Consider the following 144,179-nt stretch of genomic DNA (forward strand, 5'->3'; position numbering starts at 1 on the left):
GGGATCCAGCACTGCCCTTGCCTGTACCCTCCAAAATAAACACTAGATTTCCATTGCATAGGCTTGTGAGTGAAGCCTAAGAGCACTTTGGATCAATTGTAAGGAAGGTCTTATTCATTCATCGGGAATTGCATTCTTATTGTGCCACTGATGGCAAATGGTGACATGGCTGGAGTGGCAGAATGAATTGTAGCTTCCAGGGACTGGGCTTTGCTGTGACAAAAGAGGAAAATGCCTTTGAACCAGCAAACTGACCTGGGGCACGGAAATCTGAAGGTTTCTTTCAGTGCACCCAGCTCAAGCGGCAAACCAACGAGCTCAGCAGTCTGCAGGAAGAGCAGTGAAGTAACTGCAGATAAGTGATCTCAGAAGGACAGGAAGGAATGTATTGATCTAGAGGCTTGGAGACCACTTTCATGCAGAGGAGGCACAGGAAAGCCAGGGCTGTTTAGCCGAAGCCGCACAATTTTTTTGAAGCTGTGAGATACCTGCCAGAGGGAAAAAATGGCCTGGACAGGAAACGAACTGCCTCCTGCTTCTGTCTCATTACCAATGTGCTTTTTTGGCAGAATCATCTGAATTGGAGACACTGTTGAGTGCAACAGAGAAAATAAATTATCCTTTTCAGTCTGACCTTTCTTTTATTTACCTTAATATGGATTGCCTGCCTCGCTGCAATCCAGAGGTCAAAGGCTTTGAAGTATTCAGAGATCTTCACCGCCTGCCACACAAAGCCACCTTCATTCCAGGCACAGACAGAGGCTTTTTCCTACTCTTCCCCAGTGCAAGCTCATCACAGTTTTCCTCCTCTGTGCTAGCAGAACCTCATCAGAGGATACTGCAGCAATTCTTATTCCTCCCATCCTCCTCAGGGCTGCTTTGGAAAGCAGGACTAGCTTTTCCACAATGACAACCAGTGTTAAACTTCTCCCTGGTTTTTAAGTAAGAAGGTTCTTGGAAGAATTATAAGTAAATAGCTTTTGGACCTAGTCATCAGCCGCATCACGGGATATCACTATGTACACTCGGGCAATTTTTAATTGAAATATTTCTGGGTTTTTGTAATTGTCAGGAAATCATTTTGAAATAGATACACATAAATGAGGCTGGGGCTGCAGCATGTGTGGGAGGGTAAGTAATGCACCAGGCTATAGTTCGTAGCTCTGATAATGGTTCAGCATTTCATTGATCTTAGGACCATTGGATATGTCAGGCTAGAAGGGGCCTCAGGAGGTCTCTAGTCCACCCTGCTGCTCAGAGCTAGGTCAGCAATGAGATCTGGTCAGGACACTCAGGGTCCCAGAGGGTCTTAAAAGCTTCTGAGGACAAAGAAATAGGGCACCCTCCCTGGACAACCCACTCCAAGACCTTGCCACCCTCACGGTGGACATTCAGTTTTGTGGCAAAAGGACATTTTCAGCCTGACTGCCCCCAGCCAGGCAGTCCCCTGGTCACTGCAGAGGGACAGGGCTTTGCATTTGTCACTATTATATTTCATGGAGTTCCTGATGACCCATTCCTCCAGGCTGCCTAGATCTCTCTGAATGGCAGCATAACCATAGAATCATAGAACTATTAAGGTTGGAAAAGACCTCCAAAATCAAGTCCATCCTTTGACCAAACATCACCATGTGAACTAAACCATAACACAAAGTGCCACATCCAGTCATATCTTGAACACCTCCAGGGATGGCGGCCCCACCACTTCTCTGGGCAATCCGTTCCAATGCTTGACAACCCTTTCAGTGAAGAATTCTCCCTGATGTCCACACTGAACTTCCCCTGACACAGCTTGAGGCTATGCCTTCTTGCCCTGTCGCTAGTTGCCTGGAAGAAGAGACTGACCTGGACGTGGCTACGACCTCATTTCAGTTAGTTGTGGAGAGCGATAAGGTCCCCCTGAGCCTCCTCTTCTCCAGACTAAATAAACCCAGCTCCGTCAGCCGCTCCTCATGTGACATACTCTTTAGAACCTTCCTCAGCTCCTCTGGTACCCTCCAGCACCTCAATGTCTTTCTTGTACTGAGGGGCCCAGAATTGGACAGAGGATTCGAGGTGCACCCTCACCAGTGCTGAGCACAGGGGAACGATCTGCCCTGGTCCTGCTGGCCACACTGTAATGACAGATCACCTCAGTTCAGTGTCACCTGCAGACTTGACAAGTGCTCTCTGTTCCATCCTTCAGGTAATTGGTTAACAATGTTGAACAGAACATGTCCCATGATAGTCCCATGGTACCCCGCTTACTGGGCTGTGGAAAGAGCACAACCCATTAACCTCTGATCATCCAGACAGATTTTTAGTTTTACCCATCTGGTTGCCCAACCATCCGGACCTTAACATCCTAACTCAGATACAAGAGTATGTAGGAGAGGTCACTCCATGGTTTTCCCAGAGAAGAGGAAAGAAAGTGGTGACCAGTCTGTAGTTTCTGGATCATACTTTCAGCTTTTTCCCACCAAGATGGATGCAACACTTGCTTTTCTCCCAATGTTAGGAACCTCACACAATCTCTATGAACTTTCAAAGTTAGCACATCATCTCCAAACTGTACTTATGGACTCGTGACGCTACACTCAGGTGAGCATGGTGGCAAATCTTCCAAACCTCTTACACTGTGCTCTTCAAAACAGCAGAGAGTAGGAAGAGGATGGTACATTTGAAAAGCTTGTCTCTGCTAAAGGGAATATGTTTCAAAACAAATATTAATGAACTTTCCAAGAAATAGGACCATGCGTAAGACTCGTGAAAAAACCCAGGGTGTAGATTCGAATGGCTGGCACTACCAACTTCTCCTCTCCTCTTCACAAATTTTGTTCTCTTTTTAGTAATTAATTAGCAGTGTACTAACAACAGTCTTTGTGAGATCAGAGGCTTGATTTCTAAGACAGTGGACATGACAAAGCTGTCAGAGGAATAACACAGAACAGCATCACCTGTGAAATGGTACTATAATCACCTAAACAGATAAAAGTGTCTGCAGGTCCCTTCCGTGGCTGCATCTGCACCATGGACAGAGCAAAAGAACAAGCCACCATGAGAAACACCTCTCTCCTCTTCTAGTCCCTTGCAGGAGGTCCTCAAAGGAAAACTGTGGGAGTGGAAGACTGACCCAGCCTGCTGACTCACTCAGGCATCCAGAGGGATCTGCCTCCCAGAGGGACTTGACTCTGGTCTTGAAAAGGACTGAGGTCTCCTGCACTCAGAAAAAGAACAAAGTCTTTCAGTAAGAAACTTCCATGGGAGCTCTCACCATGTTTGCTAAGGGACAAATGAAAAAAAATTAAAATTACTGGAGTCAACAGAAAACTTTCCATGAGCTACAATGGAAATCAGATGGGGCCACATTTCTCAGTACCTTTTTCTTTTTGCTACGCCTCTCTATTGGCAGTCCTTGGAGACCAGCCAAGTCTGCTTCCTGTGCTCCTCATTTATCAGTGTACATCTAAAAATCAATAGCCTTGCACTGGCTACTTCTGTTAGTGCATTATCATTTCCTGCAACAAGGATAGCTTGACAAAATGAAGTCTCAGCTAATTAAAGTTTGTAAAACAGTTGTGTTGACACTGGGTCCCAGCACTCTTTAGGCCATTTCAAACAGTTTCTTCTGGAGGAGACTCTAAAAGATCTTGGCTCCATCACCAGTCCATTTGCAGTTGCTACCCATGTGTGGTGCTTAGGCAGGACACTCTGTCCCCCATCCATTGATAGGAATTGCTTTGATTTGAATGATGTGAGTGTGATCTGGGTTCAGTGGGCTGGGAGCCCTTTGCATCACTGCTGACACAAAGGCACGGAAGCTTCCATCCACATGCAAATTTCCCATCTGTTAATGCTGAAACCTCCCTCACTGCATATGTGGTCCTTCATGTAAATGAGAATTAGCCTTTCTGATTTCCAAAATGTTTGCAGCAGAACAGACCTGCTCAGAGAAAAAAATTGCTGAATGATTCCCAAGGGTTGACTAAGGCAGCCCAGTCACACCTTGTAGCCTTTGAAGGGAAGGAAAGGAAAGGAAACTGTGCAGCAATTTTCAGTTTGATGATAAATCCCAGGGTACTCTGGGCAGAGGAAGACTGAGCAAAATCTATCAGGCAGCTGTAGCTCTCAAACAGTCCATCAGGCCAGTCAGGCTTGACAGATTTATCAGACCAATTTGCACAACAGCATGTAACAAATGAGCTTCAAGTATTTATATAAAGTGGATCCTCAGTTTTTCAGACAGATGGAAAAAAAGCACTGAGGGACCAACACAGGAGTAAAGCTAAATAGGGCAAAATCAGTACAATCTCCATCCCTGTCTGCCTTTTCCTAACAGGGATATTATGTCAGCTTAGAGCTGTATTCATATGCTCATAAGAAAATCTCTCTTACACTTTCTCAACACATGGTGAATAATGTCCCACAGGTTGGCATAAGCAAATGCAAAAAGCCCAAAGGAGATGATGTGCCGGAAGAGGAAACTAAGAGCCTGGCTGTGAGACAGCTGCTAGTGAAAGCAGACAGCCCTCTGGTTTGGTCCCCTGTGTTCCAATATGAAAATTTACACCAGCCCAAACTCAGTCATCACATGATGTACCTGCACACCAGCCCAACATCTACAGTCTAAAGCATTTCTTGTATCGTCTCGGAGTACAGCAGTCTTATTTCCTCCTTCCCCATGTGCTGTGCCTGATGCAGTCCTCAGCTATTTGCTCTGAACCTCTCCTGCGACTGCTTTGTAATGACTGCACTAGCAGAGCAGCTATTGCTCTGCACACAACTGCATCATAAAGATGCCTACCTCATATAAGGAGACTGATTCCTGCTGCCGCAGCTTGGCTAACCAAATTCTGCAGCTGCCACATAAAAAAAAAAGGTATGAAAATACACAGACCACTGGTACAGGATCCACACAGAGATATAAAATGGGGAAATTATTGTAGGGTTTTCCTAAAGAAGTTCAGAGACCTGCCCATTCATGGTTTCTTGATAGCACCTGAAAACCTGGCAGCCTCATCTAAGGTGTGATCCAGATCCAGAGGTGGTGATCTCTGCCTCTGTCCGTGCTTGGGCCGGCAGTCTCAAGAGGGAGCAGTGATGGAGAAGCCATGAGAAGGAGATACATCTCCTTGGCATGGCAGGATTTATGGTCCAGTGTTGACAAGATGTTATGCCACACAAAAAGGCAATTTTTCACATTGATGGAGCAAATCCCGTGCTTAAAAGAGGTGTAAAGAAAGGACAAGACATAGAAAAAGAAAAAAAATTTTGTTAAATCAGATTCAAACATTGTGGCTGGATTTTCAGTCTAGAAATGAATAATAGCATTTATTACATACTTCTGCATCTTTAGTGTATCATACACAACCTTTTTTTTCTGGTTTCCAGTAGAAAAATACTGTTTTCATTACAAAAATTGGACAAAAAGTCAAGCTGCTTTTACAGTACTGCAAAGGTGACTAAAAGGGCCTGCTCTGGTAATTATCATTTGGTGAGACCTTATTTTCACCTTTAAGAAAATATCAGTAAGCACAAACACCCTGACACGGGAATGGCAACAGGTACAGGAGGGAAAATCCTGATCTGCAGGTCTGTGAGTCCCGTGTGAGGACCTGGCAAGAACATCAAATTAAAAGCCGAGGCCTCTGCTCCCCACACTAGTCACTTCTGCACTTCCTTATGAAACCAGCTCTCTCCCCTGGAGAATTTCTTAACACAGAGCTCTTTTCACAGACAGAAATTGTACTTCTATAAAGAAACAAGCATGAAAACTGCAGCTGTAATGGACTATCGGATGTCAAAATTCAGCACCTGTATCCAGGGATCAATAGAGCCTCCATACAACAGTCTGCAAAATCCCAAAGTGCTGGAAGCAGCATTATTTACAACCAGCCATTCATTGCTGATGCCCAGACACTGCGGTACCCTGCTTGCTTCCCCAGCTGAATTGCACTAAGCCTTTTTCCTCCTCTTCCCTTACCATGCTACCTTTAACCTTGGAAACCAGCATCTCTGAGAGCAATTCTGCTTCAGGGGAGCTGAACATATAAACTCTTTCTTGTTCTGCAAACACTTTGTTTCAGCTTTGGCTCACCACCCTTTTGACTTATTTGGCCTGACAGTGCAATTAGGGTTCCCCATACCTCTAATTTAAACCTCCTGAAGCAGACGAGCCCAGCTCAGACAGCTCCACCACGCAGTCGCCAAGCCCCTCGCTGCTGCCAGCCCACACTGGTGCCAGCAGGGCTGGGGCTACCCAAGGCTCACTGCCCAACACAGGGCCAGGAGCTCTGCGGGGCTATCAAGTTTCATTCCCTTCTTGCTCAGCAGATAATAAGCTTCAGTGAGGGATTTTGCAAATCCCACTGGTTCTCCAGGAAAGGTCTGTCAAGTCAGGGAGTATTCATCCCGGAGGTGTAGGAACCGAACCATTCACATTTAAATACCTCTCAGAGGCTGAAAAAGTGAGTTGTACATTGAATATCATTTATGTCATGCTCTCAGAAGGTTCATTATCTCCAGGTTCTTCTGTTTGCTCTAAGCCCCCAACACGAAAGTGATTTTTGTCTCCATTTTTCCACCTGAAAAAGGAGAGATGTCTCTCCAGGTTTTGGAATCAGCCTGCAGGGACCAGAGGAACCCTTCAGGTTTTCCCTTGCAGCAATGATATTTCACTCTAAGAAGGATGTGAGGAATCTCCCTGTTTGCTATCTGTTGGTCAACTCTTCCCTCTTGAAGCACAGGGGAATACCTACACCTACCCTCCAGGCAACTATTTCCAGCAGAACAGTTGCTTGAAAAAAATGGAGCTGACTAACTTCTGCACATTGATTCCCCTTTCCAGGAAACAGGAGGAAAGCTCTTTACTAAATCAAAGGGGAGTTGAGTTAAAGATTTAGATACCCCAACACCCACCCAATATCTTTAAGACCACGCTCCCTCAAGCAGCCCATGAACTTGTGCATGCAAGCCTTGCCGCAGACGGATCTTCCCATCCATGCACAAACTACAGCACTGATATCCCTGCCCTCCTCAAAGGCACAGTGGGTGCTTGGCACATACACAGGCAACAAGTCACCACACCTTCGAGCTGCTTTAATTTTCAGAGGTAACGAGAGGCTTCTTAGTGCCTGGCTGAAGTCTCCAGGGCTTAACCATTAACTTTTGAGTGATAAAAACCAGCCAGGCACAGGAGCACACACATGATATCTGACATGAAAAAAAGCTTCCTTATAACTCAGCCTCCAGTCCCCACATCCATGGAGCCCAGGGGTAGACAGCAGCTACTGGGCCAGTGAGGCAAATGAAAGCAATGGGCTTAGACCTGGTACCCTGCAAGACCTTTGGAAGCTCAAGCCTCTCCATCCCACTGGTGGGAGCATGCCTCCAGGGAGCTCATGGGAGCATTTGGTTCGGAGGAGTTACCAGCTCCAGCACTGCATGCTGGACTTGGGAAATAAGGGGTGCAGCAAGACTGCTCCCTGGCAGTCAGGTTGAGCCATGCAGCACCATGGTAATCAAGGTCAGCTTCTGAACAGGGGCTGGAGGCACAGATGAGCAGTTGTGCAGCCATGGGAAGCTGGCAGAAGTGATCTGCACTGACTGCATCTCCCCAGTTGCTCTCCAAGGACAGGGCTGCCTCAGGGTGTCCCAGCCCTGCAGTTACATCCCAGCCTCCCAGCTGTGAGTTGAGGATTATTCTAATCATCACAAACCTTGAGATGGTAAAATGCATTGGCAGCTGAGCAGCCTCCAGGCAAGTTCCTCCAAGGGCAGTTTGGGATGTTGAAGTTAGGGCCAGTGATCCCAACCCTGGTCCACTGTGACAAGGAGCTCCAGCAGCCGAGAAGAGGAGCAGGTCCAGGTCCCAAACCACCTCCCCAAACTCTCTTCCCCCACCTGTCCCCCATGGTCCCAGGGACAGGCCTATACCAGCGCAGCACTTGCCTCTGCAGTAGGTGCAGAGCTGAGGATGCTCTTGACCCATATCTGCTGTCATAATTAGACCTGGAAAAGCACCCCAGGGGTTACGGCCTCCCTGCTGCAGGAGGGCCAGTAGCTCTTACTAGTTTGATCACCAGTAAGGTTCTTTACTGCAACACACTGTCTTATCCCAAGTAAAACAAGCAGATGCAGCTGGAGCTGGGGGCTGGCCAGCCTCATGGATGGTAGGTCTGCCCTTTTCTTGGAAGCTCAAAGTGTATTCCTCTCCTCCAGGCAGTTCAGACTACACATCAACAACCAGAGCCATGGACGAGTCCTGTCCGCAGCTCAGCGGAGACGGCTGTAGAGGGATAGGGCATCCACATTGGCAATGTCTTTTTCCGGTCGTTGCTGCAGACTCAGCTCAGAAGAGCAGGTGTCTGGTGGTGATCACTGTCCTCTGCAGCCAGAAACACCAGACTGGGAGAAAATCAGAATGATGCGATGCTCCAGAGATGGTCATTGCTCAGAGGACAAGAAAAATAGAGCCTGATGCAGCCTTCGTACCTGTTTGTTGAGAGAAGAGCCTTCCCTGGAATGCTGTTAATCAGGGTGACAGGAAGCAAAAGATTTGGCTGACACCACTTAGTTAATGCAGGAGTGCAAGAGAAGACTCTTGCATATTTGCTTTCCAGAACACACTGAGTTTACTGAACGACACAAAATTCAGCTGCTGGTGCAGTCACATGGATTTGGTAGTTTCCTTGGTTGAACACTTGCTGACTCGCCACACTGACATTTCATCCCACTCAAGATCTTTGTGCTTCTCCTCTCAAAACGGTATGCACAGTTGTGGTGACGACTTTCCCCTCAGTGAGGCTGCAGGGCGTGAGCTCCCTGCCAGCTCTGCTCCTGCTGCAGCACAGCCGTAACCTTGGAAGCACTGGGGATTAATGATCCTTATTTAGGGACACATGCGAGCTGCAGAAATTAAAGAACTGAAATCCAATCTTTCTTTAATTTAGCCAGCACAGGTAACAGACGGATCCAGGAAAGACAGACGCCAGTACGTATTTTCCTGTCTCAGTCTGGAAGTCCAATATCATCTATCCAGCATAGAGTTGACTTCCAGTATCACGGATTTTTTAAAATAGTAATTTTCCAATCTAACCTCTATGGGCAGTTTCAGTCTGTTACTCTGCTCCCCAATGACTGGTGCGACATCCTAATCCCCCTTTTTGCCAGGCAACAACTGAAAGCCCCACGAAATGACAGCTTGTCAACCCCTCCAGGCCCCCATTCACAACCTGAGCTACTTCACCCTGGCAATTAGCTGCTGACTGTGGGCAGTGGTCACTTCTTTCCCATGGCTGCACTTTCTGGCATGGACAGCTGCTGGTCAGTCAGTTTTGACCAGCCATTAATAGTTGATCCTATGGTAGGCACCTAAAACTTCTCCCATTGTATCTTCCTGATCTTTAGTTCCAAGAATAGATGAAGTACAAAAAGAAAATAGTTGTTTCATCCCACTACCTTGCCTCTATCCAAACAAAACAGTAGTTGAAGAGTATTTTCTGTTAGAAGAGTCAAAACATTTACTACCTATAAATTCAGCATCCTTGGAATAGTTAAAAGCAAGGTGCTTGCATCTGGCACCGCTCAAGTCATCAGCTTCTGCCCTAAGGAACTGCAGTTCACATTCTCCACCAGCTAAAACATAGTAAATTATTCCCTCAAGCCTGCTCCAGGAAAGCACAAACATCACCTTGACTCTGATCAAAATTCCTTCTTAGGCAGCAGACTTGCAGAGATAAACTCCTGCCGGGCCACACGATACACCAACCCTGCAAAGGCTGGGCCTCACATTACGCACTTGCTTGCTTGTACAGAATGGAGGTGGTAACACTCCTGAAGTATTTTTTCCCTAAGAGCTGGGCTCTTCATTGATCAGTAATGTAATGTCTGAAGGACAAAAATATTAACTTGTTGGAAAGAGTTTGGCATCACTAATTTTGGTAGTTCTGGAAATTCTATCAAATTTTCATTGATATGATGATCTATTTTCCTGCTCAGCTGTTCTCCTCCAATTATATTTGGTGGTAGTAAGTGCCATTCATTGAATAAAAAAATGTTTCTATGGAACCTGAATTTATCACCTCTGCTTTAAAGACAAATGTAAAAATAAAGCCACAAGACAAAAATAGAAGTTCTCCATCCCTTTCTTCTGTGTTAATTATAACTGTAGCTATTCTAACCTTTCATTCTCTTCAATCTCTCTATAATATTTCTGCCGTCTCACTATTTTTGTTAGCATTTTCAAAATCTGAAGAAACTTGCAATACAAAGTATCTGTCCATGATGCCCAGAACTCGGACTGATGCAGGTAATTTTAAAATTCAAAAGTTGTATGAGTACTTTGCTTTCTCTACCTATGCCATCCTTCTCATTCCAAACTGCAACTTCATTTGTCATTGTGATCCACTCCATGAGCTTGATAAGGTATCATTACATTTTCATTTTTTGTGAGCTTGACTTTAATAATCTTCACTATTTTCTGTCTCACTGATCATTCCTTTTCCAGATTAATTAAAAAAACCAAAACCAAACCCTTATCAATTTAAAAAAAACCAACAGCAGAAGTCAATCATAACTACTGAAAAAATCCAGAGCATAATAAGAGTTTTTTAATTATACAGTCTAGTGTAATAAATTGGTAAGCAAATTAGCTATTACCTTTTAAACCTCTTCACAGGTATGTACATGAGGCACAGGACAAACATGCCTCTACTTTATTAGGATTGTTAACAGCTTATTATTATGAACCATATTTTATTGTCAGCCTCTTGAATAACAACAAACCTTTCTTTGTGCAAATAAGCTTGAAACTGAGAAGCTATGGCCAAGACAGAATATCTAGGAAGAACCTAAGAACTTCAGAAGAAATAAAAGGAGTAGGAAACCTCCTTTAAGAGTCTTAACAAATCTTGGCATTTTTGCTGATTTAAGCACAGAATTCTCCTCATTTTCAATAGTGCAACTGTTATTAATCATCTAAATGCCGATTTACATAGGACATATAACTCCAAATCTCCTTAAGCTGACCCACTTAATTAGCATAAAGTTAGCATGAGAGTTTTAGATGAAGTATATCCATCCCCCTATTTGCTTCCTGAAGCAAGATTTGTGTAACAAATCTTATGGGAGCACACACAGAACCATAAAATACACAAGCTTTACTTCCCCGGAGAGCAATGGCAGACACTCCTGATTTCTGGCTAGCCCTGGAACACCTGCCTGCCTTCTTACCTGTGAGACAGGAAGGAAGTTTTTTCAGAGTGCTGTATGTTTCTCTTCTAAATTAAATCACCGTTCCTCCTGTTGCAAATGCAGTGTACTAATGAAAGGTAATCAGAAACTGCAAGAGATCAGCACTGGATTAATATTGATGCAGCTCCTTAGCAAAGCCTTTAACATTACAGTGGCCACACATTTTATTTCTCCAGCAGCTGAGCTGATCTCCAAGACTGTTTCAACAGTCATATTTCTGCTATCATTTAAAAAAAACAGAAGTTGCAGAGTACTTTCATTGCTACCAGATAATATGGAATCACAGAATGCGTAAGGCTGGAAGGAACCACAGTGGTTTATCTGGTCCAACCTCCCTGCTCAAGAAGGATCATCCTAGAGCATATTGCACAGTATTTCATCCAATGATTCTTGAGTATCTCCAGTGAGGAAGACTCCACAACCTCTCTGGGCAACCTGCTCCAGTGCACAGTCACCTGCACAGTAAAGAAGTTCTTCCTCGTACTCAGGTGGAACTTCCTGTGCATCAGTTTCTGCCCATTGCCTCTTGTCCTATTGCTTGGCACCACTGAGGTGAGTCTGGCTCCTTCCTTTTGACACCCTTCCTTCAGATACTTATAGACATTGATGAGGTCCCCTCTAAGTTGTCTCTTCTCAAGGCTGAACAGGCCCACATACCTCAGCCTTTCCTCGTAAGAGAAATGTTCCAGCATCTTAATCATCTTTGTCACCCTCCACTGGACCCGCTCCAGGAGTGCCATGTTTCTCTTGTGCTGAGGAGCCCAGAACTGGACTTAATCTTACAAAAACTGACAGCAATCCAGATGTGGCCTCACTAGGGCTGAGTAGAGGGGCAGAATCACCTCCCTCGACAAGCTGGCAATGCTCTTCCATCCTAAGGCATCTCAGCATACCATTGGCCTTCTTGGCCACAAGAAACCACTTGTTGTCCACCAGGACCCCCAGGTCCTTCTCCACAGAGCTGCTTTCCAGCAGGTCAGCTCCCAGCCCATACTGGTGCAGGGGGTTGTTCCTCCCTAGGTGCAGGACCTTGCATTTGCCTTTGTTGAATTACAGGCAGTTCTTCTCTGCCCATCTCTCCAACCTGTCAAGGTCCTTCTGAAGGGCTGCACAGCACTTTGGGTATTGGCCACAATATGTGTGATTATTAGTTTATGACTGATAACACACACACAATGATATGGGAAACAGATATAGTCCCTTCTTGATATTTCAGAATAAGAAGGACTCCAATTCATCCTCTCCTTCCCTTTCTCCATGACATCTATTAACTCATCCAAAGGGAAAAGATCATTTCTATCTAACAGTGAAAAATCAAATGTCAGACTCTTCAGTGTATTATCAGAGCACCCAACAGCCTGATTGACACTGCAAAGACTAAGCTTTAATCATTTTGGGCTGCAAGTATCCACCTGACTCCAACCAAAATAGAAGAGAAGCATATGCATGAGCTCTAGCAAGGCTAAGAAATGTAGGATTAAGAGCTACTGCTTTTGTTTTGGCAAATAAACAATCCACAATACAAAGCACACAAGGAAAAAAGCACAAATCTTTTAGCAATCTCCCCCCAGTTTTCCACCTGCCCCACACCACAACAGAAATGCTCTTCCATGGGCAAAATTCTGACAATTTGTGGGAAAATTCAGGCAAGCAGTTCTATCCTCTTTCTGGAGGAGTTATTCTGGCAAGCTCATGTTTTAAGTGCCAGGCAGCACTTAAAGATTTGCTTGGACATGTGCATACATGCATCCTATTCATCTCACCAAAAGGGAACTCCAGTTTGCTACAGAACCTCACCAAATACTTTAACTAGAAGCCACTGGATTTTCATATATTTATTTTGTATTAAGTACCTGGGTACTTTTTCAAATCAGGATTACATCTCATACATTTGTTTTTCAAAATCAATGCATTTGAAAGACCTGTGTAACTAACAAAGCATGTCCCATCTCAGCCCATTTGTTTTTCTAGTACTGTCATTTCTCATCTGACTCTGTGTTACTTAGGTGGTCAGCTTTTTGAAAAAGGGAAGTCTATCATACCTTTTTCTTCTGAAATAAGAAGGTTTGCGTCCCTATAGTTTCTTAGCAACTACATGGCAGAGTACAAGGAAATGCCCTCATCTGAGAACGTAACACTGTCGTCTCAGTTCCCAACACCCCGAGAGGTGTGTGTGTGTGTTTGCTCTTTGCATCAGTAAATGAAGATTACAAAAACTCACAGTACGAGCACATGGCTGCTGTGAGAGACACCATGGGCAACTGCCCATGCTCGCGTTGCTCCCCGACAGAAGAAAGTTTCTAGGTCACTTGTGAGGTGAAAGAAAAACAAACCTGAAGTGATAAATCCCATGAGCAGTTTTCAGCAGGTTTTGTGCCTCCCCTTTTTTAAAATAAATAAAATGGAGCCCTTACCTAATTTGCAGATAAGGAGGTATTATTAAAAGCAGTTACAGACCCAATTACAACTCTAGAAACACCACCAAAATGCACTACAATATTCTTTTATTTAGTTTACAGAAGAGTCTATCAGTACAGGTTGCAGAAAGAAAATGTTTAGTGCTATTTACAATTTGTTTTAAAACTCTGCTCTATACAAATTTAATTCTGATCAGTATGAACAATATTTTTGTAAATCTACTGCATATAAAGCATTTCATCAAAGCAGTAACAATGAATAAAATAACCTGTTTACATTTGAATGATGCCAATCATTCGAAAAAACGATTACACAGAACATCTGTAAGAGTTGTGGACACGTAAGTACAGAACACAATGTCAACCTGTGACTCATTTTTTTAAAGGCTAAAGCTATTTATATGGAATATTGTTCTATTATACTACACGCCAATCTATATTTAACTTCTATAGTTATGTATTTTATAAGTTTTTTATTAAATATATTCTACATATATTTGTAATTTCACCCAGGAAGAGTTCCTCCCCAGTGAAAAAATATAAAATCTTTTATATTTTTTTTAATTTTTATTTTTTACAGGTTTAGATGAAACTAGCTCATGCTTTAGTGCTGTGCAAATTTCTTTAGCATATCAACATTTAAAGTATTGATATGAAATAAAAGAATGGCATCCTTTTGAATTATGTACGCCTTCAAAAATCAGCTTCTGATTTTAATACCGGTGCAAGCACTAATACCAAATGCAGATTACGTAAAGAAACAAAACTAGTATTATGGTAGAAGTTTTTCTTTTTGCTTTTTAAACTTTAATAATTCTTTTGAAGTCTCTAATGAGTAAGCATGACACTGGAGTCTAAGGTACAGATGAGAAAAATGACTGAAAAACACCCATTGCCAATATTCAAATACATAAAATTGATTAGTAAATTATGTTTTCTAACATTTATGCACAATAATAAAAGCCTATGAACTACAGGAAACTACCCCTCCCATATTAAGGCTAGGAAACGCACTCTCTGCACTTGTTTGTGCTGTCTCAATAAGCACTCAACTAACACACGAGATCCGAGCGCACGCAGTAACGAAAGAATCAGTTTCATCAGCCCTCTACAGAGTGCTTTTAAATTACAGGCACATAGTTTTTTTGTTTGTTGCAGTGAAAATATATATAGTTAGACTTGGTTTAGTTAGTATTCTGTGCCAGTTTGGCCACCAAGGTTGACTTACGTAGAATTGACTTAACAGTTTTTCCTTTGATTTGGCCATAAGTGAGATTTGTTTTAATTATTAATATACTATTTTCTGGTGTTGCATTACACATTGCAGGTTATTACTAAATGTCTCAAATATTGTTAGAGATTGTTGATGAGAATTTACTGTCAACCATATTTAGTGCAAATTGCATCTAGAAAGCTTGACTGGTTAGATCCAGCTAATGGAGATTTTTGTGGTAGCAAAATGATTCCTGCTATGGAAAAGAACACAAACCTTCCTGGAGATTGAATTCTTTCAAAAAGTGATGTACTGTAAGATTATTCAACAAACAAAAGGGAGGAATTGAAAAAAAATAAACAATGAAAGTGTTCATAGATCTTTCATCTTTTTTTTAAAAAAAAGACTAATGAGACAGTGTTCGTGTAATATTTCAGTTCCATGGATTTACAGACAGGCTCTTCCTACAGGTGTTTGAAGCAAGGTAGGGCCTCTTCTATTCCAGCAGCATGAAAGACAAAGACTATATTACATCACACTTAGCAGGTAAAGCTAACAGGGTTTACAGGATTACACAGCAATTGCTTTCTCCAGTTTTTTCACGGTTCCTTTGACCTGCAAAGCAAGAAGAAAGCTTTGCTTACATGCCATTTCTAAAGCAATTCTGTGTGAGAGTATGCTTAATACAAGTCTCTTCTACATTATTTTCAGTTAAAAAATTATTTATTATTACACACATGCATACTATATAACTGAAAAATAATTCAGGACTGGTTTTTCACCAGTGAATTTCTGCAGTCTACAAAAATACAAAACCAGAAAGTTAATTTCTTAGTTTTCTATAAAGAAATACAAAAGCATTCCATTACTTCCTTCACAAAAAAGCACAAGGACTTGACTTTTCTCTCTTATAAAACACTCAAAAAGCCTGTAAGAGATCTGACCACTTTGCCACTTACTCGAGTAAGAAATACCTCTAGTGCACAGCCTACCTTGAGAGTTTGGCTCTGGCAATGTCTCTCTAGCCACCAAATGCATCACTGTTGTTTTGCCAAATGGAAGTTTTAATGCTGCAAAAGGAAAAAGTGAGAATTATTAACACATTACAGCAGCCTTTTTTTTCTTCAAAATACCCAACTGAAACTAACTATAACTGGATTAGCATCTCTTCAAAAGTTCATACTGTCAGGTTTGAACTGTTTACTGGTTGAAGTTCTATAAGTCAGGGCCTTGGGGCATTATAATAGTCACTTAAAACACTGCATTCTTAGAGATATGATATTCCTGTTAGGAAACTTAGCATTCTTCTTTTGAGTAAAAGTAGAAGTGGGCATTCATACCAAGACTTAGGTGTTAAGCATTCTTTAGTGATAAAGATGCAAAAAAGTGGCTAATTCAGCCACTAAATTGTTATTCCTGAGATATCAGAACATTGAGCTACTACTGTAAAAAAGATTTTCCCAAAACGTACTTTGATCCATGACACAGATTTTTCAAAATAGAAAATGTTTACATCTTGCCTTTCAATATTAACCTGTAACATCAGCTGCATGGGAAAAACATCAAATTTAAAACACCTTAAATCAGATACAGTAATACTCACAGTGCTGCCTTTGTGAGATTAGCAACACAAAATAAAAAAAAAAATAGTGCTTTCCACAAAGCTTGTCTCTGAAACTGAAATGATAATTTTCACATTCTGATTTAAGTATACGAACACAGTGTATACTTAAAGTATTTTCCTTGATTGTTTTTCTAAAAACTATTAAGGTAAAGATGCTGTAAGTTTTGTCCTTCGTGGCTTATAGAGGAAGAAAGTTAGTGATAAATTTAACAAGAACTTAATCCTAAATACACAAATCATTCTGACTTGAGTAGAATTTGCCCTATCAAACTCTAGTTACATCTTTTATTTTCCCATACGGTGCATCATGGCATTTTAAGTGAATAAATGAATAATGAGTGGCAAACAAACTTGAAGAAAAATGTCTCTTTATTTTAATTACTATAGCATAGATTAAAGATTCACTAATGAAAAAATAAACCTAGTATTTGGTAATTAGATGTATTCAATACAAGCCTCACTAAAACACTGCTATTAAATCATGTTTATTGCCTACGTATTTGTATGAAAAATTGCAAGTTATGATTGAAACACAGGTTAAAACACAGGTTAATACAAAGGGATAGAGAACTCCACTGCTTCTTTGAAGCAGCTGTACTTCGGGAAAAGCCATCTCCATGGAAAGGCAAATCTGAAAGTTGCTTAGTTTACTTGAAGCATTGCTTGTGCCTGAAACTAGAAGCTATTGATAGCTTAAAGTCTGACAATGACATATTTTGGGTACTTGGTACAACCAAAAACTTTAACAGACTGTTAATATGCTCTTGGCAAACAAAACTATTGTCTTCATAACATAAACTCTTGAAAAGCTATTACAGAAAGAGCAAAATATTACAAACTAATCACATTAGGGACATCTTCCATTATATCAAGACACTTCGGGAGACTTCATTAGTGAGTCATGGAGATTAACTGTTTGCAGTAATCAAGTAGAATATGCTAATATTTCAATTAACTCATTTTAGCTACTAGTTTGCATAGTTCTTGCTAGCAATTTCTAGCTTCTTTCTTGGAGCACCATGACAGCATCTGAGCACCCTAACCTATGCTCAATAATCCTTTCTTGCTCTTTTCTTTTTTCTCTCACTCCTTTCTCTCACTTAAACTAAAATCATATTTAATTCCTTTCCCATCTGTTCAATTCTACTGTTTTTCCATATTTTCTATTGTCAGAATTAACTTCTCCCTGCCTTTTGCAATATGGATGGTACGTGGTGGGTTGACTTCCCTTCCACCCTTCCCTATAAATAAGCAAACAGAATGCTGTCGATTACCATTATCTACCAAGAAATAGAGAACTCTTGATTATGTATTACTTCCCTAATTAATATTATTTGAAATACAAACTGCAGAACAAATATTTAGCTAAAGGATGAAATTTCCTGTTGGAAGCTGAACAACAGACTATGCCTTGCTAGCCAACTCCCCAACCCTTAGCACAGGCAGGACACTACCAAACAGTGTGGCTCAAGCACTACAGGCAAGAGCAGCACAGCAAGCTTTACAGAGGGGTCCATTTTTCTTTATCGCTTCCAGTGCCATTAGCTCTACTGTTCTTGTAGTGACAGTCCATTCAAAGAAGGTAACAAAAGGGATGATTTCTTTAAAATAAAATTTTGCACTCAAAAGCATTTTTTCCTATCAATTTCTCACGGTTTGAGGCCTCTTAGTTTATAGGAGTCTCAAATTCAGAAGCCACTACACAGATATGAGGTTACAATTAGAACATTAAAATGTAATTTTTAAATGTGAACAAAAGCGGACTCCCATTAAAAAAGAAAACATCAAACTGTTTCCTTGGAAACTTTTGTTTCACTGGATGATAAAGTGACTTTCAGAAGGTCCAAATTCCAGTCAATATTTCCTTATCACCGAAAGCAAATATAACACTAAGTGCTATAACTCAGTTATAGAGAACTGCAGCTAGAAAAGCTTAATGAAACAGTATTGTAACAGCATGAGAAATTAAATATTGTGTTTAGCAAGAAACTTCCTCCCTCCTCCATCCCCCTTTTAAAGGTAACTAGTTCACTTAGGGTTACCTCTGATGAACACCACAAACTGAAGTAAGTCTTTTTAGGCTGTTTTATGAGTTCCTGTTCTCCTTTTAGCTGTATAATCTTACTCCAGATAACTTCATTAGTACTGAAGTTAAGCCAATGGTTTAGGGATCCTTTTTCTTAAAACAATACAGCAACAAAAGGATTTTTGAAAAACACTAATATACATGTAAGATCTTTGGGATAAAAACATGATGATTAAATTGCAATGCATGAATGATTAAGAACGAACCGAAATGCCCTGAGCCAAAGTAAATGTTCAAAATTCATAGACCTGAAGAGTCATCAGCATGAAGCTATTATTTTTCAGTTTAACTCATTAAATAATACGTTAAACATATTAAACAAATATTCAAAGTTGTTTCAGATTTAGACAGATGTCACTAAAGGAACAAATATTGGTGGTAAAAAGCAACACCCAGAGATGAATGGCAAAGAAAATCCCATTTAGCTATCCTTGCCTGGAAATGTAGGGTAAGACTAGCATCTTTAATTGCAGAGATGATCCAAGACTTAACATTTGTTTTTCAACTCTACTCCAACTGCTACTAGCTGCACTCATTGTCACCTGGTAAAAATACAAATTAAAGAGTGAATAAAAATTTCAGGTTCTTCCAGCTGAGCTGACAATGATCTCGTTTGTATATATAGCAGCATTAAAAATTTATATATGTGGAGAATAAATCTATTCTAAAAGTACATCCCTAGCCAACACTGGAAATGGTAGAAAGTGAATCAATGGCTATATCATCCCCGTCACTTCTTCATGAAAAATCACCATAAGCAGTCCAGAAATATTATTTTCAGGTTCATCTTAACTTCAAAAACATTTCACTGGTGATTTTGTATTATATTCTTTTTTCTGTACTGCATTCAAGTACCAAATCATGAACAATCATATAGACGAAGCAGTAATTAATTTATTTTTAAATTGGCACAGAAAAGAGAGTCTCATTTTGTTTAGTCATCGATACAGTTGATATTCACACTGGCAAATGTTACCTACAAAAGGAAAGATTACTGTTAAAAATGTGTGTCACACCTCTAGCAAAGATTTCCACCAAAATACGTAATTGTGAGGGAACACTTGCCACGAGGGGGCAGAGTTGAACAGCATTTCCTCAGCACAAGAACTGAAGCCATTTACTGTTGTTTTCGCATAACTATGCAATTGTGTCCCTGGGAGAGCACCGGACAGCAAGAACACTTCCCCTCATTCTCATTCATAGGATGTCTTCCTGCGTTGCAGTCAGATTTAAAGTACTGTCTGACCAATTATTATAAAGTTTATCAAACACTTTAAAATACTTCAGAAACTTATTAAGTACCTTGCCAGGTAAGCGCAGTGTAAGAGAGGTAGAACAAAATATTGCATTTAGAAAGACAACAAATAAAAGCAGCATTACAGTTTGTTTGTGCAAGAGAAGACTTGACTTAGCAGGTGGTACCTCCCAAAGTTTAACTAGTGGTAACAACATGGAAAAATACACAATAAGGTACAATGTCACTCTACACAGAGGAAAATAGTATAAAGCAAGCCATATTGTGATCTTGAACAGTAAAGTAGTATTCACTGCCCTGTAAATAAATATCCCCTTTGCCTGACTGTAACATGTATAATGAAAAGTATTTTCATACCTCCTAATGTCACATTGCCATGAAGAAACCTCCCTTGATAAATAAGCCGCAAGATATTTGGACTGCTGACTTGTTCTTCTTCCCAATCTGAAGAGAGAGAGAATTTACACAGTTACACTGTAATAAAAACATCTTTTGTTATTTCTTTCACCTTTACCGGGAAGAAAACTAAGAACAGGGTTCTTTTGCATGAAACACTAAAAAGAGTATATAGGTTGAAGATACAGGAAGATGATTCAAGGGCAGCACACCTGAAGTCTATTCTTAAATTTATTATTTGACACAGGGCACTAAAACACATAACATTACTGACTTCACAGACTGCAGGACATATTTAGCACATATACAAGTCCTAAACAAAATATTTCATATATGCAAATTGCTTCGTGATTCTTAATATCCAGGCAAAAAGTGCCTTAATTTCTTCCCATTCAGAAGTTTCTCAAGCCATACTCCTCCTCATCAGCTAATTGACTAACTGGAGGCGTTCTCCAGCAATGGGAAGCAGCCACACACAGAGCGAAAGCACATGTGATGGGTCATTTGAAAGAGGACTCTTAAATCACAGCACTGAAAAAAAGCTCTGGAGGCAGCTCAGCACCATTCAATGATGGCCAGATCCAACCAGATACATGTCCAGAGGGGGCAGTGACCTGAGCAGCCCCAAACAGCCACTTTGCTGGAACAGAAGCTCTGTCAGAGCAGACACCCACCAGTACATTTTAAGGAACATCTCAAAGGCCAATCTATGGATATTTTTATGTGGCAAAGAGTGGTTCTGGAAAACAGAGCATGCATTTTCCTATAATGCTTAAGTTATCATGAATAAATTATAATCTTAAATGATCCTCTACCATTCCCTGTCATAATGTGAAGAACAAATAAATATGCACTTTACTTTCAGAACAAGTATCATAAAACCTTGAAATGTTGAATTTAAATGGGCTCTCTGGGAATACAGTGTCTTCTGTTTCTTAGCTGACCAGCTATCTAGCAACAGTTGTTCACAAATGTTCTATATTTCTGCTTTGGTAGTGTTTATATACCAAAATGAATATTCAGCAAGGGATCCCAACAAGCCACAAAAACCAACCTGTTCACTGGAAACGTACAATTAACATATAGGCAGTATCAACTGGCACCACAAAAGAAGAAGAACTGAAAAGGGAGGAAGAGGAAGCATTTAAAACAAAAGCCATGGCTGCAGATTGTATGGAGAGGCATCTGGTACAAAAAGCAAGCAGGCAGAGATGCAGGCAGCAGGAGCCATCAGCCCCAGAATACAGAGGAGGCAAGGCTGGTACCAATGGCAGAGGCTGCAACATTCCCAGGTGCTGCCATGTGCCTAGTTCAAAAGATTAGATCAAATTAGGGGGAACAAAGCTATTTGAATTTCAAGTATTGCCACTCATTCAATTGTCTTGCAATTCAAGCACATGCCCCTTCTGCTATGCTTTGGGCTATGTAAAGGATCTGAATTATCACACTGCTAGAATACCAGTTTTTATTTTTTTACTCCATACAGTCTGAACTCCACTATACCGTGGTTGTAAGGAGGAGAAATTCAGTCAGTTTACAGTGCCATAATGATGTAAAATCACAACCAAAAGAAGACAGACTATATTTTGGCACAGGTATTTTCTCACTGTTAAACTGCCAAGTTACCCATCCTTTCTTCTTGGCTGGCAGTCTGAAACATTTCTTTCTGACATCAATTCAAATTTTAATTTCCACTGATGACTAAATGAGCCAAGGACTCTCTGAATCTACCTTTTTTTTTTTTTAAGTTCAGATAATTGCTGTACAAGAAAAAAGTTATTATTTAGAAGAAAGGGGGAGGGGAAGAAGAGAATAGGTAACCTACCTAGATGATATGCATTAAAATAAATTCAGCATTTTCTATTAGAAGTCAAGAGATCTTTAATTAACAACTGTATTGTCAAAAGAGGTGTGGAGAGGTTTGCCTTAACCCTGCCAGCATGCAACTGAGGATATTTTGTGACTATTTTCCCCATGAGATCGTGACAAGTCAAAGTGGTGGTAAAACAACCATATTATCTCAATTTCAAGGAAACTTTAGTGCTCATCAAGGTTTCTCAGTTCTGTGGCAAAGAGGAGCCCTCTCAGTCTGAAAACAGGTAGTGGGCTAATGTTTGTGCAAATCTATATGCTATTCTGAAGCAGATAGCAGATTTTTTTCTGTCTTTTAAATTGAGAGTATTCTTTTTTGCAAAGGCAATTAAATATTCATCAAGATTTAGAGCACTCCCTCAGGATAGCAGGTATTTGAACTGAGGGTTCCATGTCTGGTTCTACTTTTCTTTTTTTTTAAAGAAGAGACTTAAAAGTCTGGGTTTCTTCCCATCTCTAAACTCAGAATCTGCAACTTTCAAGCTCTTCACAAGACTGGGAACATGACATCACATGTTCAGGCATAAACTTGAGCAAGAAAAAAAAAATGCAGTTCTGCCTCTATTAATTCAGATAAAAGTACACAAAGAACGTTTGGTTATGACTACTATGCTGAAGGCACACATTAAAATATGAACAGCAGCTACACAGATGCTACGTCAACCATATTTCTTGGTGCTAAAGTGTTTTACATCTGTATTCAATACTTCAGAGGACTTAAACCCTCCTCCTTCATTACATATATACTAAATACATAATACTGCATCCCGGCAAATCAAACAACAAACAAGTCCCCTGGAACTCTGTTTTTCCTGACCTTAAAGACCAGTTTAAGGCCTAAAATACAGATTAGCAACACTAACTTTTTGGCATGAATTATCATTCACCATATGTCTTTGACAAAGGCACCACAAAAACAGATAGGGCAATGTTTTAGTTTGTCTAAATAGTAGTCTTTTTAACATCAAAACAGTAACCCAAATGAAGTCCTGTACCAAAAGAAGCATTTTCTTTCATCGTATGTAATGCTATGTCTGTGTTTTGGCTATTTTCCCATGAAATCATAGTCAGGCAAAACAGAAGCACTTTGTTTTGGGAAACTATTCACATACATGAATACACGTCTTAAGTTCTCAAGTCTATTTTCTGAAGCCAGTATTCCTGCATAACAGCAAATATATTCACACAACCAACCTCCAGTCTTTTAATGTTCCTTAAAATGTGCTTTTATATTTGTTTTTTTTTCCTGGAAAAATATCAGTATTACCAATCCTTTCCAAGATAAGAGCAGTAAGGAAGAAGTACTTAGACTCAATTTTACTAACGTGTTCATGTGACATGCTATATTTTATAATATTAGCTTATATTAGTCCTCATATAAGAGGTTTTATATCTCTAACATTTCCTCACACTTAGTAGATCCTCTAACATGATTGACCAAGAAAAGTGTCTAAAGAAAGGGGGAAAGAAGTATTTCAGTTTGGGGAAGCAAATTTTAGAAAGTAGGAAACAGTGCAGACATCTAAAACTCTACCCAACCAAAGAAACTGGGAAAAAGAAGGCAAGTCAACTGTATTTGTATATAAATCCATAGATTTATAACCAGTCCAGATACAGAGTAAACATACTTAAATTTGAATGCTGAGCACAGACATTAGTTTATTGATCCTTTAGTCTGACAATACAGGGAAGCTTCTTGCTCATCAGTTAAAAAGCCAAAGCCACACGGCTACTCACCCATTGGCCAGTTGTCATACACGTGTTTTGCAATATCTGCAGCAGAGTCATTCGGTGAAAATAGGAACTCTTTTGTTTTCCCGCTTACCAAGATGAGGCGCAAATTTATCTGGTAAAAAAAAGACCAAACCAATATTAAGAAAGTCTACAGAGAAGACTTAAATTATTTAATTTTTTTATGGTTACTAAAAAGTTGTAATTGATTTTGGATGAAGACTGATCCAAATGATTTGAGAAAACAGTTTAAGACAGTGTTAAAAAGAGGGTCAAAGAGGTCAATAAAATTTTGTTCACTTACACATAATCTAGGAACATTGAATTCTAATAGCTGGCATTTTTGATTATAAACACCAGAAGATTCGCATAGTTACTGATTGAATCAATTGTGCTATCATGAAAAGTTTTCAATAGAGTAGAAAAAAATTCTAGCAAGGACACATTGGCAACACAGCTTCTTGAATGAAGCGGAAAAATATAAACCTGAAAAATTCACTTAGACAACATTAAAAATATCAAAATCTGCTCCTGAATAGCCTGTCGGCCCAAATAAAAGCCCTAGCACGCTCCCTCCAGCCCTAATCTCAGCCAGGCATCTCCTGCAAAACACCAGGGAGTCAGCATGCTTCCCTGGTCCCAATGGCCACCGAGCTTGAATCCCTCTGCCAGTCTTCCGAATCCAAAACTTTGTCCCACCACTGTCTTTCACTACAAGCAAAGTGGTTGAGGTCCACATTCAACACAGTAATAACATCACATAGTCATTTTTCTTTCATTAATATCCTATATGAAATGATCAGCACCTTTGGCCATAATTTTCCTCTCTTCTATTTGCAAATTAGAGATTATTATTCCTTTCCCATATAGCATTAAAATAACACATATAATGAACTGACTGTGACATTATTTACAATGCAAACAAGATAAAATTTTGGCTCCTCAAGCAACTGCTAGCAGGGTCATAAAAGATGTTCGGGTAGCTAGCACTTACCAATGCCCACAGCAAGCAGGAGTCTAGCTGCTATTGTGCATTGACCTACAAGCCCACATTTCATCAACTTTTAGCCAGACTTTAGGTATACTAAGTGCTTGGATACTTCTTTTCAAGTCACACTCTCAAACTGTGGCTCTCACTTCAGGGTAAGTTGCAACAAAGCTTTCTTTGTTGGAATTCAGTAAACTGTTTTCTACATCAAATATGAAGGGAAAAATTTACAGTGATGCACAGTTTTCAAGACTTTAAGGTCAAAAATCTCAGTGCATCATATCCACTGAACATGATATCCCAGCCTCAGTTACCTACTCTCCACTTACTTTCAGAAACTCTCTGAAGAGGTTGTCTATTCCCTCTTGAATGCTTTGGCTTGGATTCATCTTTAAGTACCTAATGGAGGTATCAAAATTAAAATCTCTATCATCCAGAACACTTCAAGGTCAATGAAGAAAATGACCCCTCCTAAAAGCAATTCAGTCTCTACTTCAAAGTGTAGCAAGTATAAAAGAGTGAGCATAAAAGGTCTGGGTTGCCTTCACTGTCCTCCTGCTAACACCCTTTGGAAAATACAAGTTCTACCATTAGACCAGGAAAGCAGCCGAGCAGTTGCTGTCTCTGAGAAAGCACCACAGCCACTGTAAGAGTATCGCTGTATACCAGGAAATAGAGAAAAAACTTAAAGGAGAGAAGCTGCAGGAATGCTGTTTAGTCAAAGACAATTCTTCATAAAATTCAGAACATGTTTGGCTATACATATGAAAGTTTTGTTTTCTTTGATAGTTCCACAATGATTAGGGAATTACTTTCAAACCTCACCAACATTTAGCAGAAAAAGCAGACCAAGTTCCACTGTTCCTGTTTATTCCAAAAACCTGACTACTGTAATGAATTACAACTTAAACAAGTTGGAGTATGTCCATTTATTGTTTTGCTAATATTGTCTTTTAATTTAAGTATTTCCCCTCCCTTAATTGTCTCCACCTGTGTATGTATAGACAACACTTACATATATGATTTCTTTAGCTGGACTACCCCAGACAAACTCTTCAAGCTTTCTCTAGTAAGGTATCTATTTTCCCATTCATCCTAGGAGCCTGTCTCTGCACCTTTCAATTTCTTCAATTTTCTCCTCAGATGACTATTTCTGAAGCATACTAAATGATGTCTCACCAGATGTCTGTATAACACCAGTAATTTCCTCTGACTACTGGAAACACCTTCTGTGACTGTGTCCCAACAGCACATATACCTTCTTCATACCTACACCACACTGTTTGCTTGGTTACTTTGCACTCCTGTCTACTTTGATCCTTTCAATTATTCAGCTTCCAAGCTTTTAACTTGGCTGTATCACCCTAAAGCACATGGCTCCAAATTCCATTCCACTTCTAGTACTCCATCCCTCAGAGGGAAATGAGGCTAGGTATAAAGAAGTATTCTGCATCACAAAGATGTTTCATATTTTCCCCATGTCTGGGCCCATGGCCTAAGAAATCCCCCCCAAAATTCTGTGTAACACTTCTTTCTCTTTAAATTACAAGCATTTTTCAAAGTTCATGTCATCAACAAATTCTAGCAGCAAGTCCTCTTTACACTTAGCTTTGTCATTAAATCAATCAGGAAACATTAAGATTGATCCAACAATTGTTTCATAATGATTCTAATAATGAGCTCTCTCTGAGCTGACTTCCCCCCTTTCAGCTAGGTCCCTTATGTCAGGCCCTTAGACACACACACAGTTTCTCTAATACATTTTAATTTCTGCTATTTAACCAACAGTTTGCAATACAGCACCACATCCGTTACTAAGTACATATTCAGATGTCACTATAAAAATGTCTATGTAGAAAATAAGTTCTTTTCATCAGCTTGCCATGCTCTAGCTTTTGGAGGTGGGATGTACTGCATTCGATTCCATTTTCTCTATACTTCATTATCTTTAATTATTTTTTAAGTGTTAATGCATCTCATTACAACACCAACATACTGCCAAAAATTTAGGAAGTTAAGACTGCATCATAAACTGTTACTGTTCATGGAACGGGCTGCCTGTTTAAAAGAACAAACAAACCAACCCCAAATTCTTGGTACCAGTGCCTGCTGTAGACACTAGAGGTGACGTGCCTCTTGACCAGCAGCCCTCCTGCCTCTCACTCCAATTCCACATATCCATTTCCTATACTCTAAATGGCTCCTGAGATACCCCCCCTCCCTCTGGCCAAGCAGTCCCCAAACTCTGAATTTGTGCAGGTTATCTAAGGATTTCTTTTCCTTCATCTGTGTGTAGCTTAGCTGTGGTGGGGGTTACCTGTTTTGAAGATCATAGCACTTTCCTAGGCAGCAGGCATAACACCAAACCATCAGCTCCCTAGAAGTCTCTGATTTGCATCCTACAAGGAGGTGACTAAAACAGCCTCAGAAGATTAGCCCTGCTTAGCACTTAAAATATGATTATAGCACAGCCTTAACATAGAACTGAAGCTATTTTTCAGCTAGCATAACATTAGGGACATACATTTCTTTTTATTCTTTTTACTAAGTTTTGAGATTACCAAGCACACTATACACTGAATACAGAGAGGAGATGAGTATCACTGAAAAATAACCAAAACCAACTTTGCTTCCTGGAAAATCATATTTTTGCAGTTAATAGGCAACATAAAACCAAAACAAAGCAACAGGAGGGGGGGAAAGAAAGAATGAAAAATTGTTAGATCCTTATTTCTCCCCACCTCCCCAAGATGGATAAGTTTTTTGTTGCTGAAGAACATTTCATATAGTCTTACTATGAAATATAAAAGGCACATCAAAATAAGCTAATAACTTTATAGGGTATATTACAAAGTATGTGTAAAATGCAGGATAAATATTTTCATTAAAAAAATTAATTCGCCAAATATCAGCAGAAGCCCAAAATAAATTCTTAAGTCAGTCAAGCAGATGTTGCATCAAGTGCAAGGAAACAGCTGTTCTAATGAAAGGTTAAAGTATTTTCTTATTTATAGTACGGCATGCCACTGACACATTTAGTTTGCATGTTTTTGTCTCTCTCTCTCTCTATGTAAGATATATATATAGATATATATATATATATATATATTTATGTTTCTTAACCTTAGCTTGAAGGAATCTTAGTCTTGAGTTCCACATCACACTACCCCAAAGGGTTTGAAGCAAAGAACCCCAAAACTTGCCTTTAAATTTAGAGTCTAATCTCATTCCCCTCAAGAGCATTGGGAAATTTAACTGCTGTGCTACTTAATCTTGCAAACAAAGTATAGGGGATCTGAAACAAATATTTTTGCCAAAATTCTACTAATGATAGCTCAGAACTAAAAGAAAAAGGAAGAAAAAATAAGAGCATATGTGTATACACATTTACTCAAAATGCAGAAAAAAATCTTGGTTAGGTAGAGAAGGTTTGACACAAAAGCAGCAAATTTTAATTTTTCAAGTTAAGAAAGGATTCTTAGTGGTCTTAGCTACCCTATTTCCTATGTTAAAAGTTAGCAAGGAGGTTGTATGGGTATCCCTTGTATGCTTGAAGCCCATCCACCCATTCTTGTCAAAAGTGCCTTGGTCCCAAGACACTCTTGCAATTCTTATGGCCCTGACAAGTTTGCTCTTCCACTGGGGAAGTAAAAACAACCATCCTGATTACGTGGGTTTTTTTTTTCTCAGGCTACCAAAGAGAATTCTAGCCTTTTGCTACAGGAAAGTGATATAGATCATATCCTCACATTTCTGCATTATAGTACCAACTGCAACATTACTGGTGAAAGCAGCCAAGAGCAGCCACAGCATCAGAAGCAGGATTAAATACAATTTGCAGACTATAACTCCTCTGCACAGTTATGTAATGGTACATTCTGTTTGTGATCTCAAGCATGCAAACCTTGCCCTCTCCCCTCCCCCAATCTCATAATCAGAGCTCCAGTGACTACCCCATCAGTTGCACTGCATACACAATAAAAATTTTCATTGTAGATTATATTCTGTAAACAACAACAGCCCCCTCCAAATAAAAAAAAACAAACAAACAAAAGCAAATAAAAACACCAAATAGAATAAATGCATAAATTAAAATTATGTCTATGCAAATATTGTAGTAACAACTGTGACCACAACTTCTGGAAGAGAAATTTGGGTCACGTATACGCAAATGTAGAATGAGTAGTGTTTTCTTTGTTAAAGGCATCCACAAAGGTTGTTCATTCTTTAAGGCATAACTACAAAATGTCTTAAGTGCCACAGTGCTAAATGGGAAGTCACTTAAACATCAAGAAACACTGTGTAGGTTGTAAATTTCATTTCTTAATGTTTAAATGACTTCCTATCTATTCAGTTAAACAATTTAGTTTGTTATCAATTTTATGCTCCAGTAGCAGGCTGAGATTGCTCCCATCTTACAACTGAAATGCAGAGGAGGATAAGTGTCATATCACCACACACTATATAGCCCCAAGTTTAAACTAACTGCTTTTCTTCAGCTGTTTTAAGATTAAAATATAGACACAAAATGATTTGATCCTCAACATCCAATACACTTACTTCCTAGTTCAAGTTCCTAATTATAAGAAATAAGTTTGTTCTCCAAAGACACATCAAGGTTTCTTAATGGCTCTAGGCCAAACAGAAACCTCCCAGTCCCACGCCGTACACTTAGCTGACTGGATTCCACCAGACTCATGTACGGTTGAACCAGACCCAAATAACTAAGTGAAACAGCAGCATCAAACATAAGCCAAGTCAGCAGGGACCTGCAGGTTCTAGAGGCCAGGTCACTCCTGGAAATGCATCCAGCTAAACATAATGAAGAACTTCAGTTTTTACACTCCCTGGAAGGCTGCTGTAGAACCTGAGAGTTCCACTGAGGGCTTTCTTCCCATTCCCAGCTTATGTTTATTCTTGGACAGGTCACACCCACCTACTTTGCACTGTAACAAAAAAACCTTAGGGTTTCAAGGGCTTTCTTCTACATCTGCAGACAAGGACACACTTTGCTAAAATAAGCAAGCAAAAGTTTTCCTCATTAAAAAGCTGGCCCTTGGTGGGATCACTGTCTTCAAAGTTCTGAAGCACATCAACAGAGATCAAAGAAACTGGGCTTGGGTAGGCCTGGAGGCCTAGTGGACACCTATTAGCAGCCTTCCTATGCCTAAATTACCACAACAATGACCTCTTTGCTGAGGTCCAAGACAGAAATCTTGTTTCATATATGGAAACAAGAGGATTTGAACTGTGATAAGGTAAAAAGTTTTCACCCTGAAGACATCAAAATAGTAGTCTCCCAAAGATGCTTTGGAAGCTCTGCCCTAGTGGATTTTCAAGATCCAACTGACAAAGCCCCAAGCAATCTGTTCTGAATTCAGAGGTGACCCTACTTCAGAGGTTGGGCTACAAAATTTCTCAAGGTCCTTTCCAAAGTGAATGATTCTACAATTCACTTTAACCCATATCTGCTTTAGTCTTGACAAATCTTTCTTAAGTGTGTATAATTAGAATTCTACATGGTATTTCAGGAATTTATAAAATTATACCAGAACCTCCTTAAATTGACTGCAAAAGCCTCTCTGTTTTCTATACAAACATCACAACTGTTTCATATTTGCAATGCAGTAATCTTGCAATGCTCTGCTCTAGTCCAGTTGTTTCCATGACATAAGCCTTCAAGTTTGCATTACAAAATATAGCATTTAACCACTCATGATGCACAGGATATTTTTATATTAATACAATTAATTTTGTTCTTATTAATTCAGTCTTTGAGATAATCCAATCTCTTCTATACTACACCGTGATCATCTTCTGTACTACTGGTGCTTCTAAATTTTCATCATCAACAAATTTCATGGGCATACTGATTTTCCTTATGTCAGTGGCATAAAAGAAAATATCAGAAAGACAGCTGGTCCCAAAATTATCTTTAAAGAATTCCACTAAGCGTAACAGTGCTAGCCTGACACTTCCACATTGAACACTATACCTTACCATCTTCTCCACCCAAGTCACATGCTTTATCAACCCCTGCCTTCCCAAATGGATCCCTTCCTACTCAACATCAACTACTCACTGAAGTCCAGAGAGAATACACTTCTGCATTTCCCTCATCTGGAAAACACTCTCCTTCCAAAGAAGATTGGCTAATGAATCTGTCTGTCATAATCGAACTTGGGTAAATATATATTGTGAATTTTATTCCATTATTTCTGCTCTACTCCTTCTCAACATCCTTCCTGAGATGGTTATACAACTGTCAAATTCAAAGTCTCTCTTCACATCTTTCCACTCATTTAGCATGCAGATGTTTTATAACTTTAATGTTTTTGACCTGAAGAAATACCAAACACGTAAATTCTTCATATACTCTCCTTATTACTAACCCATTATATTTAATCAGCATCTTCCTCCTTGAAATCCAAGGCTTTATGTATACTCCTACTTTGTTTATTCTTCCATTTGATTTTAGCTGTATCAGCTCATGATCATTGAATCTAACTCATTTCCCCAAGCGGCCTTCTGAAGATTTCCAGAACTTTCTGGGAATTTAACATGTAGAATAATAACATTAGCTCCTTCTTGGCCAAGAAACTAGCTGGTAGAGGGACTAAGGTGCATATGGTAAGGAAGCAAGTGAGCAAAAGTATGAATTTGTAGCCCAACAGGGCAGGCATTCTCGATGAGAGAGATCTTTGATCCTGGACTCTTGTTCCAGAGTCACTTGGTAAAATAAATAAAACTATATTTCTTAAGAATCACACTTCTAGACACCTATTTTCACCAGATACTTTATAAGAAATACAAGTAAGTTAACCACATTTGCTCAACTGAACCCCTAAAATTTACACTTGGCAACACTCAGAATTCCTATATTTACCTTTGGATGCAAAAAGGGGCTTTACTCTACCCTTATAGTGCCTTGTATCCATTATAAATTTATTTTGTATCATGAAAAAACAATTGTCATGGAACATGAGAAGAAACATAAATTGTCCCTGCGAATGAATACAAGTTCCATTGCCTGCTGGCTGGCAGAGCTGTGTCACTCATTCAAAGCCACACCACTTGTGAAAGTAGGGCAATCCCAACACGACACCAGGAAACTGTGACAGCACCTGCATCACTTCATTCAGGACTGAGGTGAACTTCATAGCCTGTTCCGAAGACACATTCACCTTCAGATTACTACCACATGAAACAAATGTGTTACTATATGCAACTGCTTTCTCAAACAAGGAACACCTAAGGCAACACTGCACTGCTAAAAATTAGGTTAGCAAATTTCAGAAGTTTGAAGTGAAGGAAAAGAGAAAATCAAAATAAAGCAAATTTTATTTAGAGGTGGAAAAAAGGCAAAATCCTATAAGCATTTAACTCGGTAGCTATGATAGAACTAGCTGTTTCTATGGAAACCATGACATTCTTGAACTTAAAATCCTAGTGCTTGGTCACACTTCATCCATTTCCTCACTTCAGTTCAAAGAACACAGGAACAATGGCAATATCCTCCTATGAGTTCCAGGTTTATCTTTTAAGAAGAAATCTCTAGGAAGCACTGTTCTTCAAAATAAATTAATACAGATACTATGAAAAATAACCAGTAAAAAATACAATGGATTTCAGTGAAGTTTACATACCTTTTCCTTTACTATCCTGACTGTTTGCATTCCTGGAACGAGGCTGGGTTGTTTTTTTAGTTGTTCAGTTTGGGGTTTTGGGGTTATTTTGGAGAGGAGAGAGGTGAACACAACATACCAAAGTGTTTGCTGGAGCTAATTAAGAACTAAGAATTTTCGCTGAAAATCAGTTTTAATATGACAGTAAAATCAGAATAATAACTTTTTTTTGAGGTTCTATCAGTAAAATATTTTTCCATGATTTAATGAAATAAATGTCCACCCAGGAATAATTTCTCTCCCAGCAGTACAAGAAAACAGATGCAATCCATTAACTGAAATACTGCAAGTACTCAAGTATCTGGTCTTCTCAGGTCAAACAGAATTTTGGCTACTGTATCCCAAGTACATCCTTTAATCATAGGGTACAGAATTAACTTGTCTCCTGCTGGCTCCCAGGAGAATCCACTCTGACAGGGAAGATTCAGAGAAAGACCTCTGATTACTCATTAGCCACAGACAGGGCAGTTTCACCCTGCACAGGTTATAATTGTCTAAGTCCATCAGGATCATAATGTGCAAATTGCAACACACAGAAGACTATGTCTTTAACACATTCCAGAAGACCATGAAACTTAACACAAATAGGTAGCCAAAAAAAGCAGAAAGTAAACCACGTGGCATTCAAGCTTGCTATTTTCAAAGATCATCCTTTCAACCCAGTGCTGGAGTAAGTGTATTTTCACTGAGAATTGAAGTGAATAAAACACAAAACAGAGAAATTTACATACTTGGATTAACATAAAATTTTGGTACAGACCATTTTAGCAAGCAGCATACCATGCTGAGCCAGTTATTTCCAAACACAAGAGTGGAAATAATAGTAAAACTGCATCAAATGTCAATGCACACATGAGAAGTTTGTGCTTGCAGGCCAAACCAATTAGCTCTGCTGCAAATGGCCACACTGAGGTGGTTCAATAACTACGGAGCCTCTGCTCTCAGGAGGGACTCCCAGTAACATTGGAACCAGGCCATCCTGGTGTGAAATATGCTGGGGGTCCCTGGCCTGTAGCACGTGGAGTTAGTGGTGAAGCATCAACACAGGCTTTTGTATGACTTCTTTGGAACTTACATAAAATAATAGCAGAGAAGAGCATTCCACATTTTCCTTCTGAAGTGGGAAAGAGTGTGAGTAGGAGAGAGAAAAGAAAGTGTCTGTTTCTATATTTTTGATCTCTATCTAAAACTATCTTTTAATGACACATATCCCAACATTTGACTCCAGAATTTAAAAGGGAAATCAGCATGTACCATCTATGTTACCATCCTGCCACCTCTTCTCAAGAACTGCCCCTGGATAAGCCCATCACCTTATTTTCACCCTCTCCTATCAGTTGGTATTTAAAGCTTAGAAGTTCATCACACAAACATGAATAATGATACTTCCAGGCACTTACTTAAATTTGGATTTAATTCTGATATAACTCAACATTTGCTCTAATGTATTCTGTAGAGACTATTTACATAGTGTTTAAAAATATTATTTAGGAGAGTTCAAAGTCATCTTTGAAAAGACTGATGCAAGACCATCGAGACTGTGAATACTTATTTTGTGAAATGCCTAAAATCTCCAGTTTGAAAGTGAAGATTTACTGCTGTTGCTAACAAAGGAGAACATACAATTCCATATATATGGAACCAGTTCCATACATAGCTACTTTTTCCAAGTCCAAGGAGTAAGCAGACACCCTCCATCCCTTTATAATCCCCAATCAATTATTTCTTCTTACCTTTAACCAATTTTTGTAATTTGATTTAACCCACATTCCTAGAATATTACCTAGACTGGGAGGTATTACAATTTTATAACCCAAAGAGGTCAGTAAGGTCATATGTAAAGCTGAAAATAATCTTCCAGTTATAGGTTGGATGAAAACAAATATCACCTATAACTTGACAAAAACTGAAGTTCACTGAAGAAAAAAAAAATTGAAAACACAGAAAACGTTGAAAATACATGGGGAAAAAAGGACATTTAAAGGGAGCTGCTATTTACTGGAACAATCAAAACAATTATAATTGCAAGCAGCATATGTTCATGGATATCATCTAGTTTCACATACTAATTTTCAGGGGAAAAGTGGGATTTTGTTTTTGAATGTTGGGGGGTTTTAATGTTTTTGTTAGTTTTTAAATGGAGTTTTAAAAAGTGATTTTTCATATTAAGTTACCTAAACATAATAAAGATGCATTGAGCTCTCTGCATTCCTGTGCTAATCTTTACTGCAGAAGTCCAACTGCCCTTCCCTCTGTTTCTACTTTCTACCATGTGAGACAGGAACAGCAATTAAGGATCACTCAAAAGTCAGTGTAAATATTTATGCATATGAATGTGTAAGTGCCAAGACACAAGTAACTAGCCAATTCAGAAAATTTCTTGGAAAATCTTATAATAAGGAAAAAATGCATTTATATAAAAAGGGGAAAAAAACCCACAAAACAAACCAAACCCAATAAAACACAAACAAACAAACACAAACAAACAAAAAACTCCACTAAAAAATCACTCCACTGTCCTGGAAATAAAAGATCTAACCCTTAGTTATGAGAGCATAAGGATTCGTGAGATCTTTCTCATGAAGAGTATAGCATGAAATTATACTTTTTCTCAGAAACAAATTAATCTCCAATGCAAAGCCTATTTTTAAAATGTGCTACTCCTCAGGCCCCCAGAAAGGGACAATGACAATCAAGTATAAAAACAGCCTGATTTGGAGCAGAAGAAAAACAATACAAGAGCAATGAAACAACCCTCTGAATCCAATTTTGTCTTCTCTTTTCTCTTGCAGTAACTGTTGCATTATATGGTTTTTAATACAGTTTACCATACAAAAAACATACTGTGACTAAGTAGAAGATTATAGCTAATATAAATACTGTTTGCCATTTAAACTAGACACAGCTTGAGAAATACTTAGGAAAAAAAGCCACTCCCTAAAAACAAATAAAGAGTCACGTGGTCCCCCTGGAAGTCCCCTCATATCAACTCTGAGCTACTAAGAAGAACATCATATGAATAAAAAAAAACTTCCCGAAGATTTTTCGGGACCTATATCCCAATGGAAATACCAGCAATAGGAGGTTAAGTTTTCAGTGTCTCATTCTAGGACTCCGCTGACAGGTCCTTCATCTTGTATGATTCTGTAACTTGGTCAGCACCAAAGTATTCAATTTTTAAGGCCTCGAGAATACATGTCAAAAACAAAATGGAAAAAAATCTTAATTATCTTTTAAAACATGAAAGAGGCAAAGAGTTGCACTTTGACTTAGAGATGTATTTTGCTTCACTTACGGTATTTAGGGAACACCATAAAATTAAATTTTTATTAATAGCTACCAATTCCTAGCTTCTCTGGGCTTACTGTGTATCATGGCAGTCAGCCAAAGTTTTGCCATTCCAAAATGCTATCTAAATCACTGAGCTGTGATAATTAAAGGCAAGAGACAGGGCATTATATATATATATATATTTTTTTTGTCTCTGATGCAGAATATAGTTCACATTTTAATCAAAATGGATGTTTCAATGACCAGAGCTAATTTACTCTAGCAAAAGTAACCAACTCAGATATGAATGAGAATGCAACCTTTTCTAATTGTTTTCATCCTAAAATAGCCCAGAGAAAACACTGAATTATGTGATAAAAGATCAAGGATTTTGATGCTGATCCAATTTATTCAGAATACAACTCTTCAAGAGCAAACAGCTTGACCTATGCCTGTACTTCTCAGTACACAATAATGAACACTCTTTACCTTCCATTTTTTCCTTCCTCAATGACTTACCCTTAATGTTCAACAAAAATGTAAGCCATGTTTACAGAAAGCTTACATGTTTTTCTTCTATTTAAACATTATGGCACTAATGCATCCCCAAGCTAAGCCTGCTGAAGTCAACTGACTGAAATTAATGGAATGATATCACAAATAAGATCTGATCCAGTTATTTGCTATGCCTTACATTCACTGTTGAACGCTAAAAGGCACAGTTTATTAACCTTTCTTTTACTGCATGCCAGCAAAGTGCTTGTGTTCTTCCAACCAGCTGGCAGCCTAATAGTAATTCTTATCCTATCTCCACCATGAAGAGCACTAGCACGTCCAGATTGCCTACTAATGACCAATGGAATTAAAGGCGCCTTTTCATTTTGGTCTCCTCCTTCTCCAGGATTGTTAAGCCTTCTATAGAGTCAGAAACATACAATGTAAGAGTTGTTAACTTGCTGCTCAACTTCCTCGGATGATCTAGTTCCTGATGCACTATCCCTGTATGATTACCACATGGTTTTGTGAAGTACTTGCCACCAGAGTAGTCAAGTCCTTCCAAAACAGACTGTGTCTGCCTGGCAAGGTACCTTAACCTTTTTCATCCACAAAAGAGTTTTCTTCAAAGAAAATTAGATTATAGTGAAGAGGAAGAAAAAAAAATGAATTGGTAAGAAAAGCTTTTTTAGAGAACACACATTTAGTATCATTTTCCTATCTTATCTTGTATGCCTGGAGTCTACACAAAAAGCATTGAATTACATAAAAATGCTTCATTCCAGCCTTCTAGAAAAATCTATCTTCATACAAATACAAAACGCACAGATTTAAGATCCAATTGATATTCAGGCATCTTCTAAGCATAAACATCCTCTTGGTCTAGGATGTCACTAAACCCTTACCAGGAGGAGAGAACAGTGTTGCCTTCTTGAAGGCAATACTGTCTTTTAATCAGTAGTGATTATAAGCAACACCAGTCATGGCTGTCAGTTCTTACTGCATCAACAACTACATGATAACAAGCCATCTGCTCTGTGTCAAAGTAGTGAGTAAGGCTGGCTTCTGTGAATCTGGGGCAACATGTGTGCTAGCTTGCACCTTAATTATGGTTTACAAAACACTATGTATGGACAACCACAGAGGTATGTCATTGAAAGCTCCCCAAAGTATCCACGATTCTTACCTTTAAAGCAAAAAGGAATTTGTATTACTTCTTTGAACTAATTTTTTTTAACCTATATACATAGGCAACATCATTTAACAGGCTTTTCTCCTCATACATTGTGACTTTTGCCGGAATAAAATCATTTTAGACTTAAGTCATATTCCAAATCCTAAACTTTCCTGTCCTCATGTTTTCAGCACATGTGGTCAATACAGAAAGTAGTTACTACTCACCGCATTCACATGTCTGAGTTCTCCAAGACGTGGAGATGACCCATCTCTCTTTTCTCCTCTTTGTTTCTTGTGTACTCAGACTTAGTTTTTTAGGATAGCTGCTTCTTATGCTTTATATATAATATTACTTCCAGGCTACAGTTCTTTTACAGGACAGATGTTGATTTAAAACTGAGTGCTTTATTAATAGTTCCACGAATATTACAATGGGTTTTAAAGACCCTCTCATCCTATTTTCACTAATGAAAAAGGCACGACAGTCTAGAGAGATAGCATCAACTAACTGTGTTGTGAAAAATCTCAGTGGTACCAGTGGTTATAAATAACTATAGTTAAAGGACAATTATTTCACAGATGATTACTAAACCTTTGTATTTATCTCAATCGAAGCATTACTTTGGTGTTATAAGAAATGGTAACCTCTCAAAAAAACAAGCCAGAAGGTTGTCTTTCCTATTAGGATTCAACATGCTCAACTCAAGAGTTGTGGATAGATGTCCATGCCAACTACGATGACCAAGTTATAACAAAAATCCTTATGTAAAAACAAAGAAATCATCTTTTTGTCACAGAAAAGAAAGATGCCATTGCTTTGCATTTCCTGTCATGACATAATGAAAGTTAATGGAGCTATGCTTTTGGAGAGAAGAGGATAAGAACAGAATTTAGCAAGCTGTCAGGAGACACAACATTCCTTAGTATGAATCTTTTTTGGGGGAAATATGTATGCATATATTGATTGAATGACAGTTCTGTGCATAAAACTTGATGTTAACAGTCGCATGGTTCAAAAGTTCCTAGTTTTCAGCCAACTAGTTTTCTAACTAATTATCAAGTCAAAATTACAGCACAGTAGTAGAACTGTAGATATAACCCTTTCTTACAAAGGGTCTAGCACTTATACACAAGACAGTATAGAAAAATACAGCTGCTCCATAGGAAGAGAATGAAAATCCACATAGTCTGATGTATTTCATTCTTCCCTAACAGTTTGGGAGACAAATAATTATACAAAGTTGAACGGGGAATCTGGCATTTAGAAAGAAGAGTGCATTTGTCATACAAAACAGCTATCAAGAAAACTATTGTCTTAAGCTACCCACGGCTTGGGCGACTATTCAGCAGAGAGTCAATCAGCATCAACCTGCCACGAGTGATACTGTCCCTTAGTTGTGCCAGACACAACTGTGGCATCATCTGCTTTTCATAGTAACATTCTCATTCAGAAATTACTTTTCAACAAACATAATGAATTCTCTTGCTCATATTACTATTTCACTGATTACTTCAACAGACTGTTTACTTATAATAAACAGCCCACCAAATTATACAAAATAAGTGTTTCATGAACACTATGTAGTGTTTACATGACAAATCAAGGATCTGAGTAGCTGGTTAAGTGTACACTGCCACATACTGTCTAGGATGTAAACATCACCACATTACAGGAACATTCAATCTTGTCCTCTGGGGAATACATTTAGAGTGTCAGCTCTAACAGGTGAGTACCACTCAGGACAGTTCAGTTCTGCTTTAATCCAAACTTTAAGTGATGCTCAAAAAACTTTTTTTTTTTTAATTTAAGATTTTTTAATAAAGTTTGAAACCAACACAAAGCAACTAGACGAGGCAGTACAGAGAGGAACAACAAAGGAAATGCAGAAGTGGGACAAGATGACAGGCTACAAAAACTTACAGAACCCGGAAACTGTCTCCCTGGGAAAAAAACAAACAAATCCAAAGCAAAACACAAACAGAAAAAAATAGAAACAAAAAACCCACAAAAAACTGAGTCTACCCCAGTTCCAGACTGCAAAGAACACAGGAATAACATATCAGCAAAGGAAACAGACCAGCAGCAAAAGGAAGAAAATCAAGTACAACAGTGATGGACGTGGCATGGAATGAGACTGATGGCCATTAGCTACAAACTTTGCAAAGCTACATGAAGCCTATGAGGCTCTAGGCCATGAAAGTAACTGTCCACAAATATTCATTACACAAATATTCCATTAAAAATAAGTAAAATGGTATTAATCAACTGAGCCTCTTGAGTTGCAAACCTTTCACAGAAAGAGCAGTTAAATATACCTAACATGATATGTCCCCAATAAAAGCTTGCCCCAAGTACCTCTGAGCCAAAAACTTTAAATCCGAAACTTTAAAGCAAGTATCAAAGATTATATTCTATCCTGGCAAAAACTTGTTTCACATTTTAAAAACTGCGGCACAGAGAATTGTAACAGACTCCTCTTGTAAGCAGAACTCCTTTCTTCAAAACCCATGGTATTTTGGACCTTTCCAATACATGCCTCAAAGGTAGGATTAAAAAGTTTAATTAGCTTTATATGCAAGCACTGAACCAGATGATCATATTCACCTTCCTCCCCAAGTGCGTCAGTAAAGTCATCAGGGTACTATTTGCTCTCTGAAGAAACCATTATCTTGATTACCTGCCAACAGTCAAATCTCAAAAGCCTTGGTGTCATCTTCTCAAAACAATGTAGGAAAGGTCACATGTATGCTCTGTGTTAAGAAGCACAGACCTTGCAATCTTGTACCCATCCATACCCTGCAACTGAGAACACATCTGTTCTCCACAATCCATTTATTAATCTTTAAATGTGAAGAGAATAGACTTCATCTATAATAATAAACTAAAATCCTTACATTATTAAATGTAATATCACTTATCTTTTTACACACTTGTATACATTATATTGGGAAATAGAACAGATTAACATAACAGAACCAACCTTCAACACACTAAATATCAAAACAATAGTAAGTCTTCATAAAAAAAAGTCTCCATAAGGATATTCTATAAAAATCAGTGCAAGAGAAGGGCAAATTATCTGAAACTCCAAAACAGTGAACAAACAGAAGTGCATGTAAGAAAATAGATAAAGTAATAAAAAAGTGACTAGTGTTGCTAAAAAACAGGTTTTTTTAAGCATCATACATATACTAAGTCAATGTGGCCACATTATAATGAAAAATAACTTGCATGCAATGCCACTGTGAAAAATTAAGATACATTATCTGTAGAATAACACTTTTACTAATAGTGTTAGCCTACTGACAATATTAATAATTTGCACTTTCACAAAGATAAAAGAAAATTAAGACACTATTTCAATCTTACATTCTAGAATGCTTATCAGCTCACAAGTTTAAACTCTTAAATTTCTGAGATAGTTCCTTCGCAAGTCATATATTATTAGCATTTTTACAAATGGTACTTTATCTTTTCCCATTACAACTTCTGCTCAATAAACAAAAGGGTAAAGTCCGTATACCTTTAAACACTTCCATAATTATTAATTACAGTATTACTTCTCAGTATAAAATCTCCCTACGGAGAATACTAACTTGCAGATAGAGTCTTACTTTGTCACAAACCTATTCTGGATATCTGAGAGAAAGAAGTAAAATCTTCATGGGGAGTCTCAGACCCACAGTGCCATAACTGAAGGATGTTTTCCTGCCTTCTGTGACTGGTTTTGGCTCTTGAAAATTAACAGCTCTGTTTGACGTAAGTCATGTCAATAATTTTTACAATTATTCTTACTAAATTACATCTTCTGTCTCATTAAAACAAACTAGTAAATTCTACTGAATGCTTACCTTGCACATCCTCTGTGCTCTTTAAATCTTACCATTAACCTGCCTCACTGTACAAAGACAATTTATACAGTTATTAACTCCTACAGCATTTTCCCCATCCTTTTTCTTACCTCAAACAAACGATTAAGCATGATTTTCAGGTCCAAAAAGGAAGTAATTCAGCACGTGGCCCACTCAATTTTGATCTATTATGAAACATCATATTTCATCAAGAAAAAGTAATCCTTTACCCCCAAAACAGCATTTTTACCCTTGCATACACCTGAACTTCTCAAATCTCCTTGAATTTAAGGGTTAATAACAATTCATAGCTACTTAGAACCCATTATTTTCTCAGTCAATGTTTAATAGTAAACATAGTTCCTAATATGATATTTCTGTGTATGGATAAAATTTCAGTCAAATACAAGTGCAGTAAGTCTAAGGTGTACTGGGAAGTTTAAAAGCGCATAACTTTGATCAATCTTTAAATACTGATAATCATTACTATAAAACACATGCACGTACATACAGAGAAAACACGTTTCTTCAGAACTTTGCAAATTGCAACACAAACCCAAATGTTTTTTGCCTTCTAATTATTTCTTTTGTGGTTTGGTAACAGCACTTGCACAGAGGGAAGGTGCTTGCAGTAGGCTAAATTACTATAGAGACATAAATCAAAAGTGTATTTCATCCTACTTCTCTGCTTCACAAGCTACATTCACAGACACTCATCAGTTAAAGACTTCCAAGCTTTCCAAAGGAAAATACAATGGCACTCCCTTGTTATTATACTGTTTGTTTCATCAAGGAAGGAAATATAACTGACATTAAAACCACGAGACAAGGTCATAATTATTTTTAATTATTATTTTTTCCCCTCTCTCAACAAACTAAGCTCTGAATGGACGCTGAGTGTCCAGCTAACACTGATTCAATAGAAGAAGGTGCAAGTGAGGCCTCTGCATCATTTCCATGTGCTTGTGGGGGGAACCTGGAAGTTTGACTTGCAGCTCCCCAGGCTGCTGCTTCTGCTGCTTCCTAACAACAGGCTGGAGCCAAATAGATTCTCCTAAAGAGCTATTATTGCTTCGTAGAAAAGCATTAAGAAGAAAACGAAAAAGATTAAAGATGACAAGGCACTAAATGGATCACCTTCCATCCCCTTCTGTCTCTCCAAAAACACACACATGCTGTCAATAAGATTGGTCTCCTGCACAAAAACCAGTGTAGACAGAAACACTGGGAAATACATATGGGGAAAAAATGATCCTATAAGCAAAGCAGCAAGATTAACAGATGGAAGCATAAGTTCATGATAACAGGCCAAAGGCATAAGCCTCAACCTGAGAAAACTTTCCATTTCCACTTTGAAGGCTGTGCTGTACCTATGCACACTTCAAACAGTTGTAGTTACACATATTGTCCCTGGAAAGGGGTGTAAAAGCACCATCCCAAGTACATGCTCCTAGTTTGAGCTTAAGAAAAAGAACAACAAATATTTTTCAGCAGTGGTTTCCACAGGCAATGGTTTTCTGTGCAGAGAACAAAACTTCTGAACCACCAGTTTCCAAAATTAGCGTATTTTAAAGACCTTACAACTTCTGATCTAGACTGCTTAGTAAGGAGAACAACTTTCAGTCATTCCAACAGTACCTCAGGAATTTTAATATATTTTTATGCCAGCTTCCTTAGTTTTTTTTTTGTAACACTTGACGTATGCTTTAACATAGAACTGTATTACTAACCAAAATGTTTTCCCCTTTGCCCACATTCAAGTATGAAAGCAGCACAAAACACAGAACAAATATTTAATTTCTTGAAATAACACTGATTGCTTCCCCTTTCCATAAAAGCATTAAGTGCTTCTGAATTATAAATACATATCTTTTAAGAGATTAGATATTTGTATGTAAAATAAAGGGTTTGTAGAGTTGTTTGGGTTTTTAAACAGTCGCAAGTATTTTAATTGCTCATGAAACCATACAATTACATTTTTGATGCATAAAACTGCAGGTCGTATATCCAACTCAAATATGTCCAGAAAAACGTTTTTAGAGAAAGACGGACCCACATTCACTTCATTATTAATACATAAAATTATGAGAAATAAAAATATGGGTTTTTTATAAATAGGTGTATCTTGAAGTTGTAAAATATCCAAGTTCCAAGAGCTGAACTTGGGTATCAGGGTCTCTTTTGGCGGGATAAGGGAAATGAGAAAATTCTTAAAAATTAAATCTTTTAGGCCCATTTTGTACACGAGGTTCCTTTTCTCCTTGGGCTAAGAACAAAGGAAGATCCATCACCTTTGACAGGGAATGGCTTGCAGCCAATTGGGATAAAGGGAAAGCCCCTTTTCAGAGAAAAAAAAAACCTTTTTAGGTAAAAAGGAATACATTAAAACTTATCTGAGAAGGGTGGGATTTTGGAAAACTATAAAAGGTATAAGTTGTACGCCCACGGGGTCTTTCTCCCCGAAAAACTCGGTGAGAGAAGGACCCGGCACACCGAATAAATTCCTTGTTTCTTTGGTCCCTAATTATGCCATCTTTCTAAATTTAAAAGAGGGATATTACCCACACAATGTCAGCAGGAAAGAGATAGCTAACGCTGACCCAGGTTTTCTATTGAAGCCTTCTACACCGATCACACTTAATATTCTGAGACTTACACCTATGACACTGATATTTTCTACACTGGTTTTCACTTAAGAAAGGACTTGCTCTGTTTGTCCAAAAGGAGGGATAGAATGAAGTGACTGAAGGGACTGCATGGAGAAGCACTTCCATGTATTTTCTAAAAGCAATTTTTTAAATTTAAAGTTTGAAAGAATTGTATCAAGACAAATGGAAATAAATGTAAAGGTCCAGTGGTAATGCTTGAGTGATGTACCATGTGTTCGACATTAACTGACTATCTATACATAACTACCTTCTAACTTAAGAGAAGAAAACCCATCTATTTACACTTATCTTGGAAACTGTATCAGAACACAATACTTACTCTTTCCTGAAAGACTTAGAACTTGAAGAGAAGCTTCGCAACAAGTCATTCTTTGCGGAAGTCATTTTAGCTGATAGCTTTCTGGTAATTAATTCATTGGCCCACATTACTGTCTCTAAGGCTCACTTCCTACTTCACACTGAACTAAATACAACTACATGAGGAAGTAAATACAACTGAAGAAACCAACCATCCACAGCAATACATGTTAAATATACAACGCTGGGGAAATCTTGCTATAAGCATGTCATATTCAGCTTCCCCCATGAATCATCCTACACAATTAACTTTACTCTTTCTAGGTGGGTGAGTTCTTGTTCCTTGGGGAAAAAAATTCAAATCCCCAGAAAACACCCTTCCTGTTTGACTGCAACTTGTCAAGAAACCAAAACCCAATTTATTTTCAGAAGGTGAACAAAAACTGCAATAAATTACTCTGATGACTCTGTTTAATCCCTAGTCATCTATGAACTCCTGTGATCCTGGATGCTCTTTGCCCTTCCTGCCTCTTACAACATTCTGCTTCCTATCAATTTTCTTCTCTATTTTCCTAATTTTTCCTGATTTCAGCAGTGTTTTCTAATTATCTGCACCCAGTCCAAGTGACTCATTTGTGTTCACACATTTATGTGACATTATACACTTTCTCCCAGTTTAGTCTCTTACATATCTGACCATTCATTTCACCTGCAGTGTCTGCACGATCCAAAGTACACTTAAATTTTGCCTTCAAACTTTCATCCTACTTGTACCTGTTACTATTGTACCATTTTTCTGACCGCTGTGCCTAGCTGCTGGCCAGGACTTTTGTCACTCCAGGAGTGACACCTTACAACTTTCAGTTTGCCTTAAATCTTATATTCCCCAGTTTATAAGCAGACACTGTCCACATCATCCTTACTGATCTGTATGACAATATTGCCCAGAACTGAAGTCTAGCACACTTAACTGTTACCAGAATAAAAAAAGCTGTCCCTTATAACTCAAGGAAATACAAAAGCTCAACAAACAAACCACAAAGACAGCACTGCTGACTATTATTATGGTCTGTAGCCTTAGAATATTATCTTTGTGTTGTCAAAATTCTTGCAGAAACTTGCACAAGAAATTTAAGGGATGTAAAAAGAAGGAAAATGTTAAGTTTGCAATAGATATATACAACACTCCTTCTGGACAGAATGGGCAGTATGGGATAAAGGTCAAGATGTACTCACTGGATCATTAAGTGCACATGCAGTTGCCACTGTGAGCCAAACAACCCAGCAGAAAACAGAAGTGTATGATACAAAGATAAGCAACCTATTTTTCATGAAGTAGGGAAGAAAGAGATAGTGAACAGATAAAGTAAGAATGCAAACATTACATTTATATCTTTGCAGATCATTCTGGAAGTTCATAAAACGGGTCAGAGAAAAGAATACTGCAGTAACTGAAAAAAATAAAAAGACATGAGGAGAACCTGGACAGTACTAGCTGTAGGGACAAGACAACTTAAGTTACTTAGAGTTGTTATGAAACAAGAATCTGAAAGCTTTGGATAAAGATCCCATTAAGGCCTGTGAATCACACCATTCAAAAACGGCACCCAGATTATAGACCCAAGTGACGATCAGAAAGCTGATACTGCCCGAGTAACCAGAACAGAGGTAAAGCAGACAGCTTTAGGCCTAGTTCTGCTTGAGCTATAAAAGATGTATCAGAGGGACAGATATTTTAGCTGGACCAGAACACAAGCCTGAACTAGAGGCTTTCATACAAATCTGGCATCAGATGGTTCTGCCTGTGAACAAGGAAGTGTTTGGGAAAGTCATAGCAGGGAGAGACAGAGCAAAAGACAAGTACACAAATGCAACTGAGCAAAGTACAGTCTGGAGTAAAAGAGAGTCAGGTCATATAAAGCAATAAAAACACTGCAGAAAAAAAAAAAAAAGAGAAAAGAATGTTACAGTATCCCTGTATCCCTGAGCGACAGATTACCTGAGATTCATTATCACCCCAAAGCTGTAATATACAAAGATATGTATATCTCTCACTCCACTATTATTGTTAATAGTGAGATACATACATATATACATATATCTCATTGAGATGTTAGTAACAAGTGTGTTGTTTAATGAATATTGGACAGAGATAGATGATGTAGTTGAAGATAACATTTCTTTCAAAGATTTATAAGCATTAGAGAAGGCACAGAAAATAGAGCAAGACATTTCAAGCCTTTTTTAGTTGTTACTACCAAGACAAAAACAACTGAAAATTACACCAGACAAAACAAAACTGCAATTCCATCTTCAAGAAAGTAAGACAGTACTTGTGTTAGCACAGTGGAAGACATTCTCTGAAGTATAAATTAAGAAGTTTCAAGGAAGTGATTCAATACGTTCACAGCCTTTCAGGACTTAAAAGCCAGTGATTAAAAAAAAATAAAATAAAGAGGTTCCAGGAGAAGCAATTACCTATGGAACACAACACAAAAAGACAGAATCCCTGTCAAGGTGGGTTTCGAGAAATAAAATATGGCAAACTATCTGGAAACAAGAGGGAGGTATTCCACATTCAACCGTAAAGTAAATCAATTAACTATACCCTCTCTTACATTTCTGTAGTTGTGTTCTTTATATCATTTATGTTTTCTATTTGCAATATTGTTTATACAGTGTGTTTTTAAATTTTATCTTAACCTAGATTTAATTAAAAATCATTTCAAGGTAATTTCCTAACAATAAAACTGCCATTTAACATAAAGATTTGGCCAATTTATGAAGCATCTTTACTTCCAAGCATATTCTGCTGGCTATACAATAAAGATAAAAATATATACGCTCAGAAGTTGTGTGGGGTTGTCTGGTTCACCATGGATTAGGAAAAGAAGGAAGCTCTTTTACTAACTGCTATGACCAGAAGACTTCTCTAGCAAGCAGCAAGATAGAGAAAAGTAAACCTGAACACTAAAGATCCTCCTCCACAATGCAAAACCTCTCTTGTTCCCATTTGTGACCACTGTCCTTCATTCTCCCACCTTTCTCAGCCAGTAAAGACCCTGGCTCCAGCTTTTAGACAGCCTCCTTGTAGATACTAGGAAGCTGGTGTTAGGTGTCCCCAAAGTCAGCTCTTCTCCAGGTTAAAGAAGTCCTGTTCCCTCAGTCTTTCCTCACAGAAGTGCTCCACCTCAGTGGCCTCTGCTGAACATGCTGCAGCTCATCAACATATTTCCTCTTTCAGTGAGGTACAGGAAAAAAACATTCAAAGCTGGACACTGTATCCCTGATGCAGTCTACTGAGAGCGAAGTGAAAGTGAACACTCACTTCCCCTAATTCCCTGGTTTATGTTCTTCCTGGTATCACCTGGGTGCTGTCAGCCTTCACTCCTGCCAAGACACACTAGCAGTTTGTGTTTGACTCCCCAGCAAGCCTCACTTCTGGAGGTTAGTCCACCCCAGGTGCAAAACATTTGTTCTTGCTGAATTTTCTGATTTTCCTGCTGGTCCCTTCCCTAGGCTGCCTGGGTCCGTCTGCATGGCAGCCTTGCCCTCACACAGGTCAACCGCACCTGCAGTTTGGTGTTCACAGGAGCGACTTCACAAGACAAGTGTCTGTCTCCTCTTCCAGGTCACTGAAAGAAGATATTAAATAATCTGGTCCTACAACAGACCCCTGCAGGTCTGCTTGTAACCAACCTGCAGGTAGAAAACCAACTGTTAGGCACAACCTCCTTAAGCTTAATGATCCAACCATGAGCTCCTTGTTTAACCAAGCCAGTCTACTGGTTCATCCACTCATTTTGCCCATTTTGGGATGGACTGTCTCTGTGCTCAGAGGAATTGGAATTTGTAAAAAGCCCTGATGAAGAAAGCTCACACAAGGGAAGCATCAGCAGTCTGGCAAGGGGCATGGCACAGTTTCCAGCTGGCACTGTAAGATGCTGCAGTCTATCTCCACCATTATCTAATTAAAAAAAAAATCCTTCTGTTTCTTCTCCTACCATATGGCTGTCTACATAATACCTGAATTAACATAGTTTTTCCCACAACCACACCAGGGATTTTAGGACTTTTGGGTCAGACAGAAGTCCAGGGAAGAAAGGCATCTCCTACAATATTTTCAATTGTTGGTATATAAACCTACTTAAAATTATTCTCATTTAACTCATAATCCTCTGTTGGCACAGAGAATTAAATGTATATTTAATATACCAACTATTGGATCTCTTTAGAAAGACAAACATATTGCAGGGCATAAATATCTGTTCAGAAAGTAATTTGGGAATTGAAGGTATTTTTTGTTCTTTTTTATGATATCCTCCTGTAACTCCTAAGATTATGAAAAGGTCATTTTAAAATTCATTAAAACAGCATGAACTTTTCTCTTCATGGCTCATATTTGAAGGGAGGAAAAAAATCCCATAGTGTCATTTTCATTAAAATTAAGATCTTCTGAAGCATCACTTGCCTAGAAAACTACCCAAACCCTTTATTGAGTCTAAAGAACTTCATAGGTGATTTTGGCGCTTTCTTATGTCATAATTTTATTTCCAGTATTGAAATTCTTTCTTTGAGTGACAGGTATGGATATTTTTTTTCCTGTATCCAAAGGATCAAAAAAGTCACCAGATATAATCAGTCACTCACATTCCCTTGATATGTAAATACTAGAAACTGTGCTTTCCTTCACTGAGTCATTGCCTGTTTACACCTGGTACTAGAATGAGATAGCAAAAGGGACACACATGAGCACTCATAGCACTAAAAACAGTATCCAATATACTGGCACATCACCTAAAATACTACAAAACCTGCTGCAAGGATGACACTGCTTGACAGCATACAGAGGGAGGTATTGGTCACATTTAATGTGACATTATCCCGAGGACCACAGGTCCCAGTGGCCTTGCAGGATTAAACTAAGAACATTAGTTTGTTTTATCATGCTTCAGAAAATGGAAGGGGTTTTCATAAATAAAGCCAGGGGAATAGATATTCAAATAAAAGAGTTTTTGTTTTATAGGTACAGCAACAGTGTGAACATTCAAGTGAAACACAGGAGAGCAAAACACACATCACATTTTGTCCAGACACGGACAAGATCATCACTAACTGAGGCCCCTTTCCTCTTTGATAACAAAAGCAAAGAGCAATATTCTGTTCCAGACCTTCCTCTTTTCCAGCACCAAATTCCACCAGGATGCATATTTCACAGATTAGAACTTCTCTTGCAATATCTCTTTTCAAAAATTTATGAAACATATGCAATGCAGCATTTCAGAGAACTACTTAAAACACAATTTCCACATCTTTTAGTATCACTGACACCATTCAGATTAAGTAAGATATTTGCTGGTTTCTTTTTCCCCTCTTTGTATTTATTTCTTTCAGTAGCCTGATGCAGATGTTAAAATAAAGTCTAAAACAAAACCAAAACCAATGGAACAAAAAAACCCCAAACACATTAAACAAAGTATATAAGTGAACAAAACATGGGTTACTATACATGCAAGGAACAAAAGGTTAACTGCTGACCCAAAAAGACGTATAGGAGAACATAACATTGTTCATACATTTTTAAAGCACTTTTTCCCATTACAAACAGCAAAGAAGAGAGTAAACTTTTCTCTGTTTATTGTCTTTTACCTTACAAAAATCTGATCAACTGCTCCTCTCCAAAGCTTCACACACACAATGGCCTGTTTAGCATTTGGGAAGAATTCTTTTCTTTGTTCCTATTTAGCTATCTAGCTTCAATTGAAGTGTCTTGCTATTTTTAAGTCCCTCTTAACCCAAAATATAAATTTACTTTCCTACTTCCACCTAAGAAACTGAGATGGACCTTTTTGTTGATATTTCACATAAGCCTGATTTTCAATACAAATCTATACAATCATAACCATTCTATCTATCGATAAGGGCAAGCACCTCAATGTAGAGAAGTCGGGAATGCAGAATGACAGGTTATTTTGATAAAACCTTACAGGTGTCTCTTCAAACTCCTATGCACAGGCAAACTCCCTATTTGCTACAGATACCAAATCTATCACCTACAGAGTTCAAAATACAGGGAATTCTGATGTAGGTTGGTTTCAAAGAGCTAAAGTATCAATACTAACGGCATTTTGTAGCATTTTGATAGTCACAAGCTGTAGCAAGGAAAATTCCCACTGCACATGCAGATACACCCTCCCAGTGAAGGTGGGTTAAGCTCTGGCCCTGAGAGGCAGCAGAATTGGCATCTTTGACACAGACAGAACTCCAATGAACAAGGCTCGAGCAGCGTGATCGAAGTGTGAGGTTAGCCCTGCTCTGAGCCACCATCACAGGTAGTTCTGCTTTGGGTGACACACCTTAAGAGGTCTTTTCTAACCTTAAGAGTCAACGATCTATAAATATGAATTTTCTTACTTTTAAATACCATTTGTATTAAACACATTCCATATACCAAAGCACTCATAAAACTGAGTAGAGCTTCAAAGACCCCATTTTGCAGCCTCACCAACAGGTTTAAGCCCTACTAATAAGTTCTGGAAAGGTGATTTATTATGGGTCTAGGGCTATATCCTTGCATAACAACCTCTGACTCACAAATTTTCTATGAGACTCCAGGACTTAAAAAGAAAAAATCTTCTACCCTACCTTAACAGTTTATACCATTACTTCACTACTACAACCGATAGCTGAAGGGCTAAACAAAACAAAAAAACATTTTACAGGAATAGATAAACACCTCCAATGCCTCCCACACATATGCATATTATAGCTTTATTAAAACTCATGTCCTCTGTCAGACCAACAGATTTTTATTGCTACAGATTTCTCACCCTTCCTCTGATTTATTTTCCCACACACAGAAAACACCATCAGTAGGGAGATTAATGTCTGATAAATACGGCACTCAGAATATGAGAAGGAAGTGAGTAAATACTGTATCAAAAAGGCATTAAAATGAAAGAAATTTATTTCCTTAATTCTCTTCTTGGTAATTCAATTCCATCGGAAGTTTATAACAGCAATAACTACTTAAAATGAAGACTATTTAGGTATTCATGTACCTTTCACTATTCAAACTCAGTTCACGAAATAAATAAAAAAAAATTAAAAGAGTGCTTCTGTTTTGCCTGACAAGCAACTAATCCTTTAAGCTATGTTCATTGCTATGATCCTGCTTGGAGATTGGCATTGTCTCAGTACAGTGGTGGTTACATAAATGTAAGCACGCTTGGATCTCTAACATTCAGCTAGCTGGTCTTTTCATAAGGAGTGTGCATTTCCTGTTACATCTGGACTTCTGTGAATGCAGGCTATCGATGAAACGGATGGTCCCACTCTCCCCCCTCTGCTGGGGTCAGATCTAGTAAAACTACTATCATCAGAAGAGTGGTTTTAAGCTGGACATATGGAAAAGTTTTGGGGAAATTTCTGGTAGATTACTACTCCCTCAAATCACCCAGCGGCCAATTCTTCTTTGGGCAGCAGGACCACTAACTAAATCCTACTATAAGGGCATGGTGGAAGCATGGCCAGCGGAGGGCAAGTATTACATGGCTAATCCTGTCCAGACATAATGACTAGATGAGAAAGTAGAAGGAGACACCGAATTGCCAAACAGAGCTTACAGCACTATTTTGTCTACTGGTTCAACAAAACATTTGAATGAAGGCATTTAGGGCTTGGTTCGGCTGTCCACTTGTCAGGAACACAGATAAATGAACTGCCTTGCGATCACCTTATATATTCTGGGTTTAGCTACAAAGCTTCCAGTGAGATTTTGAAGACAAGGGCTGGGGTAAAGGAGATTTTAAAAGCCTAGATTTGAGGCCCTTGATCTTCCTAGAATAAGCCTCTGATGAGCTGGGCCAATAAAGTTAAGCCAAAGCAAACTATGTACAAACGGCAGAGACTGGATGCAATTAATTCTCACGTTCAGTTTATCCAGTTGACACATGCACATAAGGAAAGCAAACATTTCAAGTATTTTGATATCATAGCTTGATTAGTAATCCAGATGTACTCCATACATTAGCAACAAATTCCTGTTTCTGTTTCATAGGCATATCTACACTTCAGAGACACAGCAAAATGCTACTTCATCAAGCTGTACCAAAACAATGCTGATGTTCTGAGAAGATCAGAAAATGTAGTTGGATAGGACAAGAATATACTGGGGTATTCATACACAACACTGAATTCAGAGGTTTCATGCTTTTAAGTGGTGCAGACACCTCTAGCTAACACAGCGATGAAGAACAGGCAAACAAGGATTTCCACACAAAGTGAAGTCAATCCCTTTCCCAGCCCAACAGTCTCGACCTGACAGAATAGAGTGAGACAACGAAATGAGCTCTGCTATTCTACGAGTGAGCAATCATACACAGAACACAATGTATTTCACAGAAATCCAAATCACAAAATACAGTGCACTGCCTCAGGTAGCTTCTTCAACTGACTTCTCCTAGATTTTAATAAGGCATTATTTTACAATTTAAAAAAAGCAAAATTCCCACAGAGGTCAGAAAATTAATTTCTAAAACTATGTTTTAAAATTAAAGCCAGTTCTAAATTGCAGTCAGCAAAGAGCTGGTTGCTGTATCATCTCACAGGGTCAGATAAAGCAAGGAGAGTGTCTGACAGATTAACTGAATGCCACGTGGGCTGGATGTCAATAGGATTAAATGGACTTTGGGTTGCCACTAGCAAATACGTCCACATGTCCTGCAGAGGGTTCGCTGGGATGGCACATGTCTCGTCCTGTGGAGCAGCTCCAGACCTAAGTGGGAGAAGATGAAAGCACAGACTACAGGAGTGCCACAGGGGAATGGTTTCAAATACATTCCTCAGCCAGAGACTAAATATAAGGAAGTGTCAGACAAGCTAAAGGAGTCTCAGATCAAAATAAAAAAGCTTTTTGTCAACTGACAGAAAGCCTACTGTGTTATTCTTAAATGCACGCCTCCATCCGGGCAACAGTGCAAAATGGACAGCTGGCTAAACTCATCCAGAAAAAAAAAATAAGCTTCTGGTGTATTTAACAGATGGTGGCACAGGTTATGAAATTGGTCTTTGCTTCAGTCTCCAAATATAATTTTTTAACATAATTGAAATACAATATTTAAAAACCCTTAGAATAATTCTCAGATGAAACAAAACCAAGCATTTATTGGAGTGCACATACGTATGCTTAGAACAAAAACCACGTTTCTATAGATTATATCCCATTCTGTATTTTTGTTATCTGAAAAAAAAAATTCCATGCTCAGAGAAGTAAGGAGTTTTAAGGATACTTCCTTGTACCTCAAGCAAAAAAGTTAGAGGAATACCAAGCAAAAAAAGCCTAAATAATATATTGCTTAAGAAAAAAAAAACCCAAACAATAAAAAAATTCCCCATATTCACGTAGCTACAAAGTTGCCTTCTACATATATGCTTTGGAATGTCATGCCATGCAACCAAAAAAAAGAGTAATGCTGTTATCTTTGTTTTTTTATCAGGGTTTGAGGGGAAAAGAGATTTGTTTGTTATAAATAACAAGTATCATTCCCTTCTATTATTTCATAAATCAAAGTCTTAACCTCTTCACATGGTACAGGAAGAAGTGAAGGTATCCTCTAAAAAAACCATTCGTTTATATTAGAGACTTTTCTTAAACTTGGAAATAATAGTCTGACAGTCCTGTGAACTCGTAAGCAGCAAGTTTAATGACACAAAAAAACAAGCTCAACATGGGCTCAAGCTAAAGTAGCATAGCCCTGTCTTTCATCAATTTAAAAAAGAAAGCAAAACACAACATAACTACTTAACTGCAATTCTTCATTCTAATTTTTAAAACCTATAATATTTCTGCATGTCTGAATAATACATTTGCTCATTTACAGAGACTTGACCATTCCCAAAACAGAAATGTGAACACATATCAGGGGAGGTTTAGGCTGGATATTAGGAAAAAATTCTTCACAGACGGGTTGTCAAACACTGGAACAGGCTGTCCAGGGATGTGGTTGAGTCACCATCCCTGGAGGTATTTAAAAGATGTGTACATGTTGTGCTTAGAGACATGGTTTAGATGGTGGACTTGGCAGTGCTGGGTTAACAGTCCGACTTGATGATCTTGCAGGTCTTTTCCAATCTAAACTATTCTATGATTCTATAATTATTAAACTTACAAAATTCAAATATCTATCACTACAGATTAGGCAGTCAATTCTCCCTAAATAAGTAGCATACTGATGCTACAAATGTGCATGCTACTTACTTCAGGGCCCACAAGAGTTATGTAGACTGACCTCTTTAATACATTACATTGGGTGGAAATTCTCTTCCTATCTAAATTAAACCCTAAAATTTAATATTTAATAGACTATTGTGCATGTTCTATTAATAGATATGTAATTTATTAACCATCAATCTTCAAAGGAAAGGAAATATAATTAAACAAAGACATGTGTGCAGATTTGGCAATATAATGCTTTACAAAGCATGGAAATCCAGAACTATGTTACAGCTTTATCCTACAGATCATTTTCAGCTTAGTTTGAACAATAAAAGTCTTCTGAACAAACTGCCTGCATTCAACAATCATGATACACTCATCCACAAATAGAGGCTGTATTATAAAGTGTAACAGCCCATGTATCCACAGCAGAAAATGGAGCTGAACAAATATACTTGTGGACTGCTAGTTCTTTGCTTCTTTATACTGTAAAATGATTTTTAAAAAGAAAAATAATCTGACTCTTCAGGTCAAGTGTTACTTCCAAGGTTCCCAATCTATCAATACTTCTTTGTCAATTGTTCATTATTCCCTCAGTAATGGAATCTAGCCATCCAAAAGAAGTCTGCTAAAAGCAAAACTGCAAAGACTATTCTTGTCAAAGGAATGAAGACTATATTTAGATATAAATACCATATAAAGATTGCTCTACATGAAATTCTTCAACACATGAAGCAAAATAACTTGTGCAACAATTTCACAACAATTTATGCTGGAAAGGTTTAATTTTATGACCATTAGATTTCTACCTTGAATTAAAAAAAAAAACAAACAAAAAAACAAAACTAGCAACAACAAAGATCCAATGAAGAAGCACTATACACACAAAACTAATGTTTCAAAACTCAAGACAAAAGTGCTACTATGAAACACAGCACAAAGGCTTCATTCAATTCATAATTCAATTCATAACACAATACACAAGTATCAAAAGCTCCCCTCCAAACTATAAACATAAAATGTATTTATCAAAATACAGACATGAAATTTACTCCAGTATACAACAGAAACCTTGCTAGGGCAATGATAACAAGCTTCTCTACATTTATACCTTATATAATACCAAAGAATCTTCATTATCTAATTATGTAAGCACAATTTTTCAACCCACTCATCCATTTCTTCTCTGTGGATATGAAATATCTTCAGGTCAAAATTTCAGGCAAAATTTCAGGCAAATATGTCAGGCCAAATGTCAAGAGAGACCTGTCAAGCTTAAAGTAGTAAGCCTCTTTCTTTTAATCCAATATAAAAAACCCCCAAACCCAAACAATCCATATCTTTCTTTGCAAGATTCCACTATAAAAAATTCAGTATTATCAACATAGCATATGTACAGACAGTATTCTTTCTCTCCTGCTCCACAGGTGTGATTACACACCTAGGTAAAAACACACCACCATTTCTGCTGTGATTTTTAAAACAGACCATTCAAATCCAACTTTACACAACAGAGTATGATGAAGATGGATAGTGTGTTTAAAAGTGTTCAAAATTAACTAAATTCTCATTTGTTTGATAACTTAAACTACTTTTAAATTTACAGTGATAATGTGTATAAACTTCCATTTTCTTCTTCTTAACAGGCTGTGTGGAACAGCTTAGACTGGGTCATGCCTGGCAAAGATCTGCAATCACACTGTACCTACTTCACCACTACAAGCAGTTTTACACTGCTGTTCCCATACAGTTGTAATTAGAAAATCTGGTACACTAAAATGACAGAAATGTATTTTGAATGCCAGAAAATTTTCTTTCCTTTGCAGTGTTCACAACTGCAGACGTGAGAGTTTTCTGTAGAAAACAACAAAGCTGTCAGAACCATGATTTACTGTAAATTAAATAATGTAATTATTTTTGAAGCACTACTTAATGAATTTCAGCTAAGAAACAACAACCTAACAAAAACCAGTATGAAAGGATAGGAAATGAGGTTTTACAAAACTCTTAACAGCTCAAAAGAATTACCTAAATATATATACCTAGTGCTATTTTCAGGTGCTGTGAAATATTCCCTTCATATAGAGCAGTTGCACCTCCTGTAGGGCATGGTTCTCCTGGAACTCTTGTGTTATTGCTGCCAGTCCTCTCTGGACATCCTGGACATGTTGGCATGTGCACACTGGCATTAGATGCCATGTTTAAGGCAACTGAATTAAGTGTTTGAAGCCTTACTGTTTTAAAGCCTGTATTTGGTCATGTAAGACTCACTTTTGCCAAAAGGTGAGATAATGTTTACACAGACACATCTCAATAGTTTTTCCACCCAGCAAAGCAACACACACTGCTTTTCTACCTACATTCTGCAGTAATACTAAAAATACAAATATTAAGAGATGGATTTGGATATGTTTGTGTCTGGCAGGCAGAGAAAGGGCAAGGGTGTCCATCAGAAATGTGTTATCAATTGACACATTAAAAACTTAATTAAATGACATTTAATCACTCCAAGTACAAAACCCATGCAAGGTAAGAGAAAATTATGATGACTTCTTAACTGTTTCTTGCAGCCCATTGTGCTTGTATAGCAAATTACTGTTCATAAATAAGCCTGATGGCTTTGACACTTGATATGTTCAGCATCTGTACCTTTGTCACTAGATGGTTGTGTAATCATTATTTGTCTTCTCCCTGTACTCCTTTCAGCTGCTACCACCACCCATCCTACAAACTGCTGCAGCAGTCCAAAATGCCTGCATTGGAAAGTGAATGTCATCTTTTTCAGCCACCCAGCAAGAACTACTTTGAAACAATTCAAAAGATTTCTCTTCCCTATCCCAACAGCTCCACAGACACCCTACAGTGAGCTAATACAGCTTCCAACAGAGCACCCCAAAAAAACAGCTGGCTTTACCCAAAAGTTAAAGACAGAAGAAAAATACAAGACTACTATATTTTTTGATTCTGAGTAAGTGATTTTTGTATAGGAAATTTCAAACTCCCAAGAAAGAGCTATGCTTTTTCCTAAAAACTGTATCCCATTTTTTGGAACATTACAATCTGATTTTACAAGAAAACCTATGATGTGATATAAGATGGGAAAAAATGCTTAGTCTATTCAAGTATAATTCTCCATCTTCCATTTCCTGCAAAAAAAGTCTAGTGAAATGAAAAAAAAGAAAACCAACTTCAAAACTGTACTAACTACACCAATTTTCTTTACCTCTGGTATTCATTTCTATATGCTAAGAGCTACAAGATAAACCAAGAAGTTTCTTTTTTTCTTCTTTCCCGAAGAGAGCAATTAAAGGGAACAAAATCACCTCCTAACCACACGTTCATTATAAATAAAATTCATAACCTATGACACCTAAGCATCAAAGTCAGGCCTGACATGCAGCAGCAGAATCAACTATGAAAGGCAGGAAACTACCTACACTCTGCCTTATCTGGCACTCGTCAGCACTCTGAATTATTCACTTTGTTACTTGTCTGTTGAGCTGGGTTTTTTTCAAAGCTGACTTTGAAATTTACCAAGCAGCACATTTGCAGATAAAAGCATTGACTGAAAATCATTCTGTGCTCTACGGATAGGACAAGTTGTCTTTCTTACATTTCATTTCCTAAAAAAAAAAAAAAATTAATGCAGAATTTAAGCAAGATAATTTAAGAATAAAACTAAATCCCCACATCCTTGAACATGAGAAATTGTTGTGGATTTGTTTCCTTCTCATAAGATTGTTTCAGATTTAAACTGAGAGTATGCTATTTGAAAAGTAGGCAAATGAAAATTGACAGCTACATTAAGGCAATAATTGATAATAAAGTGCTCAGATTCTCAGGCTGTTTGCAAGATCAACAAAAGCACTTCAACAAAACCATGTGATTCTCAAACGGAGAATCACATGGGGGAAAGAAACACTAACATAACCCTAAATAAAGCAGGTATGAAAACCAGCTTCCCCTAAAGCATTAGCCTCAGAACTTGCTATTTACAACTCGTTAATATAGTTACAACCTTTCTCCAAATGTTCTTGGAGCACATCTCAGTGTATAAATATTTTATTGATTTTTGCCTCATTATAATTAACTCACTGTCCACAAGAACTCTTTTGGAATAAACCCTTCACATCAGCAAAGAGCACACTGGCTTAACAAATGTAGTACAGTCATGCTTTGAACAATCTAGATTGACAGGCATAGAAGATGCACCAGAGCAGCACTGGCTTGAGAAATATCAACAAAATTTAGCTAAAATATAAAATGTCATTAAAAAAATCAACCAACCAACCAAAACCACCACAAAAAAACCCCAAACCAAACCACCCACATCAAACAAAAATAAAAACAAACAAACAAAACAAAACCCAAAACAACACAACAAGAAAGTCTTGATCTTGTCTGAATTTTGTTTGGCTAACTGCACTTGAAACTGTTGGATTTTATTCCCTGCAACTCTGCTGCAGAGTCATCTAGCATAAGTGAAACTATATTTCCACAATATCCACAATTTTTGATAAATAATAAACTCTTCTCCCACAGATTTTCCAAAAGTAATGGATTTTTATTAAATGCTTATTAAGGAGACTAGTATCACAGGAAGATTAAGACTTATCTTCCAAGAAAATTTTGAGCAGTACAGGAAGGTAAGACACTGATCCAATCTCTGAACAATGAGGATGTGCTGAATAAGGTGAAGGGGAAAAGCACCTGGTTCTGGAAGAAGAGACAATTAAGCATTTATACCATAGGATGGATACTGTTGAACAGTCAGGTATTTAGGACTGGTTTTGAACTGGAAGGAATTCCCTCTTAATATGAGTTTTCCATGTATGACATACATAGTGCTATGGCACATACACCATACTCACAATAGCAAAACATACAAGATAAACTGTATTTGCTTAAAAGCCACAAAATCTGTACTGAAAGACACGTTCATCTTAAAAATAGTGCCAGGCTCGATAAAGAGAGATTTCCCATTCTTCATAGTTAATTCAAGGAAAGTTACAGCTGTGGCTCTGGAGTCCACCCACATCGAAACTTCCCCATCAAAAGCTTTCCAACTCCTACTTACCTCCTGCAGCTAAGTGCAAGGAGCACATAAGCTAGGATCATCAAGTGCCTGCCTGAGAATGCTCGAACAAGAAATACATTGCAACTGCACTGCAGCCCTCCATAGGGACTTCCCTGGCTATCCCCTGAACCACCTTCTCCCTTCCTAGCGAGAAGAAACAACCCCAACATGACCTTCTCCAAACTAAGACAGTTTGGCAATCACCCATGGCCACTTCCACCAGAGCCCTCATTACAACCCCACTTACAGTCTACCTAGCATTCCACCCACTACAGTGGCTATTTTGAAACTCCAAATAATTTTAAATATATGTAATTTGAAAAAAAAAAAAAATTACTCATTTTCAGGCTTACATGAAATCCTGATTCTCATGGAAATATACTGGCCAGAGGCAGTAAGTAGACAGAAACCAAACCCAGTAGCAGTTCCTCTTTAATAAGAGCTCCTAGTCATCTTGCCATTAGTTATGAAAATGAGACAAAGTCAAATATCTTGGTAACAAGCTGTTCCCTTAGTGTCAGACCTAATACATTGTACCTTAAAACCCCGGTCTTCTGTCTAGACAACTAGAAATACTCACTAACATATTTCTAACTTTTTTTTTGAGATAAAAGCTTTCCTTCCTTTGGATTTGAGCTTGAAGTGAACTAGCACAGAACTGACCTTGCATAAAATACTTAATATATCTTTGAATTATACAGGTGGTCTTTAAAACAGCTTTTCTTGAAAATCCACAGCATAAAGAATACACATCACAGCATATTTTGGTACAAAACCCATGATGCCTTCCCACAACGAGTCCTGCTAAGTATAGGACACTGCAGTCCAGCAGGTAAAATCCAGAAAATTAATGCAAGCAAAAACATAGGAAGTTCTCATAAGAGAGAGTACACAACTCTATTGAGAGAACAGCTTTTTAATTATTCTAATAAACATACACTACATCCTCATCAACACTTATGTGTTATAATATGGGTACTGGAATTCTGTGTGTGATTTCATGTTAACTTCATTATCTCTGAATCATAGGGAGTTAGCAAGTGGGGATTTATTCCACACTCCTAAAACATTTAAATAAAGCTTTCTAAGAGTTTGGGGTTTATTGCCAAAAATAGCTATACAAGCTTGCAAAGTATAAATCAGTAAAACATGCGAGTCCAAACAAGCTCGTTTCCATCACAGATCAATAACCTGGGTTCAGAAGTGACTGCACAGCTGTTATGATGTGTAACTCATTTGCACAGATTAAAAGCATATTCATTCACAGGAAAAATGACATAAATATTCACATTTAATATGCCCTAAGTAATGTGTTTTGCATCAAACACAAACACACAACACTATTTCAAAAACTAACTTTATTTTGATGTTACTGCCCATAAAATATGAATTCTATAATTAAAAGAAAATACTGCAACTAGGTATTTCAGACTTTAAAAGCACACAAAGCTTTCTAGTTACTCTCTTACAGTATATAAAAGGTAAGCATGTCTAAAACATGTAAGACAATATTTAATTTTAAAATAAATACTGAAAGGGACTGCTATTTTAGAAGAACTATTTTATAGTAATGTAACCTATAAAAAGTTTCCTGAGACTTACTAGTATATGCCACATATATTCACATGTAGATTGGCACTAATTTACTTCTAAGAAAAGAATCCTCAATTTACAACCTCAGCTATGAAAGATATTTGATTAGCACTGCACTTCACTATTTTATCACTATTCCATTATTTCTCTATATGAAAAACATATGTTAGATTCCGGGGACAGATTAAGTAGTACCATCTAGAGTATATATATGTTAAGTATCAGAAACAGATTATGGTGATGTGGATCTCTGCCAGACCACAAAGCATTACAATATCCTAACTTAGCTGAGGAGATACGAACCAATGCTACAGTATATGGCTTTGAAGTACTATTCTTTCTGAGATTAAACATATTCTTCTTTTCAATCTCAAAGAAAAACACATATAGCTTCCTTGTGTTTATTTTGAAATTGGTCTCCCACTTTTATCAAGTGCTTGAGATAATTTCTTATGCAACATGAAACAGTTAATATTGCATAATGAAGATCGTAGAGCTTACAGAAGAGCTCAGGACCACCCTTAAAAAAAAAAAAAGGAGCTAAGCTTTCATTCCCATTCAAATGGCCAATAGATTCACAGATCAAAATCCAGACCCTCAGCTGCAGCTAAAGAGCACTCCACAATAAGACCACCTTTGTTCCTCAGCACTGGCCCAAGCTACTGACATAAATTAGACTGGCCTGAACAGTAACCTGTGCCAGCCCTCAAGAGAGACTGAAAGCGTCACAGTAGGCAGACACCAACACAAACACCTCCAGATTGCATCCCTGCAGTTGAACAGGAAGTATCATTTTGGTACCTACGTCCCACTAAGGCACAGATTCCTTGTTCAGTAGCAGTAAAACAAACCTACCAAAGCCCTAGACAGAGTCTCTGGTTTTACTTGGTTAGTCTGTATCAGATACATAAAACTCAAAAGAGTTTTTTGTTTATTTTTGTCTCCATAACAACAGTGTCATGGAATAAAATCTCAGCTAAACTCTGCCACAAGCTTTCCATTTAACTGTAAACTGAATCACCCAAATAATTTTAAGTGAGTAGCCAAACCAAAACAAACCCACAAATGTAATCCTGCCAATGGCAAACTATTTTCACATTTCTTTATAGAAAGTAGGAAAAAACCCTATAAGACACCGACGGCAGTATCACAGTTGTGCAATCTGCCAAATCTTCATTTTATACACAGTTACTATTTGTAGGAAATGTACACTATTTTTTTAATCAATTTTTAATATACTTGCAAAGTTTTACTATGAATTGAGAGAGCAGGCCTTCACTGTGTATGGTTTACAAGTAGCAATAAACTCATCCTCTGTCAAGCAGCTAACACATTTCCAGTTAGTGACCACAAAATACACTAAATTTCCACAAATATATAAGAGTTGTAAGCTGCAACATTTAAGTATTTTTGCAGAACTATACTTTTGAGGCACAGCAGACCTACAAATGAGAAGGTCTTAACTTCTTTAAGTATTGCTCTCAAAAACAAACAGACCTCCTACATAATTTATCTACATTGTTAGAAAGCTTGTTTAGCATCTTATCTCCCCCTTTAAATTTCTTTTCAGATACAAAAAAACCCATAATATTGAAGTGCACAATGCTGTTTGCAGAACCTCAGCTGATGTCTCAGTAACCTCTTCTTCTACCAGTTCTTGCAGGGTCTTGATTATTCATGCTTTCCTTCTCTCAGTCTTTCCTCACCATCAGTGCCTGCAACACTTAGCGGTACATCTGTGACTTTCTATTTGTCTGGAGGTATACCAAGTGAAAAATGTTCCAGTCATTGCTTTAAGATGTTCTGCAACATTATGTATAACAGAAGCTGTCAAAAATTAAAGGCTGTCCTTCTAGAAGAATTTACAGGATAATTTTTAACAATAACTGAATACAAAAAGACAGATTTCTAAATTATGTCGAAACTGGTGAAGAGCTGGGGTCTCAAAGTTTAGATTTGACATGAGAATAATGACATTAAAATTTCTTATTGACATTCTGCTCATTTTCAACAACTTCTAAAATGAAATCAGCGTACTCAGTCATAATCCCTTAATAATTATGACGAGCTAAAGTTTATGCATGCAAAATTGTAGCAGGGAAGGCTTGCTACTTCAGTAGCCTCAATTAATTGCTGTGAAAACAGACAATGTGAGAAAGAGTACTGCTCAGCAGCAACACCTTTCACCATACTTAGAATAACCAAGCCAGTGGATCCAATACTGTACTCAGAAGAGACTGAAAATAAGCTGTACTATCTCTTCTACATAAAACCACAGGAATGATTAGTCACTTTCCAGATATTTCTGGATTCCTGCAAGCTAGTGTAGCTCTCACGGGCTGAGTCAGATCTGAGGTCTCCATTCTGCTCACTACTGTATATGCAGATATGCAGACATCACCAAAAGTTTACATTCTGACTTTTACTGAGTAGCAAATCTGACCAGAAATATAAAACAAGTAAATCCCACTGACTGCAAATACCATGATCATGGCTTTCAACAAAAGTTGCACTTAGGAAGAACTCTCAAAAAAAACCCAGCAAAGCATGCCCATAGTCATTTTGTTTACAGTATCATGAAAGCATTGCTTACCAAGTCTGCTGCAAGGACCACATTCAGCCAGGCTAACTTCCTACTACTGCCTTACGTCAAGCCAAAGAAGTGAGATGTGGGCCTTGAATGATCTAAAATTTAGGTTTATATACGCACAAACAGCAGTTACAAGCTTCAAGCTGAAACACAGACTACACATACCTGAAGTTGTCCCTAATTCCCCATCTAACAAGTGAAATTTGTCCCCATTCAGGCCCTGACTGACCTGTCCCTTTACCACAGATGATGTTTGTAAATTTTTTAACCTGCAGAATTGAGTTCCTGCTGTAGATGTGATCATTTTACCACACTCAGATATACTCAGCATTTGGGTTTTGTCTCTCAGTCCTGATGGAACCTGCCAGCAGCTACTGCTGGCTTCCCAGCATTCCCAACAAGGGAGGAGTTGAATGTCCTTCAGTATATGTGCCCTCCAGTATTTCATGGAGTGAGACAACAAAAGCAAAGAGAAACCAATTCAGGTAACAACAACAACAAGGGTGGGTGGCAGGAAGGAAGGAAGGAACAGTTTACACCACCAGCCTACGCTTCCATCTGAAGTATAGAGCTGCACAAGGCCCAGCCTCTCATCCACAGGTTGCAGCTGCTCAGTCCCAAAGCAAATGAGATGAAGGACAAGCAAACACTGTTTCAGAGTACCTTTAATGTGTTAGTATGTTACAAAGTTTCTACTACAATACCATAAATAAAACGTCAGTAGTTACTAAGATGTTTCTTTTTGGTTTTTAGATAAATAGGTATGACATTTTTTAATCTGTGAAACAAAAACACGTGGGTGGGGGAAATGATAAAAACAAATCATTTTGGAGTATACCCAACTATATACACTCAACATCAGCTTTGCTAAGTTTATCCCTGGTCACCGCTGCAGATAACAAGGAGGTTCTTCATTTTGTTACAAGAAGCACTGCAATATGCTACACAACGGCTCAACCGGCTTCTATATTGGCTCAATATACACGCAGTCAGGAAGAAGCTTCTTCAAGCTACTCTTTCTAACACAGATCCCACCAATTCCTTTTCCAAGAATAGGCAAAAAACCCAAAACAAACACTCGAAAATGGCAAAAAATAGGCTACTCCTATCTGTTACAATCAGCAAACAATTGTGAAAAATCAAAAAGGGGAAAGAAAAAATATCCATACAGAAAAACTCGATAAGCTATTTTTATCATAGAATGTAATGAACTTTCAACATGTGGGGGGTTACAAAAATACAGAGAAATAATTAGACTTTTATTATTAAAAAAAGTAGGGGACTAACTTATGACTATTATGCACAGAGGCTACCAGGAATACATTAATTTTCAAAACCAGAAAAAGGATCTACTGAAGGCAAATAGAAAAGCAGCTAAAATAGAAGAACAGAGATGCCTGACTTCTCACATTTTGTTCCAATACATTAAAATGCTATCACTGAACAAAGTACATGTATTATTCCTAAATGAGTGCTTAGACTGAACGGTGGACAACAAAATTCAGCAGCCATACAACCAGCTACTCCTTTGAATCTTTCCTGTCTGAGCCTTATTCTTGGATGCTAAGATTCCCCTACTGATGCAGCATCAGTTACAAGTCCAACCTTTTCCACCATTAGCCTGCATTAATATGGATGAAAAAGGAAATCCCTATATATGTTAAACTATTCATCACCATTCTATATTAAATTTCCTAAAAAAGAACATGCACCTACACATTTCCATTAAAGATGCTGACACTAACAAGGAGTGAACTGAGCAGGGTTTCTATCTGTTGTTCTTCCACCTATTACCCCCTTTAATATTGCCCAAACATATAAGTATTTTAGACCATATACTTCATCCTCTTGTATGTCTGCAACTGTCTCGCACCAAACATTCAGTTTTCTTAAAAATAATCTCTCCCATACCACCTACATCTCTTAAGTATAGCACATGGATTCAATAGCTGTGCACGTAAAAAATTAAAACCCTTAATTGTTTGACAGATTCTGGCACTCTGCTGTTTATCAAATGCAAAAAAATCCCAACCTGATGGCAAAACAAACAAACAATAAAAACCCCACCGCAAGCCAAAAGCATCACCCTCTGTTACTACTCACACAGAAAAAGAACTGGATATCTTAGAGGGTATGCAAAGAACTGCCCAGAGAGTGCTGCCAGAGCCTTTTCATACCTACATAAAATGCACCAAATACAGGAAACAGTGGACACTGCTAATACTTTTCAGTCATGCAGACTTAAATTCCAAGACTGTGGAATTCTAAGATCTCTGAAGAATTGTAACTAGAAGGAGAAGTATCTTAGGCACACAGAATACAGAGATGCAGCTTGCCAGATTCTTGTGATGACTCCATTCAAATAACGGGGATTATTCAATTGAGGAATAACTTCTTGACTGAACTGAGTTTTTCATAGCTATAAATAGTCAGCTACAGTGTTTTAACAAATATCAAACCATTTTCATTTGGTCCACTCAAAAAACCAGTGTGATTAATTTCACAAGTCCATAAACCACCTCATGTCTATGTATCATTACAAAAGAAATACAACTTGCAAACAACCCTGCTGTTATTCACGGTCAAACTCTAACTGCTACCAAATGGTAAAACTGATAAATTACCTGATGAAATTACTGAACATAATCAAAGATGCCCTGCTGCCACTACAGTCACCAGTGAAAAATTGAACCAAATTAGGCTCTAAATATGCAGTATAATCTTCAAGTACTGCCCCATACATGTTTAGTCCTAATGAAGGTAATGAAACTACTCGGGTAGAGAGGTCAATATTAGCAGGTTTTATTTCAGGAGTGGAGTTTTAACCTGTAAGTAGTACACATTGCCAAGGAATAACGCACCACAAACTTACAATACCCGGAATGTGGTGTGTCACTATCCAATTTATTAGTGGAATGCAAATTATAAAGTATTGTGTTAATTATTTAAGAAGTGATGTTGAAATGGTTAGCTGGTAAAATCTGCTGCAGTTCTGGAAAGAAGTCAACTAAATGTCAGAGAACAGGAGACTGGGTCAAATTATGCCTACTTACAAATACAAAGCTTGCTGAAGATCAGATAATTTACTACAAATTTATGTAGAGTACATCACTCTCAAAGGTGGGACAGGAAGACAAATGAACACATTTTTAAGAAGCAGCAATTACAATATTATTATTATGAGAGGGTTAGTTCATGAATCTGACATAAACAGTCTCCAAGATAATTATTATAATACTTATGTAATTCATAGCAGATTTACTAAGTGTAATGGAGTCTTCATAACATGACACTCCATCACACTGATGCCAGCTCCTGAAGAAATGGGAAATCAATTTTTTGCAAATGCAAATTACACAGTGGGTGGATAAGAGAAATGCAAACTTCAAAATCCTACATTAAATAAAAACATATATAAACAACGTGACAGCCTGGTAAGTGCTCCTTTTTAAAGAGCAAACAAATGGCAATTTTATCTTCTTTCTTGAACAACCTCCTTTGAAATATGGAGGATGGTGACAAAAGGAGACCCAAAATGAGTTTTCAAGCACTCTTTTTATAAAGTAATATTTATTAGCTGTAATTAATAACTGGAATTTCCACAACACACATCAAACTTTCATAGAGAAAGTGCAGTTAATAATGTAGAAAAAAAAGGACAAATGATCCCAAGACAGGGCAGAATACATCCAGAGCAGAATATATCTATTTATTCAGTTAAATTCTATCGTCATTGGTAACATCTTCATTCAAATGTTTTTGTAATGACTCAGTATTTAAACATCACTGTGTATAACAAGCTTCTTCCTGATTTGAATAAACAGAGCAGCACTAGGCCCAGCTATTCCCGGCAGTGGTATTCTCATTACACTATAACAACAGAAGGAAATAGTTTTCATAGAATCAAAATTGTATTTTACCTATCTTAACATCTGTATCTTTTGTAGAAAATGTAAAACATTACAGGCCTAGTGGCAGCCAGGATCTAGTAGGAGCGTGGAGGTGGCAGCTCAGCCCAGGGTGAGAGGGAAGAGGAGTTCGCTTCATGTCACAGTCAAGGGACTCCTCCAGGCAACTTAAAAAGCAGCACTGAGATTTGCATCTAATCCTCCACAGCCAAGGAGAGGATTTCTGTGATATAACGCTAGACAGCCACACACAAGCAAGAAGGGGGTTCAGAAGGCTTTAACAGTCAGAGAGAGAGACCAAAAAGAAATATGTGAGAACTGATAGCTGAGGAGATTATCGCCTCTGACTTTAAATCCTTTGATCAGTCTTTTCGTCCAGGGGAAGCAAAATGTATTTACAGTATTTGAGAAAGGCAGGCGGAAGAAAAGAAAAAAAAAAGTAAGCTTATAAACGTGTTTGATCATCCCCAATATCTTACTGGTTTGGGGGTTTTTTGGTCAAAATTTACTCATTGTGACTGCTGTACAAAAGCTGCGAAGGAAACACTTAAAGTCAGCAACTAACAGGATACCATTATTTCAACAGCCCACTTGCCATAAGTATGACTGAAACAAGGTCTACTCGGTTTTACTGTTATCACTACCGGGGCAGGTTTTACACTCAAAACAGAACTTCATCCTCAAAGGAAAAAAAAAACCAACATAGATAAGTCTTCTGCTTTCGGGGGTGGGGGGAAAGTACCTTTAAATGTGAAAAGTCGTGTGGAGATACATGAAAATATTCTGCCCTAAGAATAAAGAACTAACATACCCAACTGTAGCTACAAGTTTGGGGTTTTATTTTTCCCCAATTAAGTGATTTATGGAAATATATCCTGATTCATGGAAATATATACAAACGGAGAAAGTCGTGCTGAACGGACGATTACCTAGCAGACCTGATTCACCCTACCTCCTCATGCCCAGCTATCCCTCCCTATTTTAAATGTACGGAGCCGAGTATCCAATACAAGCTGAAGTACAGTCCGCCATAAGAAGTACTAGGAGTGCCCTTGAAAAATGTCCAGATTGCAGCTAGTGCACAAAGAACCTCGCCATGAAAATAAAGCCCACGAGAATTTCTCTATCGCTCTTGACCCGGCAGCAAGTGAACAGATTAACTTCCCACCAACATCAGAAGACAAAGCGTCGGCAAGATACAAGTCAAGTTTAAGAAGTATTTAAAAAAAGAAAAAAAAAAAGGAAAAAACCGTGTCGAGCAATTCATCCCAAATGTTCTACTTCGATTTATCTTCCCCCAAAAAATGCTCAACGGTGCTGAAGAGCAGTGTTACACGAGACAAGCGTGAGCAGTCAGGTACTGACGGCCATAGGTAAGGGAGCGCTGGTATCCCCCTTCCCTTGCTACACAGGAGGCGACGCTGCAGATCTCCCACTCCGCTACCAAAAAGCGAAGCAGAACCAGCATCTGGGGCGGGAGGGGGGGTTATTAACTGGGAACTTAATGTTCCTTAAATACGCAACGGAGACTTTTTTGGTTTTTTCTTCCCACACCCTTCTTTCCATCTTCTCTGCCAAAAACAGGTCGAAATAAACGTTATTCTATAATAATACTACTAATAAAGAGTCCAAGACTCACCATATCAGCTGGAACACTGCTGGACATTTTGATGTTACCCTAAATGGCTTAAAATGAACTTAAAAAAAAAAAAAAAGGCAGCACCAAGAGCAGCCCGCCGGAGATCTTCAAGAAACAAAACCGGCGTCAGTGTCGGAGGCAGCAGCTTCCACGTCCCCTACGCGAAATAGGTGCCCAGCAAGCAGCGGGGAAGGCGGCTGGCTGAGGAGCAGGGATATCCAGGGGCAGCGGTGCCAGGCTGTACCGGAGGAGCCAGCGGGAGACCAGAGATGGCAGCAGATCCCTGTCAGCAGCAGCGGCGGCGGCGGCGGCAGCAGCACCAGCGGTGCCAGGTAGACCAGGCAGCAGGACTACACCGCCACATGAGCTGCGTGCGGGCTTTTTCCCCCCTTCTCTCCCTCTGTCTTCTCTTCCAGCCTCGGCAAATGACGACGGGATGATTCACGCGGGATAATAGTGCGTCCAAGTCACCTCCTCAGCCGGCGCAGGCGACCCGGGCGTGCAGGCAGGACCTGGCTCCTGCCCTGGTCGGCGGAGCAGGGAGGCGGGAGGGCCGGGGTGGCCCCGGGGCCGCTGGGGAGGACGCCGGGCTGCGGCCCCCCCTAGGCGCTGTGCGGCATCCAACAGCGCCGGCGGGGACACGGGCCGGAGAGGGAGGGCGGCCGGAGGGGAGAGCCCTCCCCCGCGGCACTCGGCGGGGGCCGGGGGGCGTTCGACGGCGGCCGCCTCCCGCAGCCTCAGCTCTCCGCTCGCATCGCCGCCGCCTCCTCAGCCCGCCCTCCCTCCCTCTCCCGCCTCGTCCGCCGGCCGCTCCGGGCGCCCCCCAAGAGCCGCGCTAGCCGCGCCACGAGCCGAAGGTGCCGCTCCTTCAGCGCGATCCTGGCCCGCAGCCGCCCCCTGTCATCTTCGGCTCAAGCCAACATGGCGCCCGCCGAGCCGAGCGAGGGGACGCGGCAGGGGAGACACGGACCCTCCGCTGCCGCCGCCGCCACCGCCCCCTCTCCCGGCGCGTCACACGCCGCCGCCCCGCGCGGCACCATGGGGCTTGTAGGCGGCCGGGCTCCGATCACCGCCGGGGCGGGGCCGCCCGCCCTCCGCGGGGCCCCGTCCCGCCCCGCCGGGCGTGCCCCCCGACCCCCGCCGCGCTCCCTCAGTGTCGGCGGGGCGGCACTGTGGGGGCTCCGCGGCAGCGGGGACGGTTCCCCCGGCGGGCAGCGGGGACGGTTCCCCCGGCGGGCAGCGGCGACGGTTCCCCCGGCGGGCAGCGGGGACGGTTCCCCCGGCGGGCAGCGGGGACGGTTCCCCCGGCGGGCAGCGGCGACGGTTCCCCCGGCGGGCAGCGGGGACGCCCCGACCGCCACGTAAATCGGCGTTTTCCCAAGGGCGCTGCAGCTTCCTCGGGGGCGTTCACGGGTGCGCCCCTCGCAGCCCCCTCCTCCCGCAGCGGGTGCCGTTCCCAGCGCGTGGCCCGCGCTGTCCTGTTGGACGGCTTCCAAAAAAAAAAAAAAGGAATTTCCGTAGAACCATTAAATGTTAAGGGGTTGGAATGGACCATAGAGATCATCTAGTCTCAATCCCCCCACCACCATGGGCCGGGACACCTCCCACTAGACTAGGTTGCTTTGTCCAACCTTACCTTGGTTCAGGCATCCAAAACCTCCCTGGGCAACATGTTCCATTGTCTAACCACCCTCACAGTAAAAAACTTCTTCATAATATCTAACCTAAATTTCCCCTCTTTCAGTTTGTACTCGTTACTCCTTGTCCTATTGCTACAGTTCCTGACAAAGAGTCTCTCTCCATCCACGCTGTAGGCCCCCTTCAGATCCTGGAAGTTTGCTATATTTTCATGTCATTGGTTTGGGGTTTTTCTGCACCCCAGATCTGCAAGTCTGGGTCTGTACATCACTTCTTTGTATATCTCATTTCTCACATTATTCTTTAGGGTTTTCTTGGGGGGTTTTTTTGGTGTTTTGGTTCTTTTTTTTCCCCAAAATGTGTAGTTTTAATAATGAAAAAAAGCTCCAGTAAGATTCACAGTGCAAACAATGACTTCCAGCTTGGAAGCACCTGGAGAAAGAGCACTCCCTTCAGCATGTCAAACACCCCTTCAAAAGCCAGCCCACTTCCTGAAGAGCTCCATGGGTTTTAGGGATCCAAGTAACCCGAGCTGGTGTGTGTGTGTTGGGTGTTTTGTTCCTTATTCCATCCAGCTCCCAGAGACCAGCATTCAACAAAGAAAGGCAGTGCCTGATGAAAAGTACGCTCCACCTCAAAGACACAAAAATCCACACAAGGTGCAAATCTATTGAAGAAATGAGTTGGCCTTTTGAGAGGGGTGTGGAGAGGCACATTCACATACCAATACTGTGAAACTGTCCAAGAAAAAAAAATTAATCAAGAAAATCAAACAGACGGTGACAGATGGTTCCTTTGTGGACAAATCTCATGTGAAACCACAGGAAATAAAGACAGAGTTGTTCCCTTTAATACTAAAAGTTTGAGGTTGCCTTTCTTTAAGACTTCATGCTGCAAAGGCAAACCCTGGTGAGACACTGTCCCTTGTAGAGGTTATAATTCTTTACTTTGTACTCTGACCCAAAATAGCACAAAACTACTTACATCAGAAGACAGACTGGACAGCAAGCAGCCCTGTCTGATGCCTGGGAGATTTGGGGGCCAGCAGAAGTGGCCCTACATGTGTGATCTCTGTGAGGATTCTGTACTGTCATGCATCATATGACTTTAGGTACGTCACTCCCTCTCTTACCAGCCTAATTGCTTAGATGGTACATTTTTGGGAGTCAGTGACATCCCCAGTCTCAGTCAGGCCTTGTAGACACCCTGCAGATCACAGCTGTCTCCTACTGTAAACTGAAATTGGTGGCAACTCAAAATTTTGTCCTTGGCCACACTGTGACAGCTGAGGTACATGGCCCTTCCCACCTGCTCTGCTATGAGGAGGCAAGGCAGACTGTGTAATCCTTTACAGTTCACAGGATGAATTACCAAAGGTTATGTGGAAATACCCTTCAGCTGAACATCAAGAAGTCCATGTGCCTGAGCAAGTCAGGCAAGTAAGGACAGCAACAAGCACAGGCAAACTGAATGAGTGGTCAGCAAGGCAAGAAGGCAGCAGCAGGGCACATCTGCTGCACTGGAGATGATTCTTTTTAATTATTTAGATGGAGGAACTCATCTGTGATGCATAAAGACAAGTACATCCATAGGACATCACCATAGGAAAGAAGCCAGCATGATTCTATGGGTTTTGCTTTTTTGCCTCTGTTTTAGCAGTCCATTAAGAGGAAGGATCGTGCATTTTGAGTTGATGAAGAAGTGGGGTACAGAAGAAGTCAGATGTCCTGGCAACTTCAGGTCCTTGCTGCTTTGTGCATACAGTCGAGCTGGTCAACTTTTCTGTCAAGTATTGTATAAATGAGAATTGGCTCCTCTCTTTGACATAAAGCTGTACTGACCAAGAGATGTCAATTATCTTTTTGATTTTTAATTATTATTATTATTATCTCTAAACTAATCTACAGTTAAGACTGCTGACCAGAATGCCACAGTATTAGGCACAGCATGGTCTAAGTACATATCATGTTCTGTCCTAAATGGTTCATAGTGTTTGGTCTATGTGATATTTATATGTGATAATGTGATATTTATATCACATTTGAATGATTTTTTTTCTCCCCAGCTCTCACGTGTGATGACCAAACATAAATGAATGGAGGATGTGGCACAATTGGTACATGCTGGAGATCATTTTAGGGTGATTGTGCTGGACAAATGAATAAAAAGAGGTGCTGCATGATGATCCTGGTAGAAGTTGTACTACATATGATGATAGGGGTAAATCCCACCAGTTTTGTAATTTGAAATGCAGGATAGTCAAATATAAAACAGAAAAAAGACCTTTTCTCTTTGGCACATACTAAGAAAGGCTGTTATGATAGTATTCATTTCACATTTGCAGAGAGAGGAAATGAGAGTTGTGGTCAGCAGTAGTTGGCTGGAACAAGGGACTCTGCAAAAGTGTAAATGCGGGCTGAGTCTGGGATCAGCTTGCAGATAAACCCCAAGCAAGTGTTACAGGCATATACATCAGAAAACAAATACTTTCTGCATCTGAGGATCGAGCAAAAAGGGGAAATGCTGTTCAAGAGGAATGCTAGCAACACAGAGAGCTTAAAAGGCTATTCTGCTTTTGGAGCTTAATCCTGTAGTCAGATGCACAAATCTTATTTCTATTAACTCTCCTTTGCAAAACCGTCATGTGAATTTAACCATCCAGGTACAAAATCATTCATCATCATTACTTTTTCAATTATGGGAGAAAATTATAAAGTATACAACTTGTTTTTTACTTCTTGTTTGAAAAATATGACATGGCATAAGTTGAATTTGGCCATGCTCTATTCCCTTTGAGAAGAATTGTGCCAGGTATCTACAAGTAGACTGGGCCGTGGATTTAGCATTTCATGGCCATCAGTACTAGTTGAAACCTGACTCTGTACTGAGATGTGCTTAATAGGAATAAAAGGTCTGTTATACTAAATCAGATTAGTAGTCCAGCCAATGTCTAGTCCAGATATCCTGTCTCCAGCAGTGGCCAGCATCAAATGCTTCAGAGAAAGACACACAAACCCCCACAATGGACAATCACGTTATAATCATCTTATATGCTAAGTTTCCACTGCTGCCAAGGCTGCCAGAGAGGCTGGTTCATGCCCCGAAGCACAAAACTTCGTATCCCTTATAGCCTTAATGACAGCATAACCCATTGTTACCATGTTAGACTGTCTGACATTTTTCAGAAGAGCGGCATTCTCTCCCAACAGTTTTTATTGCCGGGGTTGGTGACCACTTCAAACATACATCCCTAGACTGACACTGAAAGCTTCTAGTCCAAGTACTGTTCTCTAGTGTTTTCCCTTTGATGCAGCTGTGAACAGTATCATCTTCAGGAGAGGGAACACACCACCACAAAATTTCTTTCAAGGCAATTTCTGATTTGTCTCCAGATTTTCAGAGCAGCCTAAGAAGGTGAAAGGCTCCTGAGACAAAGGGTTTAATTCTCCAGGGTTTGGCCATGGGACAGATCAGGATTCTTTCCCTCTCTGGCAGCCACAGAGGCAAGACATCCAGGGCAGCAAGGAACACACCAGGTTTCTCAACAGGATACTTTTAATACCTTTGTAGAAACATGTGACCTTTTTTTTTATAATTCTTACAGAGCCAAGTTTGCGTTTAACTCAATGTGACTCAGTCACACTGAATTCAGGTCCCTTACTAAGAAGCGTTTAGGCAAAAAGCTGCCCTGGAAGCAAGGGCCGGCCACCCTCTGTCTGCTCCTATGCACTATTGGTTTCTCATTCTGGCCTCTGGAAAAAAATCATATTTTGTGTTTTCAGATTTTTCTTTTTTTTTTACTAAACTGATTCCTTTCACCTTGGAAGAACATTGATTTTTGCCTGTTTGCTGCTTCCGTGTCAAGCCAAACCAGCATGTGGGTCCTATCAGCCTCTCTGTCTATGCCAGTAGGCTTCTGGGAATAGCATTCCTCAGGTCCTCACCTTTCTGCAAGCCAACAGGAAGGCAACAAAGGGACCTCCGACATTTTGTAGAGTTTATAATACACACTGTCAGCAAGAATCATGATTTATTTATTTACTTTAAAAGTTACTCATCAGACTGATCTTGCTGGAAAATAAAACCACACAGCTGTTTAAAACTATTTGCATTGTTCCTCTGAATGCCCCAGTATGCTTTAAGGATTTATTTTTCCCCCTCACATTTGCAGTAACTGGGTATAAACACAAGACGATAGGAAACAGCCAAGTGATATTGAGTGCCCGAGGTTATTCCTGACCTTCCTGATGCAGCTGAACCAGGCAGGGGCCGTGATCTGCCAATCTAATGGGTGTTGCAGGGATAGGACATAGTGGTGTCACAGTTACTGGTGTCATATATTATGACAGGTAACTCCTAAGAGCAAGGGTGAAGACTGATAGAAGAGGGTACAAAGGTGGAAAAAGGAGAAGGAAAGAATAATGCGAATAAGGAGTCACCGAGCCTGTTTTAGAGAGTACTCAAATCACCAGTGCTCTTGAGGTGGTTTAACTATCTGTACATCTAGAAATTAACAGATCCATCTATCCAGTTCATACAGAAAAATAACCCTGAAAACAATTAGAAGAACTCCCTTATTTTATAATTGATAAGAAACAGGAAGAAGTTTTAGCAGAAAAGCATTCATCCTGGATCAGTTTCCTGACAACAAGGTGGAACTAGGGGAAGCATTGAAGTAATGCTCAAGATCTGAACTTGAAACTTGAATTTAACAAAACATAGCAGTAAAATACTCTTTACTGTCAGGAAATCAAATATATGGTCGCAAAAATTATTAAAATTTGCCAGAGAAGAGGGAGACCAAAGGTCAGGAAAAGTGCCATATCAAATTAAATAACAGCTCTGCGGAAAAGGGAACAAGAATCTGTGACTCTGGGGGATGACTATTGCAAAACCAAATGGTGCAAAAGAAATTGTCTGGAAGAAAAATGCATGGGTTATGTTCAAGAGAGGACAGTAGAAGAGCACCAGGTATCATTCTCAGACAGATCAAGGATGTAGAAGAAAAATGGCTTTGCAAAACTGTGAAATGTGAGAGCTGAAGCTCAAGTTGCTTGTTGGTGCTACCAGGATCCCAGCTTTTTTTTTGTGCCTTACAGGAGCTGCTGCAGCCCAAGGCTGAGTGTAGCCTATTAGCTGCACAGAGCCAGGCTCTGCAGGGACCCTGGGGTACCGACTGTTTTAGCATCTCTCTGTCCTGCTGACTGCAGCAGGTTATTTTTTACATTATTTGACAGCTGAGTTCATTTATTTATTATTTTTTTTACTGTAAGGGTCTCTAGTGGGCAGCTAAACATTAGTGAGCTCCCATTATAGCTCACATTTACCATTTATAAAATTAGTACTAAAAATACAAAATTGAAGTAAGAAATCATTTTTGCTTCTTTGATTTTCATGTTGGTTATGTTAGAACTCTTCAGGTTTTTTTAATTTGAGGACCTTCATATGCCTGTAATTTAAGGCTGTTACTTACATTATATGTACATGTATATATACTTAAACATATACTTATATAGGCTATAAATCTATATGCACACATGTGTATTAATTCTCCGAACACTTTTAAAAGTAGTTGAAGCTCTCAGATAGATTACGCACAAATCTGATTGTATATTACTTGAACTGAAAACAAAAACCCATCTCATAATTTGCACTGAGGAGTTAATTGTTGTTTACATATGCTATGTCAATGTAATATAAGATTTAATTTGCCTTATTTTCTATCATTCACTAGTCTTCAGACTAGAAACAATATCTGAATGAAGCAGTGTCTAGAAATGCCCGTTTTAATTGGCTAAAGAGATTGCTTGACCTCTGGTAACTGGCTACTGTTGTTGGGGAGACTCTCCATGAGTGGTGGTGCATTGTTTAAACATAACTGGACAATAGTCTCATGTCATCCATAGGATATGGAGACACCACAGTTTTGTGTTTCTTTTACTTTATTACTATACATGCGAGGCACAATCGACAAAGACTTCCTGAGGATGAATGTTGTCAGTATATGAAACACTGAATAACTGCTTTTTGTTTTGGTGAATAGTCCTCTTTCTTTCAGTTTTACAGGGGAAAATACAGAAAAAAAGTAGCTCTAGGGAATGGAGTCTTGCATATAGGAATTTTTTTTAACAAACTTTAGGCTGCATTTTCTTAAAATAATTTTATATGAGTTTGGCTTCATTGACGTAATCTAAATGACTCCTGGTTTACTATACGATAAATGGACAAATTAATAGGAACCTAAATTCCGTGTTACTTCTGAGCTTAGAGTCAGTCTGCTGGGTCCTGAATGCTGCCAGTGTTGAGATTGATTTTTTTCTCTGTTTTCACTTTCGCTCATCATGAACATGAACCCAGGAGAGCCTGATTTCATTCTAGCCTCCCTTTCTCATTCTAGTCCCAAGGCCTCTGTAGAGGCTGTAGAGACAACTGCTCCCAAAACAGTTAGCACTAGAAGTCTTCTACTTGGTTTACTGTCGGCAAGAGAGCAACAGAGTCTGAAAGACTGAGTGGACAGGTTTTACCACATTGCAGTTTGTTCTATATATGTGTACTTGCTGTTAAAGAGCTATATTAGTGTTTATTAAATTTGTTTTTATTAAATTTAGTTGCATTAATTTATTAAAATTCTTTTAATTAAAAGTTAAATGAAAGGAGAATTTGTCAGAATTTGTCACTGCTCACTTACATTATGTCTGTCATTGGCAATGGGCTGGTGTCTTTGGTGCAAGCTGCAGGCACAACAGCTGAATGAAGAGCAATAGTGCCAAATTTTGCCCATGTGCCAAAACTTATGCCACATTTTCAGATTCCTTTTATTGGAATGCTAAGGATGGGATTCAACTCATCTGAATTTAGTTCTCTAAAAATATTGCATATCTTATCTAAGGTACTTGTCCAGCCTCCACCTTGTCATCGCTGGAGCAAGGCACATCCACCACCTTGACCTCTTAGATAAGATGCTTAACTTCCTTCTATTGAGCATTTAAAAAGCCCACACAATTAGTTTAGACTAGATGCTTAATTTTTGTACAGCTGAAGACAAACTTTGTGAACTCCTCCCCACCTCTTTCACTTCTCCCCACCAGCACTGTGTTTTCAGCTCCTCGCAGAGCTTAGCCGAAAAGTTAACCATGATTTGATACTCAGGACTGTTCTGCACCAAGTCACCCAGACCTTGGCATTGTTCATATTCTGGAGTGCTGAGATCCAACCCCAGGGAAGCGGTACCACCCTGGCTGGAGTCAGTGGGCACAGGCTGAAGGAATTACATAACAGCAAGCAGAACTAGCTACATACCTAAGCAAGTGAATAAACTTTGTCAGGATCAAGGCTTAAATAATAATCACCTCTAGGCATGAAAATGTTCTTCTTTTGCTTCCTTTACGGCACAAAACCTTCTATTGTCACTTAATTAACTTGGTTTTCAAACTGATGAATGATGAAGTAACTTAGGAAGTGTTACAATTATGGCATCACTTGAAATGCCTTGATGCTCTCCTGAGAGAGGTGAGAAGGTTATGGGTTGCTTGTTCTGCTAAATGAGGCTACTCGGTGATCGCAGCATGTGCTCTGGAGTCTGCAACATCAGGTCCTTGGGGTGCAGCCTGGCTGCTATTAAACTGTGTGGGCAGAGTCCCGTTACCCAGGTGAGAGTGGCATCAGGTCTGAAAACCTTTCATTTTTCCAGAAGGATCTTTACGTAGGACATGGAGGACACAGTGAGGGAGCTGATCGTTAAAGGCTTGTTGGAAGAGAACAAGAAGAGGACATAAAAGCTTGGGGAAAACATGTCTAGATCTCTTTTTCTTCATAGTTCTAATATGCCATGTAACTTGTGTATGCTTTCTAGTTCACTGCTGCAGATTTCTTTGTAGTGCAGCAAGAGGTAGTTCTTAAAGAGAGACTGGTTACACAGAATATTATAGTATTTCAAGAGCATTAAAAATGCCACCAAACAAAGATCTTGTTCACTTTCCCTGCCCTTTCTGTGAGAAATGACTGCAGTAAAAGTGAACTCCTGCTTTTCCTTATTTATGAAACACCTCCTCCCTTTTGTATGAAAAACTAATTTTCCTGTGCTTTAGAAAGTGTATAAGTGGCAGTTGAGAAAGCCAGTGAAAGTTGTACATTAAAGTAGTAGAACGAGGCAAGTACTGCAAAAGAAAAAGCTATTCAGATTTTTTTCCCTAAAAGAAAAGGAATGAAAACTCTCATCAGACTGAATTGTTCTATGTCCTAGTTAGGACAGCTGAGNGTATAAGTGGCAGTTGAGAAAGCCAGTGAAAGTTGTACATTAAAGTAGTAGAACGAGGCAAGTACTGCAAAAGAAAAAGCTATTCAGATTTTTTTTCCTAAAAGAAAAGGAATGAAAACCCTCATCAGACTGAATTGTTCTATTCCTGATTACTGTGTGTAGCATGATGAAACAAAAACTGCATTTCCATTTTAGCTTTCGCAGGCAGTATATGCCTGCAAACCTTTTGATAAACAACTGATTTTCAAAGCAGTACATTTCTGTAGGCTGTCAGTGATCCAGCAGAGGTCTCATGCTGCTTTGACTTTTCCACCCCCTAAGAGTATGAGACCTTTACAATTCTTTCTAGGATCCTAACAAATTTAATAATATAGGCAAACTTCTCCACAGATTGATTTTGGATTTACAAGGCTCCTGGCTGTTTGCTTGCATAGATGTAACCAACAGGCAGAACCCACACATCTGTCTTTAAAAAAAACCGACTTCATCTACACAAAATAGATTTTACTCTTCAAATTCTTAACAACTGAGACTGGCGATGTATCATACTTGGCCATAAAAAATTCTTCAGGAAGGAACTGGTCTCAAATAAGCCAGTTTAAATAAGATAAGCAAAACCATCTCCAGTAATACCATCTGGTGACTCTTAATCACATCCGAGCCTAGAATGTTGCAAATGAGTCAGGTTAAAAAAGACATGAGAAAAACAGTGTGAACAGGGAAGCAGAAGAGTATTAGAGTAGCTCGCAGCCTGTAGGATGGAGAAGAGCAATAAAGAGGAACATGTAGCTAAGCAATTCATAAACTCAGGGACTAAAGCAATATATTCTCATTAAAATGCAGGCATTTACCCATTCTTATGTCTGGTTTTGGCTTAGTCCTCACGTCCTGCACAGGTACTAATACAAATAGAGAGTTGAAAGATCAGTGCAGAGTTGAGCATTATGTCTTTGCCATAGACTCACCAGCACTAGACCATCCTGCCCCTGCCTGGTAAGGCCTGGCAGCAGTGTGTGCCCTCCTGAAAATACACAAGAACCCGTGAACCACTGTTGCATTTTCTGTATTTTCTAAGCCATCGGCAATATTTTGTAGAATTTGAATTTTTATATGAAAAGTGGTATTTTTTCTTTTCCATATTTGTTTTTTCTTTCCTACAGTTGAACCCTTAAATAAACAACAGCCTGTAGCAACTTGTATCAAGAGTAAAAAGGAGGTGTGTGACACCTGCACTTGTTTGAAGAAATAATTTAAACAGTTTGGTTATAAATTCTCCTGAAAAGCAATTTTTTGGGGTTTTTTTTTGCTGCTGGCATGCATCATTAGATTCAGTTTCATTTCACTGTCTGCAACACTATTCCTTCTCCACAATAAGCATCCAAGTGATGCATCACAGGATTGCTGTATCAGGGAATGTTGACAAATAAATGAGTGTGCTGATTTCTTTGGCATTTAAACCTTTTATTTAATCCTCTAATCTAAAGACAGGTGATTTCTTAAAATGGGTTTACCTTCTAGCAAATATAAATGGGCAACTATAGTGACAGGAGAGACAAGATCTCTGTAGACTTGGAAATTATTAGAAAAATTATATTAAAAAAGGTGAGAGTGGCTTCCCCGTTTAAAAAATATTTTCCTATTAATCTAACAGGATTTGATGCAATGTTTTGCAAGCTGATGAACAAGTAGCTGAATAGTTTGGGCAGCATGTGTCTTATCTTGTTCTGAATATTTTGTGTGCATTAAGCAGCTAGTAGAGTGTGCATCACTGATCTCCATTCTCATAGTCTTTCTTTTCCTTCTTCTGGCAAAGTATTTTTTGCACATGCTTAATCCCAAGAACATCACTAATCCCAGGCTATTTATGTGTGGAAACTAAGCACAGCCTGCACCTCTTCACTGGCCTGTGTTGAGATACACAGGAACACATCCCATAGGAATCCATCAACTCCTGGGAAAGTCTATACTGTGTGCTCTGTGCATGGGGCTGACTTCTAATGGCTGGGGGTGAAGAGGAGACATCCTCTCCCTGTCGCCATGAAGCAGACATCAGGTCATGCATACTGTGGCCTTGAAAATCAGGCTTAAGCACCTGCTCTGGCAACTAAATTCAGGACATCAGTGAACTACTCAGATGCTCTGTTCTAAATGTCAAGATCAAGTGGTTTGCTTAAGTCCATTTTAGAAGTTTCAACATGGTTTCTGCTTGTAAGGTCTATAGTGTGGCACGTCTGTTTCTTTTCTCTCATTTTCAGATTGAATCCTGGCTTTGCAGCTCTGGAGAACAAGGACTCTGAAACACCTCTTGCCCTTTTCTCATACAGTAGGTGACCAGGTCTGTCAGCAGTCCTATGGGGACAGTCTCTTCACAGAGGTGAACATAGAAACATACATATATCGAAATATATATTTATAAAAGTATATGTGTGTGTGCATGAGTAAAGCCAGTTGTTTCTTTTTCCTGAAATCCCTTACTTTCTGTTACCTGGTGCTTGGGCCCCTGGGCGTTTCACAGAAATGGGTGGTTGTAGAATTAATTGACATATTTTGGGGGGTCTTCCAGTGAAGGGCATTTGGGGTGTTTTAGTTGAGTCCAAAGCATTCTGGGGCCCCAGGGAAGTTTTATGGATACTCTCACTCATTGTACAGAGTCAAATATACATGTACAAATAAAGACCAGAAGGATACAATTACTGTTATGATTAATTCAACTTGAAAAGTATGGGAATAGAGAGTTTCTTTGTCCTTGTACAGGACAGGTTTGCTGTTCTTCAAGCACTTTTGTGAGCAAATAAATATGTTAAATTAGATCCTGTAGAGACTTGTTGGGAAGTGGTGTAACGAAGCTTGTTTCCAGCTCTGCAGGGATGGCTTCTTTTGTTAATCTATCAAATTAAGTATTGGATAAACTTGTTTCATGGGCAAATGGAAGAGGACATGCCAAGAGCCCTATCCTTTTACCCTTCTGCTCTCAGCTCTGTGACCACCCTCTCTTCTCTGAGGGTGAAACAGAATTCTGTGTTCTGAGGGATCAGTGCATAGTTTTCTGACATCCAAGCCTATCTCAGATCAAACGCCTCCCTTGAAAAATACTGACACACATAAGAAAAAAACAAACCAAGACAGAAGAAAACCCCATCTGTTAGTTTCTTAACAGGTTTCACATTTGTTTCAAGCATGCGGGTTGAAAAAAATCCACCCCAACAACATAATCGCATGGAAAGAATATCTGTTCCCCAGTTTAGAGAGAAGTCTTCTACAGCAGCTTTGAACACTTAGGAGCAGATTCCCCTGAAAGCCATCTGAAAGGCTGGTGTTTTTCTTAAGATTCAAATGAACTACAAAGGCAGGAGCAGAAGGCAAATCTTCCCATGTACTCTGGCAGCTGTCTTCACAGGGGTGAACCATGTTTTGGCAACCCATCTCTCCTCTGACCAGACAGGCAGCCGATGTGACTGGCTTCTGACCACCAGTGCCTGACTCCTGAAAAGTTAAATTTAGGTAATGGGAATTCCAACCTTGAATTTTTAATCTTAAGACAAACTGAGTGGGTGTGGGTCCCCCAAGAGAGTTTGTTGTTCCTTTTCCAAAAGTCCAAGCACTTCATATCATGCCAGATCAATTTTAAAGAGTGGTTGCCTCTCAGCTGAGATGTGGTACTGTGGTATTCCTGCTGCCAGAACATTCCTGCTCTGCTGATAATGCAAAAAAAGAAAAATGCCTCCTCCAGCTTCACACTGAGCAGTGAGGAGCCTCAGGCTGAAAATAACAGAGCGCTCAAGGGATTTTGACCAGCACATCTGAATTACACAATCTTCATAATATTCAAACAACAAAACACTTTACTGCTCTTAGAACAACAAACCACCTTGCACACAGTAGTGAAGTGAGATATCCCGGTTGCCAGAGCACAGTGATATCTCATCAAGGGATCCATGCCTAACCTTTCCAGCATTAATTACTGGAAACGCTCATGCTACCAATGAGCTTTTACTTGTACGTTATGGAAATAACAGTCTCACCTATACATAGTGAAGTCAGGGGGAAGACAATGGCACAGAGTCCCAGGTAGCTTAAATATCCTGTATATTGAAAGCTGGCAGTGGCTCCGTGTACAGGAACTAAAATACTTTGCTTGAAAATAAAGACAATAATAAACACTCAAAAGCCAATGTATTTACTGCTTCTCACTTTGAAACCAGAAAATGCTTGTGCCTTTTAAAAAGCTAAACACTCAGAAAGCAGAAAATGCAATCATTTGGTTTTGTAATAAGACCCACGAGCAGGAACCCATGAGGATTTTCTTCCTATGTTGAACTCCACATCTGACACCCAGAGAAGCCACATGCTGGCTTTGGCTCCCAGCAATGCCTCTGAATGCCTTCCGACTTGGAGAGGAGGAAGCCTTCTCTAGTTACCTTCAGACTTGTCCTTGGAGTGAAGGAAGAGAGGGAAAGGACAAATCTGTGTTGACACCAGGAAAAGACTAGTGTCTGAGCCCCTTGCTAGAGAGTGCACAGCACTACAGGCGATGCTGGGTTTTCCTTTAGCCAAAATGCAAGTGTCTGCAAAATGATTCCTCTCTCTGGAGATAGCAGCTGAAGGTCCATTGCCATTCCTACACTCCTTCAGGCATGCTCTATAAAACAGGGAAGGCAATGTTGGACAGAGTAAATCTTACCAGTCTCATTCTGTTGCATGCTACTGTTGCATGCTACTGCTTTGCTTCATCTTTGAAAGCACAATGAAAAATCATCTGTTTCTACTTGTGGATGCAGCAGAAGTCATGGATTTGATGAAGAGCAAAGAAAGAAAAAGTAGCAGCACCCAGAAACATATCCCTGTAGACACAATGCTTGCTGGAGGCGTGATCGAAAGTAGCTGTTCTCCTCCCTGGTTACTTCCATAGCACATGAAATTCTATTGCAGCCAGCTTGAAGCGTGGTTATCTCTATCTGGATGAACTTACTATTGTACCAGGTTTCATACTTACAGTTATGAGCCCAGATACCGTCATCTTTCCCCTAATTCCTCCCAACACATCAGTGATAGGGAGGGGAGAAACAACTACTTTCAGAAGAATAATTGGGCTAAACCCAAAGGTGAATGCTGGTTTAATATGAGGAGTATTTCACACAGAGACAGGAATATTCTGAATTGGAAGGGACCCACAAGGATCATTGAGTCCAACCCCTAAATGAAAGGCCCCTACAGGGGTCAAACCTTGGTGTTATTAGCACCGTGCTCTGATACTATAGGCCTACAAAATTCCTGGTGTGGTAATCTCAGCTGCTGGAAGCATGTACATGGTTTTGGAGTGACACCTTGCCTTTCTCAGAGCTGGACCTCATTTAGGAAAACAAAGTACTTCTTTTTTATTCCGGCAGCATCCCTCCCTGATACCAACACCTTTGAAGAAAAATGGTCCTCACTTTCTTTGTGGGTGGTACACCTTGTGCATAGAGCCAAAGGACATAGCCATGAGGCAGGAAAACATCAATGTACTGAGGTACCCAAATAGGTTCCAGGCTGTCCTGGCAGCAAGAGCCAGACAGGGTAGCCAGGGCAGAGGAGTGAGGGTGTTCAGACCAAAGAAAGGATAAATGTAAGCTTCAGCCACACAGAGACAAGAAACTTTTTGCTCAAAGTCATCCCCCCTCTTTCAGCATCGGCAGTTCCTGACATGTCACCATATGCCTTGTTTGCAACACTGAGAAAGGGAAGCTGGTGGAGGTGATTTCCTTACACTTCAAGATCCTTTAAACCTTAACAAAAGATTTATTACTTCTAACATTGGATTCCTGTTTCTGATGAACCCCTGACTTCTCTAACTTGAATAAGTAGTTTAATTCATAGTGGAGCTGATTTCAGATAGTGTGTTGTCATCACAGCATCATTCAACGCAGGATAGGAAGGTGACCAGGAAAAACTGAAATTAATAGTGCTTTCATATGGTCTTTCTAGAAGAGTGTGAACAAAAAAAGCCATAACTGTAGAGGAAATATTGCAATGTCTGTATGGAAAAGATTCATGCTGCCATTTGCTCTCTGGTTCATTATATTTTCTTTCCACCACCACCACGCCTTTACCATAAGATAGTAGCTTTTCAGAAACCTCTTCTGCATTGATATTTCACCTCTATTTCATTGGTTCAGAGGCCACTTGCAGTGGCTTGGATAACATTTAGCCAAAGAAAACAGCCTGAATCAGATCAAATATTCTTTTATTTGACAGAACACATAAAAGCAAACCAACAAAAATATATATGAAATATATAGCTAGTATAATCATATGTTAATTTTGGTGGGCTGCTAAATTACAGGGATTGTAAAAGGAGACATTATATAAATCCTGTGTGAACATATGGCATTTTTTTTTCCTTCTGAGATTTCAGACTGAATCTAGGCAATCCTGTTAACAAAATGAGCCTTGTCGTTTGCAGAGTAGTGCTTAATGACAGTTGTCAGTCATCACTAGGTATCACACTCAAGGGACATCTTGATACGCCTGTGACAGACCGATTAGATATTGTCTGGAGAGGGTTATGCGGCAGCTGTAAGAAAGCCTAGCTGAGAGGAAATGAGGATTTAAAAAAAGAGCGAGGAAATCAGATACAGCTTTTTCAGCCCCTGATCTCTGGAGCAGATGATTCTTCTGCTCAGGTATGAGCTGTGTGTGTCTGAAGCTAATGGCTGAATGGGAGATGGCCACTGCTGTGATGTAACTCCAGTGACCCAAAATTGCAGCCTTGTTGTGATCAGACCTGAGTGGATGGAAACCCTTTCTTCCCCTCAAATCGCTTGCCATTTAATAGGCTTTCCTTCCTATTCTTCATAGGAAGAATTTTCCTTCCTATTCTTTCCCTTTTACACTAAGGGAAAATGTAATCAGCACAGCTATGCCTAAAGCAGAAAAAGGCTGAAACCATTAGACAATTGTGACTCTCATTGCCAGCAGCAAGAGGTAGTGGAGGGATGTTGTTACCTGTCCTTGTACCCAGAGGAGACCCATTCATTGCCAGCAGAGGTCAGGATCTGGCACAGGAGCTTGTTCCCACTGCCAGGCTCCTACTGCCAGAGATCCTGGAGGCAGCCCCACAGCTCCCAGCTCAGGTATGCCCGCATGGAGCACCTCTCAAATAGCTCTTTGCCTCACTTGTCCTTGTAAATTGGCCATATGGAAACCAAAGAGATGCAGTGGTCAGCTCAGGAGTTTTCACACACACTGTTCTCACAAAGATGTGCTCTATTTCCATGCGTGACCAGAGACTGAGCCTGCCAACCAGAGACTGAACCTGTCAACCAGAGAAAGGGCTTTTCATGCCTTTCTAGTAACAGCCACAAAGTCATTCAACATGGGTATGGAGAGCAGGAGATGGATTTTGGAGCCTCTGCTGCAAAAGTCCTTCATCTTTTTTCAGCCAAGGGTCAAATGAGACTGCAGAGACAGAAAGACAAATGGGACACCAGCCCCAGGAGACCTGATGCAGGAGGCCAGCGGAGGTTGCCGAGACAGCAGGTTGTAGCACACGTAATGCTGCTCACATAAAGCTGAGCAGTGAAACTGCAGCACTATATGGGGCCTAAAAAACTGCTCCCTGCTGCCTCACTGGGACAACAATGGTGATGAATTGCACTGGCTCTGCTCTGCAGGATGCCCAGCCCCAGGAACACTGTCTGCTCCCTGCTCCTGGATACTACTGATACCTCAGGAGGCTGTAGCCAGCATCTCCCACAGTGAGCTGCTCGCTGGGGACCAGCCTTCTGCTTACAGCAGCTTTCTTCTCGTGTGAAGTCAGGAAACTCCATGAGGGTTCATTAAGTGTAACACACCTGACTTAATACCTTCAGTCTTGATCTTCATGCCCAGGAAAGCAGATATGAGTAAGATACACTAAAGAACAATAAAAATTGTATAAAAAGAAAGTAAATATGTGACCTTGAATTGTGGAGGAAGCAAGAGAAAATACAAGGTTTAAAGTTAATTAATCCTTGAACTGTCAGGCCCAATTACTTCCAGCAGGCTCTGACATTTCGAAGATTAATTAGGGAGTTCGCTGTCACGTCTCACAAAGGACCACCATTATGCCAGAGAAAATCAACCTGCTTTCTGCACATAATGTCTTGAAATTTTGTAAAAAACTAATTGGGGACCTTTGATAAAAGCTTTCTGATTATTATATTCATTTTGAGGAATGCACTCTATTTTTTTGTGCTGAAATACATCTGGCTACTTTGAAGAGAGGGCTTAAGTCATTGGATAATGATTTTAAATACTTGTAGTTCCTGGGCAAAAGGTCTTTATATTCCTCTGCTTCTTTCACAACACTCTTGTTGCATCCAGCATAGATTATGCTATAGTGCTGTACTCAGGATATATCAATTATTCAGCACGTTTGCTCTAAAACAGATCCATGTGTATTTCTGTGTACCTGTCACTGAAATCAGCCTCCTTAATGTTTCTGAGCAGCAGAAATGCAGCTTCCCAAATTTGAGTCAGCAGCAACCTCCTGCAGTAGCAGAAGCAAGCCTTCTCCTGGGCTGGACCAGCAACAGCATAGCTGGCAGAGGAGTGGATGAGACTCTTACACTCTTCTACAGAGTTCATGGACCTGGTCCAGTTTTGGCATCCCCAGTTCAAAAGACACATTGCAAAATGGGAGACGATGCAATGAATGGCTTAATGAGTTAGATGGTGCTTAGTGAGTTAGAAAATCTAATCTAAGACTCTGTTTTCAAGGGAAAGTCACATCAGGTAATCTCCAGAAGCTCCTTCAAACCTGTGCTTTTTTGGGATGACATGATTTTTAACCCTTTGTCCTTCCCCAGGACAGGCCAGCTCCCTGCAGAGCTGGAGGGAGAGACCATGCACCAAGTTTTCTGCTCACTGGTGCAGAGAGCTCTGCAGCAGTGAACTGGAATTCTACCTGCAAATATGTCCATGTACCATTTGAAATGTTGCTGTAAGCATCTTAGCAGATAAAAAACCCTCCCTGACTCACAACAAATGACGTGTAAAATGTTGACGTAATGAATCATGGATAGGGTCCTTCAGAAAAATTGGAATAAGAAAAAAAAAACCAAAACCAAAACAAAAGGAAGGAAAAGGAAATGAAATCCCATTTTAGACACAAAATGGTTTCTGGCTTACATCCATATGGATATTTTTAACATGTCCATCAATACAGTCTCTGTGCACAGCAACTGACTGATCTGTGACTCTATTCATGTTTCCATCTCTTCCCCAATGATCAGAGGGTGTCTTTAAAAAATAATTTAGTCATGACTATTTTTATTTTCCTTTATCATCAGGAGATACTTATTATGTGAAAGTTGAGCCGTGGAGAAGTGGGACGTCTTGCGGGACGTCTTGCCTACAGAGGTGGTAGATGTCCCACCCCTGGAAACATTTTGACTCATTGCGGGGGGGTTAGACTAGAGCTCCCCAGCTCCCCTGAGTCAGGCTGGCTTTCTCTGATCTGGTGTCTAGCTGGAAACAAGTTACCTGACACTGTAGGAATCGGTCCTTTCTGTGAATATCTTAGTATACAAAGGAATAAAACAGTAGAAAGGATAGTTGTTCCCACTTCAAAGGCAAGGTTCTGAAGACGTTAAGGCTAGTGCTCATCCTAATCACCTTCAGCCATCTCAAAATTAGGCCACTAAGCCAAGTTGAGAACCTCTTTTTTAAAATGTTCTTTTTAGTAGGTTCTCCAGAAGAGCACTTTTTCTCATCCCAAAATAGGTGGGATAATTCACCCTCCATCAGTTGCAAGGAGAAACTACACAACCACTTTCAGGGAAGCCTGTGATATTTGTAGGGCCTGGCCCCAGAGCTCAGGGAATGACACTGACCCAGATTTTCTGTCTCTGGGAGTTGGACTTAAACTTGTAAAACCCTAGAAACAGAAGTGCTTTCCTTTCCTAATGACCCATTCAAGGTCATGCAGAATTGGCAATCAGACCAGGAAATTATGTGCCCCAGCCACAAGCCTGTTTTTTTTTCTCTCACACTTTTCCAGCCATTTTCAAACCTACCAGGAACAGATCAGGGAAAAAAAAAAAAGAAAAAAAAAAGGAAAAAAAGCCTGAAATACCTTCTAATTTTCTGCACCAACAATGCCGTGGTCACAAATACCCACTGGAATCAATCCAAGGCTGGTTTTCCATTTCATCTTTCAAGGTCTATTTTTTTAAGAGCCAAGAGAAAAACTCGTTCCTCTATAGACAACAGTTAATCATTAATGGTACGTGCAAAACATAACATACTTGACCCTTTGACATGGTAGAAGCAGCATGTAAGTGGAGATGACAGGATATATTGGTTTATGTTTCTCTCAGACAAATCAGCCTTGCTGTGGGGAGGGGGCACTGAAACCTTTATCACCTGAGCTTAGTAAGGGTGTTTCTTTTGGAGGGAAGTAGCTGGTTATTTTAAGGCTGCTAGCTTGTAGCCACTTCAGTAATTCTTCCTAATAAATGCAAAGTCATTGACGCTTTGTGCTTGATTTCCACAATGGGAAAATGCTTAGTCAGCATTATTTTGCTGACTCATTGACTCAGCTTTTGGATGCACAGCCTGTCTTCCCTGGCCAGTGCTTTGCGGGTGAAATGTAGGACCTGGCAGGTGAACAGGCTGGGATCAGCATCCAGCATGGTTCTCTGTCACCTTACAAGGCACTCTGAGATGCTGCATAAGAAATATGTTCCTGGGTCCTCCTGGAGTCAAACCCAAGGCACTAAGTACCCTCAGCTGCTCAGTTTAGGAGGACGTAAGGATACTTGGCATATTACACATCAAGCCCTTTATTTTCCAGGAATAAATGAGCCAGCATTCCTTCATTAGGTTTTGCATGAACAGACCTTTAGAGAAAATCGATTTCTATAAATTTATTTTAAAATTTACCCATCAAATGCTTTGCAGCTCTGGGCTCACCCGCACCTAAAAATACTACTACTACCAATAATAATAATAATAATTAAACAAGGGGAAAAAAAGGAATAGAAAAGCAGACGTTTTTCTTGGTTTCCCTGGTCAGGGCGTTGAGAGTGGCGATGCCACCTGCTGGCGACAGAAAGCCGGATCCCTTCCTATTCCCGCACCTTGTACCGCACAGCCTTTGGTGTCACTGTGATGATTTTTAGCACTGATGTGCTCAGCCGTGGCCCTGGGTGGTTGTCCCGGTGCCAGGCTGAGGAGTTGGATGCTTAGCCGGCTGTGTCGCGGGTCATCCAGATGGGAATGACTAATCCCTTGGGGAGCAGAGGTCTGTACACTTGCTGTCACAAGGTGTAAGGGGGTATGCTGTGTGTCTGGGTTTTGGGAGAAAGGGGGGACGCTGGACAAGAGGATGCTCTCTCTTCTCAGGCAATTCCACAGGCACTGTGAGGACATGTCGCCAGTTTCTGCCTCTGTCACGGGCCCTCTGTGAGCCCCTAACATAAGGCTTTTCATCGGTAGCAGCGGAGGTCCCCCTTGGCAATGCAGGAGCTCACAAGGAATGATATGAAGAGAAACTCAGAAACAAGCCCAGAAGCAGGGACTGGGAATTATGACCCTCCTGCCCCACCAGGTCTCCTGCCACTCAGCAGCATACTCACACTACCCCTTCCCCCTGCCCTTAATCTGGTTGTCTTAGCAGAGGGAAGCAGTTTCAACAGCCAAACAGTCCCTTCCCTGACCTTACAAAACATGTCCAAGCAGATCAGAAACAACTTTGACATGTTCACAAGGCTGTAAACCCCCTTATTCCTGCAGAGCTGCATCAGCCTTGCTGGGAAGGGAAGGCAGGCAACATGTCTGTGCCACGCCCCTCCTGTTCCATAGGTACCATGGGCACACCTCCTTCATTCTCCCAAAGGCCACAGGAACGATATAATGTACTCTCTGGTCACCACATCATTTTGGCCAGAGGCAGCCGGTGCTGCCTAGGAGTTCATGTGCGTCTACCTGGGCATTATTTGCCCAGAGACACACATGGAGTCGGGGTCAGAGCTGGCACTAAACATGTGCTTTCTCTCTCATCTTGCCCTGGGAGGAGCTTGGTTGTGCCTTTCTCCCCAATGTTTTAACCAGACTGTGCTGATAAAAAGATGGGGGAGGTGGAGGAGGTGGGCTTGGGGAGGCAAATACAGTAATTTCAGAGTTAGGGAAGGTTTGACCCTATTCAGTTTGCAATGCACCTTGGCACCTAGAGTCCTCCCAAAGACTGTGCAATGAACTGTGAGCTGTAGCTGAGGGGTAAGGCATACTCTGGCACAGTAAAGGTGTTGCAGCTTCTTATTCAGAGCAAACAGTTCTGAAAGAAAAATTGGATGCTAAAGTGCATACAGAAAATCTGTAGCCAAGCTGCTGGCCCTCGGGAAAGACTAGAAACTCTTGAGTGGGTTGTATAGGAGCCCACATCTATGGGGGATGCTGAAAAAAATCCTGGGTCTTTCTTCCAGACTTCTTGGAAGTGACCTTCACCTTGAAGGAGTGCTTTGCACTGATCAGCACAGAACTGAATGAGGGGGAAGGAAAGAGGAGGGTGGCAGAGATGGGGGAGGAGGCAGCCCTGTGCAGCCAGTGGCCACAGTGCCACCAGGTTTGTCCCCTGGGACCTAAGGCACCTGCATGTAACAGCAGAGGATCTGGAGCACAAGGCACCATCATGGGACTCCAGCACAGGACAGTCAGCAGGCACCCACCGACTGACTCCCACATGCTGTGCCTGGTGCCTGAGCCCTCACAGCAGAGCAGTGTGTGCCTTTGTCCACCAGCCTGCTACTTTTCACAATGGTGTTGAGAGAGCTTGAGTATCCCGAGCTCCTGGAGCCCTGGGAGCTGAGCGCCTGGTTCTGCCCTTGCTAGCACCCTCCTGGGATCAGAGTAGCACAAAGGAAATGGAAAAGAGATGCTTCATTCCTGTGCAGAGACTGATTGATCTCAAGAGGAAGCATAAAAAATAGTTTCTGATTTAAAATATCCTCAAACAATTTTTTACTGCCCTTTCTCATTGGTGTGGCTTTGATTAATGACAATAGGCTTCTGCCTGGCAGCTAGAATAGCTGCTCAGAAGAGTGAGAGGGAGTGTGTCTGGTGGAAACAGCTTCTTCCAGAGCAGCTAACTACAGCTTGGGCACTTGGTGAAGACAACCACTTCAGCTGCCTGTGAAACATCAGCATCTCGGCTGTGACTTCTGCAAAGAGCTGTGTTGAGGACTGCAGTGTGGTGACAGCCAAGCTGCTCCAGCACCATATATGCAGCACTGGAGCTAGGAGGGTAGATCAGCAGCTCCAGAGACCACTATCAATATGGTTGGCTATTAATTTTGACGAAAAGATGCCCTCCATAAAGTCACAAGATAGAAAATGGGGGCAGGAGGGGGAGCATAAACCATTTAATTTCTTGCATAACTCAGCTGAGGAAGCTGCAAAGAGGAACTTGCCATTCTTGGCCGTTTGCCCCAAGGCTGTGTGCAGCTGGGGAAAGAAGAAGTGAAAGGAAGAACCTCCAGCTCGGGTATGAGAAGGAAGCATGGTGCTGCTAGAAGTCAAAGCTTAAGCCTGCAGTAACCAGGCCGAAAACATAAACAGTATGTAATAGCCCTAAGGCAGCTCTGCCTAACTGTACATGCAATGCAGTGCCAAGGGGACCTGAGCTCATTGCCCTTCGTAACTGCACTCTGACCCTGGGCAAGTCTCTTCACCTCTGTGCTCTGTGTTGGTCTGCTCAGATTTCAAAACCTCCAGGCTCTCCCCACGCATTTGACACGGTGCCTAGGATTGCTGTAATCCCGTCACTCCCATGGGCAGCAGTTCTTCACAAACTGTTCCAGCCTGGATCCCTTCCATGAGGTGTAGTCCCTTAGGAGCAAACTGCTCCAACATGGGTCTCAAGTCCTGCCAGCAAACCTTTTCCAGTGTGGGCTCCTCACTCCATGGGTCCACAGGTCCTGCTAGAAGCCTGCTCCAGCATGGCCTTTCCACAGGGTCACAGTCTCCTTCAGGCATCCACCTACTCTGGTGTGGCATCCTCCATGGTCTGCAAATGGATATCTGCTCTCCCAGGGACCTTCATGGGCTTCAGGGGAACAGCTGCCTCACCATGGTCTTCACCACAGGCTCCAGGGGAATCTCTGCTCTAGCACCTCCTCCCCCTCTTTCTTCACTGACCTTGGTGTCTGCAGGGCTGTTCTCACATATTCTCACGCCTCTCTGCCTGCAATTGCTGTTGTACGGCTTTTTTCCACCAATTCTTCAATCTGTTACCACAGAGGCCCTACCACTCTCACTGATGGGCTTGGCCTTGGCCAGCAGCAGGTCCACCTTGGACATGGCTGGCATTCGCTCTCTCAGACATAGGGGAAGCTTCTGGAACTTTTTCAGAGAAGCCACCCCTGTAGCCCTTCCCTGTAACCATGCAAACTCAATGCACTATTTTATAAATGTATCTAGTGGTATTGTATATAATCAGTCTGGATGCAAATAATGACTCTTGCATCCCTTCATGAACAGATGAAGCATTTTCTGCTGGTACACTGTACAAGGTGTTATCCAGTCTAACTCAGACCCTAGCATGCAGTGCACTGTGCATGGAGGAGGTACTGGCTGTCCCAAGACCTGGAGGCTCCTTCCACCTGGGTAGAACATGGTGGGCTCCAGCAGATGAATTCCCGCAGCTCTGGCAGGCTCTTTCCTGGCAGACCTGCCTGTTTCCCTGCAGGTGCTGCCATGCTCCCTGCAGGCTAGAGCAGCCCTCAAAGGCCAGAGCAAATCTCAGCACTGCCATGCAGTCAGAAAACAACCAAATCCTGTCATGCAAACCAGATGGAGGGTGTGGAAAACCTCCGGTGTGGAAAACCTCCAGTTTGGAAAACCCTGGCATGGCCAACCTCCCTGGTACTTTTTTCTTTCTAAACCAGAAATCATGCCATGGATGCCAGTGAGGCTATCCCAGCTGTAAGAAACCCCTCATAAGTGGAAAGGAGAAATGAATATTTATATTCCTCCAGAGAGACAAATTATCAGCAGAGATGGATATAGCTGAATTGACGTGGGCATGCCATTCTTGCTAATGGTAACCAGGGAATAAATGGGGTCACTGCAGTCTCCTCCAACAGCTGTTATCTGGGGCACCAGAAATCCTAGGGCCAGGATTTGACTGCAGGCTACTGGATCTTTATACCAGTTGTCAGTATAAGACCAGATTTAAATAGAGGAAAGTTAGAGGAAAGATCTTGTGAGTGGGCAGGAGACTCCTCTCCCTGGGATTCTGCTGGCCTGCAGGTGGCCACCAGTCCCAGCCAGGGCTCCAGGATGGTCTCTGGGGTCTCTGGGTCCTTGCTGCGTCCCTGCTGCTGTTTCTCTACCAACACCCTAAACACCTTCAGGACCTGCATGGCTCGCTGGGGTTCGCCGGGGTTCGCCAGTTCAATGTCTCTGGTTGTTGCTTCTTCTGGGTTTTGTCCCCATTTGCTCCTCCTTGCTAATGAGACGAACGTGTTGCAAACTGGGCCAGCCCTGACTGTGCTATATTATTTTCACCTGTGAGACTCATTTCTTCTTAGGGGAGAGATGTGACCAGGGTGCAATTCCCAGGCTAATACTTCTGTGCTTTTTCCCTTCCATGAAAAGGAGATCAATTGATTTTATTGACTGATGGACATTGCAGGCATCATCAGCATCCAGGATCTGGTTTCAGCCAGCAGCTTATCTTAGGGATCCCCGTGGGCTGCCAACCCCAGGACAATGGCTGGTTGTTCAGTGCTGTAAGCAGACATTGCTCTGCTCCACAGTTCCCTCGTTGGAGGGAGCACTGCAGGATAACGTGCCAGCCCCTGCCCCACAGATCCAGGCTACAGAGCACTGCAGGGCTTCCAGCCTCCACAACTGCCCTGGGGAGCTCATGGACTTCACAGAACAACACACTTCAATGGTGAAAGATCTTCTCTCTGCAGCATGAGCTGCTGTAGAGGCAGGTTATAATTTTTTTTCTGGTTACAGAATTAACCTTAAATAGCTTTTCCTACTCTCTCAGGCATTTGCAGAGGCAGTAACAGCTCCTCTTGGCTTTTCTTTGGGTACACTACAAACATAACATTTCTTCTTACAGCAGCCTCCATTTCCTCAGTCAACTGGTTTGCCAAGTATTGGTTCTTTGTGAGGCACTTTGCTTTTGTGACTAACAGCAGTGTTTGTGCAGTACTAGAGCACTGCCTCAACCTGTGCAGACATACAGAGAAGTGCTGTACAGTATTGACTTCTTTGCTTGGTTTTTTCACGTGTTGGGCCTTGTAATGCTCCAACTTGATCATTATTATTGGCAAATGGGCCTCTAGACAGTCTTTCAGGTGAGGTGCTGAAACCATAACCACTAACCCTAAAATATTTATCTTTCCAGGACAAGCAAATAGAGCTCCCTTGTTTCCAAAGCATTTCCTTGCACTTCTCCTAATATATGTAAAAATTAATTTTGTTGGCCTGCTTTATCTCCTTTTGAAAACATACTCAGCAAATTGTTCTACATCTTCTCCAGGATAAGCTCTGTTAAGTTATTCCAAGTATTTGTTTTGGTGTAAACACTGGCATGCTTATCTCCAGGTCTGGTGCCCTTTTATCCCCCAAGTTCAGTTCAATCTGCCTTGTGTCTTATGACCATTTGGAGAAACTGTCGAGGCACAACTTAGATTTTTGGCAAGTGTCTCAAACCACTGTGTTCCTAATGTACCACAAGGAACCAGATCAGCCGTGGACTAAGAGAGGTCTCTGGCACCTGCAACCCAGCCTGTTGGGAAAAAGCTATGAGACTAACAAAAGCACTTGTTATCCTCAGTGCTCATATAGTGCATCTAATGGAAACCCACTTCGACAGCCTCATCTATTGAGGAGGAAAAATAACTTCTCTTTTGTACTGCAGGGATTTTTTTGATTACAAAAAAACCCCATGATTGCAGGTGAGAAGTATCTCAGTCTGAGTGAAAGAGTATCAGATAGAGATGGGAAAACTTGATTGCTTGAGAAAATTAGCCCAGAATAGGCTCATGAGAGGAGATGAAAAGGATGTTAGAAAGGGTCAGTGTCTGTGTTTTCTTTTCTTTTCTTTTTTTTTCTTTTTTACAGATAAGATCTGTTTCTCATCCCCAGTAGCTAAACTCAGAGGGTATTGTGAGAGACCCTCTTCATGCCTGCCACACTGGGAGCTCTTAGAAAGATTTTGCTTAGTGCAAAGTGAGTCCAGGACCACCAGTGATCACTGGGTTCAGGGCAGGGGAGCTTCTGGGGGTGAAGGTGGAGCAAACAGAACCCTTTCCCAGGACATGCTCAGCAGGCCACAGAAAGCAAGCTCTGCTGTCATCTTTGCAGACCAAGATGCTTGTGGGACTGTGGATCTGATGTTCATGGGCTCAAATTCAGTAAGGTAAGGAGCTATCTTTTTGCATTCAGTCAAAGTTTGTGTTTCAGGACATCATGGGGGAATGTCATTTTGGTTTTGGTTTTGGTTTTGGAGTAATAGTCAAGGACTGGTTTAGGTATGATTCTTCTGGAACAACTGCATCTGTAAATTTTCACATTTGGGCAAGAATTACACCTCTATAAATCTGTATCACCCCATTGAGCAGAAGAGAATAAAACTAGATTCTACACTACATATTTAATCAGGAGGAGGACCTGGATGGATGATGAGTGTCTTTGCTCAACTCAACACACTTCAAGGGCACCAGATTTGTTGCTGAGAACTCTCACACAGGCCAAGCACCTTGACCTCTCTCAACCTCAGCATCTGAAAATAGAGCAATCTCAGCTGGAATTTACCTCATGCAACATCATCTCTCCTCTGTAAGCTCTCTTATGTCTGTCCCTGGTTAGCACAGAAAAATGGGCATGGGGAGAGCATTGCCTCACTGACTGGGCACTAATCCTGGCTGCACAAGAAACACAGCTGAGGCTTAAGGAAGCTTTTACACTGTGCAAGCTAAAGAAACCCAACCCTAAGGCCAGAAGTCATGCTTGAAAATTGTGAATGGGGATTTTATTTCAGGTCCCATTGCTGTGGCCACTGGAGACTCTATGGAAAGCATATGGACTATGGGAAAATGGACATGAAACCTAAAGAAAAAGAAACATAATAAAAAACTGAACATAACTGGCCTTTTCCTAGTTAAGGAGTCACCCTGATTACTCTTGGCCTGATGGTATTTTAATCAGAGGGTCCGACAAGCACATTGCACTTAATGTGTATTAAACACCCCAGCGAGGAATGCAGGCAGCAGAGACAAGAATGCTCCAAGATGAAGTGCCTCTTAATGTGTTTTCCTGTTTAAACAAAACCATGTACGCGCTAAGCACATCTACGGAAGGAGGCAGCAGCCCTTGGCAAGCAAGTCTACCTGCGGCACAATCTCAGTGCACATTTACTTGGTGGGTTTGAAAAGTGTACTGAGTATATTGACGTTAGAATGCCATGTTCTTTGTGTGTTGTGCCATGTTCTTTGTGTGTTTCCCAGCAAGAGGGAGGGCTGGTGATCTAATCACTGACCCCAGAGCTACTCTAACCCAGGACATCATCATTTCTTTGCAAATAGCTGGTGCTTGGAGCAACTGGATTAATTCCCATGCAAATTTAGAATGAAATTAAGTTCTACCACCAATCAAAGATTCAATCACAAAGCAAACCCAAGCAAAAGTACTTGAAGGGGAGGCAAGGACCTTGTGTGGCAGCTCGAAGCCCTGCCTGGTGGAAGAGAGACATCACTACCAAAGAGAAATCCTATGGTTGATACACAGCACCTGAAATAGCATCTGGTTGTTGGTGGAGTCACAAAGGTCTACCTGAGGCAGGACAAATGCCCCACTCCCTCTCTACCTGCATTAAGGTCAAACTTTATTCACAGGCTTGAGTCCCCTCCAGCACATTCATATCGTCCTGCTTTTGGGACAAATCTAGGTAAAGTCGGGATTGTCAACTGTCAGCATCTGTCCATTTCCTTCCCATTATGAAGTTGACATAAAATCCTGCTATTTGAAAAAAAAAAAAAAAGAATCATGTACATGGCAATCTCTTTATTTTTCTTTTCAGTTACAGTGCGTGTCTCATGCTGGCCAGGCCCAGAAGCTACTCTGGTTACACCCAAAATCTTCATTCTGCTTCTAAACACTGAGGCTTTAAAGCCACAGAAGCTAGACATCTTTCATAAGCTTTTTGAAGGCTGATCTTTAGGACTTAGAGTTTCAAGCTTTCTTCCCCCACATATAAGAGAGAAAGAAGAAGCTGTAATGAAAAGTCACAGTGCTGCTAAAGCTGCACAACTGCAGCATCTTGGTCCTTAACAAAAGCTCCAGATACTGGAATTCAAGATGAAATAAATCAGATTGACATCGTTATATTAACAGCACTAAATACATTTTCATTCTTATTATTCCATTTGTCTCTCTATGGCCGAACCTGTGATGACAAACCCTGCCGCTTAGATAAGGAATCACACTTTGAAGCCAGGACTTGAATTAGGTTTTGGTGTCTTCTCCTTTGGAGGGAACTCTGCCTATTTGGTTTCTCTCTTTCCACATTAAAAAGAAATATTTTCAAACCAGGCAAGCTCTGCTTTTCCCTCAGTTCTCTTTCAATTCCAGCTCATTTTGGCTCGATGCCTCTTTATGCCATCCAAAGCATTGCCTGCAATACAAAGAACAGAAAAAGAGAAATTCATGCAATTAAAAAATGGCATGAAATAAAAAGCACTTTGGAGGGCAGGTGTCAGAGCTAGGCAGTGTTCTCACCCTCTGGCTCTTCTGAGTTTGTTAACCTTAAGGATTATTAACAGAAAATTCATTTCCTGTTCTTACATAGATTTCATGTGCAATTTGTTGAGGGTTGGGGTGTTTTTTTTCTACTCTGAAAATGTTTTCTCTTGTCTGTGTACATGGATAAATTCCCATTTATATCTCCTGAGAAAAAGTAATATCTCTATTAAAAGGCAAGTGTGGTGCTCATGAAGTCCTCACTGTGCACCAGGGCAGAGGGACTCCTTCTCTGCTGCTCATTATCCATCACAAGGATTCTCTGGCTGCTCTGGAGCTCCTAATTTTTGCTAAACCAGGTAAAACTTCTATTGGAGGAATCAGCATGCATGTGGGCATTTCTCCAAAGCTGCCTCCTTCAGCATAGAGCAAATTAAATTCAGTGTCAGTCCCAGGTCTGTTTCCCCTAGGGCCCTTTGAAAACCCCAGCTTTTATGTCATGCTTCAGCCTTGCAGCAGTTTACTGTAGAGCTTAACAAGCCTAATTTGTTTGGTTTTCTTTCTTTTTTCCCTCAGACTTAATTTGTCTCACAGAGCACAGTCTTCACCATATACCAAAAATCTCTTTTGAGCAAAAATATGGCAATATAATATGTACACACATAACTCCCTAAAGTAGTTCTTCCATAAGGTCTCCTAAAAATTGTACATGTTTAGGGAGGTAGGGAAAGTTTCATCATGAGTTGACCTTTTAGAGATATCAGTGGGATTTGAGCACGGAGTGGTGGATAATAAAAGTTTAGGTGTGGGGTCATGGTTTTAGTGGTGTTAGGGTAGCCACTGAGAGATGGAGGAAGAGGAACTTGCACATCTCCAGCAAAAGAGGTGACACAGTGAGCAAGGAGAGTGTGAAAGGGCATAAACCCTGGACACTGATGTGGCCACTGCAGCAGAGGTGGGAGCAGCCAGGGGCTTGGGGATAATCAACACCTCACACTGAGCTTGCATGAAGCAGTGCACAAGAAGTTTATGAATATAATTCCAGCGAGGATCTGTCTGAAGTGTAAGCACAGGCAATTTCACTAATTAGGGGAAGTTCATTTAAACATGGAGATGAGCCAAAGCTAATCTCTGCATCCAGTTACCACTCTGCCTGGGAAATGCCAGCATCTCAAGGCTTGAACGTTGTTCCAAACTGAGCAGCCATCTGTCACAGGCCCACACCACCGGACACAGAGGGTCAGAGAGAAGGGGAGAAGGTGTGAGAAGCAGGGTAATGCTTTCCCCTCTATCAGCTCTGAGCACACAGATGCGATATGGAAACACTCACCCATTTCCCCCCAAAAAATGAAAATAAAAGGGTGGCTTTGCTGTTTGAACATTGAAATGAGGGAAATGCAGGTCTGCAGTATCGCTCCAGCTGCTTGTGCTGGAGGAGGACATGGAGAATTGAACTCGTTTTCCATGTGCTGGGTGAGGAGGAGGAGGGCTGGGGACAAAAGGAGAGGTGGACAATCTCACCACCAGTGGCTCTTTTCAGCTGAAACACCTGACCTCTGATGGAAATACTGAACTGATCCAGGATGCTGAGAAAATTGCTGGTTAGCAGTAGAAACAGGAAGCTCAGGTGAGGGACTGGTAAAGAAGAACCTTTAATTTCAGACAGCTGAAAGACCAAGATGCAGTACAGAGAAAGCCAGAAACAATTATAGAGACAGGGGTTGCAGGCAAAGGCATGAGATACCACCAGCTCTCAGATATCGCAGCTGCAGAACTCTCTCCTCTCGCAGATCAATAAAAAAGATGCAGAAAAAAGAGAAGAAGAGAGGAAAAAAACCCATGTTCCCTCTTGAATACTTCCTGAAGCATCAGCTGTTGGCTGTATTACCTGATACGAGCCCTCTCCGAACTTGTTCCCCCTCCATTCACTTCCAATCAGTAGCCATTGACCCAAGTTTAATTTTCTGTTATTTCATGTTATTTTTATTTTAGTAGTGTGAGGTAGCAGTATTGACACTGTGCTGTGCAGTGAGGGACAGCCCATGAGCAGAGGACATTAGGGATCGTGGTGGCAAAGAGGCTGAGTGTCCCCATTTCACAGACACAGAACATGATTCATCCGTTGTAACAAAGTCTGGAAATGGACAAAAACATGACACCAAGCTTCCCTCCACTTCTTTTGAGTTTTTGCTCCCCCAGCCAGGGTAAAACTTTATTTTCTCTCTTATTCCACATTAGCATAATTCCTAGTAGGAGTCTTTAAATCCTTTAAATTTTTTAAAAGTCTTTGCACTTCAACTTTGGATTTGAAATCTATATAAGTATGTATATATATAAGTAGGTGTGGTGTAGGCACGTACCTTAAGGAACCCTAAACTAAAAGACCTGACAAGATTAGGCACTGAGTAAGCATTTTACTACATCATCCCCATCCTGATCCTCTTTCCTGGGGGCTGATCCTGTGCCTGGCATGGCAATGCACAGCACACTGTGCTGACTGCTGGCATCCGGGGCTCAGCCCAAGACTGATGGCACATTCCAACTATGCAAGCCTTGCAGCTAGGGTAGGATCTCCACCAGACTCCATTCAGAAACACCAATGTTCTCTTGGTGTTTGAGTTAAAAATAGCAACTGCAGGGTTGCAAGACTGTATGGGAACAGCAATTCCCAGCTGAGGTCCAAGGAGGCCACACATTTCTTTAGTGTAGCCTCGAGCAGTCAGCTGCAGCAGGGAGATCCAACATCCCCAGCCTCCTGATCCACCAACTCTGGGACTCTTCAACACCTCACCCCCAGGCATCGTGCATTCTTCTCTGCTGCAGCTAGTCTAAGGGAAACCTTCACCCCAAAAGCATTGGCCATGCACAGTGGACACAGACTACCTGGCTGCACTGGCTTCTCAAGTTCAAATCGTTCCTGACAATGATGGAGTGACTGCATCTGTGGTCAAGGGAAGAGGTACAGATGTCATTTGCCTGAACTTCTGTAAGGCCATTAACATGATCCCTCATGACACACTTGCTGCTAAATAGGAGAGATATAGGATGGACTGTTAGATGGATAAGGAATTGGCTGGATGGCTGTGTCCAACAAGTTATAGTTATGTCGAAATGGAAACCAATAACAAGAGGTGTCCCTCAAAGGTCCATACGGGGACCAATACTATTTAGTATCTTCATCAATGACATAGACAGTAGGATCAAGTGCACCCTCAGTGAGTTTGCAGATCACCAAGCTGAGTGGTGCAGTTGATACATGGGAGGGAAGGGATGCAATCCAGAGGGATCCAGACAGACTTGAGGAGCTGGCCTATGGGAACCTCTTGACGTTCAACAAGACCAAGTGCAAGGTGTTGCACCTGAGCTGGGGCACCCCATGGTGTCAATATAGGCTGGGGGATGAATGGATTGAGAGCAGCCCTGCTGAGGACTTGAGATCACTGGTGGATGAAAACTGGACATGACTCAGGAACGCATGCTAACAGCCCAGAAAGCCAACTGTATCCTGGGTTCCATCAAAAGCAGCATGGCCAGCAGGTCGAGGGAGGGGATTCTCCCCTTCTACTCCACTCTGGTGAGACCCCACCTGGATTACTGCATCCAGCTCTGGGACCCTCAGTACAAGAAATACATGGACCTATTTGAGTGGGTCCAGAGAAGAGCCATGAAAATGATCAGAAGGATGGAATAGAAGAAGAAAGGCTGAGAAAGTTGGGGTTGTTCAGTCTGGAGAAGAGGAGACTCCAGAGAGATCTAATTGTGGCCCTTCAGTACAGAAACTGGTTTTATAAGAATGACAGTTTTTTTACCAGGGACAGGATGAGGGGTAACAGGTTTAAACTGTTGAACAGTGTAAGTTTAGAGTGGATACGAGAAAGAAATTCTTTGCTTGAGGGTGGTGAGATGCTGGTACAGGTCATCCAGAGAAGCTACTGATGCACATACCCAGTAAGAGCAAGGGCTGTGGCACAGGGACCTACAGAGAGACTCTACTGTGACACAGAAAAACATCCCCACAGCACTGGGGAGCCTGAGCTGTGCTGAACACTCAGGGCTGCTCTGGCCCCTACAGGTTCAGAAAGTGGGTCCTGCCTTTAGCTTTATTAGGGAGATGTTGCTAATTTTAAGCGCTGTCAAGACAGACGTTTCTCTGACCATTTGTCAGAAGCACCACAGCAAAAATAGTACCATTAAAAATGAATCTTACCTGTGACTTGAAACTCAAAGCCATTATGTGGGCTACCTCTAAAATTTATACGTTAATATTGTGAGATGGGTTTATAAGGGAGCTTCATTTCAGATTCCCATTTTCATCTCTTCATGCAGTCAGTGCTGAATGATTACAAGCACTTTTCTGACAGGCTCTTTCTTTACATCATCTCTTACTCATCCCTAAAAATCACCAAGTGAGTTTTCCAATATCCCATTACTCACCTAAGAACACAATTCATGCTGAAGTTCATTGTTTTCAGTTTAAGAAAGATCTGTGGCCCTTCGTAATTAAAGTTTGATGAAAAATCCTTTATTTCCAAAGAAAAAATTCATCTCCCTAATAATACTTATTAACAATTTTTAGCTATCACCCCAAAAATTCTTTTTATCAGCTGGGTACACTCAACATACTCAGGTTCAGGTCACTCATACACAAAATGAATTACAGCAGGCCATAGTCTGTGCACTCACAATTTTACAAAGGCTCTGCACACACACCCAGCAAAAAACAGAGTTTTTTTTCCCAAAGATATGCTCACCTGTACATGTTGTGCTTCCAGGCCCTCTGGAGAGGGAAGATAGTCTGTCACCTCCCTTGGCAAGCCAGCAGGGAAAGCCAGGCAGTGAGAGCCCTTTGCCCTGCATTGGTGCCTGTATCCTGCCTTGAGCTGTACTCACTGCAGAAGCCTTATGACTCCTTCAATGCCTGCATTTGACTAGTCTTACATTCAACTGTTTTTAAATTATTAACATACCTAGTACTCTGTGCTGTGGCTTTGTCTGAAGCCTTTTCCTTTGATCTCCATTGCCTTTGAAACTTCGCCTGTGCGTGCAGGCAAGCCATGCTGCCTTTCCTGCAAACCATCACCCTGCAGGGTGATATTTCTCTTGTTGAAACCAGTGCAAAAGGTCCTGTAAACACTCTGAAACTCAGGCCACAAATTGATGCATTGTTTTAATGTTGGGTTTGTGTTTTTTTTAAGAGCCTGGACATTTCCCTATGTCTCACAAGGTGTGAGGCATCTCCTGCAGTCACCAGCAGCAGGTGAGAGCATCAACACATTGTCAGAGGCCCACAGCATCTCCAGTATTAGATCCATATGTGTTGCTGCTGTTGGTTTATGCCCTTGAAGTATAAATTCAAGTTGGTTTATATCCTTCAAGTGCCATGCAAGAAAGCTTAAGCATCATTACTGCACACATTTGTATTGCAAAAAAATGCCCATACTGTCCCAGACCAGCAGCTGGGTTGCCCAGAAATCTGTCTAGGAAATCATATCTCCTTCTGGAGGAGTGTCAGAAAAGGGACGTGCCAGAGCAATCTTCCACATGTTGTGTGCTTGAACCCTCCAACCCAAAACCACTTCAAGATACTATGAGGCTGGAGTTTGAAGCTAGGCTTTGGCATGCAGGATGGACAGATCATTGCTCCCCACCTTGACTTTATATTCTGGAATGTGTCAAAGAACAAAACACAGGCACAGGAAAGCATCAGCTATGACTCTTAGCAAATCCAGTGGACCAGCTGATTACCTGTTGATGAGCAATTTGATTTGAGCTCAACTATATGCTGTGGAAGCCTGGCTCTCAGAGAGGCAATTACCCAAATTTCTGCCCTCTGATGGGGCCCAGCATGCTGGGTGTATGGATGGTGCCCATCCATGAGCATCCCACCAGCTGGAAGGCATCAGGCTGGCTGGCACAGCAGGCTGCTGCAGTAAACATCCTTACTGCTGTGCAGCAAGAAATACAGTCCCGATTGCTGAGCATGAGGAGGAGCCTTGCTGCTCATTTTCTTATGTCACAGTACTTTTAAAACACCAGTTAATAGGGAGAATCTTAAGAGTGCTTTTAATTCAGAAAACACCCTGTGTTTCAGCCATGGGCTGAATCTGATTGGAGGTGAAGCCAGGATAGCCGACACCCCCTGACATTAACACAAGCTGGCTGGGGCCCCAAGCTATCGCAATTATATTTACTGGACACTATCTTTCATGTCTGGTTTATGTTTAGGCCTGGTTGTGCAAGGCTTTCCCGTGCTGTTGGGCATGCGCTCATTTCCTCTGACATTAATGGTAGCATTCACATGAGGGAGGACTCTCTACGGTGAGCAGAGGGTGGCTTCTGGCCTTCTGTGAGAAAAAGTAAAGTTTCCAAAAAGGCAAAGGCCTTCCTTGTCTTGGATGTTTTGGCTGCAGCTCACATTGCAGCAACCACCAGATTTGGTGAGGGCTCCATTGTGGGAGGACATTGTGAAACCAAAGGAGGAGATAATTCTGGCTGTGCTGGGAAGTCCCGTTTCTTTAAACTCTTAACACTTCAACACTTTCTTAAATGCTTCTGTTGTGGTCCCTGGTAAAATGTTTTAACAATTATTTCTTTGCTGTATGATCGTTTGTGACCTGATCTTGTTCTTTCAAAGCATGTTATAAACACAACCGCAGCAAGAGTAACACTAGCAAGATTGCTTAAAAATCAGAAGCACTGGGGCATGTACCAAGCAGTTGGTAATTCTGAAGGTGAATGAGGCTTTTTATTGTTTTTATCCAGGGTCTACAGGAGGAAAGCAAGTTTATATAGTTAAAGATCATATCATGTCATGCTGTACAGTGCAAACAGTATTTGTTGTGAAATAGCTGGCAGAGCTCTGTGGACACAAAAATGGATCATTATTTAGGAAAGAATATTTCTGCTGTTGTGAGATCATGTATTTTGGGGGTGGAGGGATGGTGCATAACAAAACTGGTGTCCACGATCACTTCCACCTTGTGCTGCCACCAGCAGTATAAGGTCGTAGCTGAGCAGAAGCCTTCTCCAGCTTCTGTTCATCACCCATTCTGGACTAGGTCTCTTCCCTGAGCATTACCCTTGTCTGTCAGTAAACACATAGCTGCTTGCAGCTTCAGTATCTGAAACCACCACTTGGCTGCCCAGATGTCCCAATCCGCTCCTCAAAGGCATGTCTAACTGTGCAGTTTCCTTTACTTAATGCAAAAGAAAGAAAGGGAGGGACAAGAGATGATCATCAGTCAGATCTGTGTGTTCCGCATTTCTATGGCAACCATATGCAGTTCAGCAATGACACCAATACATCCAGGAACTCTTTTAACAGCATCCACCTTAAACCAGCAGCCTGCAAACCGTGCTGGAAACCTGCCCACTCTAAGAGTAAGGCACAGGAATTAGAGGGCCAGCACAGAAACCCTCCCCAGAGCATTTTGATGCCTGTACTAGAGGGCAGTCAGGCATGAGTCACATGTGTCTTGCACAGCAGTGACATCAAGGTAGCCACGTTCATCCCTTTAGGTGAAGGAACACGCAGTCAGAAGGCACTCAAATGACTTAGTGAGCAGCACTAGCAAGCATGCACCAGCTTTGGGGTGATGTGAGGGATCCAGAGAGCAAGGGAAGGTGGTGACATGAGGTGCAGGTTTTGCCATACTCATGTTTTCACTTAACTAAGCAGGTATCAAAATGTGTCCAACTTTTCCTAATTCCCTCTCCATAGTTTTGGTTGAAGCTGTGATGGGAGAGTATGGTGCATGGGAGATCAGCCATCAGCAAGAAGCGATGCCACATCAGTGGGCATGGGTTTGTTGTAGCTTGAGGAAGAAGCAAAGGACAAAAAGTCTGTGAACTGGGTGGGTGGGATGTGCACCAACTGCTTGTAAAGGCTGTATCCCCTCAGCCAGCACAAGCCACAGCTGCCCAAGCCCAGCCAGGTTTCTAGCAGTGTCAGAGCAGGGAAGGTGGTGGTAATAGAATAGTTTGAAGCAAGAAGAGGGAGTGCTTCAAAGGTGCTTTGCACAACAGGACTTTTAGGGGGAGTGTGTGTAGGGAGGTCCTAATGCTGCCTATGCGGGGGGGACCTAGTGCTGTTGTCCATTGCCTAAAGGGCATTACAGGGAAGAGAGAGGCAGGTTCTTCCCAGAGATGTATACAGAAATGACAAGGCAATAGTCACAAGTTGCAACAAGTGAAATTCTGATTCATTATAAGGAAAGTATCTTGCCATGAGGGTGGTCAAACATTGGTACAGATTGCCCACTGAGGAGCTGGGATCTCCATCCCTGGAGAAACTCATAACTGAAGGTCTGAGGACTTGGTCTAGCTTTGGAGCTGGCCATGCCTTGAGTTTCTTCCCATGGAAATGATTCTGTAACTGCAATTCTATTATACACATAAAAAATTAGAAAATTAAAAAGAAGAGTAAAGAGAAACAGTTGTTTCTGTTTAAATTCCAATGGCAATAAAAAATAAAGCAGCAGGCTTACACACAGCTCTGAAATGATTCAGTCTGATGAGTCTGCTGCTGATTGTGCCTGAGAATAACACAACTGCAAAACATAGCTAAACATTGTTTATTCTAAACCTAACACAAGATTTCCCCCCTTTTTTTTTCCTTATGAGTTTTCAAATTCACACAGGACTCTTCTGCCCCCCTTACGCACACATATCAAAAACAGATTTTGCTTTGCTGTGTGAAAGCAGAGAGCTGGAGCTGCCTGGTTTAAGGCTGCTAATACTCCCTCAGGATGGCAGGGTGGCCATTTTATTTCCTTCTGCCTGGAGCTGAAATAAAGCCCTTTTTTGATTTTCACACTTGATCTCCTATGTTGTCAAGACCCAGAGCCTTTATCACTATATAGTGCAGATAAAAGGCCTAATACCCACCCTCCATGAGGTCTTTTTGCCAGGCAAGCCAGGGACACAGCTCTCTGCAAAGAAGCTGTTTTATTCCCACTGCTTTCCTACAAACTCTCCTGGTGCCTTTGTGTGCCCCAGGTCCTTTGGCTGCCTGCATAGGGTGGAAATTCCACTCACAGCAGCCTTTAAAGTCCTTTTCTTTCTTGAAATCTCTCAGGTATGTAATTCAGATTAAAGTTTCCCTCTCCCCCCAAAGGTTATTGACCCCTGATTTCTCTAGGAAGTGATGTTTCTGGCTGCTATTATCTCTTTGAAAACCCAAGGGTTTATCAAGCAGAGCATATACCATTTTGCAGGCATAAGGTGCTCTCCCCCAGGGCAGGCAATTCCAGTCTGTGGTCCCATCATCATTAAATTCAGCAAAAGCACCCATTTGGGCACGTCTGACCCAGGTTAGACAGTTCATACATGGGTTCATTTCTAGCCATGGAGGTGGCATAGGGTTGCACCAGCTACCCAGGGAGAGACAATCCCTGATGGGACACAGAATTAACCTGTCAGCTTTCAAATAACAGGTTCCCACCGGCAGAGCATGTTTATTCGAGATAAGCTTTTTTTATCACTGTACTGTGGCAGTTTTGGTTTGCTGAAAGAAGTCCCAGAAGTCCACTCAGCCTCCTGCCAAGCGCAAACCCCAGGGAATCCTTTCTGTCCCACCGATCAGAGATTCTTCAAACACCATGTGCTCCGGCAGCCATGCTGAAGGTGTTGGCATTGGCATGGAGTGAATGCCTGCAGCTCTTTACCACCGTGTGAATGAGGCAGGCCTGAGAGTAAGCTGGTGTTTAAGGTGGTGAGGAGGTTGGGGTGACCAAACCTCAGCACCACCTCCCAAGAGATCCCACACCATGGAGCCCTATGGAAATTGCGGGTGGCAAGATGATGGCATGGTGAGCTCAGCTGTCCCATGACACGGACACTTCACACAGAGCCCCTGGGACGGTGGTCACAGCCAAACAGTCCAGAGACTACCTGAAACAGCAGTTGGATCCATGGACACTTAGACACACTCCTCTTGGTGCCTACAGCTCCTGTGAAATCTCAAACAGGTCTTGTGGCAGTTCCCCTTGGCTGGTCTCTGCTTCTGGGATCTTTTCCCTGCTTCTGCAAAGCAGTGCTCAGCTCCTGCAAGCTCCCGTGGGATTTTGGGCACGAAACCTCCTAAAGGGTAGCAGAGAAAACTAAAAGGGAACTTGGAAGTCTCTTCTGTGTGATGCCAGAGAGACAAAACAGTGGGTTTAAGAAACACAGCATAGAAGAGGGTAACTCACAGCTGCCAAGATCCATCTCCCATGGGCTGCTTGAAACTAATCCTTTAGGCATGGCACTTCTCTGTCACAGGAAAGGAGTCACTCTCTTGCATAGACCATCAAGGGTGATGAGAGATTAGGAAGGAAGAGAGTTATCATGGTGACAAGCTGGCATACTGCAGCACAGATCCAGATGAGACAAAAATAGCATCACGGTTGTCTGACCTCTGACAGGTCAGAGGATGATCACGAATTTGGAAGGGTGGTTTTCAGGGCAATTAGAGAGGTATCTTTGCAACATCCGTGCCCTGTTTCTCTGCCTTACAGGTGGTGCCAGCTCTCGTAGCCAGTCACAGAGCATCCCTGTGGAGCTCAGAGCCAGCACAGGGCATTAGGAAGAACATCACAGTGGTGCACAGACCACTGTCCCACACCAGGGAGGATGCCCTTCAAGGGTCTTTGGAGCACGAGGGACCTGCCAGGAATGGGTCAGATGGCAGTGCATGTCGAAATGGTTACAACAGCTCAGGCAGAGCAGGTGCCCTGTGAGTCACAGAGGGGTGGGGAGCAATAAGTTTCTGCTCCTCACATGTATGATGACCCACCCTTAAGGGGAAGGAAGCACAACACAACAGCCCTGGCTGGGCACAGATGTGTGGGAGGAATGTATGGAACTGCCACCCGCAGACTGAAGGTGCTGGCAGCTCCCCCATGATGGTGTCTTATTGCAAAGGAGTCACCTTAGAGGTGACCTTCTGGGCTTTTCAGACTGTTGGGGTTTTCCTTCAGCCTCTGTGCTGAGGGAGATGTGCTGTGAAAAGCAGACCATTCCCACATGCTCCCGTTCTTTCTCTTTTATTATTTTTACCCCTGTTAGATAGAGAACAAAGCCAGGACCAAGGTAAGGCAATCCACATCTTTCCAAAGTGATGCTCTGGGGATAAACCAGAGAGGTATCCACACATTGCATTATATATATGTATGTATAGAGAGAGATCCAACCCCGGGAGGTTTCTCTACAGTAGCTGGCGGCCTCTGGGACAAGGTGACCACGTTTTGTGTCCTGGTGCCACCAGTTGCAGCCTGAACTGCTGGTACAGTGCCTGGCTGGGCTGTTGGGACAGGGCCAGGACCATTGGTTTCACAAGGCACAGGCTTTGCCTTCACTCCAGGCTCAACCCTACCATAATCAGGCCTTCACCCAAATCCTCTGGGATACTGTGGCCCTTATAATCAAAAGGCCAGAGCAAGCCCTTGATCTGTGTGTTACAGGAGGCCTATTGAGCCCAGATGGCCAACTGCTCTCCAAAACTTTATTCACAGAAAAGCCACTCAGCCCAACTGCTTGGGATGTTTGAGCATTGCCTCACCACCTGAGGAGACTTTATTGATCCCCAGGCAGATAATCAGTGAATCTGCCCACCGTTTTTCCTGCCCCTGTCCTCTCCCCATTTCCCCTGTGCTTGCCTTGCAAATCTTATGCTCAGGGAACCAGTGTTACATTTCGATTTTTACCTGTTTGTCTTGGACATGTACACAGAGCAATTATGGTACACAGGAAAACAACAGTAAGAGGTACACCTAATAAACCTACCATCTCCTTTTTTAACTGCAGAGTTGTATTTTAAGCTGGGTATTACAAGGCTTACTTACCACCTTACTTTTAGTGGTAAAGAGAATGGAAGGGCCCAAATGACTCATCTCGTTGGCCACCAGAAAGCTGTACTGCTGCTCTTCCTCCCTCCTCAGCTCCAGCAGCCAGTGGAGGGTCCCTCGAGCATGATGCTGCTAAGGAATGATCACGAACTAATTTCTGTGGCAAAACAGGCAATGTCTTGGTTACCCAGGCCCAGTCCAGTGTCCAGCTTCCCAAGCGTGCAGCTTTCGTGTAATCAGTCTATCTCCTCTCAGCAAAAGACAGATACTGGGAAGAAGGCAAGCCCCCATTGACAGGGACAGACCCACCTGCCCTTGTCCCCTTGCCCCAGAGGGATGCCGAGGTGAGGGGCTTGCCCGAACTCACACCACATCTGGAGGTAGGAACAATTCAAATTTACAAAGTACAGCATTGTGCTTTGTGCTAAGAGAGGTTTAAGCTGTAATCTTCCTTTGCCAGCTCTCACACACAGATCAAAGGGCAGGATACTGTGCAGGCTCTTTTGGATGAAAGATGCTTTAAAAAGTAGAGAAGCATTTATTCCTGACCCCTTTCCATCCTGATTTGAGGTGAAGGATAATGCCAAGCTCACTAGCAGCCAGGCTGGGAGGGCAGCTTCTCCCAGAGGGAGATTTTACCATATGACTTGTGTCTGCAGGCATGGGAGGAACAGTGATAGCATCAGCTGAGATAAGAAGAGAGAAGCCAAACTCTTATCCTGGCAGCCTGGAGGTCAGGAGAAGAGGTAGCTGAACAAACTGCAGCTCAAGGGCCCAAAACACCACGACTGGCATGCCACAGATTATTTTGGAATAAATATGCACATGCCACTCCCAGCACTCAATTGTTTTCCATCATCAAACTGAAAGAGAGCAGGTTTAGATTAGATATTATGAAAAAATTCTTTACTGTGAAGGTGGTGAGACACAGGCAAAGGTTGCCCAGAGAAGTTATGGATGTCCTATCCTTGGAAGTGTTTAAGGCCAGATTGAATGGAGCTCTGAGCAGCCTGGTCTAGTGGAAGGTGTCCTGCTCATGCCAGGAGGGTTGGAACTAGATGATCTTTAAGGTCCCTTCCAACCCAAACCATTTTCTTATTCTATAATTCTATGATCCTTTCTGGAGCAGCTTAGGGGCCACTCTGGTCCTCCACAGCAGTGGAGCTGTGCCGGGGCTGCTCCATGTCCATCTATGAGTCAAATGTACACTACAAATCCCTCGTGGAGACAGGCACAGCCCAGCTACTGCAGCATGCACAATGGCCTCCTCTGATAAAAAAAAAAAACAGTGCAGCCTCCCATGGGAAGAGTCACTCTATCTCTGCCTCATCCCAAAGTAACAGGAATAAGTATGACCCAAGGCAGGTGGGCTTCAGCGGTCTGAAAAGGCTCTGTGCTTGGATAAGCAGACTTGGAGCACTGTTAGGAACTGAGAGGGTTGCAGAAAGGGAAGTAAATTTAGGTCCATGCCACATACATCCATCTGAAAGGTTTATTGCTCTGCCTGGCAGCCGAGTCCGCATGAAGAAATAAGACACCATCACTGGAGAGATGACTGCCCACTTTAAGCATAAACTGTGCCCAAATCATCCTCTCTGGGTTGTTCCAGATTTGCCTGAGGAACTGTCAGGGGAAAATACAAAAAGATTTTTCTGTCAAATGCACCCATAGAGGCAATTTTTTCTAACCTGATTTGGCTGCGGAGTTCTGGATGCAAAACCAGGTGGGATGAGCTCTTTGCCCACACCCTCAGTGGCCACTGCTGCAGGGACCCCCTGGCCTAGCGCTGCCTACACTGGCAGATGCACCCCAGCATCCTGGTACCCCTGCATCCTGGCACACCATCACTGTACCCTGAGCTTCCAGCCTTCTGCCCTGCGAGTATGCACACGGGTGGGCATCTTTCTGCCTCTCTGCTCCTCTTTGGAGTAATTTCTTACCTCACTGGTCAACCTCAGCCAAATGCAGCAGCAGGGCAAAGGTAACCCAGGTAAATAGGTTTGTGCAAATCCAGTAAAAACAGCCCCCCAGGTAAGGCAGGATGCCCTCTGTGCTCAGGAAAGCTGACAAAAAGCTGGTGTCAGTGGGACCTTAAGAAACTCAGGTGAATATGATCAGTAATGCAAACATAATATGATGGGGGAGGCTGTGTGATGACCCAAATTTCATGGAAAAGGCCTGGTTTTCCCTGATAAACATGCTGAGAACTGTAACTCTCCATGAATGCTGTGTTCCCAGACTGTTTCAAGGCCAGGAATTAAGCCAGATTTGCAGACAAAGCCATGAAGACACTGGGGAGCTGTCAGCCTAGCTGATGATTTAATAAACCAGCAATACCACAAGAAAGGCCAGGGCTGAGCTGGGACATACTGGCTACTCCTGCTGCAGCACAGCATCCCCCTGGCTCTGTGCTAACCCTGGACCACTGCAGCCCACATGAAGCCATATGCCTGAACCACAGCAACAGACAGAGTATCTGCCACTGCACTGGCCAGCTTGTCAAGCACTGAGGGGCATGGGTCCAGTGGGAACAGTTTTATTTCCCGGTCTGGAGAGGTTTTTCTCCATTTGGAAGAGGACTATCAGCCTTTTCTGACCTTCTTCCAAGGGACAGATGTTTTTGCTCTTTCACTCATTCATTGCTAAGGCTTCAGGCTATAGCTACCGCTATTTCTTTTAGCTTTTGGATTCAGTTCCACGGCAGCAGTTCCTGGCTAAGTTAGGCTGTTTAATTAGGTATTAAAATGGAAGCCCTTTTTTTTCATCACATCTCCTACCATTCTGGAAGAGGTCCACTAATAGTAGACACAACTCAGACAAGCATCTATTACTCTGCCTTGAACAGACTAAATAGTTTTGGCAAGTCAATCTTTCTTCTTTGGATTTGACAGGCATCTGATTCCTGCTCACATTCACTTTCAGGAGGGTAGAGCTGCCAAAGACAGAGCAGCCGGGCCAGTCACAGTATTCTGTCACCCCGACAGCAGCGCTCCCACCCAGCATTACAAGAGGATATAGAGTTGCTCCATCTCTTTGGGGTGAGGGTTCTCTCTGGAAGCCTGATTAAGTGCTGGAGGTGTCTCGTGGCGGGATTTCCTGTTTATGCTGCCCTACACCTTGTTATTAGCATCACACCTCTGCTAAATGCACGCCCTCACACTGCAGCTCTGTGCAAGCAGTGCTGGAGGAAGTGATCTGGGCAGGTGAGTCAGGAAAGTGCTGGGAGCAATGGCTCCAAGCTTGATCACAAGAGAGGAGGAACCATGTGGAAGCAGCGGCACCATGCTATGTGGGGACAGACCACAGCATGCCTCCCCTCCCCCCAGTAAACCCACCACTTCCCAGAAACATCCTGGGTGGAAGTGAGAGCCCACTATGCATTCATGTGGGGTTTGTTTTGGCATGGGATACCCTGTAGCTGGGTGATGCCAGGGGCACAGACAGATACTGAAGGGTTCCAGGTTGCTTTCCTTGGCTGCTTTTTGTCCTTGCATGCATTTTACCCTTCCAACAGGAAGATGTTGCATGCTCTGCATCATGCACACAGCCTCAGTAGGGTCGGGTAACCCCAGGTAACACTGTGCATTGTGTCGTCATGTCCCACATAAAATTAAACAGCGACTTATGAGTCAGCTTGACACTGAAGAACCAGCTTGGGATGCCTGACAGAAACAAGTCAGCATTTCATTGGGGATACAAGTGTCACAGATGCTCCAAGGCAGCCTGAGAGAAGCCAGAACAGACCACAGGGTGAATATTATGGTTTCTTGGCTTTGTGGCAGGCTGGTGATTAACCTGGCCTTTGCATCAAACTAGTGAGATGTCTTTGTGCAGTGACCAGCACTCCCATGTCCCCTCTCAGAATGCGTGGGGCAACGCTTCGTATTGCCCATGCACAGCTTTAAGCTCTCCTCATTTAGAGGAAGAGCGATGATTTCTGAGTCCTCAGCATCTTTCTAACACTGTTCCCTTACTTGGCAAGAGGTGTTTCCTGGGTCTAGGATTTTCTTCTGGCAGGCAGAAAGTGAAAGGACAAGGGTATGAGCCACCCTCAACTATGCCAACCCACCACTGACATATGTGGGGGGTGATTGGTGAAATGTAGGAGGTTAGGATTAGTTTTACCAAGGCCCTTGGGAAAAGCTGAAGGTTTGCTGCTAAAAAAGGGAAAACTATCAAAAGAAGGATTTTCTTGTCAGACATGATTGTTCGCTACTGCAAAGCAAATAAAGAATGCCTTGGGGCTACACTGAGTACTCCATTGCCCAGTTTTAAGTATGTGCGTGTATGGCCCAGGGAAGGGACAATCACACCAGCTCTGTCTCTGTGACCTGCCACACCACCCTGGAAGAAAAATTAGCAATTTATTAGACATGAAATAAGGCTGTGTTCCTGATAAATGGCTTACTTGGTGCCTCCATTGAGAGGAGTAGACACAGGGCACATAATCCCACCACTGCCACAGCCATTACCCATTGGAGGTGACATAATTTCACCAAGTGACGGAGATGTAGACAGTGTTAAAGGGATGGTGGGGCTCAGTACCTGCAAAAATTGAAATTTTGGATTTGTCATGCACACCCTCAAAGTTGCAAAGGCAACTTGGGAAAAGGGGTCATCTGGCACCTTGCTCCTTAAAATGCTCATGTCCATGGTGCTGGTGGGTATGCACCCCTATGGGTGCTGGGATGACCTCCCCTTCCTGGCATGGAGCTAGGATGTGACCTGGACAAGCAGCTGGTTCTAGGAGATGGGAAGTTTTATTGGGCCCAGCACCACTGTCACATACCAGGGCTGAGCACTGCCCCTGCCCTGGCTGGGGTTGCAGGAATCTAATCTTGAAAGGTTTGGATGGTGTTTCCCCCAGGTACTGGCCCCCAGATCCCCTCCTCAGGGGAGGTAAAAGCCACTCCCAGCCAAAGCTCTAGGGCTGGAGCTGCTGCAGTGAGCAGGGAGGATGAGAGGGGAACACCCTAATGAATGTTGATCAGGGTGAGGCAAACAGGGAACCTTCATCGCCAACCCCAAGAAAGGCACTGTTATATTCCAGATGTACTGCAGGATATGGGCATGTGCTTCCTCAGCTGCCTTAGTAGCAGGTAGGGATCAGGTCTAAGCCCTGCATCAGGCTGCACACCCTGGTACATGGCATGTGCCCAGGCAGGGCAAGTCACAAAACCCAAGGCAGGAGGATGATTCCTCATCCACCACGATGGCCTCCACTCCTCCTGTTATGTGCAAGCTGGACTGGAGACTCTCTAGTCCAGCTAAGCTGTGGCAGTGCTGCCAAAGGCCTCTGATGCCAGAGGTGGCTGCAGGCAGCTCCATGGATGGGCAGAGCAGGGCCAATATCAAGATGCTCCTGCCAGGCAGCCCTGCAGCCCTGAAAAACACCCATTTATTCTGCACAGCACACAGTGCAAGGCAGTCACACCCTGCAAAACCATAAAAATAAAAGAAGAAAATAAAAGATGCCCATGTTTTACCAGTTAACCCTTAGTTGTTCTGTCAGAAGCAGGGCATTTAAGGTAACAATGGGGTCTCTGGGCAGCTCGGCACTGCACAAAGAGCTGTAGACTAAGCTCCCCTGTCTCCAGCTTCCAGGCCAGATGGAGCTCAGGAAGGATGCTATACACCAAGCACCCACTCCAAGATCTTTCCTGGCTCTGATGGGGAGGGACTACCTGGCTGTGGCAGGGGGAAGAATGAGGCAACAGAGACCTGTGGCTGTACCATATGGGGCACCAGGCTCTGATGTCCTGCCCTCTGCAAGCCTAGAGCTGGCCACAGCTCCCTGCTAAGGACGGCTTTGCTGAACCTGCACCCAGCTGTGGTGACCCCAGTCCCTGCACCCCACGGATGGCCTCAGCTCACCCACAGTGCTGATCCCTGCCATAGGGAGCGGTAAGGAAAGCGGCTTAGTGGAGGCGATGCTCCAGTGTCTCTGGAGCTGGGCTCTGGCACTGATCCTGGCTGACCTCACACGGGGTGGCAGCAGCAGAGCAAGCAGCAGTGACATCTGCTCTCTTTGCTTGGGGGATGCTGCGTCGCTCTGCCTTTGGGCTTGCCACCTCACTGTTTTTAATGGATTAAGTCTATTTACTCAAACTGAAGTCCTGGCAGCACAAAGTGGGATCCCATTGGCCCGCTTCATCACCGAGGAAGAGGATGGTCCATGAGTGGTGAACCGCCAAATCACCACACTTCAGGCATAGCAGTGCTCCTGTGGGGCTACCAAGGCTTTCCACCACAGCAGCAAAAGTTATTTTTAAGCTTTTAATTTCAAGAAATAAAGTGTACATGGGAGTACATCAGGTCCCCTTGGTACACCCTCACCATGGCTTTTGCTGCATGCCAAAGGGCTGCCATCGCACGGAACCACTGCCTCGCTCTTCCTCACAACTCTGTCCTCACCTGCCACTCCAGGGAAGGGCTTCTTGCAGCAAGGAGGATGGTTAGGCTGCTCCTGCTGTTGGGAGCGAATTTCAAGGATGCTTCACGTGGGGATTGCTTGCAGCTGCTTCCTGGAGAGTGGTGGTAGAACTGGCAGCAAGCCTTGGCTGCTTCCCCTTTCAGCCTCTGCTTGGATCCAGGGCAGAAAAAGCCCCCAGAATTTCATTTCTCATTTTGATCCTCATTTTCTTTGTATTAAAATGTTTAAGATGTGCCAGCTCAGAGCAACAACAACAACAAAAAAAATCATCATGCTGGTGAACTGAACCCAGGCCAGAGCTGTGGCTGGGGGATGTGCAGGTCCACCCCTGATGGCTGTGAGTGCACAGCCAGAGGGACAACTTTGCAACTCATTGAACGCTTGCATGCACAAGGCAGGGCTGGCTGCTCCAGTGTTTACAGCAAAGACCACAGGGGATAAATTTAAAAAACATTACAGCTGCTGACATATCTGGCACAGGACATTCAGAGCATCCACAAGCTGCTTTGAACACCTGAATGAATCTTTTGCGCATCTTAGGCAGGGTGAGTTGGATTCCCGCAGCTTCCACTCCCCAAACAGGTGCACTGGCATCCCTCAAACCCTGGGGTTAGAGGTCAGCCACCCCAATATTCCTATCATCCTGCAATTACTGTCATGGGTGGGCTCATTCCAGCCCCAGCAATGTCTCAATGACTGCAAATAGAGAACGGCTGCCAGTTTACTCATTCATCCAAAAGCTGAATTTATAGAGAGACTCCAGTCCATTGCTGCTAATGTCAGGTCAGCACGGCACAGGGTCACTTGGAGGGATATGGCAGGGCAGGTGAGGATGCCTGTCTGTCAATACCTGCACCTAGCAGAGTCCCATCAGTGAGTTTATCCTGAATATTTTGCATCGAAGTGGTCACAGCATTTGATTCATGAAGATCCTTAACACTGGATTGCAGTATTGCTGCACTGAAGCTTTCAACATTGACACATTAAGAGGAGAGAGCAGCTCACAGGAGGTGTTTATTCCTCAGCTGAGCACTGCAGATGTTGCTAACAGCACTGCTTGCTGTCAAGTCAGAGGATGACTGTGCTCAGCCTCTCTCCTTGAGAGAAGGAATGTTGCCAAAAACGTGTTGCAGGAATACCAAAAACTGCTCCCTGAATAAACTGAGAATCAATAACTCTTGGAGAAGGGAAGGAGAGGGGATTTTCTTCTGAGAAAAAGGGGCAGGGTTGTTTCTAGGGACAGAGTGAAGATCCAAGCAGCCTTTCATCCACAACCGCAGAGCCAGGTCCACAGCAGAGGTTGACTGGACCACCAGAAGAAGCTGGAGTACCCTCAGTGATGGAGATTCCCTGGGACTGATCTAAGGGTAGGCAGATATCAACATAGTTTTCTCTAAATTCTATGCACTCGTCCTCACTACAAAGTAATTTCATATTTATCCTGCATATATTTACAACCACACAGTGCCCATCTCCACCCAGGTTCACACCAGGTTCTCCAGGCATACACTAACAGGACTAAGGGTCTGGCAGACAGGATCTGCTGTCTTTCAGCAGACTCCAAAAACTCTGAAAAAGCTACATCCAAATGACCTGTCTGTGGCTTTTATACCATTACAAGAAAGCTCAGAAGTATTCCTGTCACCAGGCTGGAAGGTGTCATTACACAGCAGATAATTCTCCTGCTAAATTGATAGTTTGCTGCAGTTACCATGAAATCATCATCATGGAAGATCCGGGGATGGGGAAGATGGCTCAAAGTTTCTCCTTGCTTTGGGAGGACTGATGAAGGTCAGCATCGTTGCTTGAAAGGAAACCTATGGTCTGTCCCCCATAGTAGCAATGCTTTTGAGGAACATTTTAAAGGTTTGGATCTCCCTATAAGTGGGGCTTGTTTGCAGTTCTTGCTGTTTAATACCCAAGGGGAAGCTGAATTTAAATGATGCTGTGCAAACAGAAAATAAAAAGTAGTCAAAGTACTCAGAAAAACTGATAGGTCAGCAGTTTAAACCACTAGTTTCATCCTTCAGAACGTGTTTCTACCAACATGGTACATGATATAACAAATAGCTGGTTTAGGGTACACAAATAAAATATATAATCATTCTTGCTTAATTGTGCTTCAGCAGCAAGTAAAATTGCTTGTGAAACTTTCACTTAACCTGAGCATTAGGAAAATTACTTGCATGGACACATACCGGAGATCAGCTGGGCCCTGCATTCCATCTGGGACAGGAGAGACAATACTCTGGGAATGTGCCTGGGCCCTGCACAGGACAGGCTGCTGCCTGAAGGATCACTGCTCATGTTATGTAGTTGGGAAGAAATGAAGGGGACTGAAAGGGGAAGAGGGACAGTGACTTGCTGAAGTGACAAGTTGAAGAAGATGATGGCCCAGACAGGGAATGAAGCTCTGCCCCTGCTGAATTTATGATGTTTCTAAGTGATGCCACCAGCCCATCAACCCACAGGTGACCTGATGTCCCCATCTCCCAGATACCCAGGGAGCAGCAAGAGGGACGTGTGATGTTGAGGTGGGCTAGGCATGAACAGCTGTAATGAAACATGTTCTGCACGCTGAAAATATCCTGTTCTGAGCATCACAGATGAGATGGGAAAACTGACCACAGCGCCCTTGCTGCAGAAGCAAAGAGGGAGGCTCAGCTGTTCCTGCAAGGGGACAGAGGAGACCACATAAGTACTGGCTGCGGATTGCTGCCACACTGACAGAACTGAAGAAGCACCTGTGAGGAAATTAACCATTATAAAGCCTGTGCAGGGAATACCTGGGTGCACACAACCAAGCCACACACTGGATGTGGATGATAAAAGCAGAAGGGGGTAAGAGAAGGAGGTGAAGGTTCCAGATATAGACCCATGGCTGGTGCAGGAGAGGATGCCAGGCTGGACCTGGGATCTAGAGTTATCAGCACTGCCAGCCATGCTTAGCTTGATTCTCCTCTCCTGCCACCTCCCTTCTCCCAAAACCCTTCATCCTAGCCCTGTAAACAAAGTAATGTGTCATGGTGCAATTACAGGCTGTCAACCTGTGTCACCCAGAGGTGGGTGGGAATTAAGGCTCCACTGACATCTAGCATTTTTCTCATTTTTGACAGTCTGACTAATTTCAGTGTAATTTGGTGTCTTCTTGCATTCTTGTTGTTTGATTTGGTTTTTGTCATTATTACTATAATCACATTCCATTCATGTACGTTTCTGTTTGATTAAATATCAAATAGTAAATACCCACATGTAGTAGTCACAACAAGAAGAAATCCAGAGGTTTGCTTTTCTGACTCCAGATGGCCCTGGAAGAAACAGCACCGATCCAGGACCTTCACCTTAGAGGAATGCATGAAATCTGGAAATGAAGATCAGAGAATTGCCTCTTGGTAAAGCCAGAAAAAACAGTTTGCTCCCTGGCTCCACTGTCCTTTAGGTCCCTACAGGAATCAGGCATCTTCCTCTCTTTACTCATCTGCTGTCTGGTGCTTAACAGTTGTGTTAACATGTGAGGCATGAATATTGTCTAGAATATTTATTTATGCAACCTCTTAGGCATTTTAGGATGCTTAAAATTATCTTCAGAGTCACTAAGATACATGAGCACCACCATCAGCAATGCTCACTAAGGCACCTACAGCATCTCTTGACCATGGTCAAGATTTCTCTTTTTTGGCAAGCTGTAATTCTTCATCCTGGGTAAAGGTGATACCTCGATTTAGGAGGTAATTTGCAACAACTCTCTGTGATCATGTTCACTAGACAGTATAAATGGAAATGTTTTCTGGTGCAAGAAGGTAAGCCAAGGGCATGTGTATATATCAGCATTACCAGGTACAAGCTGGTGGCAGTGGCACAGCTTTTTTGGTGGTGAGTGCCCAAATCTGGGTGCAGGGAGACAAAGAGGAAAGATACAAAGGTAAGAATGCAAAATCAACTCCATGCTGCAAATAGGTCAGGAGAAAGCCCCTGATCTTGGGGAACACGCCCACCAATGCTGGGTGGGCCATGTGGGACGGGACGGGGGCAGCGAGGGAGGGCACAACGGAAGGAAGCAATTAAAGACAGAGGAGGTGCCTCACCGTGATTGCTGCCAGGGTGGAAGGCATTCTGGGAGACAGTGCACACCCATAAGCTGTCCCAGCATCGGCGTTTGGGCCCTGAGCACTGCTTCATTTTTTAGTTGGTTTACATTTCTTCAAACCACTGTAGTGGCAGAACCAGACTTGAAAACCTCAGCTCACCTTTTTAAGCACCCACAAGTTGGATCTCCAATGCAAGGCACCCCTGATCAGGGCTAGGGATGGATGTCACTATCAAGAGGCACCACAAGGGGAGGAGGGTTAGGCTGGATCCGGCTGCTTGTGAAAGGATGGGGCAGGTCTGAGGTCTTGTCGATGAGAGAAAACTGGCTTTGCCAGGCAGGGACAGTTCTGGCTTGACACAATTTCAGCTCTTCCAGAACCACTCCCTGGAGGAGAAATATATTACTCTGCTTTGTGACTGGAGATGAGGCTTCCCTGGCCCCCAGAGCAGAGACTTTGCAAGAGGACAGTCTCCAGACCCAAGACCCACAGGAGCTATTCTGGTCAGTTAAATGGGAGCTGCAGTATGCACTCATCCTGGGGTGGCTTTCTACTGCAGTTGCTGTCCCAGCACATCCCATGGCTGTTTTGTCCCCCAGGACTGTCAGGTATTTCCTCAGGATTTGACCCGGGAAGCACTTAGCAGACATGCTAAATCTGAAACATAACAACAGGCTTGGTCAAACCCTGAACTGCCTGGGTCAGAGCCTATTTGTGTGTGATACACACAACCTTCTTCCGTAGCTGTCATAGGAAGGGCATAATTTTGCATCACTCATTATTTGAACATCAACTTGTAACATAGCAGGAAGAGCCAAAGAGGGGTATCTCATGCCAGCTGCTCCAAGGAGGAATTTGAACCAAACATGCCCTTTTTGGACCAACATGATGGTTCAGGAGTGATGTGTTTCAGTGTGCAGCCACTGCTTGCAGGGCTCAGAGAGGACCACTGGTGACCAACCATCTGTGCACACATGCAGGCAGCAAATATAGGAACTCGCCTACGAGAAAATATGCAGAGACATTAAACCCAGGAGCTTTTCATCACCCCAGTCAGACCAGTCGCAGCCTGACTAACAGGAGGCCAAGCCTATATTTACTGCAATTTATATAAATCAAGAGAGATCCCATGAAAGACAAGCAACCAACCTAATTGCTCTAGGGACAAATTCCTTCTGACACACACATCTGATAACATCAATTACCTCCCAAACAGACTGATTCAAATGCTGTGGGTGTTTTCAGAGGTGATAAACATTATGAGAGGAGGCTGGGCTGAGGCTGAAACACGCTGGTAAAGGCCTGTAAAGGAACAACATCCGTAAAAGACTGTACACTTATGGGTCACAGAGACTCTGTTCACATCTCTCTGCACATCACAGGCCAAAAAAAGCTTCCAGCATCTTATAACAAAATTCAGACTTATAGTAAAAAAAAACAAATTCAAATCTAGACTGTGCTAAAGCACACTGCTGCATGAAAACCTCCTGCAATAGCAGGGAATATGTTGAATAAAAAATGCTTAATACTGTGTGGAGACAGCCGGGTGCTTGGTGCTCAGGTGACAGTAGGCTCCCTTTAGCTGGCAGGTCAGCAGGAGGCCAGGCACTGCCAGCAGAGAAGTGGATGAAACTCCACCCATTACTATTCACTGCTGCCCACAGAGCAAATCTCCCTGCTGCTATGCTGCCAGACTGGCCCCTCCGCACCCCCATGTGCCCAGAAGGACCTGTGGCTATCTGGAGGGTATTTTGCTGGAGAAGCTGGTCCAGGTGAGCTCAGACAACTGGAGCAGCACGTCTGAGCACCCTGCAGTCTAAGGTAACTCTGTGCCCGAGATGCTCAAGCCCTTACTGCTGGTGTTGCTTAGCAGGACTGAGCTCTGTGGCTGTGCAATGCAGGCACCTCTCCATCTGATGGCAGCCACTGCAATCTCCTCCCTGCACCAGGGACAGCATCCCCATCCCTGTGGGCACACAGTAGCTTGTTCTCAGCCTGCTGGAAGGTGTCCTGGTCTCTCAGAGCTGGCCCAGGCTTGGAGTCCCGCACTGTGCCCCCACTGTCATTAAGTGTAATTGTTGTTTTTCCATGGTTTTCCAGTTCCAAAGGTCTGAAATAATAGGAGGACCACATCATAGCCTGCCAGAGTGGTGCCTTCTCACAGCAATGGGTGCCAAGGGTGTGTTTTGCGCATCTTGGGCGGCAGCAGAAGAGCTTTGGGGAGCATCCGAGGGCAAAAAGGGCTGCAGGAATACAGCACTAGAGGACCGTCAGGATAAGTGGGGGCTGTCTGCAGCAGGCTCAGAAGGCAAATTTCCCTGGGTGAAACAGGAGGCACTGGGATGTTATCCCTCATTTAGAGTTGCATTTTAGGGCTAAGAGCAGATTCCATTCTCTGTGGACCTTTGCAGCTACTATCCCACTCCAGAGAGTGTCTCAGTCCTGGGAGGAAAAAGAAGTGTGAAAGGGGAGGAGGAGGAGGAGCTGGGCAGGAGTTCAGAGAATTTAACTGCAAAGTAAGAGAGAATGAGGCAGGACAAAATTGAAAAGTAAATAAAGTCAATTGAAAGTTGTAACTGCAGACCTCTTAAATGAATTTGTAAATCTTGCAAAGAAAGGGGAAAGAATTGCTCTTATAGCAGAAAGGAAACACAAGTCCTACAAAAGCTCCTCCATGTCTGTGAGAAGTTGATGTCAAAGACAATACAACATCAACCCTATTCCTACACTCGGAAATGTTGCAGGAAACCTCCTCACTGTGTGAAGTAGCTCTAACTGAGAATGGACAAACTTGCACTGGAAGGACCTCTGGTCTCCAGTTTTTCCTAGCAGCAGAAGAACTTGCAGTCAGCCACAGGTGAAACACGGGAACAGACAGAGAGGCATATAAAGCTAATTCATCGTGATTTGAAAGAACTAAAAATAAATCCCGGGGGAAGACCTCAGCAAGCAGCACGTCTCCAGGGGACGCTGACTCAAGCAGAAGTGGCATGACGCAGATGAACGGGGAGGCAAAACCGTTCTGAGCAGAAATCTCATTACAGCTACTTAGCTATTCCTGCTAAACTGCCTCCTATTTACTGCCCCAAGGGCTTAAGCAAAGAACATTAAGAATGAGATTAAGAAAGCAGAAATGTAGGATGAATGTCTGAAAAAATTTCCCTGACACAGCAGGATGAGCCAAGCATGTCCACAGAGATCTTTGCCCAAACCATCAGCTGGCTGGCACAGAGTGGGAACGGGCAGTGCTGTGACTGCAGCAGTGACTCCTCCAGCCCCAAACAAAATTCCCTGGGTATGCTCCTTCCCTTCAGAGCATCTCCAGGTTCCTAGTGGATGAGGAAGTGGGGATACAGCTACCTCAGAACATCCTGTGGGCAGGGATGCTCCTGCCAGCTGGATTACTCCCACCAGGTTGGACCAGTTCTCCACTTGCCACTCGTCCTTGCTAGGGTTAGGGAGCTGCCCACACATCTTGGGGATCAGGGTGGGGATTCCATGGGAGGCAGAAGAACGTCTCTCTGCCCTGCCTCCCACTGCCTGGCAGAGGGAGTGCAACATTTTACAAGTTTCTGAGCAAAGGGGTGAGCCTGGATCACTTTTTTTTACTGTTGTAGCCCTTCAGCTGCTCCCACAGCTCCCAAAAGCATTGAGGCTCGCGGAGGACTAGCCATATGGTAGCAGTGAAACTTGAATGTGTGCTTACCCAGCCAGCAGTTCACCATTTCTCACTCAACACTACTTTAGATTCTCTTCAAAACAAAAAAACTTAATAGAAAATGAAAACAACACTGGGGACCAAGCCCCACTGATGGACAGCAAAGCCTTCCTCACTCTCCTGTCCCCACTGACCCCCTCTCCAGCAGCAATATCTGCACCGACTGCAAAAAACCCTCTTTGCTGCCGCCCAGGCTGGAGGTGCAATTAGAGGCTGTCATGTGCTACCTGTCTTGTAATTTGCTACGTTTGCACAGGCATCTATGTTGGTAATTGTGCACGTAGTGGAATCCATAGTGCTACCCACAGCCTCTAGGACCAGCAAAGAGCCGAAAGAGAAAGGCTTTGTGAGAGCAGAGCTGAGTGAGAAATCTGGCACCCACAGAAAACGTCTCACAATGTGTATCGGTGCCTCCCTGTGGAGTGCTGGTGGGAAATGACTACAAATATCGACTTTTATAAACAAGAGCTGAGTAACAAATGCATAAATAATAGCATCTTTGTTCAGCTTTTCATCCCTTCTGCTATTGCAGTGTTGCCGTCCAGGCAGAAATGGTGTCATAAAGTTAAGTGCAGCTAGGACTAGGTTTCTTTTCCAAAATCCATGGGAACAGAACAGCAGCCTCTGCCAGGTTTAGATGGATATACGGTCCCCTGCAGTCTGGATAATTCTAGGCTAGAAAAGATTGAGTGTCTGTGGGGTCTGAAAAGGCAAGAAAATCTCCAACTCTCATTTGGATATCCCTGAATTCAAGCTTTTAAGCAGATGTTCAGTTTTAATCACAAACTTGTGTCCCAGCAACAGCAAAAACACAGGACCTATAGTTCACGATCATGGTAAAACCCCGTGCCAGCTGCCAGAGGCTATTAGGAGTTGATGGAGATTCATCAGGCAGGAGTCAACAGTAATTCTTTCTTCTCAAAAGGATTTTGTCCTGAAGACATGTTTTCAGCAGTGAAGGATGTTGATACATGTATCTTCTGACCACATCTGAGCCTTGGGGCCCAGACCTCCACTGCCAGGGATCTCCTAACACACAACAGGGGCAAAATGCCTGGGCCATGGAATTCCTGGCTCTGTAGCATCTCTTGAAATTGGCAGACTGGGACACCCTGGCTTCAAAACCATGGGGCTAGAGTGGGGACATCATTCTTTTCCAGGCTCCATGCTCAATTGCTGTCTCATTTTGGGCAAAACAATAATCCTACACGTCTTTTTGCCATTGCAGAGCTAGAATAACACTAAAATTCCATAGAAAAAAGACCATCCCTTAACAGCGTCTTGCTTTACAAAAGGGTGAGAACTTAATTTTTAGTTTGTGCTTGAACTGCTAAAATAATTAATTACTTCTAGGCACTTTTAATTAAAACTCTGCTGTATTGCTAGTTATGTTTAAAACACTTCACATCGAATCACTCTATCTACAATTTTGTGAAAGCAGCCCCACTGCTGGATTTAGTATTCCAATATCAAACCATCCTGGAAGTGTTATTTTTGTTTGTACACTTCAGTGGCCACTGGTAATTCTGCAGCTCAAATCAACATAATGCTTTTTTCATTCCCCAAAATGACACCAAGGTATTTGTGAGAATTGTAGTTGTCCAACCAAATTATCATCAATCACATTCAATTAGAGGGGGACAGTTCCACTTAAAATCATGATTTTTGTTCCAAGTTGAGCAAGAGGAGTACAGTTTCTATTCTTCCCTCTTAGCATCCCCAGACTGCACCCCCCATCCCCTCTATTCATGCTGCCTATGCTCTGCAGGCACCACTACAACATGTGGGGACTTTGCTTTGAGGATGACAAGAATTTGGCGGAGATGTCATGGCATTGCCCACCCAGCACCCAGTGGAGCAGGCTGGGACACCCAGGAAGCTTCAGCAGGAACTCAGCTCACTGGTGACTGCAACAGAGAAAAAACAGAAGGAAATCAAAGTTCAGTAGAGAAAGTTGGCCACCCAGATATGCATCACATGACACAGTGGACTTGAGGCTGTAGTTGAACACCTCACTCAGGCATCACCGTGCGCCCTGGCTCAGCAATGCTTCTGCCCTTCCACTTCTCCATAGTCCACAGTCACAAATGGCAGGGCCTTGCCTTTGTGCCTGGCCTTCCTGGTTTGACTCATCATTTTTTGATAAGCAAAACCTGCATTTCCAGAGCACTCCCTGTATAGCCATTACCTGGCATTGTGCACAGCTGGAGATCATACCCATCTGGGCATTAAAAAGCCCATTATTTTTCACCTAGTATCTCACTCCAGCCCCTCTCTGACATTTGTATGGAAAGAAGCTTTACAGAAAATCTGGGGTAATGCTGCATCCTTGTGTCAGGTGAAGCTAAATAGCAATGCAACTTCAAAACTCAGTTTATAGTCACAGCTGTCCCCTCTGTTCCCCGTGTTCACACCTTGGCAAGGATGGATAGAGCACTGCCCACAGCGTCCTTAAGAAATGCTTTGAGAAGACCTAGTGGTCTTCAGGAAGCTAGTCAAAACACAGACAGAGCTGGGACTTTTCCTACTGCTTCTTGGTCATAGGGAGTAGATAAAACCAGGTTCTGGAGCACCAAAGCAATGTGTATGAGCTACCACAACCAGCTCTGCCAACTCAGCCAGCTGTTTTGAATGCTGACCACAGGAGTCAACAGCATTGTCATCTGTGTGGTCACACCTGGATGTTCTGCTACATGCCTGTAGTCAATGATGTTCTGCAGCACGGAGCCTCCAGCCCCCAAAATGCCAACAGTGATGTGGGGTAAGTGTGAGGGAATTTATCCCTTCTGCTTTCTCTGCTGCTCACCTGCAATGCAACACTGACTGCTGAGTGCACCAGCGCGACACCACCAATTCTCCTCTGACAATAGAGGAGTTTTGCTTGCAAAACTAGTATTTAAATGTACTTTTAAAATTCTATTCCAGGGACTTTGGACTTGTATCTGACTAAACCAGCCCTCTGTCAGTTCTCCTCTGCCAGGAGCAGAAACAGCTGGGGATGACACAGGAACATCAGAAAACGCAGAAACATAAGTAGCCTCCAGGGACATGGAAGCATCTGAAAATCAGCACCAAGCACCTCCATCCTCTCACCCTCTCCATGCAACACGTGCCCCAACACTCAGAGCTCCGATTTCACTTTCCCGTTCATCGTACAATGGATGATTGAGCCTGGGGAAACCCAGGCAGAAATACCTATTCCGAACACTTTCACGAGCAGATATGGCATCGCGTGGAAGCCCGCCTCGTTCCCAAAGAGCCCTTTTCGCTGCAGAGCAGCACATCCACGCAATCTCTGTATTTTCCAGCCGCCAAGGGAGCGGGCAGCTGTGCGGCAGGAGGCCGGCAGAGGGCAGCTGCACCCTGCCTAACACTGGGAATGCCGTGCAAGGAGCGGCTGGCCGCACGCTGCGTGCCAAGGTGAGGCACAGGGCTTCGCACACCGGGATCAGCAAAGGAACAGGGATAATAGTGGCAGACACCGTCTTCTGCCCTCGCTCCCCACGCCTCTGTGCAGTTCGGAGCCCTCCTGTCCTCTCTGCGGGGTATCTTGCGATCTGAGTAACAAAAATGCTGCTGTCCATCGTACCTTCTGGGGCTGCTGGAGACTCAGCATCGTCCAGATGCTCAACAAGGGCTCAATTTTGCCCTTAGGATGCCCCTGCTGAAGCTACTACCTTTCTGCAGGGAAGGATGTGTTGGGCAGATGTCACCCCCCATGTCTGTGTGGGGTCCCAGAACCAAGGGTGGATGACAGGGAAGCAGGGATGCTGTCCTCATTCTGTCCCTGATGGGGATGGTTTGAACATTTCCTGGAAAAAGTCCATGCAACCCATGCTAGAAATTGGGTGAACACCTTTCACCTTCCCTCATGTGCTGGGACTCACCCCCTGGGCAGGGGAGGCTGTCCCATTGTTCCCCCCTCCAAACACTCACTGACACATGTAAGTGAAGTGGTGAGCTGGGAAACGATCATCCCATGCCTCACAGAGCCATAAGAAAGGGCACAACCTTGTTAGAGGTGCATTTTCTGCAAATCATTCTACAGTAAATAGATCAGAGGAGGCCCAGTTCTTATATAAACTTTGGTAAAGAGGGTCAGTGCCAGAAATTCTAGCCCAGAAATAATTTATAGCTGCTCTTTCCCAATACCTGGGACCCAGACAATTTGTTAGGTGATCAGTGTCTGTGTGTGGCAAACAAACTTAGACTGGAAACTCTGTCTGGCTTCAGTAGTACCTTTGTTATCTTCCCAAAGGCAAAGGTCTACCACTGGAGCCCAACTTCTGCCACAGGTGTTTTCTTTCTTCTCTTTCCTGAAGTCCATTTCAGGATTCACATCCTGGCTTTCACCATGCTTTATCTGCACATGGGATGCTTCCCCAGAAGGTTTGACTCTAGAAGCAATCATACAGTAAACAGCAACCACAACCATCACATTTCCATCTGCAATATACAGTGCTGGTGAAAGCTGGTGGAGACAGCTCATGTTTCCAAACTGAAAAGTCAGCAGCAAAGAGGCCTCTTGAGGCACAAATAAACTGAGAAAAACAATTAACTATGACAATTAATTAGGCAACCGCCATGGCAATTTTACACCTCAGGATAGAAAACACACCTGCAACTCATTGCATTGGTTCTCTACCACATTCCTAAGAAAACATGAGGGAAGGAAACACTGCCTGTCTCATGGGTGTTGGGCACACCAGGGGGACCAGAGGCACATCATACACATGATCCTGGTCCAGGCTGTGGGAGAGCATGACCACAAGAAAGTCCAGGTGCAACACAGCACGAGGACCACGGTGCACTTCCCTCTTCAGGAGCAGAACCAGAGATTTGCTAACTTCTACAAGGACACTGACACCAAGTTAAACAATGAAAAGTGGCACCAGCTCTTGGCACCAACCTACTGATGTGCTGGCACTACCAGAGTGAGCACTTGCCTGGTGATGGTCCATGACACCATGGGATGAGTGTCTTCTGGCTGCCAGGGAGATGTGGGTCTCACAGCCTGGGCCTGAGGCTAGGAAATCCTTGGGCAGGGGCTGGCCATGGTAAGCCAAGGTGGCTGCTTCCGATGGGTTTTGATATTATCTTGCATTTTGGAGCCGCAGACCCAGACAGGGATGATACCACACCATGGCGCAATCTCTTGCCCTCAGCCACACAGACAGAGGTTCACTGCCTTCTACAAGGACACTGACACCAAGTTAAGGCATCAAGAATCTAGCAGAGCCCTGGGCAGGGGTTGCCTATGGAGGCTGCTCCATTGTTTATTCTCCTGCCTTTTACAGTCACAGACCCAGACGGGGACAGGACCAGACCATGGCACACCCTCATCCCCTCCCTCCACAGCCACTTGGCCAGAGATTTCTGCAGATTTCAACAAAGCCCTTGACCTAAGGACAAAAAGGTACGCAGAGCCCCAGTCTGCACTGCACCATGGTCCCGCAGGCAGCTGGAGGCTCCCCACAGCCATAGACAAGGGGGAACCAGCCTTTGAAGTGTTCAAAAAATGTGTGTATGTGGCACCTGGGGACATGGTTTTGCAGTGAAGATGGCAGTGCTGGGTTAATGGCTGGACTTGATGTTCTTATAGGTCTTTTCCAACCTTAATGATTCTATTGTACTATTATTCAATACACAACATCCTCTGTCTTCATTTACCTGACACTATTTATGGACTGTGACAGAAATTCCTATTCAACTCAGGTTCTCTACATTATGTTCAATAAATAAATTATTAAGGAATAAAATGTAACCTATTGTATATACAATGAACTTTTCCTGGCACAAACACCTGGTTTTTAGTTCTCCCTTAAGCAAGCATTTCCCCAAATGACAACTTGAAATTATGAAAAAAAAAAAGTCCAAAATTTTACAGTGCAAATCACTACTGTAGCTGTAATGACTCTTGACCAACATAGTAACATCAGTAATATGTGATGCTTTCAGAGCAAAGTGATGCCCAATATAGCCTACGTTGGGCTATATTACAGGATGATAAGGGACGTTTTTATCAATGAAAGCAGGATTAGTTGCATTCTGATTTCTTTTACCACCTCAGCTTGTCCCTGTTTTCTTTTATAGTATTTAAAAATGTTTAGCTTTTTACAGTTTAGAATGAAATGTGGATATTGTAATGTGATCAAACATTTTGTTACCTTGTATATTCTGGAACGAACTTGAGAAATCAAGGCTTTTGCCATGTGTAGAGGATTGTAAGTAAATTAACTATTTACAAACTAATTCTTATAAAAACTACAGATTCTACAACTCTCAGGACAATCAGTGCCAGTGCTTGGTCACCCTCACAGTGCAAAAGTGTTTCCTGATGTTCAGAAAGAGCCTTCTGTTTCTCTTTGTGCCCATCACTTCATGATCTGGGACAAGCATTTCTGGGGATGGGGTTGGCTTCTGAGGAGTACTGCTGTCAGAATGTATCACACACATTGTAGTTACTCAGAAGTGAACCAAAAAGGGAAGCAGGACACCTCCTTGGCAGATGGGCCCACTGAAGATAGGTCCCTTGACTGGTAAGAAGACTTGCCCCAGCCTGCTGGGGCCTGCTGTGCCTGTGTCCTTTTCCCACAATCACAGCCCCAGTCACAGCCATTAGTAGAGATATGTGCAGCTCTGTTTGCCCAAGGGAACACACTCAACCCAGGCCACCTCCCTGCTGCTGTGGCTGAGACCAGGGATCTGCTCATGGATGCTGTGAGGCAGGTGCTGCTGAACTGGAAAGATCTCTGTAGTGCAGCTGGGGCCACTGGATAGTCCAAACATTGGCATATTTTTGGAGAAAGACCAAAAACCATCACCAGGCACTTACCAAACAACCCCGGGGGAGGATGCAGAGGTTGGATGAAATGTTATAAGTCTCTTGGAGGCTCCTTACACATCCTTGAACCAAAAATATAGCCACTTAAGCTCCCTTCCACCACATGCACACCTAGCGCCTCACCTGAGAGTACCTTCCCACTGCTTTCATCTAACACATTTTTATTTCACCGTCCTTGAGCTTTTCTGTTCATGTAATTGCCCTAGGGCCCTGAATTAAAGATCTTTGTGGTTTTAGAGGGGCTCTACTACGAAGGAACCAAGCTGCTTCTGTATGGACATCACAGCCCACAGGCTGAGCAAAGAGCAAATCATAAGTCATCAAGCTCTTCTCCCCTAGAGAAGCAGTTGGCTCCTGGTTACATGCCAGAGGTGCGTTCATCTCCAGCAGAAGGTGAGAAAAAGAAGTTTTTAGCTCTCAAGTGTAAAACAAATTTTCAGTAAATAGAATCGCTTTTCAACCATGAAAAAGCAGCATTCGAATCACCAGTGCCCCGGACCTATTTACTTGGCTTCTTGGGTGTAGAACGTAACAGCTCCAGAGCTTTGTTATGCTCACTACAGGTTTTCACTTGAGCACTTTGGATGCTCTTCTGGATTGCTTTTAAATAAGCATGAGGTGCAGGCCAATGCTGTGGGACACCTTGAATGGGGCAGCCCTTCCCAGGCACTCAGAGAAAAAGATCTGCTGGTGACATAGGGCAGAGAGACTGATAGTTTGTTGACAGTGTCACTCGTCAAGCGCAGTCTCCCTCATTTCCCTAAATAATTTGCCACAAATTAATTAACACTTTTGAAGCCTCAGGTCCTTCCAGTGCCCATCCCTTGCAACACTCTGGACCAGTGTGTTGCTGAGAAGGCAGCAGTCAGTAGTGCTTTCTGAGAAAAAAATTGCATATGGAATTATAGAATCATTAGTGTTCCTCATGGTTTTCACAGAAACAAGTCAAAATGCATCTATGCTGCACAGAAATTGGGAATATTCCTTCACATATTCTGTCAGCTGGATACTTATTGGCTATATTCGTGTTAGCATTGTGAGCAGCATGGTGGGCAGCATTCTCTGGGGCTAGACTTCAGTGCTCTACCATGGCTCATCCATGCTGACCACGATTCTTCCAAATCTTTCCAGGGCATGCTCAGGGAGTTAGTGTAGGACAAGGACCTTTCCCAGTAGGTAGTTTGAAAACAATCAATCTGTTTTGGGAGACAGAGAGCTCAATCACACAGGTGGGAGATACCCAAATCTATCTGCCACAGAGCCAGAGAACAGCCCAGGGCACCTTCTAGTCACTATGCAGATACAATCTCCATGTCCTGTATCCTGAAGACTTCAAAAACAAGCATGTGTGAGGTCTAGCGTGTCATATTGCATCCTCATCTATGTCAAAGTTGTGGTTCTTCACCTGGACCTTTCCTCAGGCAGCAGCCATGACATGGCAAGCATCCGATGAGCAACCGGCCCTCAATGGGTTTGATGCCAGATCCTTGCCCACAGACACAGAGATGTGTGTTTGGGTAGCATTTGCCCACAGGTCACCTTCCATCTCCATCTGGGGAATTCTCCACTTTCTTTTGGGTCCCTATAGGGTCTCTGCCCCAAGGCAGCAGAGCATCCACAACCTTTCCTACACGATCGTGACAGTGCATGAGCTTTGGGCAAATGCCATGGCCAGGCCTGGGCAGGGACAACTTTGACATATTCTGCATAAAATTTTGGTACATTTGTGTGGCTATTTGGTACACAACCCTCTGCACAGCTGAGCATGGCCAACAGGACACACCTTCTTCCTCCCTTCCACTCCACACTGTGATGGCCTGTCCCATTTGAAAGCTTGTTAGCTTAATTTAAGAGGTTATTTTGCAAGAAAGACTGACCCATGCCAAAGCTAACATAGGGAAAGAACTGTCATCTGTTTCCTCTTTATAAAGTGCTATTGCTGTGCCAGAAGCAAGGCCCAAACTCCTAATGTTTGATCCAAGACAAAGATACTGTCCAGCAACAACAAAACCACTTATATTTGCACTCCTAGCTCAGTCCAGCCAGAAGGTAGGGTCTCCCAAACATCTAAGGCTTGGGAGACATTCGCTTGGGAGACATTCTCTTGGGATAGCCCATGTATGTGAATAATCTGTTGAGCAAAACCCAAATGTTCCAGAGGAGACCATTTCATTTTGCCAGCATCGTTATCCAGTACACTGCATATGTATACAGTATCTTCATGGAAAACCAGACTGAAATAAACACCTCTGAAGAAATCGTTCCAGAGCAGCTGGCTGATTAGGTAAAGTAAAAATGGTTTTAGTCCAAAACTTATTTATTCAGAATTAAATCCTTTCACTTCAGAATAGAGAGTCCATTTGGGAGTTGTTTGGGGACAGGTTATTCTGTTATAGGTATGCCCAGCCCTCAGTGGGAGGGTGCCAACAATTTCAACATGTGATTAAAATAAAAAATAAACATTAAAAAGACCACACACAAAATTAAAAAAAAAAAAATGAAAAAAACAACCAACCGACCAAAAAATACCCCAACTCAACCCAAACCAAACCCAACCAACCAAAAACCCATAACACAACAACACCTGCAGCAGGTCCAGGAATTGTGATATTGAACCAGGGTCTCACAGCTGAGTCCCCAGCACCTACTGCAGGGTGCTGTCCAATTTGGTGTGAGAACCCAGGGAGAGAATGGGGCAAAGATGATGGCTACATGCCGAGGCACTTGAGGGGTTTGCTGCTTCTGACCACATGCTTGCAAGCAGGCAGGATGGTACCTGCAAAGGGGAAAGATGACACCTACAGTAAACTGTGACTCTCTCAAACATGCCCTGGGTACGTGAATAATTCTCACCTGCCTGGGCTGTCCCACTCAAAACAGCCCTGTTCTGGTTTACAGTCTTTGGCAAAAAGACAGGACTCACAAAGTGATGCCACTGCATTGGCAGGAGGCACCCAGCTGAGCAAGTGGAGCGACTTCTTCAGCCAAATAAATGACAGTGCTTCATAAGGCAACAGGCTCTGGATCCAGTCCATGCCTGCCTGGCCAAGCTCACTCAGGGCATGGCAGGGCAAACCCAGCAGAGGCAAACAGGAAAACTAAAAGGGCCAAACGGGGATGCTCAGAGCCCTACCCATACCCAGCACAGCCACAGCCTCTGGACTGTTCTGCAGGCTGTTATCAGTGCGCTGGGCTGCAGCAGTGCTCAGGGGATGCCAGCCAGAGAGGTCATCCATCCCAGCCTCCAAAGGGCCACATGTGTCCAAGCCCTTAGCAGTGCCTGCTGCAGTCACAATGGAGTGGGAAGAGACAGAGAGAAGTAGGGTCTGGTGCCAGCAGGGCATGGTGGGAAGGTTTATTCCTGGAGGCTTTGCTGCAGGAAGCAGAGCATCTTCCCTGGTTATAAGAAAGATGTTTTGGGAGCAAAGAGTTCAACTCTCACCAGCATGTGCCACAGGGTTGCAAAATATCATTGGGAAGATGTCAGGGCTCATGGATAATATCTGGCTTTTTGAGCTTCACAACTAAATGCTGAGATCCTCATCTAATTTACTACTACATTAAACATATGAAACAGCAACTTACTGTTTTATAATCTTCCCCAGGGGAAGTTAAGCTGTCGCAGGATCCTGTAAGAGCTGCAGTGAATGTTGGAGGTTAGTCCAGCATTGCCAGTGATCTCACTGTGAGAGCTCTTCCAGCCAAAAATACAGCAGTATCCATGATCCACAAACATTATGCTCATGCCAGCACCATGGTAGACCTTCTTCAAGCCATCCTCAGTGTGACAGGCACCTGCTCACACTGTGCTGGCAGGCAGCCTCCTCCCAGCATGGTCCTCACCAAGACCTGGAACCCCCAGGAGCACTCTAAGGCAAGTGTCACTGTTCCTTCTGTTCTTGAAGACTTCCCTTCCTTTTCCCTGACTCCTCAACTCTTCCAGCTTTTCTCTGGGCAGCTGAATCACAAAACCATCACAGCATCAGCTTACACCACAGCCGTCAGAGCATGGTGCAAAGGATGCATGAGTTCACACATTTTCAGGACACATTCTCCCTTAGCACCTGGGATCTCACCCCATGATATTAGCTGGGATTCCCCCAGCTGTTTGGTGAGAGAAGAAAATGCTTCAGACACAGACATTATGTGACACTTGCCTGTGATTGACTTGTACACCATGGTAAAACTCTGGCGTTGCCACAGTTTCCTAAGTTTAAAGGGGTGTTTCTACTCAGTACTGTTCATTTTTCACAATCTGCTTGTCTTAACTCTTTACACATTTTGATCAAAACTCATTAAAATGGGGCACATATTTGTAAAAATGCTCTAAAACCATTACCTGTGATATGTAGAGTAGTGGATGCTCTCAGGGGGACACCAAGAGCAGTGAAAAAGCATCTGAATGTTATCCATCCATAGGGCTGTGTCTTAATGTTACATTGGGTTATTCTGCACAATGGTTGCATCTTCCAGAATTAAACTGGTCTCTCCCTGCCTGCAGAGAGAGGAGCCTGACAGAGCCTATTCCTCCTGCCTGCATCTCTGTTAATTTCTAAAACTTGCTCTAACCCCTGGCCAGTCTGAGAGCTCTGAAGATCCTTTGTAGGTCTCAGAGTTTTAAAAGCAACAGCAGACAGACTTTCTTTGTATCGGGCACTGCACTAATAAGAAAAAATCACTAAAACCCCAAATTAATCTATAGTTTCATTTTTTTCCCCTGAAAGCATAAGCAGCAGGGGGTTGAGCTGAATGACAAGACATTTCAGTTTGCAAAGCTGCCAACTCAGTGAAAAAGCCCTCCCTCACTGCGGATAGCCTGATCTTCTCACAGGTGTTGGGAGTGGTGGGTCTGGCTGGAGCGAGGGGAACCAAGGGCCCTCACATCCCACAGGTTCTTCATGAGATGGGACTCCAGCAACAACCACTGCTCCCCAGGAAACGCAGCTTCACACTGACATGACTATCTGGACAAGAAATGGAGTGCTGGATGGAAAATGCTGTCCAGAAGCAATGTACCAATGAAGCCTACAGCTCTGCTGGTACTGCAGCTTACTGGGTCACAGCAAAGCTTGGAGACACCCTGCCGAGTTTTTTCCATGTCCACAGTGAACTCTTCTTGGCCAACAATCTCTTCTTGGCCTCTCTGTTGCCTAGATTCTCATCCCAGAGAAGTGCCTCCACTTCTCAAAAGCTTCCTCTTTACCCACTGGCTTTCAAAGGAGCTTTGGGACATTATTCTCTTTTTTTCCTTCAATCCCATTTCTTCAACTATTGGGTGATACTTCATGCAAATATCTTCATAGGTCAAGTCACTTCAGATGCTGAGCTGTTGGAGATAAGAGAAGTAACAAGTTGTTATGCCTGTTCAGTTTCTATGGCAGCAAGAAGAGAGATTTTTCATCAGGCTCTGCTTTCGAGATACTGCCTCCAGAGCAGTTCCCAGGCTCTGGCAATCAATGGTCCCTGTGTGACCTGTGGCTTCAGGACCTGCCAGACCCACAGACATACGGCTGATGGGGTTTGCTGTCTGGAGTAAGACACATACAGTTCTCCAGTCTTGCATCTCAGTTAGGAGATCAGTATGGAGCAGAAGCCCTAAGGCTGAAATGCTGCTGAGTAGCAATTCAGGGGGAGCATGAAGGGGAATAGAAAACTTGGTGAAGACAGTCTAGTAGCTGAACTAAATGAACTAACATCTGTCCTCCTTCAAGCAGTCTCATGGGCAGAGGACACTGGCTCCATCCCTATGACCTAAAAACAAAAGACTGACTTTTTGTAAAGATGTGAGAAACTGAACAAGAGATGAGATGCTGTCATTCTTCATGGCATTATGCAGGGCTGAAAGTGCATAATCATAAATTTAAAATCCAGGAAGAGCTTTGCAATGGTGGAACAATTTCTCTGTGTAACGTTTTATTTAAGGTACCCTGTGGAACAAGCTCAAGTCTGCTTTTCCATTAATGCCATTTACAATGAATGAAAGCCTGTTGGGTGTCAGGGTCACCAGCACTGCTGCTTTGCTAAGAGTCCTGAGGGAGACAGAGCCTTCCTTGGAAACAGCCTACTCCTGCACAGTGGTTTGTCTGTACACTCGTAGGTATCCTCCAAAATGTTCTTTTGGGATTTCCACAGATACAAAATGTATCTGTCATGTTTGTGCTGACAGAGCATACCTTTTTTAGATGCAGATCAACATTCTTGGCTTTCTTCTTGGTCTATTGCACTGAAAGGCCAAATTAGTTGTTTTCTTGACCAAAACACAGACTGCTTTTGAGAATCAAGAAGGAATATGTTCTTTTCTCTTTGAATAGCAGAGAAAGCCTTTCTGAAGTCTTGTGAGGCAGTCTCTGGAGTACATAACATGGTAGTTGGAGAGGGAGAAGGAGCCACTGTAACACAGGAGGTAGAGTCAGCAAAGAAAATGATGAATGCTATTGTGGTGGGTTGACCTTGGCTGGATGCCAGGTGCCCATCCAGCCGCTCTATCACTCCCCTTTCCAGCGGGACAGGGCAGAGAGTAAGGAGGAAAAACAACTCATGGGTTGGGATAAGGCAGTTTATTTAAAGCAAAAGCAAAAGTGGAAGCTTGTGCGTGCAAAACCAAAGCGAAGAGAAAGATAACATGGTTTGTTCTCAACTTCCCATCAGCAGCGATGGTCGGCTACTCCCAAGCAGCAGGGCTTCAGCACGCATGATGGTTCCTCAGCAGGCAGCCATTGGAGACAATGAATGCCTGCCTTCCTGCTCCTTAGCTTTTATATCTGAGCTGATGTAATGTGGTATGGAATATCCCCTTGGTTAGTTTGGTTCAGCTGGCCTACTTGGATCCCCTCCCAGGATCTTGCCCTCGATTGAGGAAGGAATGTTACAGTGCTGATGCTGTGCTCAGCAGTAGCCAAAACTCCAGTGTGTTATCAACACCCTTCTGGCTACTAATGCAAAGCACAGCACTGTGAGGGCTCCTGTGGGGAAATGAACTCCAGCTCAGCCAGACACAATACAGCCATTTTGGAGAGATGTGAGGGCATTGGGGAGGCATCTGGGATCAGAGGATGGAAGAAGGAATGGGGAGAGAATGAGGCACATGGATGCCTTTGGTAGCCTGGCCAGGGCAAATCAAGCTGAGGTTTCACTTTTCCACCAAAGGCGAATACATTTTTCTAGTAGGAAGCATAAGTCTTCAGCTCCCCAGCATGAGAAAATGGACTCTGAAAGAGCAGAAGTTGAGGATAGTGGCACATTGCATCAGGAATTGGACTTTCCTCTCTAGCTTTAGCCATATAAAACTCTGATTCGTGATCCCATGAAGGCAAGACATTGCCTTGGTGCTGAGCTTGCCGCTCACAGGGGCTTGGTCCCTTCCCAGAGATGTTGAGCCATGTGGCTTCTTAAAATACACCTGTAATCAAACACCAAAATGGATAGTTTCCACTGGCCAAGTCTAAGCTGGTTATTCATCTAATCTATAGATTAGACTCCCCCGCCGTAGCTGATAAAGAAAGACAGTAAACTCTGAATACTATCATCAACAGTATCAATCCACAAATCTTAAATATACATCTTAGGATGAGCTGAATCCTCCAAGGGAAGCACACCTCCTACCACTGATGAGAGGGAGAGCCCAGTCAGCCAGCTGGGCTGGACGCCCTGCCTCCAAGAGGTAAAGTAAGGTGAGATGACTCCCACCTCATATAGCCTCCCATATCACCACAATCTTGCCTAAGGATGCTCACTAGTCTTCTCTTCACCACTATCAATGACCTGAGCATTAACTAGAATCACAGGCCAAGAGGTTACAAATATGGAGTTCCCAGTGTCCACATCTGTCTCCAAGGCCTTGGTGCAGCTGCTGCCTCTACAAGAGCTCCCAGCAGTGCTTGTAGGGCACCTGGGGCATCTCTGGTCAGAGAGACCCTACCAGCACAGCTCTCCTTCAGCTCCTTTGTGCATTGACCTTGTCCAAGGTGAAATGTTGCTCAATGGGCTAAGATCACACTGCTTTCTTTAATAAAAGTGGTGCTGCAGGAAAATGAAAACTTGTCTCATTTTTATGCCAATAAGCCATCTTCATAGCCTGGATTTCAAGGGATAATAGCTGTTGTCACCTTGCTGCCATTGCCCTACAAGTTACTTCAAATGTGTCAGAGAATGACAGAATAACTGAAGTTGGAAGGGGTCTCTGGAAGTCATTAGGTACCAGCCCAGCTCTAAGTAGGTCCAGCTACAGCAAGCTGATCATGGTCATGATTTGAACATCTCCAAGGACAGAGACACTACCACCTCTTGGGGCAACCTGTGCCAGTGTTTGACCACTCTCACGGTGCCAACCTGATGCCTTATATCTAAACAGAATTTCCTGTGCTGTCTCTCATTCTGTCACCACACATGTTCGATAAAGGTCTGGATTCATATTCCTTATTACCTCCCATAGGGTAGTTGTAGGCAAAAAACAAACCTCTCCTTTGCCTTCTCCTGTGACTGAATAAGCTCAACTCTCACCATCTCCTGGTACCTCAATGTACTCCAGCCCTCTTAGTGACCCTCCACCAGGCTCTCTCCAGCCCATCATAATGTCCTAGTTAGAACAGCTGGGACCAGTTCATCGCTGTATGGGTGTAACCCAAAACTGTGTATTCTACGGCCTTTTCCCAGAAACTGCTATCAATAGACCATTTACACCATCTGCCCAGAAGCAGCCTGACTCCTCAGGCTATAAACTGGGTGTTAAGAGGCCTGCGAGATAGGAGGATGCTCCTGTCCTCACGCCCATTGTGGAACTCCCTGCCCTGAGGGAGGTACTGGGCATTCCTGCCTGAACTGGAGGATATATAATCTTGGGGTCTTGGGACTTTTTTAACCACTTGTGGGATCCAGAGGAAGACTGCAGACCACAACTCTCAACTAGACTGCAACCACCACTCTCGACTGGACTGCAACCACCACTTTTTCAACCAGACTGCAACCACCACCCTCGAGCAGACTGCAATCACCACTCTTGACCAGACTGCAACAGCAGTTTTCCCCTCTCCTTTTCTTTGGACTCAGGGGCCCAACAAACACCACTCTGTTCATGCCCCAGGGTGCTGGGTTATACATTTGGGTTTTGTGGGTTAAAACCAATTGTTTGTCTGTATAATCGTACTTATTGTATTATTTTATTAAATTGTTATTCTGATTTATAATCTCTCTTTTGAGTTGGGTTCATTTCCCCTGCCGGTTTACCTTTAAACCAGCACAAGTTCCATAACACTTGTCTCTCTACAAGAGTACTCATCTCCCTAGCTTTCATTCCTCTCCTGAGGAAAGGACACCCTTCCATATGAGTCCAACGAGAAGTACGCACGGCAAGCACAGGACTGAGAGTGCCCTCAGCTTCCAGGTTCCTGGAGCACCCCAGCACCAGTGGTCAAAACCCAAGACCAGCAGGTTAGCAAGGGAAAAGGAGACCCCTTGTCACCCTTGTTCTGAGAGCAGAAGCAGCCTAATAGGGTTTGCAGCAACACAAACAAAAAAACTTAGGATGGGATCTGAGCATCTTATCAGTCTCCAAGACTCCAAACCAATTTTACAGATACAGAAATAAGGAAGAGGAAGACTAAGGAACTATCTAACAGAAAGCCTTCAAAGACCAGGAGACGGGACACTGGGCACGGGGCACACTACCCTTGAGCTGCCTTGGGGAATCTCTCAGATTTTAGAGCAATTGGGGTCAGGTCACTGTCTCTAATATAGGAAGATGAGACTTATGTTGAGGATGTGTACTGAAAATGTATCTGCAAATGACAAAGTGGCTCTGCATTCAGCAAATGTCACTAGGCATGGGAATTAAGGAACTCAGGAAAAACCCACCTGCCTGTGAACGATTTTGCATGCAGAAGACAGAGAGCATAGAAGGCTGTGGGTGCCTTCCTGTATGGGAAGCCCTGAGGGCACCAGAGAGTTTGCAGGGCTGATCTATCCATACCCAGCTGTGGGCTGACCCTGGAAAAGATCAGAGCTTGCCTCACATTTCAACAGAGCCTGGGGGCACAGTTTAGCAGAGGTGTCCAAGTGCAGCCGTGCAATACCTGAGTCACTCACCCTCCCTGTGGCTGCTCTGGCACATTGCTGGGCACCCGGTGCACAGGAGCCTTGACAGCAGCACAGGCTTGCAATAGGCTCTGAAGTGGAAGAAACTGTTTTCTCAGCATTTTATTTCAACTAATGTGTTCAGGCTAGTATCATAGTGTGCTATTAATCCTGCTCCAGTTTGTAATTCAGCTTTCATGTTGGCTCCATTTTTCTCTTTTTAATACCACTGTCTGGCCTTCTGGTTCTTAAATGTGGGACCTATTTTTTTTGTCTGCTGCAGCAGAATGAGATCATTTGGTCCTTCATTGCATAAGCAACAGGACTGTGAAGTGGAATAGAAGGCGATTTTATCTCTATGTATGTCCTTGGTCAGATTGACACTAGAATAGTGCATCCTGCTGAAGTGCCATATTTAAAAGAGGACATAAAAAAATTGGAGCGGTTGAAGAAAAGAGTCATAAAAAATGGTTTGAGAGCTAAAGAAAACCACTTACAGCGAGAGACTTCTAGAGGTCAGCCTCTGTAACTTGTCAGAAAGAAAACTGAGAAGTGATTTGATGATGTGTATAAGTACATATGTGGAGAGAAAATACCGGATGCTAAGGGGGTACTAAAAATTTAGTCTGAGACAGGCACATAGATAGACAGTGATGGGCACTGGGGAACACGTCGAGATGAATTAGAAATCAGGCACGCTTTTTAACCATAAGGATGTTAACCTTCTGGAGAAAATTGCAAGCTGAGTGATGGATACTGCACTTCTGGATGTATTCAAGACAAGTTTGGACGCTAATTCAACGTGGACATGATATTCCATAGGATAGAGGCAGGGATTCCTAGGGTATGGAAATCGAGGTGAGTTTATGCAAATACAAGCTGGGAGGCAATAGAATACAGCTTCACAAATTTGTTTCATATTACCTTTTTTCTGTTGCCCAACATGTTCTTGGACAAAATCCTTGGGGGGCAGGGGAACTCAGTCTCTAAGGTACTAATAAACTATAAGTAAGCTAAGTGGTCACTTTTAAGGCTGGGGGGGATTTAGGGAGGGAGAACTGAGGTATGAGGATGCATGCTGTGAGGCTGCACCTGAGATGGGACAACCCTGGGTGGTCGTACAGACTGGGGAATGAGATGCTGGAAAGCAGTGCCGCAGAAAGGGACCTGGGGATCCTGGTTGATGGCAACTTGAATATGAGTCAGTAGTGCCCTGGCAACCAGGAGGGCCAACCGTGTCCTGGGGGCATCAGACAAAGCATCACCAGCTGGTCAAGGGAGGGGATTGTTCTGCTCTGCTCTGCACTGGTGCGGCCTCTCCTTGAATATTGTGTGCGGTTTTGGGCACTGCAATATAAGAAAGATATTGAGCTTTTAGGGAGCATCCAAAGGAGGGCAACGAAGATGGTGAAGGGCCTTGAGAAGAAGCCATATGAGGAGTGGCTGAGGTCACTTGGCCTGTTCAGCCTGGAGAAGAGGAGACTGAGGGGAGACCTCATTGCAGTCTGCAACTTCCTCATGAGAGGAATAGGAGGGGCAGGCACTGATCTCTTCTCTGTGGTGACCGGTGACAGAACTCGAAGGAGTGGCCTGAAGTTGTGTCAGGGAATATTTAGGTCGGATATTAGAAAAAGGTTCTTCACCCAGAGGGTGGCTGGGCACTGGAACAGGCTTCCCAGGGAGGTGGTCATGGCACCAAACCTGACAGAGCTCAAGCAAAATTTGGACAATGCTCTCGGGCACACGGTGTGACTCTTGCGGATGGTCCTGTGCAGGGCTAAGGGTTGGACTTGATGATCCTTATGGGTCCCTTCCAACTCAACATACTCTGATTCTGTGATTCTGAGGCTGCTCCCATGTGAACACCTTCAGGATTGTGGAGTATGGTGGTGAATGTCAGCATCCCAGCTGGCCCCAGTATCTCCACACTGGCCAGCATGGTCCTACTCAGAGATGCTCATCCAGCTCTGTGAGAAGAAGTGTTATCAGGCTCCTGAAACTTAACTTTTCCCACTGCCTCTGCTGGTGGCTGCCAGCTCTGTGAAGCAATACTTATAAACTCATGTCTTTGATATACAGGAGAAGTGGATAAAGGCCGTAAAGCCCAAATTGTATGGCAGAGCGAATCAGAACTAGGTCTGGAGGATCACTTAGTCCACTCCCCTGCTCACAGGCAGAATGGTTCCTCCAGTGCTGTTCATGGGGGATAGTCTGTAGTTCAGACACACCTCAGTGGGATGAGGCCTCCACAAGACTTCCAATTTTTGTTGTGGGGATGTTTTTATTCTTTTCATATGTTAACTTGAGC

The 144,179-nt window shown here is 42.4% G+C and overlaps 1 protein-coding gene across 1 annotated transcript; it reads right to left on the minus strand.

The window, feature by feature from the left end:
- Positions 1-13,719: 13,719 nt before the first annotated feature.
- UBL3 (ubiquitin like 3) lies at positions 13,720-69,851 on the minus strand. The gene is made up of 5 exons (XM_017818615.1): positions 69,282-69,851; positions 23,833-23,941; positions 20,185-20,271; positions 15,855-15,932; positions 13,720-15,477 (listed from the first exon to the last, which is right to left on the minus strand). Exons 1-5 carry the CDS (start codon positions 69,306-69,308, stop codon positions 15,425-15,427), a joined length of 354 nt encoding a protein of 117 aa, XP_017674104.1. The 5' UTR covers positions 69,309-69,851; the 3' UTR covers positions 13,720-15,424.
- Positions 69,852-144,179: the final 74,328 nt, after the last annotated feature.

This window comes from Lepidothrix coronata, unplaced genomic scaffold (assembly GCF_001604755.1).
Source record: "Lepidothrix coronata isolate B3197 unplaced genomic scaffold, Lepidothrix_coronata-1.0 Scaffold69, whole genome shotgun sequence".
NCBI classification, from domain to species: domain Eukaryota; kingdom Metazoa; phylum Chordata; class Aves; order Passeriformes; family Pipridae; genus Lepidothrix; species Lepidothrix coronata.

What these genes read in the sequence shown, in the direction of transcription:
- UBL3 (XM_017818615.1), bottom strand. Translation starts at nt 69,308, where the DNA reads ATGTCCAGCAGTGTTCCAGCTGATATG. An exon ending in GTATGACAACTGGCCAATGG is followed by an intron (nt 20,272 to 23,832) that starts GTGAGTAGCCGT and finishes CTCTCTCTTCAG; the next exon opens with ATTGGGAAGAAGAACAAGTC. An exon ending in GCCAGAGCCAAACTCTCAAG is followed by an intron (nt 15,478 to 15,854) that starts GTAGGCTGTGCA and finishes CTTGCTTTGCAG; the next exon opens with GTCAAAGGAACCGTGAAAAA.